The 119,759-nt window shown below is 44.3% G+C and overlaps 5 protein-coding genes across 11 annotated transcripts in view; 2 read left to right on the forward strand and 3 right to left on the reverse strand.

The window, feature by feature from the left end:
• LOC118793224 (major histocompatibility complex class I-related gene protein-like) overlaps positions 1-4,322 on the reverse strand; it is an 8,727-nt gene extending 4,405 nt beyond the window's left edge. Inside the window, exons 1-3 of the mRNA XM_036551292.1 lie at positions 4,207-4,322; positions 155-415; positions 1-9 (exon numbers count right to left, since the gene is read on the reverse strand). The exon at positions 1-9 is cut by the window's left edge and continues 240 nt beyond it. Of these exons, the coding sequence (XP_036407185.1) occupies positions 1-9; positions 155-415; positions 4,207-4,270 (334 nt within the window). The 5' untranslated portion in view covers positions 4,271-4,322. The remainder of the gene's footprint in view (positions 10-154; positions 416-4,206) is intronic.
• An 11,736-nt stretch (positions 4,323-16,058) lies between these two features.
• On the reverse strand, positions 16,059-57,259 carry LOC118793723 (diacylglycerol kinase theta). Its single transcript, XM_036551978.1, has 23 exons — positions 56,678-57,259; positions 46,504-46,583; positions 35,499-35,598; positions 33,824-33,909; positions 33,092-33,217; positions 32,488-32,641; positions 32,000-32,074; positions 31,645-31,745; positions 31,000-31,226; positions 27,511-27,601; positions 27,020-27,074; positions 26,734-26,795; positions 25,764-25,914; positions 25,612-25,650; positions 24,632-24,747; positions 23,834-23,985; positions 22,773-22,921; positions 20,630-20,808; positions 19,306-19,406; positions 18,020-18,166; positions 17,659-17,770; positions 17,263-17,415; positions 16,059-16,787 (listed from the first exon to the last, which is right to left on the reverse strand). The coding sequence occupies exons 1-23, from the start codon at positions 56,898-56,900 to the stop codon at positions 16,686-16,688; spliced, it is 2,781 nt and encodes a 926-aa protein (XP_036407871.1). The 5' UTR covers positions 56,901-57,259; the 3' UTR covers positions 16,059-16,685.
• A 5,692-nt stretch (positions 57,260-62,951) lies between these two features.
• On the reverse strand, positions 62,952-71,690 carry LOC118793004 (DDB1- and CUL4-associated factor 10-like). The gene is made up of 6 exons (XM_036550926.1): positions 70,895-71,690; positions 69,869-69,982; positions 68,307-68,504; positions 67,378-67,658; positions 66,167-66,312; positions 62,952-65,404 (listed from the first exon to the last, which is right to left on the reverse strand). Exons 1-6 carry the CDS (start codon positions 71,377-71,379, stop codon positions 65,021-65,023), a joined length of 1,608 nt encoding a protein of 535 aa, XP_036406819.1. The 5' UTR covers positions 71,380-71,690; the 3' UTR covers positions 62,952-65,020.
• A 1,188-nt stretch (positions 71,691-72,878) lies between these two features.
• Positions 72,879-90,117, forward strand: gsr (glutathione reductase). Of its 3 annotated transcripts, XM_036550927.1 has the most exons (14): positions 72,879-73,085; positions 73,660-73,825; positions 79,343-79,369; positions 79,809-79,897; positions 80,675-80,744; positions 80,983-81,130; positions 81,518-81,572; positions 82,909-83,008; positions 83,543-83,629; positions 85,529-85,696; positions 86,559-86,670; positions 87,656-87,787; positions 88,922-89,055; positions 89,786-90,117. In XM_036550927.1, exons 1-14 carry the CDS (start codon positions 72,985-72,987, stop codon positions 89,933-89,935), a joined length of 1,539 nt encoding a protein of 512 aa, XP_036406820.1. In that variant the 5' UTR covers positions 72,879-72,984; the 3' UTR covers positions 89,936-90,117. The 3 variants fall into 3 exon arrangements, with proteins under 3 accessions (XP_036406820.1, XP_036406821.1, XP_036406822.1); XM_036550928.1 differs by lacking the exons at positions 72,879-73,085; positions 73,660-73,825 and adding an exon at positions 76,556-77,068; XM_036550929.1 differs by lacking the exons at positions 72,879-73,085; positions 73,660-73,825 and adding an exon at positions 77,013-77,060.
• A 1,084-nt stretch (positions 90,118-91,201) lies between these two features.
• On the forward strand, positions 91,202-105,106 carry LOC118792945 (NACHT, LRR and PYD domains-containing protein 12-like). Of its 5 annotated transcripts, XM_036550823.1 has the most exons (14): positions 91,202-91,836; positions 91,934-92,001; positions 92,242-92,374; positions 92,507-92,617; positions 92,939-93,049; positions 95,298-95,343; positions 96,905-97,145; positions 98,613-100,401; positions 101,642-101,815; positions 101,889-102,062; positions 102,264-102,437; positions 103,009-103,182; positions 103,657-103,703; positions 103,910-105,106. In XM_036550823.1, the coding sequence occupies exons 3-14, from the start codon at positions 92,271-92,273 to the stop codon at positions 104,431-104,433; spliced, it is 3,669 nt and encodes a 1,222-aa protein (XP_036406716.1). In that variant the 5' UTR covers positions 91,202-91,836; positions 91,934-92,001; positions 92,242-92,270; the 3' UTR covers positions 104,434-105,106. The 5 variants fall into 5 exon arrangements, with proteins under 5 accessions (XP_036406716.1, XP_036406714.1, XP_036406715.1 ...); XM_036550821.1 differs by lacking the exons at positions 103,657-103,703; positions 103,910-105,106 and having other exon boundaries at positions 91,202-91,473; positions 103,009-103,186; XM_036550822.1 differs by lacking the exons at positions 92,507-92,617; positions 103,657-103,703; positions 103,910-105,106 and having other exon boundaries at positions 103,009-103,186.
• Positions 105,107-119,759: the final 14,653 nt, after the last annotated feature.

The raw sequence follows: 119,759 nt of genomic DNA on the forward strand, positions 1-119,759 counted from the left end.
TGTGCATACCTGAAGAGAGAAAACATTGACATTGTTGTCAAATATTTTCAACAAAGCACCAATGCACTTTGCCTTTTTTCTTAAGCTTAACTGTCTTGATGATAAAACATGTTTGCAAAGTAAATTTGACACACTGAGTGTTTCTTGCACTCACCTCCTGTCTGTTTAAATTTCTTCATTGCCGCGGTGATATTGCCTTTGATACCCTCCTGTTCTCTGTTGCAATGAGATGTGGCTCTTTCAAAGTAGTGTGGGTCCACTGCCTTAAATGCCCACGCCTTTCTGGGAATAATTCTGCGGATGTTGCTGTCATAGTAAGAGAAAGGCTGCCCATCCAACATCCCCACACTTATAAAGTCAGGGACATCTGGAATACCCCAGGATGTAGTGCAGACGTACCTCAGGGAATTGATTGCTGCAACACAAACAAAAGATGCGATGGGTTCATTGACTATATTGCAAGAAAGTGCTGTATTTGACAAACATAATTAACCTATCAGACCACTGTTGACATCAGTGCTCTGAGACAATTTAACAAAGCAGAATGTGTGTGCTGTAATTACAATGGTGATGGACAGACAAGGCAAATACAGTGCTACACTAACTTATATTTTCAAGCTAATTATATCTTTTTACCCAAGTGTGTTGTTTTTTAGTAATTGATTTACATATGTGAATAGCGGGCGGCAGTGTAGCATAGTCGTTAAGGAGCAGGACTCGTAACTGAAAGGTTGCAGGTTTGATCCCCGCTGTGACACTGCTGCTGTACCCTTGGGCAAGGTTGGGCCTTTATAAATGGAAAAGTCAGTGTCAGATTTATTAATTACATACCTTTTAAGTACAAAGTCACTTTTTTTATTGTCAGATATCCATACCAAACCATGTGAGAGAGCTCTTTTTGAGAATGCACTTCCATGTTTTGGTATACTTGTTAATTAACCTTGTGAAAGCTTTCATTATATTATCACAGGAGGAGTTCAAGTAATTTATTTCTGTCGTTGTATCCCAGTTGACCTACTCTAATTCCGTTTCAAATTCTCTTATTTTGCCTTTTGTAATTCCCGATTTCATTGATTTCAGACCATTCTTTATGTGATGAACTAATCATTTTCTGGTCAGTTTTCTGGCAATTAATATCATACCATGATCAGAAGGTCCTTTAATTAAGATATATATTTTGGTAATTCTATCTGTTCTCTTACTGAATATAAGGTCTACCAGCAAATTGCTCTTCATGGTTATCCTTGTGGGCCCATTTATCATTTGTTGGGATAGGAATTTTGACATGATTCCTATCAAACTTAAAAAAATAACCATCATTAAAAGTTATCACAGAGCATCTGTGAAGCCTCTGATTATGAATTGTGAGCATATTACAGATTCTCTGAGAGGCGTCACTTTGCTGTGAAACTGTGGCTCCTATGAAAACGTACCTTTAAAGGTTACCTGTCCTCCTGACAGCACTAAACCACAAGTATTTTGGACATCCAGACCAAATCAAGTATGACTTAGGCATGGAACCATACAAACAGTAACAAACGCAGAGCTTACTCAAAGTAAAACAAAAAGTAATTTATGACAATGGTGTCTGTATCAGGAAACCCAGTCTTAACTTTAATGATGGGTGCTGTAAGCTGGCCAAAGGACAGTGATCACAATATGGCGTCACCAGATATGAGGCAGGACAATATTCAAAACAATGCTGCACTCTAAGAAAAACACCCTTGATCTCTACATGTAGATACATGACTGTTTTTAGCGTTGGGCACACCTGTAGATTTATTTTAGATAAGAAAAGGAACCAGTGACGCTGTTTTCTAAAATGTTCTCACGGTTTTAACATCAGACAGCAAAATATTCAGAAGCTAAGCTGTATTCTGTGTGTTCATCACAGATCCTCATATACCATTTCTCATGCTGCTTTTAATTCTAGTGTATAATTCTACAGACTACAGTAAGCAACATAGTTCCATAAGATGCATACAGTCTAACAAAATACAATAATGAGAACAGCCAATCACTCAGCCAATCTTAGCTTGTCATTTACCCATAATGTAACGTGAAATGCCGGCTCAAGTTTGGTCTCATGCAAGAATAGCTCATAACTGATTAACTGAGTAAACAGTGCAGGGAACACAGAGGTCCTTGAGATTAACAAGAAGTTCCTAAAATATGCAGCAACGAGGGCCCCAGAGCAAAGCAGATGTAAAAGTTTCACACATCCTACATAATGAGTCAGTTATACACTCCATATGGGGTGCAGGTGACCCCCGAGAAAATGTCCAAAACAGATAAATGATAATGAGTCCATAGTGAGCACATGTATTTCTGGAAGAATGTGAACTTGGACCATGATGGGACATGAAATGATCTATTTACAATAACTATTATAACAATGATCATTGTCTATTTTTTTTAATCCATGGGGCTATATGTAATACATCCTCATGGCAACCAAACACAACCAAACATCTGCACCCCAGCTCTTGTTCCATGAATTCCCTGTCCCAAGCTACGTGGATTACCTTCCTGTTAGGGGAGGGAGGAGGGCTCTTTTTAAGCACTCTTGATCTCATTAATGACCTTTTGTTCAAGTTAGTTCAAGTTGTTGATAGCTGTTGTTTTGGTTTTCTAACCTCTCTACAAAAATCATGTTGTATAAAGTATATGAGTATATTTCAATTCAAGAAAAAACTAACAACAACAAGAAAACAAAATACAGTAACACAGGATAGGTGTACAAACAGACATGAATTTCAGGTAAATATTTGAAAACAGATTGAACAACAATTTATCCTTCCTCCTGACTTCCTCCAGAAAATAAACCGCTATGTCTCTGTATAGCCTATATTTGTTTCAACATATTCAGTGTTATAGGCTAAATAACCGTACTTACTACTTATGACAGACAGGCAGAAAACAAACTGCTGTCTTTCGAAGTTTCACTATTTTCCAATGTTGTTAGCAAAATTACTGTAAGCATACTGTGTATATTGGGTTAATTTATATGTGAATGTGTCACTGTGCATTGCTTTTAATACATTGTTAGAAAAATGACAATGGACAACACCCGACATTCAGTTCACTTTTGAATACATTAGACGCGTAAAGACAACCTAGTCCAAAATAAGATCTGCTTAATTGCAGTAGCTTAACACACATCAACACCGACTATAAGAAAAGGAGGAAATAACTACAAGATGACTTATTATCAGCACTTATAGTCAGTATCATAAAAATCCAGGCAGAATAGAGATAAGCTGCATTTCAGAAATGAAATAAACTTGAGTCCTGTTCGTCATATGCAGTGGTGGATTCACGAGATGAAGCAGAAGCATGTAAAACAGCCCGCCCCTCCCTCCAGTTCTGTGCAATGTACAGCATTACCATCAAGGTTATAATTTTGAGCCAAAAAAAAAAAAAACACAAAACAGCTAAGCATAAACTGAGACATCTCTAACTAATACGCCTTTAACTATTGGCATCAAATACATCCTTTAATATGCCTTTACCTGTTGGCATCAAATACATCTTTTGCCCAGCCAGCGTCAGGACAATACACCAATATGGATCAACTGTATTTTGTTTTTAACTGTATATTATTATTATTATGTTCTCAAACTTGACATAATTCTCCCAAGATATTTTGGTCTGACAAGTGGCAGGAAGCCTGTTTCACACAAGGAGGTTTCATTACAAAGAACGTCAGAAGCATTAGAAAACAACAAATTAAGGAATAAAGCTAAACGTTTTAAGTGAGCCAGAGATGCTGGTCATGTATAACTGACCCTGATCCCTTGAATGATTTGAATGCTTAATGCGGTTGTTGTGCCCATTTGAACTTTGTGACCTCTGTTTTCTTCTGTCTGTGTGTGCACCCTGCCTTCACACTAGAACTTACTGGACCTCCTCAGACTTGAAATAGTGATGACAGCTTAATGCTATCTCATCCAGACTAGTCATGTTGGTTTATTACAATATGCTCATAAAAGACCCATGTCATTTTTAAAGACTAAGGCTAAAAGATTCATTAGGGCACATTACCCTCATGTTAAATGGTGTTATTCTGTGTATACCCACATTTTAAAACATCAAATGATTTCCTATGATACTGCATTACTTGGCTGCTTTTAGGATTTTTTTATGCTGTTGTTTTCTCTCCGTCAAAGCCCTCGAATAGTTTACATAATTTCAATAAAAACTCACCAGCAGATGTGAGACAGAAGTGGTACAGGCTCAGCAGAACAATCACCCGTTCCATTTTGACCATTGAAGTATTTTGTTCTGGAATTAAAACATCAGTCCCTACATGTAGTTCTCACTCTTCCTTGACAGTCAAATGGAGAAGTTAACACCAAGAGTATGTTTTTGAGGCATTGCAATAATATGATTGGCTGGGGATAGATGCTACTCTTAGCAGCATCATAAGAATCCAGGCAGAATAGAGCGACACAAGTTGTACCTTTAAAGTGAAAGTAACAACCAAACACCTGTTGCCAATTCTCTCCATGTACTGGATTACCAGTGACATCCTTAATAGTTATTTCTTTTTCATAAAATAATTAAACCTTAAGCAAACATCCCCAGTTTATTTGCCGTTACCTGTCATCATCATATCCTTTGTACATCCAGGACAAGACACCAACATGGGTATATAATTATTATTGTTATTATTAAAGTTTTACACACATATATATGCTGCTGGAGTGAAGTGTAAACATGCATACACAGACAATGGCAAAGTGACACTGACAGTTGCAGATAAATGCAGTGTTTGTGCTTCTGACAACATTATGAGATTTCAGAGTGGTCCAATCACAATATATGATCTGTAGATGTGTCATGGCAGGGTTACAAAAGTGCATGCATGTTGGCCTGTATCCCTAGTGCTGGTGTTTATTAGGAGATTGATGCATGGGGTACTCTATACTTTCATATCACAACTTTTTTTACACTGTGTATTTCATAAATATAGTTAGTAGATAAGAATTTCCATCCAATCCATGAAGGCGCATGTGATGTGGCTGCAATGGTAATTTAATTTGGTTTGAAGTCCAATGAAGAGATTGCATCTGGCCATGGGCTAAGGTTATTGACCCCATGTGGACATCATAAACAGGGAAAAGAAAGGGGAAGATGGGGAAGCTGACACAGAAAGGAAGTGGAGATGATACATTCTAGCCCACCAATTATTGCAAGTATATTTTGGATGCATGCAAGAATTGTGCATTTTTGGCTGCTTGGGGCACAGGAAAAAGCCTGAAATCATTCTGTTGCCGACAGTTAGTGGCTGCTGGTTTGGGTTTTCAAAATAAAAGACCATATAGCTCAAGTTCAAGAGACCTATGTGCCACACAAATCTTCCCCCTATGGAAAAGGAAATGCATAGTCACTCAGTGAATCCCAATGAACCCCTCATCAGCTCATCACAAACTCCCACACCTGCAGGGGATGCAGTGCATCCCCTTTTGGCGAAGATTACACACAATAGTATACTACAAGCTTAGCATTAAATGACACAGCAAAGGCTCACACAAGAGGCTGCTTCTCTTAATCTTAATTAACCTTAAGGGACTGTCGCTTCAATTGTTTTTTTGTTTTTTTTTGCTGGAAATCCTGTACATGTTCAGAGACCAGGGGGCATAGTTTTTACAGGCTTCTGCAATAAGTTCTCATGGATTCGGGTATGTAGCACTGTCTGAACAGGGGAAATATTACTTGACACAACTTGTCTGCCCAGATTTTTCCAGACCATGGATGTTGACTACAGCTCTCTCCCTGGCCAGTCATGAAAGGCACTGTGTCAGAAACTGGCTGGAGTTCACTTCACCGTGTCATTATCAAAGGAAAGGAGAAAAGACCATGTAAGGCACTTGTAGGGTTTTAAATGAAAATCAAAACACAGTTGAATGGTCTAAATGGAATGGAAGATTGTTCTGCTGATCCTTTCACATTGGTTCCACGTTTGCTGAAGAGTGTTACTTGAAATTAAGTAAACTCTGAAGGCTTCAGAGAGAAAAGACTATCATTATTTTTGCTGGGTTGAAGCATTCAGATGGCGTTGAGATGTAAATTGTACACATTTTATATCACAATAGCCACATTACTAGCAGTTTTAGTCTACAGCATTTAGCTTGTATCACTGAAAATTATGAAACTACTAAAAGCTATGCTGGAACACAGCCAGGTATTGCCTCAGGAGGAAGGATAAATCGTCATTCAATGTGCATTCAAACTAAAGTCTAAACTCCTGTAACCTGAAATTCCTGTCTGTGTGTATGTCTATACTGTGGTGCAGCATTTTGTTGATTTTTGTTGATAAATGTTGAATTAGTGACATCATCATGTCAGTTTTTCTCAACCATGTGACCTGCAGGAATTTAAACCTGTATTTCAATCATTATCCTCCAGGTGTCACTGTAGGCACTTAATTACCAGTAGTGTTTAAACAATCGGAATAATACCCTAAATAATTGGGCTAATTGTGACTCTATAAAAAAGTACGAACATGAAAAATGGGGGAAAAATCATATCTTCGAGCAAAAAAGACCAACAGTATTCACTGTCATTCATGATTTGACAGTGCTCGTAAGTGCAGATATTCCCAATGCAGGCTCGGCAGCAGGAGAAAATACAGAGGGGTGCAATTGCAATCCACGAGGGGTGGGCACAAAAATTCATAAATACTATGTAGGCGTGCACCTCAGTGCACCCCAAGGAGACAACTTGGGGTGCACTGAGGTCCATCTGGGGGTGCAATGCACCCCTAAGCACCCTCATAGCGCCAGGCCTATCCCCATGGTTTTCTTTCACTGACATTTATCCCTCACAGAATTTACAGAATTTAGTAAACTCTGACAGGAAAATTTTAATCTCATTTGTCATTTGACAGACAAAAACATCTAAGCATGTGATTTATTGAAAAGACTATCTGCAGTGCACCCCTTAAAAGGTTTCATACTGGCCCTCTATTCAAATTCAGTCTTTTGTTTATTATGTCACGGAAACCACAGCAACACAAACGATGTAAATTCATAGAGCTGCCAAATTAGTGTTTCTTTTGATATCCTGTTAATATACAAGTACTGGTGTCCAAAATTAATTTTGTAAGTAAAAGAACTAAAACAAATGAATAGTTTTGAATTTATTCAATGAATGAATGTTACAGCCATGTAGACTAACGGAAGTAACCATTCATGTCAGAGCATGTCTTTTTAAATAAATTTAACAGAATTGTCAAGGGTTTGTAAAATATACCTGTATCATGTTGTCTTTCTGGTGAGACTTTAGTTAATACTTATGAACCATGAATGGCTGTAATGACAAAATTCTTCAGTCCTGTCTTATCATAGTAGGTGAAACTTTATCCTACCACAAACCTTGACTGTTCATGAAAAAGTGGAGAATCTGAAATTGTGAGCAAGCATGTAAAAAATGGCAGGACAATTCCATCAGTCAGTCAGCTGTGAATTGTCTTCTGCAGACATCCTGCAACTTATATGACAACAAATAAGAAACCTGATGGTATACCTGGAAGAATCAACAGACAGGAAGAACCATTATGTTTTACATTGTTGTATTTTTTCTGCAAGGAAAACACATCGCTCATAATCTGAAAGTCAGCCTTAATGATGTACATACTTTGCTGCTGTCAGTTACTCCTCAGCTGCAGATGGGGTCAAGAAATACCTGAAGTTATTGAAATTGGTTTTAATCATGTGACTGCGACTGTGTCCAGCAATGTCACCTATATGTCAAAGGTATATTATGACATTCTCTAAGGCTGTCCCCAACATGCTTCTGTGCAATATTTCATACATACTCACACTGTCTGTTTTTCTAAGTAGTCAGACTGAATTCAACACATGACAGTTTCAGATCTAAACACCACTGTCATTCCTGCTTAAGTAGTGGTGATTAATTAATCAGTTTTGATGGCTGAGTGCAATTGGATAACGGTTAAACAGTTGGCATGAAAAAGCACTGCATCAGCCTCTTGGTGTCTGGGGGCTGAAGTGCAGTCAAGAAAACAGGTTGAGAAAATCAGGGGCTCTAACTATGGCCATTGCAGAACCAGGAACCACAGTGTTGGTTGTAAATTTACATATTGTGGTGGTATGATCATTATAGAAGAGTGAGAGAAATGTCACTGCTTCCTCCAGTTCAGCCCAGGTGTAGGAGGTTGTAGACCTGTGGCAGGGCCCCCCCCCCCCACTCATAGACTGAAGTCCATCGCTTCTGGATTGTACCCACTCCTGCTGGTTTCAGGATCTCTGCTCTCAGCCTGTTGTAGTTCTCAGCAGCCCCGCAGGCAGAGATCATTATTACCAGACCATGGTCTACATGTTTGTCAATGTTGTAGTTTCATATTATTTTTTACAGCTTGAAGAGTAGGCACTAGGTGGCGGTAAGGCTCATAAGCACCTGATGTTTTTTTGTATAACGGAATTTGCTGAAGAAGAGTTGTAGAAGGCGCCAGCGTAGCATGGCTAAGTGTTGACATTGTAATGCCCACCAACCCATAGTGTGGCAGATGTGATATCTGCCATGTCAATAGGTCACTAGCAATAGCTTCACTGAACATCCAAAGGATCCGCCCCTTCCTTGCTGTGTATCCTGTACAGCTCCTAGTTCAGGCCCAGGTTCTCTCACTCCTGGACTGTTGTAATTCTCTACTTGCTTGTCTTCATGCCTGTGCCTTCAAACTCCTGCAGCTGATCCAGAATGCTGCTGCATGAATTGTCTACAACCTCCCTAAAAGTCACACCCCTCCTCACTTCACTTCAGTGGCTTCCTGTGATCATTCGCATCAAGTTCAAAACAATGGTGCTTGGCATCCAGGACAGTAAATGGGGCAGGCCCCTCATACCACCAGTCAGTCTTCAGACTGTATGTACTGGCCAGATCATTCCATTCTGCAACCTTGGGGCAACTGACTGTCCCATCCCAATGGGGTCGCTTCTCTCAGACACGACCCCTATCTAAGCAGGTCCCTCAGTGATGGAATGAACTTCCCATAGGAGTCAGGACAGCAGAATCACTGGTCATATTCCAACATAGCCTGAAGACCCACCTTTTCAGACTGCATCTCTTTCCACCTCGATCCCCAACCCCTAACACCTGATTGTATTACTTGCCAGGTATTTATTTGTAGTATTGTGATGCCTTATTGTTATTATGATCTAGAGACTGTCTGACATACGGCAGTGTATGCACTTGACTTCCCTTGGTTTCTAGGCTGTCTAGTTTCAGGTTAGCACAGGGTAACTTGTGGTAGTGCTTGCATGGTGTTGTGCTCACGCTACAGGAGTCCAGGAGTGTTATTAGCCTGGTCTGACTCTGCTGCACATTTAACTTGGATGGATACACTTCTGTGGTGCTGTAAGTTGCTCTGGATAAAAGTGTCTGCTCAATTAATGTAATGTAGCAGTATGTCCCACAATCTGGCAGGTCAGTATCTTCTTTGCAGTCCAGCTATATGGATACTATTCTCAAACTGCCTAACTTCACTGACAGAATCCATAGTAAATCTAGTAATTTCACTCAGAAAACATTGCCAAAATGGGGTATGTTGGGATATGGGTTATTTCCCACTGTTAACCTCTATTTGCTATAAATTCAAGAATGTACTGAAAAGCAAGTCTATTTTTTTCTCATTCAGGAACAGATATCCCTCCAAAGCCTATTTTCACTACTGATGTTCCTGAGCTAGTGAGAGGTCACATATGTGATACAGCTACCTTCTTAAAGATGTTTTAACTACAGGGTTTTCTGTATGTTCTGTATTTTTTATTTTGAAATAAAATGAACTCTCTCTTGTTGATTAAAGCCCTCAATCTGTGCATTATTTATATTAAGGATCTTGTGTTTCATGCCATTCTTTAAAATTGGACTTGTAACCAGAATGTTGTATATTTAATTCTCAGATGGTGACTTTCTGTTTATATATCCATATTACAGTTTTTTACAATCACTAACATCCTTTTGTGTCACATTGTAGTCACATTTTCAAAACTCTAAACACAATTAGCACAACATCTGTCTGTTGTGGACCATACCATTAACACAATTCATGTTGTTTTCACAGAATATGCTGTCAATTAACACGTTTCTAAAATGCTTAAATTTTCTTTACATACAAGCTTACCTAATACCAAAATTATGGATCTTTCTTGTCTTGTTTACAAATGCTTGCACACAGCATGCCAGAAATGAAAACCTAATGTTCAAAACCTTAAATATAGTATAAAGCCTCTACATCTGCAACAACAGCAGCTCAATAGCTATATTGAAACAGCTGATAAGCATTTTTGAATGAACAGATCATTGAAACATTGAGAAATACCTCGTTTAAGTTGTGTAAAATAGACCAACCACAGCTGATTCCAATCTCAATTGGAGACATAGCCAGGTGCTGAAGTTCTTTCAATTACATGGACATATACAGTAAAAAGGGGACTTTTTGTATCGATTTTGTTCAATGTGGATACAGAACAACACAGAGGAGCAGAGAGAGAAAAAATAATGTCTGGACAAGGGAGAGGAATAGTTGGATGAAGGAGAGAAAAAGGACCAGGGAGAGAAGTAGCTGGACCAGGGAGAGGAGTAGCCGGACCAGGGAGAGGCGTAGCTGGACCAGGACAAGGGAGAAGGAGAGGTAGGGGGAGAGGAGTAAGAATGTGTGCATCACATGACCAAATGTCCCTCCTGGATGCAATGGATGCTGACTGCAGAGACATCTCACCTGAAGACTGCCAGGGGTGGATAAGGCAGGCCAAGCGTTTCTATCCAAGGTGCACAGCGAGAGACGACATAAGATGTGATGTGGACGAGAACATGCGGCCAAATGCTGAAGATCATATAGATTAGAACAGGACTGTGTATTTTTGTGTTTTTTCCCTTCTGTGCCTTTTTACTGCATTTGTGTATTTTATTTTTACACATTTGGAACCAAAGGCCATGTATGTTGGATTTTTTGTTGATCACTGGCAGCAATTTCATGTTGCTAATAAAGCTTTTACTGTAGCAATACTGTCACTTACTATTTTTTTCTACTGTACATTCTATAAAGTAAAGATGACTCATTCACTTTTAGATAGTATGTTGCCAAAAATGCACATATTCCACACTCAACCAAAAAATGTAGTGATTTACAGTAAAAGGAAACTCAATTATAAAAAACAATGGATATTGGTATTGTCTATTGTATGCAGGTAGAACTGAAACATGAAAAGTAATGCAGTTTTTATAATGCCATCAACTGTTAGTATTTTGAAAGTCATTGTACTATGATTGACTATATGTTCCTCTTGGATAAAAAAAATGTGCTAGTGTTTTTAAAGAATGATTTGATATTGAGTCAGGTTTGCCGTGTTTTGATAGAGTTAGTGTATGTACAGAAAGTTTTTTTTGCATTTTGAAATGTAGAGTTGGCATTTAATGAACAAAATGTGGTTTTGAGCAGAAAATTAACTATTTGGCTAATTGTGTAATGTAGGTGTGTTGCTGTGTTAAGAGTTTAGAAAAAGTGTCTTAAGTATAGGTAAACGCTTGTTAGCAATTGTAAAAAACTAACATTTCAAGGACAGTGAGATATGACCATTCCATGACTTTCCAGAATTAAAAGATTTTCAATGATTTTCAAAAACATAGCAACAATATAATATTCAGAGGAAAATTTGAGTAAGCCATGCTATTTTATCAAGCATGGGCCAAACAGTAGACAGAAAACTCCAGCAGGATTTAAGCAGTTATGATGACACTAAACAGGAGCATTATGAATGTGTGTTATGAATAAACATGACCAAAGGAGATGTACATAGCAACATAAAACTAGCTGCCTCCAATTCTTCATGTCAGAAATGTCATTTTTTAAATATATTTTAAGAATTCAGTCTCACGTCTGAGTGGAAAACATTACTTCATATGTCAGAGATAACTTTACATACAGCACATTGTTATAAATTTAGGTTCTGGATCAGTTCAAACTTTCCTGACATAATTGCTGGTGTTTGGATTAGGGTTGGGTATGCTGTTCCTGGAACAGCCATTGTGGCAGAAATCAGCTGGACCAATACAAATACACAGTTAGACCATGGTCCAGTAGCTACATATTTTATGTGTATCTGGCAAACCACCTTCTGTTGGCAAGAACTTATAACTCTTAGACAGACATAAACATAACAATAAAACAAGAGACAACACCATACTAAAAGGTCCCACATATATTTCATTTTGTTGTTGGACACATAAGTTTTGTTATATCTAATTTATATATCTCTGTATATAGTTATACATATTTTAACATTCATGTTACACAAAATTTACACTTAAACGTATTTGTAAAACATTACAGTCAGTGCAATTATCTTTACATTTTCAAATTAAAAACAACTCTCCAAAAATATACATATTTGTTAAAACATTGAACTCTGGTGACTTGTCCGTTAACACACTAGCCATAAAATGGAGAATACTGCCCGTCACAGACACTTTTTTTCTTTTTTAAACGGAACCAACAGTTAAGTCAATGGGAGGCACATTAGCTCACATTAGTCAAGACACCTCGAACCTCGATGAAGATATTCACTGCACCAGCGGAACGAATAGGACACGCGTTATACTGCAAGTACAGGTAAAATACCACTACATCATAGAAGCACTTTAAGAGGCACTACGTGGAATTTCAAGCCCACGGACGTCACAAAACAGCATTTGCCTGAAGGCTCGTCTACGTGCGGCTGGCGTGGTGGACAGAAAGCTGCGTGCAACAGGTATTGGCGGCATTAAACACAGAGCGGTGCCTACCCGCTGTCCTCTCTAACTACCTTACCCGAGTCTGCGTCCATATGGGGCACGTAAAGTGGGAAATGAAGGCTGAAATGGGTGCACACACAACGTTCTGACAACGTTGCCACCCGTGTTGAAACAACGATAAAACGTTGGGGCTCGCTGGATTCAGGGAATGGGAAGAAAATGCAACTGCACTCATCTGGGTTGTTAACATTCTACATGTGGAGGGTGACTACTTTTTTTTTTTTTTTTTTTAAGTCTGCTGTATGTACACAGCGAATCAAAATAACACTCCTGCATTTTTGGAACTATTCCCATTTTTTTTGTTTTTTAAGGCCTTGCTTGGCACGACTGAAGAATTTTGAGGGAAAAGGTCCTACTGGTGTAATTTTCCACCACCTGGTAAAGGGTTTCTCCCCGGCACAAGACAGAATGGTGAGGATTCAGTCTGGCTATGCCAGGATGCACAGGTGCCGTTCGATTTAGATGAGGGTTTGCTTCTCTGCTTGCTCTCTGCTACAGACAACCCCCATGCCACTGAGATCAGTACTTTGGCCCTTCCCCCAGAGTCTCTCTCTTTTTCAAAGCGCTATTTTGACATGACAATCTCAGTGTAGCCCTAGAGAGTAAGCAAATGACAGTAATCTCTGGGGATGGATGGCATGTGGAGGTAGGTTGGGGGGTTGGGAGTTAAATACATTCAGAAGGCATCCTTTGTTCTCACAACTCCTCTGCCTTGTTGTACTAATACCATCACATTGTGTCAACATTACAATGTTGGGAGAATGCTGTTTGAGCTGGGGAAAGCAGCTTCTGCCACTTAGCACTGTAAAACTGGGCCAACCATATACATCAAAGACAGAGTACTTAAAACACATGGAATATTCTACCGTGCTTTGTGCTAACCACTCCAAGACTTGACATCTCACTAAATCTAACGCACTCACTGCATATAACCCTCACTAAGTTTGACTCACATCTTCTCTGGGTTAACACTGTGCCTACAGCTCATGCATTATCCACAGCACGACAGCGAATCAAATCTGAAATCAAGTCATTGAGCCCGCCCATGCCTGTGTAAAGATCACATGGTCATTACCAGCCAATCACAGAGCCAACAGTACACAGAGGTAAACAGGAGGAACGACACACAAGTCAGTCTCTGCATGTCTGAATGGAACACATTTTATATTCTTATTATATTCTTATCATCTTGAGTATATGGGCTTAATTTAACTGAGTGCCAGCTCAAAGTTTTATTACCATTTTCTTGATTGAATGACTTTCCTCTTAAAATAAAAATATCATACTAACAAGAACAGAATGTATTAGAAAGATTTCCACAGAAGTGTTCTTGGTTTATTATACTATTATTATAATGCCTTGAGAGCACTATACTGAGTCAATTTGACTAACTGACTGATTTTATAAACAGGAAAATGAGAACATTGTTTATTCGCCCCCCCCCCCCCCCCACCCACACCCCCACAGGACATAGTACATATTGTCTGTATGTTTGCCAGCTTGACTGAAGAATTGAGAAACTGAGAATTCTGCAATTGAATCGAATGACTTGCATGTGGTCCGTCATTTACAAGACACACGATTCACAACACACACAGCACTTGTGCACTGGCACCAGGTAACAAAACAAGTTAGGTATCACAAAGCAGATAAGACACAGAAGCCCTACGACACTCTCTCTGGCTACTTCAATGCAAGAAGACTGTTCCAAAAAGAAAAAAACAAACAAAAAAAAAAAAAAAGATTGCATTGGAACAATTTAAATTCTTGAAGCTGAATCGAAAGCCTGATTACTGAGCAAACACGGCGCAATCCCATGATTGTGATAGTATTGGCTGTTGAGCAGTAAGGAACATGAGTTAAGAATACTGGTTCAGATATTTTGTGTGAAAGCAGCGCAAAAAGGAGTGTTATTTCAGCATCACCTTTGTCCCGGAACAAGGCCAACAGTGCCCCAACTTTGGACCCTTCAGTGGAGCGAGGTGAGGGTCACCATCAGTCAGAGGCACCGAGACACTGCTTCTCGATTCATGATCCAAAGGGGCCATTTTCAAATATTCAAATACTGTAGCTTCTCAGGGAAAAGTTTATATTTTCATTTGGCATCAAAAGGGCCCAGAAAGACCCCTTTTTGAAATACATAAATATATTCAAGTGTGTGTTTTTCCTTCAAAGGGCCAAGGGGTTCAGCAGGCCACGTTTGGCCCTCTGTGATCGTTTGAACACCCCTGCTCTATAGCGAGTTGAAGGTTATGACGACAGCAGTTGCACCAGGCAGTACGAACGGCGTGAAATGTCCAAGAATGCCACATCTGTGTGTCTATAGATCCGGGTCACAGGACTCTGCTCAAAAAGCCACTCAAGTAAGGTTCACAAGAGACCCACGATCTATATAAAAGACACTTGGCAGAAATAAGGAGTCAGGTGATGGCAGAAAGCTGATGGATATCAACACAAACACACAGCTGTCACAGTAAACAGTGCCACGGATCTGCTGAGTTCTGATTTCAGAGCAACGTCCTTGGAAAATAAGTGATGTCTGAGGGTCCGAGAGATATTGCCAAGCTGTTAATCCAGCATACACCACATGTCCTTGATGGGTCGTGGATGCGCGTGCTGCTGCTTTGCCGAAAAAAAAAAGGCGCTACATCGGAGAGTCGGGTATGAGGTATCATTTGTGCCGAGAGGTGCCGTTCTCGTGTGCGTGACTTGGGGACATTGCGAAAACAAGGGCCGCATTTTGTGGGACATCTCCAAACACTACTTCTCTTTGCTCTGGCTGTCACTTCCATTGCCACTACCCAAATAGCACGGGTGATTTCAAATGGTTCCACAGCAGTGGTTTGACGGGAGATTACCAAAGAGGAGACACTAGAATCATAATCTGTCAAGGTGATTTTTTTTAAAGGAAACTAGAGTTTGGCCACAATTTATGTGACAAGCCTGTTTATATGAAAAAATTTTGGTCAAACATGAATAAATAGGAATGACATTAAAAACTGCGAACAGGAAAAATTTGCAAGAAGGAACTAGTGAACGTTTTAAATCATCATTAATTCAATTATTTAATTAAATATAAGCATATGAGAGACATTTCTGTGCCAACGAGATGACTTCAAACCATTTTTTAAATTATGAAATACTTGCCACTTTTGATCTGTTTAACAATATTTCAATTTATTTCATATTCATTTAGTAAAAAAAAAAAATTAAATATTTCTTAAGTTCAAGCAGCCCGTGAAATAGACAGACCTATTTTTTGTGCACTTCTTACAAGAGCAACTTCAATACACACTGGTAAAAAAAAAACAAGAATTATTTTCTCCCGTGGAGCTATGTCTTCATCCACTGACATTGTGAGAATGCTCACATATCCTTCCTGTTTCTGAAGCAAGGAGGAGTCTGAGCACTTATCAATAATACCTAAACGATAACAATCAAAGCAAAGAGAAGTGGTTCCACCTCCAGCCAGCATGTGTAAGATTGCTCATTTGTTCTCATATTTGTGAACACACCTGTTGTAAAAATGAAGCCTAAACCGCAATGCGACGGCAAATGGAAGTTCAAGTATGTGAGAAAGCTAAACAAAACACACACGTGTTCAGGATCCTACCTCTTACCTACAGACTTCAACTGGGCCAAGGCCTAGCAGGAACAGGCCGTCCCATACAGGAACACATAGAATATCAGGGGGATTAACTCCCCTTCAGTGTGTCTGCTACTACAGGAACACTCAGTATTAACAGTGATGGTCGTCTGAAGAGCGGGCCTTCTCGTGGTAGCCCTCCATCTCGTCTCTTCTGCCCATGAGGGTGAGTTTTGGGTCTCCCGGTAATGAGAGCGGGGGGTAATGGGGTAGGCTAGGGAGGTCATTGTCCCCCGTTGCTAGGCACCGGAGTCTCTGTCCTCGTCTCCTTTAAGCTCCCCGACTGCTTCTTCTGCTTGCTCTTTGACTTCCTCAGCATGCGCACCTGGCCAACGAGAGTTCAACCACACCGAACTTTATTAACAGCTTCCATTAAAAAGCAAATCCTGGAGAGTCTAATTACAAAGCCTTCAGAAGTGAACGCACAGACGAACACTGATCTAGTGACACTAATTTGCATGCATTTTTCACTTTAGAGCCCCCTCTGCTGCACTGGTTTCCAAGGTTCAGATTCACACATGGGGAGGGTATGGAAAAGAGGGGATAAATGAGCAGGAATCTGTGAATTTGTTAAGACTTGGGGCCATGTTCCCACAGGGATGTCTCTGCCGTGTGATGATGGAAGCGCAGATTCCTGTGGGTCTGATCCATTCACAGGTCTTGTGACCATTGTAATTAGAAGTGTATGCTGAGAGCTCTGGCAGTCTGAGCCAGGCCCCCCCCCCGACTCCTGGCATTTTCTGACCTTTGACACTACCCCCGTGTGTCTGCCCTTTACCCTGTCCCCCTGTGTGCCTGACCTTTGGCCCGGCTGCAGAGATGATGATCTGCCCAGGGGCCTGGATCCAGGGCTCCCCGTCCACCTGCACTGGGATGGGCTTCATCACCGTGATACGGATGTAGTTCCCCTGGGCGATACGGATCCCAGAGCGCAATCCACTCTGCACCTGGCCCTGAGAGAGAAAAAGGCGCACACAGAGGCACACACACACACACACACACACACACACATATATGCAGGCATGCGCACACAAAAAGGAAACAGCCCATGAGGAGCAAACCAAGTCTTTCTTTCACAGCGTATTGAAGCAGAAAAAGCATTCCATATTTCAACCACTGGGGGGCGGCAATGTTACACAAAACAGCAAGGAAGAATGTTCTGATGTGGAGGAGGGAGAAGGTGGTCCTGTACTCACCATGTGCACCACGCCAGTCACCCCCACCACCTCCAACATGCCGTCATCAATACGGGGCTTCCCGAAGCGCGAGTCACTGTCCGACCCCCACAAGTCAGCCCCAGAACCCCAGCTGGAGGAAAGAACCAAATAATGTAACACCGCCGTCAGTTCAACCACAACACACGCAAACATGCAGGAGCCACCTCTGTGCATGAGCTAGTGTGTGTGTGTGTGTGTGTGTGTGTGTGTGTGTGTGTGTGTGTGTGTGTGTGTGTGTGTGTGTGTGTAGGTCTGTAGGCATGTGTGCGCACGTGCGTATGCATGTGTGTCTGTCCACAGATAATACTGTAGTAATATGAAGGTGTGGGCGTGTGCTAACCTGGGGATGTTGAGGAAGATGAGTCCCTCGATGTTGGGCAGCTCCACTTCCTGCTTGTCCACCTGCAGCTTCAGGTCTTTGTGCAGGTTGCGGGTGTGGCTCAGCTTCTGCAGGCCTACCTTCACGTACACGCCCTTGTTGTGAAACCTGTGGGGGAACCATTACGCTGTAACACCACAGCAGAGGCAACACACCTGTGGGGGGGGGACCCATTTCACTGTAACGCCACATCAAAAGCAACACACCTGCATGGGGAGCCATGACATTGTAACATCATATGAAAAGCAACATACCTGTAGGGACCCCTTTAACTGCAACACAACACTGAGGGCTACGCATGACCATTCTTCCCTATTACACTTCCATTTTAATTACCACTCTTACTAAGCATTCTTGCCACTTTCACTCTTTAAAATTACACTGTGCACTCGAATATGCCATGAGTGACGAGTGTGCACTTACAATTCCCTCCAAACACATTCACATCCTGGATAAACTGAGCAAAAGATGATTTAACCGCAGATGTGCTCATGTGATACCCGATTCCCTCAAGAAGCTTACGCTTTGGTTGAAACGCAAACATGATCGTGATTCGAAGCTCACATCAGGGAGTATGAGGAAACATCAAACAAACGCTCCGCGCCGGCCTTTACAATCTACAGGCCTGTCTGAGGCAGAAGGCGGCAAGCGAGAAGCTGGGGGCCTTCGTCACTCCCTCACAAGAAGTGCCTGAACTTATGAACAAAGGAACTCTCACAGTGAGTGAAAACAGGACGTCTATGATACTAATGTTGGGGGTATAAATAAACATGATCACTTCCATATAAAAAAATCAATTATTGGTATAACAGTAAAGTTCTGGTACCATTAAAATGTTACATGCCGTTTTTCTTTTTATTCCTCAGAATGTATATATTTTGCATTTGCTAGTTCTGTTAAATCATTGGTTATAAGTATGAAAACATTTGGAAGCCTCTGTATGTGGACACATCCTCTGGACTGTAACCACTGCCTTCCTATAGGAGCGTGAGAGACACTGGCTCCATTATCAATCCTAACACCTTGTTGCCAGTATCTCTATACATCTACCACAGGAGGGCTCTGGTGCAGGACGTGGTCTGTGCACAGAAGAGGAAGTTCCATCACTCAGAATGGGCCCACCCACAGTGTAATCAGTCCCGTCTTGCAAATGTGCTCCTTCCCCATCAGGAAAAGCATTGCGGTTTTGTTATAGAATCTGCGGCCCCTGATCGGCCCTCGTCCCCGGCGCCGCCCTGTTGCGGTACCTGCTGTTGAATTTGCCGGGCTCCTCCTCGCGGGCGTGGTGGAAGTCCAGGCTGAGCTCGGCGTCGATCCCCAGGCCACAGTAGTTGCTCATCTGCACGATCTGCGGGGTGGAGGAGAGGGATGATGCACTGAGAACACGGGCACACTCACGGGCACGCTCACGGGCACGCTCACAGGCACGCTCACAGGCACGCTCACAGGCACGCTCACAGGCACGCTCACGGGCACGCTCACGGGCACGCTCACGGGCACGCTCACGGGCACGCTCACAACACTTTCATCAGTCCACTTCTGAGACAGAGAGCAAACCACTCCGGGAAACCCAAAAGCAATAACCACTCCCAACCTGTCTGTGTACCCAGCAAAGCCTCTCCAATGGTGGGTGACCAATGCAGTAACCACTCAAACTCCAGAGCCTTTACATTCCTATGTATGCATAGTGCATAGGAGGCAAGCAACCCTCTGTCCTCCTGTTGGATGGCTGAAGCTGCATGGGGCTCGGCTTAGTTAATACTTTGATGGGGAGATCAACTTGGAAAGCCAGCTTCTTGCTAGAAGTGGAGCTAGCAGGACAGCATGCGGCAGACCTCCCTCTGGACCACGCAGAAAAGCAAAGCCCCAGTGCAGTAATGGGGACACTTTGCTTCTGATGCTACCGTCCCTGTGATGAGACGTGAAACCTAGGTCTTGTCTGGCTGTGGTCAGTCCCTCCCCTCTCAAGCTAAATAATATGTGGTGAGTAGTCTGGTGCAGTAAGCCCTGCTGTGCAGTACCCAGGCGAAATGATGTAATAAAGGCACCAATAAGGGATCCACCAAAGCAGGGGCAGGCTCTAGAATATCCCTGCTGTCCTTTTTCTCATCACACCTTTTAAATTAGCATCAGCAACTGCCAAACTCACCATACAAGTACTGACAAAAGTACCACTAGCTTAATTATCCTACTCATGCTAAATGACTAGGTCAGGGGTGTCCAAACCTCTCCTGGAGGGCCACTTGTCCTGCATGTTTTAGATCTCTCCCTGCTCCAACACAGCTGATTCAAATGATCAGTTTGTTATTCAGCAGCTTCAGGAGTTCGAAACGAATTGATCATTTGAATCAGCTCTGTTGGAGCAGGGAGACATCTAAAACATGCAGGACAAGTGGCCCTCCAGGAGAGGTTTGGACACCCCTGGACTAGGTGCATTGTAGCTAGACTGAGTGAGGCCCAACTCCGAAACCCTTCAACACAAAGGTCCCCAGTCAGGCACATTGACCTTATCAACGTTTCGGCCAAACGAGCTGCCAGTCGCCAGGGGTAACCGCCATTGCCGGGGGTTACCTTGGGAGGCTCCAGGATGCCGTTCTCCTTGCCGTCCTCCAGAACCTCCTGGGCGTCCAGCAGGATGGTCCAGCGGTCCATCAGCACCTCCTCTGCCTCATCCACCGACAGCAGGATGTTATAGGGGTCCTCCCCGCTGTACCCCGCCCCCCAGCGCAGCACCCTCGCCAGGTCGTTACCTATGGAAGGGGCGGTGGGGTCTAATCGTTACGGGGAAACGGTTTGATGTATTTTTTGGTATGTTATTTCTCTCTTGCACACCAGATCACTAGTTATCAGCACTTTTTTTCCTTAATCATCCAGCTATATTCTGGTACTTTTGTGTGTGTGTGTGTGTGTGTGTGTGTGTGTGTGTGTGTGTGTGTGTGTGTGTGTACGCGCACGCAAGAACATGATTCTGCTCTCAATTATTTCCTTTTCTGGCCAGTATCTGAGTTGTTCCTGGAAATGTTCATAATATTTTGGGACTCCTTTAGGACAGAGATTAATTCATATCATTCTTTGTTTTGGGAACACTACACAGTTCAATGTGCTGTTGGTGTTTTTTGTTGGGGAAACTGTTGCTCATTCAATTTGAATGGATACGCTTATGTTCTACTGTGCTGGAAGTTGCTCTGGATAAAAGCATCTGCTAAACGAATGTAATATAATGTAATGTAATGGAATGGAGTGGAATGGAAACTATTGTATGACTGTTAGGATGGATAGAATGTGTCCATCTCCAATAAGATGTCCTACTGAAAGATTTCCAGCACTTATTTCTAAGTGTAGTGAACTTAGAAATGTGCCAAAAAGGGGATAACCAGCAAGGAATAATACTGTATTCTGAAATAGTCAGAAACCACATTTAAATTAGCAGCCATGCAGGCATTTTTGAAGCAGGTTCATTTCACAACACTCACTCCTACAAAGGGTATGTATTTTAGTGCAAGTTGCACAATGTTGTTTCCTTTGTCACGTACCCATTGTAATAGCCGTCGTACTTCAAAAGGGATCCATTTTAGGAGGACGCTGGGGACACATCATAACCCATCGTTTTGTTAAATCCTTTTAAGAGCACTGAGTTTTACCCCTCGGGGTCTTGCTCCTCCTGGAGACCGAGTTATTAATGTGGTTGGGTTCCGGGAACACTAAGGGTTTAGGGGTGACTGGGATCATGAAGAATAAATAACAGTTTTTGGTGTGCGTCTGTACGCTTTGCTGCAAATCCCCCCCATTACTGAAAACATCACTCAAGATCCTCCCTTACTGACTTGAGAGGTGTGCAAGATGGCACAGTTTTGAAAAGATATGGACAAATTTCTAATCCACTCGTTAGCTTTTCCTGCTAGTTTGTACCTTGCCTGGCCAACCATTGAAATTTGGTCATGCAGCGCTTCTAACATTGTTAACTCCATATGGTTTTTCACTTGTACTCTACCTCACCTGTAAGTCGCTTTGGATAAAAGCGTCTGCCAAATGAATAAATGTAAATGTAAATTTAATCTTCGAAGTACATGACTTCATGGTGTCTTCCATTTGAATGAGAGAGAATGGGCCCATGGGCCATCATTTCCAGTTTAGACAGACTGACTGTGAAATTATCTGATTTGTGGATATTGTAGATATAATAGTACCTCATTTGCATCGCCTGCATGTAAGCTGATTATGAGGTCTCTTTGCTCCTAATTTGATCCTTACAATAGATCTGCAATGGCAGATAGCAAGTAGCAGGTGAATATTGCTAGCAGAGGGCTATGAGAGAGCAGCCTTGCCTGGTGCCTCAAAGTGCGAATGGTTTGACATTACAACATTTGTTATTAGAGATGCTGTTAGAGATGTGTGCTGTGTTACATTACATTATATGGTCATTTAGCAGATGCTCTTATCTAGAGCCACTTGCACACGTTTCAATTTTATGTTATCCATTTATACAGCTGGATATTTACTGAGCTGATATGAGCCCTGCTCCTTACTACTATACTACACTGCTGCCCCCCCATGTTGGTGGTGATCTTTAGTGCACAAGTTTGACTATTGGAGGAGGGCAATAAAATATGGATGCCTACAGGCCAATGTTTTGGGTGCCCTCTGATCTTGCAGTTCAATCATTCTGACCGTAATTCCTGACCAACCGCCACGGCGTTAAGGTGGTCACTCTCACCTGTTCCCAGGGGGATGATGCCGATGGCTGGCTCGGGACAGGCCAGCTTGTGTCGCACCTCCTCCAGCACCCCGAGCACCCATCCCACTGTCCCGTCACCTCCACACACCAGGATCCGGAAGTGGGGCACCTCCCGGAATGTGTGCAATCTGGAGAAAAGGAGAGAGAGGGGGAGGGAGAGGTATGACCGTACTGTAATACGCACTGTGCATTTCTGTATCAGTACTACTATGTTTGTTTAAATAAAATGACTCATTTAATTATCTATTTCAAGCTGGTATTGAATATCAGCTGGTATCTTAATCTCACATGTATTTTTCTTGTAATTGCTTTTTTTCTTGCAGATTGCTTTGGCAATCTGATTGTGTTGAACTGAACTGAATTGAGAGGGAGAGAAAGGAGGAGTGAGAAGAAGAAAGAGGAAAGGAGACAGTGAGGGAGAAGGGCAGGGATATTAGGGGAGACGGAGCAAGGGAGTGAGGGAGAGAGAGGGAGTGGGTTGTACAAGAGAAAGGGTAGAAGAGCAAGAGACAAACATACACAGAAAGTAACCGATAGAAAAAAGGAAGTGAAAGAGGAAAACGTAAAGTTGATAAGATAAGAGAGGAAGGGCAGAGTGAGGGAGCGAGACAGGAAGAGTCACAGTGAAACACAGGGACAGATGGCAGGAGAATCAATCATTATCCCTCACAACTCCCTTAACACAGCCACGCACCGCTGTAATTCTCAAGCTCCACAAACTCATTCAGGACATTTCACACAGCCAAGACGAAACAGCCTTCTTCACACAGAGAACACCACGCGGCACAAGCTACACAGCTGTTAAAGTCTGTCCTCATATCTGACAACTCTCATATTTGTCAATTGAGATTTTCAACTTCAGAAGTACGACCTTCATACACCAACATCCACCAACAAAGCTAACGCTTGTACTTGTCTGTGCAAAGAACTGAAAAGAGGCAACTCCACGGGACGTTGCTTCGATCTGAGCGCTTGAAAACTGACAGCAGAGGCTCAGAGGCTACTGAAACGTATTGAAGTTGTCAGTTTGTGGCGCTCACCCTGGTAGAGGCCCGCCGCTGGTTAGCTCAAACACCTGATGCGGGTTCAGAAGCTTCCGGAAGCTGGAGAGGATCTCGCGCCCTTTTAGGCCCCCGCTCTTGGGGTTGACGAATACCAGGAGGGGACAGCAGCCCCGTGGCAGCTTCCTGTGCTGGGGGGAACAGGAAGTGGTGACAGCAACAGCATTATTGTCAGTGCAGTGCATAAGTGGCATAACTCAACCTGATCTACTAAACTCTTCCTAACTCACAGGCATTTTAAAACTGACACTGCTCCTATTTAACATAAACAGTTTAGAGCTAGTGATTACAACAAATGGGTTTAAACCACACATTTTCACAAATTTTAACTATACTAAGCAACCACTATTACAGTGAGTGACTTTCAACATTTAACAATACACTACACAAAAATATACATAAATATCATTATATTATTTATTTCCAAGTACTAGCTGAAGACACCCCAAGTGTAACTTTGGGTGTATAGCAACCTGATTTTGAGAACCAATAGGCTCTTGTATCCTTCTCAATAAATCCAGCTGTATGACATCACCTTACCACTTTATTTTGCCACGGCACTACTTCAGATCCCCCAGCAGAGTGCGTTGTAGAGCTTTAAAAGGCCCTGACAGCTCACACCATCAATCTCTGTGAGGTTCCATCTCCTGACACCTCAGCAGTCTTTGTGATAAATGGCATTCAGCTATTCGTGCCGAAGCTCCTCTGTATCACATATTGGTAATTGATATAACTAATGATTATGCAGAATAGGGGGACTGGTGGATCTGTCTTTACCATGATCTCAGGGATCACCAGTGAATAGAGCGGCTTCCCACTGACAGCCGTGTCTTTGGCCAGCATGTAGATCCGCTCCGCCTCCGAGAAGCAGGAGATCTCCAGCACCACCGCACCTGTAGCACAGGGAATACATGTAAGTAAGAGACCTGGGCTCCACACCCGATAGTTACGGGCTCAAATCCCCCAACAGCATGCTAAACATAACCCCTTACGAACCAAGAACTCCACTAAAGCAATCCAGAAAACACACAGTAAACTTCAGGTCACTCAGGACAAGGGTATCCATCACACACATGAACAGCCTAACCCAACCTGCTACAGTGAGGGCAAACATCTCCAAAGTCACTCTCCAGACCCAACATTTTTGCTCTTAACGTTGTTACAAAGCTAGAGTGACGTTGCAGGAGCATTACGCGCGGGCACCAGGCCAGAGCGGGAGTGTATTATTGACTGTTGGCTGTGGGTGCTGTGGGCTCTGTGCCCTCCTGCCCTACAGTGTGGTATTGTGTCTGTAACAAGGGGCCCTTTGCAGGGATTCTGGGCTCTCCACGGCCTCACAGCTCTGTCTGACGGAGCGACGGGGGACCAGAACACACACACACACACACACACACACACACACACACACCGAGACCAACAGCCTGAAGGCCTGCATCAGTCCACATGCAGATACAGAAAGTCATCATGATGATGATAATATCCATGACAAATCTATAGATGTACCAGCACTTTGGAAGCTGCTCTGGATAGGAGCATATGCTAATTGACTAAATGCAAATGTAAATCTAACTGGGGAACATGTTCTGGGAGTTCAGGTGAAGCGGTGTTCCGGTCAAGGGAGATGATTAAATCCTAAGAGCTGTGACCTTGAGGATGTGCGTGTCAATCATACAGCTGTTACTCTGATGGGGACGATGGGGGGGGTTGCAGGGGCTGTGTCGGTTATTTTTGTGCGTTCCCATGGCGACTCCACCCACCTTGTCCGGCGTAAACGTGAGTGACGGTGACCAGGTGACCTGAGTTGAGAGAGCAGACGTGACCGATTAAACCTGGGGGAGAGGGCGAATCGGGCTAGACATGAGTCTGTCTGCACGCGTCTGCGCATGTATGCGCAGCTGTGTGGACTCACCCTTGGTGGCCAGGTGCTCCTGCAGCAGGTCTGTGTATTCCTCCTTGCTCAGCTGCGCAGGCAGCCCCCCCACCAGCAGGGTCACCCGCACCACGCTGTTCCTGCGCTCCGTCATGTACAGGCGCGTCTGGTTCATCTGCCTCAGAGACGTCTGCGCAGCACACGCGCACACAGGCACAGAGGAATGCATGCATGCATGCGCACACACACAGACACACACACACAGACACACACACACACACACACACACCCCCACCCACAAACATTAACACACACACACACACACACACACACACACACACACACACACACACACACACACACACCCCCACCCACAAACATTAACACACACACACACCCACAGGCACCCACAGACAGACACCACATGTGTAAGCGCATACACACAGGCACAGAGACGCACACGCACAGGAATGCATGCACACACACACACACACACACACACACACACACACACACACACACACACACACAGACACACACACACAGACACACCCACAAACATTCACACACACACACACACACACACACACACACACACACACACACACACAGGCACCCAGACAGACACCACATGTGTAAGCGCATACACACAGGCACAGAGACACACACGCACAGGAATGTGTGCGCATGCATGCATGTACACGTGCATGAGCACACAGACAAACACGTACATTCACACACACACGCATGCGCACACCAATACATGCACGCATAGAGAGACACACACCCAAACACACGTGTTGACATTTGAGCGGCACACACACACATACACACACACACACACACACACACACACACACACACACACACACACACACACACACACACACACACACACACACACACACACACACACACACACACAGAGGGAGACAGTGAGATACAGATCAAGAACATGAGGCTGCACAGTAACTGACCGTCGCCTCGCATAGGAGCTGCTTCCTCATACCTTCCTGATCTCCTGCAGCTTGTCCAGCATGATTTCCTGGCCCGACAGCACCTGGCGCTGAACTGCATGAGGACAGAGAGCAAAAACAGCCTGCTCAGCAGGACGGCAGCCAGCGCACCTCATCAGAAGCAGCGACGCCCCATCCCCCCCCACCCGTCCGGGAGCCACCGTTCCCGCACCCAGAGCGTGACTCAGCCACCTCGCTGCTACTTTAAGCGAGCGAAAACAAAGCGTTGCTTCAGTGCAGAGGAATGCTCCTCTCAGGACGAGAAAGGCCGGGTCTTACCTTGTTTACTGCCCATGAACACCTCCACCAGGCTGTACCCAGAGGGGCTTTCACCCTGGTGAGACACACACACACACACACACACACACACACACAAACACAAACATGAGAGGCACTGAGCTTACACCCATCTAACGCTGACCTCCTGCCACCAAAAGTGACACTGTGCAAAGCTTGTCTGATCTTGGTTACGGTGTCCATAACAATAGCCACGAGTACTGCATCTGGAATATACCCTGGTAGACCTGATCAAGACTTACGTACGGACAATTTCCATTTAGATGATGCAGCCAAACGCAAAATAAAAAGAGTCATTTGATCCTGGGCTTTTCTGCTGGTGCAGTATGCTTTGGGACCGCAGTCCAGTAGGGACTGGTCCTGGATTTAAATCATGAACACACTGAAAACCGGGAGGGGAAGCTAAACAGACTCGATCTGAGGCACTCGGCGTAATCAGGTTTTCAGTGCCAGGCCGTGGTGCTCTCGGGTACCTGCTTGCCCAGCTGTGTCAGGACCTCCTGGACGACGGAGTCCACCGTGCTGCCCTTGGAGACGGAGATGGAGATGTAGGCCACGCCCAGCCTGCCAACACACGTACGGGGGGGGGGGGGTTGGGTGGAGACAGATAGACACCACCAGATTAGCCTTGGCCAACAGGCTGATAAACTGATAAGTGGACAAAGAGGGAGATGAAGAGAGCGATATGCAAAGATATTTATCTGCAATGACTCAACACAACTTACATTAAAGAAGACCTACATACGCACATAAAAATAAGACAAACTGGCACTTCCAATTGAGACAATTTAACCCTTTGCAGTGCAGAAACAGTGAAAGACGTGGAGACATCATGTCTCTAATGGGAGAGTTCTGGTTCCTGTGCAAAAAGCTCTGGTAATGGATGCTCTCTGTGAACTGTTTTACCGTGAACGGGAAAGCCTGGATTGGAACAGCATCTTTTTCCGGAATACAAGGCTGTCGTTGCAATTCTAGAGCTAAAATTCATAGCTAATCAAAATGCCACAAATAAAAGCTGAGAATGTGTATTTTCGGCAGCTGCATGCCATGTTCCTTCCAGAGACAACTGTAACCTTGATGGGGATGTGCATCTTAATACATTGTCTCTAATGTCATTTCATGAGTGTCTAACATCTTTGTGTCATACAGCATCTTCAGCAATGGTCTTCCTGCTGCCTGCTTCATTAGGCTCAACAATACTGGAACTGTTGAAACCCACGTTTGACATCTTGTCAATGTAAATGTAGTATTTCTGACTGTACTCTCCTCCTGGGACCTTCTTAATATCCAGATTTTCACAACTCTTTCTCCCATCCAGATCCTCTTCCTGCCATTCACCCCAAATTGCTGTTACTGTGTAGTGAGATTTCTAAAGTAACACTGAGGTTTCCTTCGGTCTGTACTCCATCAATCAGTCCTGATCGAGCCGTTAAGTGGAAGCCGATATGGATCACCAGCCGTGTCCTCAGCGAGAGTAATGAGTTGCTGCAGGTTTGGTTGCTCTAGCAGAAATATAGTGGGTGCCCCTTTGAATTATTCGTGCATATTAGCATTCATCCTATCCATTTATGAGGTTGTTGAAATGAGAACCAGCATACCAACGCTACGCTGACCTGGGCAAGTCTGTTCGCCTTCGTTCAGACCCCTCTGTCGCAAGGAGCAGAATGTGATGCTGAAAGTGGCGTTCGCTGTAATGGGCAGTGCTGTATAACAGAGGCGAAGTCTGTACTTTTTATTCCAGAGCCCTCAGCTCCCCACAGATAAAAGCCTGCGGCTAAACGACATTAAGGTAACGTCAATAAAGCGCGGCAGGAAATGCGATTTGGACTGCCTGGCACCGGCGGAGGTGGGATAATCCAATAGCAGGGCTTCCACGCACAAATCTGATCTCATTTTTCCACCGGTTTTTCCAGGAAACCGTTAAACTTCCAAGGACCACTTTCCCCCTGTGGCGGCCACAAATGCCGAACAAGGACGCCGCGGCGTTAAAATAACACAGACTCTCTGCCACTCCGTTTCAAAACATAAGCACGGGCGGCCAACAGGGTGACACACGGGGGATGTGCAAGTTTACACTCATAAAAAAACTCCTTACACAACCTAAGCCAATGCGGCCAGGCAATAAACACTACGGATGTGCCCTTTCTGAGTCTGTCGAGGACGAGCCTGAAGTCTAAACACCCCCGGCCTGAAAAATAAAAACATTAATAACCGCTTTTGATCCTGTTCCCTTTGCAAAATGGGGAGAAAGTTCCAGAATTCAAAGTATTTGACGCAAACCGGTGAGTATACATTCCAGAGGTGGACCGAGCTCTGGACCCGCCGAGCTGGCTATGTGGGAGGCCTGAATATCAGTGCAGTATCAACAGGGTACGCCACCCAAAGAGCAGAGGATTTGGAGGGAGTGTGACCTTGATCTTTTTCGCTTCCAAGATTATGTACATGTTGCTAATGCACTGCCTGTTCGTACTAGACGCTCATTTTGCCCTGAAAGCATACGGCTTGTACTGGCAACAGCTGCAAAAGAAGATGCAGTCTTTGTAGAAGGCAAATTAGTTATTGAAATTTAAAAGAAACCATTTCAGGGGGGGTTGGTATAAGGTACAACACATTTGGTTACTTTTCCATTCACACCTACAAGGCCATTTTTACTGAATATCAAATCATTTTAAGCAATTTCTTCACCAAATTAATGGCAATTTAGTAATGCATCATTATTTTTAGCTTGATCTGATATTGATAAGGCCTTGCAATAACGCTCCTGTGGGATCCAAGGATGTTATTGAGAGATATGATTGGTCAAAATTAAATGGAATGGACAGGACCAATCGCATTGCAGCCAACTGCGCGGTTCTTTCGTAACAGGAAACATTCAGCAACTGTTTTTTTTTTTTTTTCAAGGATTTTCCAGGATTTTCAAGGCCCATGGGAACGCTGATTAAACACAACCGGCAGCACGTTTCCCGCCCTGCAAACCCCACCACTTTGACGTGCTGCCCTGGCCATTGCCTTGGCAACGGCACCCAGGGTGAAACCGTGGCCGGCGTGTCCGCACAGCGTGTGTTTACCTCTCCATAGAGACAAAGCTCACAACACCAATCACGGCGTCAATCAAGGCAGGCGTGTGTTTGAGGGTCGTGTACACAATCACGGCCGCTGAGTGGCTCCAGCAGTAAACGGCCTTGTCGCAAACCAAAACAGAAGACGTCGTTGCCCCATGCACCTTTCCCAGCTGGCCCGGGCTTTTAACTGCACATAAATAACACCACTAATTTGCTCAGTACATGCCTTTATACAAGGTGACTCGCATACTATATTGTATTTCATGGTACCTCTCTATAAAGCTAGAAATGTGCTGAAAAAATACAGGTCAAGTACCTTGCTTCATGGAGCAGTGGTGTCTGCTTACAAGCCCTTAACTACACTGCACTTCAAACACCCTGCTGTTTTCATATATATTCAGTTTATCTTATTCTCTTATGTTAGTCTGATGGGAACGTGCAAAGATCTTTCAGAGAAGCAGAAATTCTCACAGGAGAAGTGTATCCTTCACAGATTAACTATGACTCTTCCATGGGGAAAAGAAAAAAAAAAAGAAAAAAGATTGATGCTCCATGCTACACGTGTCGTTTATCATTATATGCGGATGACTGGAGCACAAAATTAATCTTAAGTTCAAAGCCCAGGTATCTGAAAACTGCAGCAAAGGGAAAGGGTTGTTAGGGCCAACCCTGAATCAAGGTCTCGAGTGCAATTTATTTTCAGAGAACGAACTTCGCTGGCCTTTTCAAATCAGGTCAAAAAGGCTTTCTTTTCAAGGCCTCAGTTTATGGGGGTGCATCTGTACCATAAATACGTAGAGGTTAAGGAAAGGTTGGGTCATTCTATTAAAAGTGAAGGACGGGGGGGAAGACACGGTGCTTGCTTACTCAGCAACAGCCCACCCCCGATGGAGTACTCACTTGAGCCAGCCCGGGTAGATCTTGAGCACCTCAGAGTCCCTGGGCTTGGCTCTCAGGATCCAGGCCTCAGGAATGCTCTCCCTGAACACGGACTTGTTGTCGGGCTTGTTGTCAGGGGCACCGTTGCGGTTGATGATGTCATCGCTGAGCAGGGCCTGCTGGCCGTATACCTGCAGCTCATAGTCCTGAGGCTCGTCTGGGATGTAGAAAGCCCTCAGAGCAGCTTCCTGTACATATATATACACACACACACACACACACACACACACAATATGACAAGTTAACACAGAACACACATATACACACACATGCAATATGAGAGGTTAATACAGACAAATACAGGCAAAAACACTTCATATACATATGCACACAAAATAAGCTGCATTCAGATTCACATAGTCACCATCACATGTATGCACAGACACAACATACATGTATACAATGTCAGATTAACAGACACAAACACAGTTACAGACACACAGCTGCTCTCATACACACACACCAGAAAGGAAACATTACACTCCCAGCAACCTGCTCCACTCATATCAGCAGCCACCCCAACAGACTCAATGGTCCAAATTCTTAGAGAAATCAGCGTTACTCAGCGCCTCTGTGTTTCTTTCTTGGAAGAGGGAGGAGTCTCACCACTACTTCTTCGTTCTTGGTGATTCGGGGGATGGAGACCAGGCGGAACTGGTTGCGCTTGACCGCGTCATCCCCGTCGAACACCTTGAGGGTCTGTTTCCCTGGGGATGGTAGAGTAGAAATTAAAAACACAAGACAAAGCTGCAGGTTTGGCCCCATTGCCGGCGGTGACAATCTCCAGCTAACACTGAGGCCGTACACTGTTGCATTTATGTCCTCACTCACAGAGAAGCTACAGCAGTATCTGCATCATTATGGGTCTGATTTCAACAGCTGCGGAAGAAGTGTCCGGCCTTTGTAAATGGGAGTGCTCTTGTTAAAAGATGGCGACAGTGACTGCTCTCAACGTCCCTACCTGAGTCTGGCGATGACGAGGACTGGTTCTCCTTCGTAGTCGCCGGACTCGGGGTGTCGACATCGTCGGAGTTATCTGGACGGGGGGGAACGAGGCAGGCGTTGAGCGGTGAAGTCATTTCGGACCAACAGAAATCAAATCGAGTGAGGTCATGGCACTTTCCATCTGTGAAGGAGCTGAGCGTGTGTGCGTAAGTAAGCGGACACTGCACTGCCTGCTGCCATCTGGGATGAATAAAACGTGACTAAATATTACTTCCCCCGATGTGCGCTTCTCCAAAAGCACACGAGGAATGTGGGGTAAAGTGAGGTAAAGTAGTGACGGCTCCTGCCTCGAAACCTCTCTCAGAGTCGATGCATAGCCTGGGTTTAAACACCTCGTCTGCGGTTAATACTCCAAGAGCAAAGAGCTGAGGGGGTGGGGCCGGGACGAGGGGGCGGAGACTACGGCAGGGGGAGGGGTTAGGGGGCAGGGCTCGTCAGGATTACCCAGCTCGCTCTGGGAGCTCTCGGAGATGCGGAAGCAGTGCAGTTTGCTGAAGTTGCGGGAGCAGAGCCGGACACAGCTCGGGGGCAGGATCGTGTTCCGCAGGCGTCCCAGGCTGCATTCCGGGGTCACGATCACGTAGCAGGAGGCGTGCGCCTGCAGACACACACAGCACATGGGGATGAGAGCCTGGAGTAAGGACAGGGAGTAAGACCGGGCGGCCTTCAGGGGGAAAGCAGTGTTTGGTGCACAGAGGCCCCTCGTTTACTCTGACCTCCTCTTTGGGTGGGCACCTGGGGGTACAGTTCAGGGGAACTGCTGATAGGCTGAAGAATGGAAGATTACTAAAGCACTGTAACGTCCTTTATAACCAATTCTGCAGGAACCCTACCTAAAGAGAAAACAAGTCATGGAAGACAAAAAAACTTTTGTAACTTTTTCTAAATTTTGTAATCCCAGTTGGGGCTTTAACAGAACCTATTTCTGATCTGTCTACAACAAACGAGTGAGCTTAAATTCTGTCAGAGGTGACAGCCAGGACACAAGAGCTCAAAGACCAACCTCCCCTGCCCCCCTCGCTCCCAGAAGAGCCCCCTGGGTTCTTACCGTGATGCCGCACCACTCGCACCTCATGCCTGAGAGGACCTCGGACGAGCCGCAGGTGCGCCGGCACACCTCACAGCGCGCCCCCGACGACATGTTCCCCTCCCGCCAGTGGTGGTGGTACGTGTCCTGAGAGGGGGGAGAGAGAGAATTCCGGATGTCCTTGATCATGCTCATTATTAATATACAGTATTATTTCTTTTGGCAAACTCTCTCACCCAAAGTTACTTACAATTCTGCTGTGGCAGAATGCATTAAAAGCACATCACAGGAGCAATGAAATGACAAGAATTTAGGCACAGAACAGCTAAACAAAGCAGTGTTTGAGCACACAGCTGACGTTAGCAGTGCTAACGTTAGCGTACTAGATTTAGTACAGGCAGTGCTTCTGCGGCACATTCAGAGCCACAGGTAGGTAAGAGTACACCTCTGATGGTCACTTGTCAGTACAGTGTAATAGCAGGATAAGCATACTACAAACAAAAATGAAATGGGCTGAATTCTATGGATTTTTGTCTCCTGGCAACAGCGGAGAGTAGAACTAGACATTATTGCTGGTGAGTGGGGTTATCAGATCACCACAGCAGAGCTGGTGACCCCACGGATGAACCAACAGACAGTCAGCGGCAATTTGGTTTGATCCGGCGCTTTGCAACAGAACGTGAAAGGGGGCAGGCGTAACCCGGGGAGGGGGTCCCATCAAGGGTTGAAGGGGTGAACCAGCCGCACACTCACGTAGTCCTGGTTACCGTCCTGGTGACAGAGCCTGCAGTCGCTGCAGCTGAAGGGGGCGCAGTCGGCATGGACGTGCAGCTCACACACTGAAACGCAAACACCGCGTCACACCAACGCCACATCAACGTTACATGACCCGTCTGCTCAACCCACACCTGCACGCAGATAGCAAGCGGTTAGTACATATTGACCAATCATGATAGCCAGTTTAAAAAGACACCCAGCCAGGTTATATAAGAAAACACAATCCATGTCTGTGGTTAGTTATAATAGGCATTTATATCATGCTGCAAGGGCCACTGAAATGGTGCTTGCTAGGAGTGTCCAACTAGGCACTTTATATGGGTTTTAGTTCCCCCACAGAATCACCCTGGATGCCCTGTATTCTTGCTTTCTGTTTGAAATGCTGAAGGACCCAACACTCCGATTACTAAAACATGGCACTGCCAACTGCACTGTTAAACTATATTTAACTCCCTATAAATGCACAGCATACTCTGTCAGCAGCATACTCTGTAAAGGTAAAATATGCAGCATGCCCCATTTTAACTACACTGGCTTCGTGTACATCTGTTATGCTCACACCCTGGTTTAGTGTAAAACATGACACGAGCCCCAAGCATTTGCACCTTATAGCAGTCAACCGTTTTGAAAATCTTTCAAAACAAAGCCTCAGCTTTGTGACAAGCAGCGGGCGTCACAACTGGGCTTTGATCCCATATCCCTCTGGTCACCACTGGATACTCTGGAGAGGAAGGAGCAGTGTATTACAGGTCTGAGGGGAGATTAGGCTCGAGGATCTGTAGTTTTTATTCAGACTCAAACTTAATATGGGTAACTGGAACCCAGAAACATAGACAACCATTGGTAATGGACTTGGCTGGTTGCCCATGGGCTGATGTCTCCGAAAACCAAAGTGAAAGAAACCCAGAAAAACCACCACTAAATGGATCCCCAAAACCAGAGCCAGAATGATCTCAGGCAACCTAGCAACAAATGGATGCCGAAAGCCATTCCCCAATCCCCAGTGATGTTGCAGCTTCTTGAAGGCATATATTTCTGTGTTCTCATGGTCCTCAGCAATCCTTGCTAATAATTCCACAGGTGAAGAATGCAGAAAGCAGAGGTAGCTTTCTCTCTGCATATCTGTAATGTAATGTAATATAATCTGAATCCCCGCGTCTGACACCGGTTGCTACACGTAAACTAACAGCAGCAGTGATTTAGTGCTTTGAAACCGTCAGCCCCCGGTCCCGCATTCCGCACTCCTGCCGTTTTGCTACGCTGCTCCTGGATCCCATCTCCTGAAATGGCCATCATCTGTTGCCACGGCAACCACATCCTCTCCGCCAAAGAGGCTGCCTCAGATGAGCGAGTGATGTCAGAAGGCGGCGGGGGTGGGTGGTTGGTTTGGCGGGGAGGACCGCTCGGAATCCTCGCCGCAGTCTGTGAGGTAGAGGTGGGAGGAGTCGTCCGGGAGCAGTGATGCGTGCAAGGGGCGGGGCTTGAAACGCGGAGATCCCTAGGTGCTCCGCTATACCCCGAAGGTTAAAACATGATCTCCGTCTCCACGCTGGAGGCATCGCCCCCCCCCCCCCCCCCCCACCACCACCCTCCATCTCCACCCTGCAGACAGTAACCCTCCGCCTCCACCCTGCAGGCCCCAGGACCTCACCTTCACATCGCAGGGCGTGGCTGCCCTCCAGGTGCTTGCGGCACACGCAGCAGAACCTCTTCTTGTGTCCGGCCGGGCCGAAGCAGTGGGCCACCGGGACCTGAGGCGGGGAGAGGGGGCACAGAACCATCAGAACTGGAACTAAAACAGTTCATTCCATTAATGTGACTCTCCTTGCAGGAAACAGCAGGACACGTGTGGAGGTCGGCTTCCTGTGGCGTCTCCCCACACGCGCGCGCGTGCACTGTGAGTGTGACAGCGCTCCGGCTCTGTCCCGGGCACCGGGAGCCTGCCAGGATGTGAAGGACGGCCCAGGCCAGCGCGCTGCGGCGGAGGGCAACTCATGCGCCGCAGAGAGGGCAGAGAGGGCGGGGGGGGGGGGGGGATTCCCTGAGCTTCAGGCTGCTTGGGAGAGTGTCGGCCTATGTCTGCCAGCCTCGCTACCCAGGGGGACAGGGGACTTTGTGCCAACACACACAATCACATGCGCACGCGCGCACACACACTCACACACACACACGCACACACACACACACAGCACTCTCACACACACACACAGCACTCACATCCATCACAGCGCTCCCTCACATGCTGCAAACAAACTGAGGGAAATTTCTGAATAAAAATTTTAAACAATGAAACAAAACAGAGAACAGCACAGCCCCTCATAGGTACAACACGCTTAAGCTGGGTCGGTGTCGCCCATGCCAAATTTGGGCGAGCAGCAGCATCTGACTTCCCCCTTCACATGAGCTGGTGAGAGGAGGCTCAGAAATGCACCCTCCAGACCTCTTGTTCTTGGCTACGGAGGGATCTGGGAAGGAGGGAAGGAGACAGGGAGCAGCGGCAGCGGCTTGGCAGAGGAGGGAGAGTGGAAGTGGGAAGAGGCTGCTGGGATTAGCGGACAGTGACATTCAGGAGAACCAGAGAACTGTCCCCCACAGACACCCCCCCCCCCCCCCCCCCCCCAAGAGCCTGACAGCCAGGCCCTCTGACTTAACACTGCTGGAACGTGGGGCAATTACACGAAACCCTGCAAGTCTAGGGGGGCAATTAAACCGAACGCCGCTGAAGCCTGGGGGCATTTACCCTTGGTACAGGATTCAATTCTGCTATTGCGCTACACTGCTCTGTGTCCACCTTCAGAGATGAAAATACCACCAACATTAAACCTTTGGTGCGCACGTGTGTATCTATGTGTGTGTCTGTGCGTGCAGTATGTGAGAGGCAAGTGAGTGTGTGTGTGTGTGTGTGTGTGTGTGTGTGTGTGTGTGTGTGTGTGTGTGTGTGTGTGTGTGTGTGTGTGTGTGTGTGTGAGGGTAAGAAGGGTCTTGTGCATGGCTCCTGGGACAGGGGTCACATTCCCGTGCTGAGGAAAGAGGATTAAACCTGATCTTTCCTAAAGGGGTCAGCTTAGCTGCTGCTGTAGGTGAATGAGGTTGCGGGCTCCTCTCCGCTCTGCCCCCTGGCCCCCGCCCCTCCCAAACACGCTCCGGTGGAAAAACGCCCCGACGTTCTGCCACCCAGAGCTGCACCGTGCCCCAGTACGGTTCAACCCCACGTCATGATGCGGTCCACTGAAGCACTTCTTAGAAATCCGCAACAAAATGGGAACGTTAGCCAGTCTGAATACTTACTAAGCCCTTGGCCCAGTCCACTGCAAGCATACAGCACTGCGATGACTACAGTCCACATGCCAATCATCTTTCTGCGACACCGATACACGAGAAGGTATTTCTAGGAGAAACCACAACACGGCTTACTTGTTTGCCAAGCGCAAACCTAGAGCAAACTGAACAAATACATGTTCCAAGCACTGAGCAACAATTATAGATGCTTGTTCCCTTGGATTGAAAAATCAGTTAAATACCAGGGCCTTTCCACTAAGACTGGTCTGGGTTTCAAACAAGCATGTGTAAATGTATTAGTATGCAACAGCATCTGAAAATTCTGTCAAAATTCACCCAGCTAAAAGTTAAAAGTATTTGGCTGGGCATAAACTAAGATATTGCTGCCTCATGAACATTAATATGGCAAATGGAAAATGAAATTAAAACAGCTCTGTTTTTCCTGTAATGAATCTTGCTGCAATGAAAAGAAACCATTCTGGTTTGCATCTGTAGTTATTGCTAATGTCTAATGTGGACATATCTGACCAAAAGTATGCTACTCACATCAAAGTATAAGAACTACTGTAAAAGGAAAATCCTTCCAGAACAATAGTTGGTATGAACATTATGGCATGTGGACCACTTTTTTTGTTTTATTCTAAACCATACAGTCATTATTACATTATGAGCTTGTCTATTTTTAGCCTGGATTGCTGCCCCTGTTTCTGAAAACAGATGATGCTTTCTCTGAATTTGTTTAAATTCAGTTTTTCTGCACAGCACTTCTGAAAGTAGGTTAAAGCAAACCTTATGTCTCCATGTCCCGCAAACGGATGATGCAAACCCCCCCCCCTCCGCCCCCCCCCCAACAGACAACAATACCCTTCCTCCCAAAATATCTGTTCCTGCTCTGGGGTCTGGATTTGGCATTTCCGAGTGCTGGCCGAGGTTCCTGTGTCCGAGAAGACTGAATAAGTGGAAGCCGAGGCGAGAGATCAGTGGCTTCCTTCCTTACAGGGACGTGGGATGGGGGGGAGGCAGACACCCCTCCACCTGAGGTAAGGGCGAGCCTGTGCTTAAAATACCCCCCCACCTCCTGCTATTGAGTCCTGGCCTTCATCTGGAACGAGGCGGGAAGCAGTGTGATCCATTCTAAGGAAGCTGCCCCCCCGAATGCGTTGGACCAGACAAGCAGACACGTATCAGCATTACGAGGGCCCTTAATGTGCTTAATGCGTGTCTGCTATGCCAAACCAAACACCTTTCCCTGCTTTTATTTTTCCAGATCCTGATTCAGATTCATCTCAGTTAGTGGTGGACTGTAAAGGCAGCATGTTGGTTCCATGTGCTGTCGGAAACCTGCCTGCACTGTCTTTGGACCACAGCGCGCTCGGTTGAGCACACACCCAGGGTGAGGTCTCAGACATGAACAATCACACATATCAAGCTATTTGTTTTTATCACGAGGTTTTTTCACTATCCCAAATATCTCCATAATTTCCGTTCAAAGTATTATCATTCAATGTCTGATTCACAATGACATGTCGACCCAGCCTTGCTGAAATGCACTGTATTTCTTGAACGCCATTCGAAGATTTAGTAGCGTTTTGTTAATCAAGTCCCGAGCTATTAAAAATCTCTAACCACGTACATCTTTGTATAAGAAATAAATAAATAAAAGATTATGAGTACTAAGAACATGATGTAGCTAAGCTTGGATTTTGCTGCCAGGAGTGAGCTATGGCAAGATTTAAGCTCCAAAGGGTTTACTTGCTTGTGGCTTGTGCACATGGCGCAAACCATGGACATGTGGCCTCACTGCCGCTCACAGCGCCCCTCCACTGGAACAATCTGCATAAAGCCTTATCCATAAAGCTGTGGCCCTTCCTTACAGCATGCATGGCTGTTGTATGAGAGCATCTCTCTCAGTTGAATAAAGCGCAGCTGTGCCTACGGTGCACCTCCTCCTCCATTCTGCGGCTCCATGGGGACTCTGGCGTCGGATCGCTCCCTCCATCTATGCCTCCTGCCTGTTAATTAACCCTGCCCTGGAGGCGGCACAAGCCGCACTTCGTAGCCGCGGAGCCGGTTTTTTATCCATGCCAGGACTCCCACCGCGGCCCGGCGAACCGGGACATGGCCGCGGTGGGAGTCCTGGCATGGATAAAAAAGCCCCTCGGAACTGTTTCAGCTTCTTTGGGGAGAGGGGCTGCCATTCTCTGCTGGGAGTGGCGGCGAAAGACTCGGCTGAGGGAGACCAGGTGGCTTCTTTCTGTCTCCGCCGCGGACGCAGGCGGGGCCGGGGCGGAAGCGATGAGGGGGCCGATAAAAGCGAGCGCTAGGCGTGGTGACCGGAGACCCGTTGCGAAACGGCGGCCAGCGGAGGAAAAGGGAGGGCGGGGGAGGTGATTCACCTGCGTGATAGCAGGAGCAGGCGGCGTTCGCACTGCCGAGTCACGTCCTGCCGCTGGGGCGTGTCCCGGCTCGCCAGCCCCTCTGCCCCCTCTCTGACTGCTCAGCACGCGTTCTAGAACGCTCCCGACAGTGATGTCACAATGGGGGGACGTCACGCTCAGCGTTTACTCCTCGGCCCTGAAACGTTCGCTCAAGGGAGGGCGGGGTTTAAAACAGACCCAGAGGCTGACGCAAGCTCCCAGCCAAATCCCCTCTGCTCACACGGAGCATATTAACTGACCTGCACGTGTTAACACAGTTAATGTGCTGCTTTGAAAAAAATCACCCTAACTTCTAGAATATTCTATGTCTCTTCATTATATAATATGGCAATCAATCCTAAATTAGATGAATGTGTATTTCTAAAGGTTGAAAGTCAAACATGTTGATGCCACACAAAGTTGACAGTACAGACAGCAGAAGAGGAACCTGTCTGACTAGCACTTTAATTAGAGGGGCCCCCCATGGGTTACAGTTGACTGTTGCCCACACGGTTGTCACATAACCAAGCTTCACCAACGACAGCTAAAATCCCGCATCTATGCTGGGAGTCCAGTAACACGCAGTGCGAGTTCTGGAACCGCACTACCTTCTGCGGCACTGGCGTGTGCGTTAATGACAGAGCGGCAGGGGACCCCAGAGAGCTGTCCCGAGCCAAAGCGAGGGGAGTGCATTGAGTTTATGTAGTGCCGCCTAACAAGCGCCCATCGATTTAGATTAACGACTTGTTAATTGTTCACAGCAGCTCAATTGGCGAGACTTCAGCGCCTTTCCTCAACACACGCTTTTGCTGGAGCCATGATGGAGGCTGACATTTGGTGGCCGTGACACAGATGTGGCTTTTAAGGTGCGCTTTTCAAGGAGATTCCAAAATACAGGTTGGTGTGAGGCAGGGGATTCTGGGTAATCTGAAACTGACCTACAACGGGATGCTTCTCCACACCTCGTTTCTCCCATCCCGAGCTATCCAAACAGTGAGCACGCGCCGTCAAAACCATTGCCATTGTCATTGTCAAAGCACAGGGACAAGCACCAAGACATTCCCAAGTGAGACCAGAGACTGGGTTGTCTGCAGTATGCGGACCAGGCTGAGGTCCCGGCCAAATAGGGAGTTACCTCGATCATGGCTCTGCGAGTTGGGTCACTCGCCGCCTTGCCAACTGCACTACAGAGCAGCAGGGTGGGAGGATCCACGGCGTTGTTTCCACCAGACCCCCACTAGGGGGCGGTGGGTGAACCCGAGGGAAGCAGAGCCTCCGAGAAGGCTTTCCCCTCAGCCTCGGCCTTTTCTGTCAGCGTTCCTCCTCCTCCTCCTCCTCCTCCTCCTCACTCCGCTCCGCTCCCTTCCGGTGTGCGGCGAGGACAGAACCGAACCGATCCGAACGTTTGGCAGAACACCGAGTTTCGGTGCACCATGTCCCTCACCGCCAAGCAGAATCCTCGCTTCCTTTTTCGGATCAACAGGACCACCCGTGGCGGGGAACATCTCTCACCTGCCAGTTACTTACACGCCGTAAACCCCAGTGACAGCTCGAGCCGGCAGTAAACTAGCAATAAATAAAGAAAATAACTACTAGGTCCTGGGGGCCGCTGAGCATACTGTACTGTACTTGTCAAGGGGAGACAGATGAGAACTCCCTGTGACGAACGCCCGGCATCTTCCAGGAACGAGCCGCCGTGTAATAATGAGTGAACCTCCTAGACAGCTGAAGCAAAACAGAGGCCTGACAGCAGCAGAGGCCAAAGCCACACTATTCCCAGGCAGGCTTGGGGGGGGCTACCGGGGCCGCTCGTTCCACGCAAGGGGCCGTAGCGAAAGGACGCGACAGACATCGGGAGGGAACAGAACGTGCTGGCCAGTGGAGAAGCGGGGCGAAGGTGAGAGTTCAGTCACAGGGGATGGGTGTCCTCGCGTATCTGATCGCAGAGAATGCAGCTTCGCTCCAGGTGGACGTGCTGGCCTGATACGGTGCGGTCAGGTTTAAAAGCTGTGAACCGGTAATAAAAAAAAAGGAGCCCTTCTTATTGCAATCAGACTGAAGGCTATGGACTCACTGAACCCTAATGACCTCCTGAACATCTGAAATTTCATGGTGTACGGGCAAATCGTAAGCACCCGTTTGAGTTCATAGACATAATGAGAAGATCGTTGGCGCAAATGCACAAAAAAGTGCTGTGGTATATAATATAACATCTGACTAGTTGTGAAAATAACCCATGTAAGGTTTTTTTTTTTTTAAAACAGAGGCTTACAGTTCTAGTTTCCATGGCAGCCATATCTCTGGGAGACGACCCCTTCTTCCTCTCGCTCTGCATAGGGCGTGACCTTGAGCGGCAGCCCCAGCCTCCCCTCCCCCTCACCACGCCACTGCTTCCTGTTAAGAGAGGGGACACTTCCTGTCCAGCTCCTGCTCCCCCCAGCAGACCTTCCCACGGCGGGCTGGAAGCATCCTACAGGAAAAGACCCTATTTCCTGCCTCTCTCTCCTCCTCTACCCCCCTTGACTCTTGCCTTCTCACCTCTCTCTCTTTTCCTCCCCCTTTCCTTCCCCCTCTTTGCCTCTGCGTTTTCTCCCCCTCCCCCTCACCCCCTTCTCATTCTCTCGTGGTCCTCAAAATTAACTGGCCTCTCTGAAATGGCAACTAAGGTTGTCTTGAGAGAAAAAAACCCCAGGGAAAACCATTTAGTTACACATATGAAGTGCTTATACATCTGCCTTGTAAGGGGTGTTGCTTTCTGCATCCACCAGCACATTTTCTCCAGGGTTCCATATTAAATCCTTACTGGCTTAGAGTGATGGCTGAGTCTCCACTACCTTGAGGCCAGAGGGATCTCGCTGGGGGCACTGCTTTGACCCCCCCAGTGCCATCACCACGCTCTCCTGACTTACACCGGCTGCAAACATCAGAAACCTTTTAGACAGGGGCAGAGCGTAGCGCTGTCAGAGGTCACCTCGACCAGGAAAAAGGAAAGACATGCTGCAGCAAAGATCCGCTCCTTTTTCTACTGTACCTCGAGCAATGCTACTGTAGGACCAAGAGAGGTCCACACATGCTGGTGGGGAAGAAGCTTACTCAAAGGTTAATGGCAGGGAGTTTCTGCGAATGACTCAGTCACTCGTACAAGGTAAACAAACCGAGCAGTTTTTTTTTTATAAATATGGCTTATATTTAGAAAGGGCAGCCAGCAGGAATTTGCAGGAATTCACGTTTCGCAACTTCTCGCCCACGTCTGTCTCTGTCTGGACCATGGTCTGCCTGGTCCGCACTCTTAGCTGTTACGTCACAGCAAGCAGTCGTGAGGTCCGTCCCTCACTGTCCTCCTGAGGTAAGGTGGAAGGGGCTGCATTTTTTATCAGATTTCACACACGTCTGTCACGTGTCCCACTATTTCCTCCACAGGTCTTTTGCTGTGTCGTTACTGCAGTACCACCAGTGGTACAGGCCCATTACACTGGACTTGGGTCCTCATCTGTTGCCCCCTCCACCCCCTCAGAAAAAGAGCAGTGGGCTGGTCCTCATGTCCAATGGTCCATCCCTGGCTATGACATCACAGAAGACCCTCAGTTGCTGGGAGACCTTCCCCACTTATGACATCACAGCAGACCGTCAGTCCCTGGGAGACTTGCCCCGATTGAGACATCACAGCAGACCCTTGGTCCCTGGGAGACCCTTGCACAAAGCATTGTGTGGCTGAGGACGAAGGGGGGGTGGGGGGTGGGGGTGGCGGTATTCGCTTGGCCTTAAGAAAGCACCCACTAACTCTCCACTCTCAGACAGCTGCTGTGAGGATGCCCGTGGCGAGAAAGACAGAGCACTGTAAACCGGCGGCCCTCAGCTGACATCTTTATTGGGTGTTACTGTAATCATGTGCCCCGCCGGCTTCCTCTCGTTTACCTCAGGCCTGACAGCAGATGCCACTCGTAAGCCCCAGGTGCTCATGGGAAATTTGCACTAGCAGCTTTGGGTCTGGAGCTCATGGAGCAGAGAAACTTGTTTACAGGGCAAGGCAGTGCATCAAGCTCTCATTGTTCCAAATACTTTTACAAATTCACCAAGCTATGTTCTGTGTATAAAATGTAACCTAGGGAAGGGGCTTGGTTAGGCATACAAAGTACTTACAACTCAGTCTTCTAAGGGCCATGTACTTGCTGCAGTCTCATTACGTCTAAATGCACACACTCCCTGGGGTCCACTTGAAAAAGTTATTCACTTTTTCCAGAGAACTACAGAATGATTTCAAAAGCTCCAATAAAGCACCGCCATTACGCGGAATGAGATACACTTGTTAAATGCTAATCCTGAGGTAAACCGCTATTAAATTTTTGTTGTGCAACGCCCCAGGTGCCCTTTAAACACACACGAGTGCGTTTTTCCGTGTTACTCAGAGGGAAAATATCTCCAGGCTGTGCCGTCACTCCTACCACCGCCTGGCACTCTCAGCAGCCTGCGAACGGTCCGCTCTGCCGGGGCAGACCACGGAGATTCATTACCGAGCAGATTGCATGGCCTTTATGGTTTTGACATAAATAAATAAGTAAATAGTGGATATACTTTTTACGGCCTACATTTCTGTTGTTCTCGTGCAACGGCCCTCATTACAGTGCCGGGTGATCTAGTGCAGGGCAGCAGCGGTGGAAGACGAATGAAAGGACCTGCAGGCAGGGGCACGGCTGGCTGTTTAACTCACACAAAGGCTGTTTCAGTGCGCGCAAACAGCCAGGCATTCCGTGCCAAATTAGCCACATCGCTGAGCAGCAAGCGCTCAGACCAGGGACCGGCAGAGTCGCGATGCTCTGCGGGTTGCTCGTCACCTTAGCGGTCAGTCGATTTTTTTTTTGTCCCCAAAGAAAAAAGGAAGAAAAAAAATTCCTCAGGCAGAGAAGCATTCATCATACAGTAAAAAATAATATACAGCCCATTATAAAATGCAGTGTCCACATTCATCCTAGGAAGTGGAAACTCATCTGGTGTACCTACAATGCAACAGTCCATCCACAACTACAGACTGCAGTTTGTCATTTCCAAGCATCTGTCATTACAGCTATGGCTTCCTTGTCCCGTATTAACTGCAAAAAGTTAAAGTCAAAGTTTTGTCTCTAAATGAGTTTAGCCTATTTCTTTATGCCTATGTCTCTCTTTCCATCAACTTCAATTATAAATATATCTAATAAGAAGTGACAGTGAATGATTGCTTTCCACTTTAGTTCATACCTGCAACATTATTATAGTTAAAAGCTGCTCTTTTAAAACATCACAGCTCAATACACTGTTTCCTACTGACGTTTGTAAAGACTTTGCATTTGCGTTGTCACGGGCCCACGAAAGTGCCAGCATTAGCATGCGTGAACGTTTTCCTGCTGATATCACACTGCTATACAGATATGCACCATGCTCTTTGTGCTATATAAATTTGCATTTGTTCAGGCAAACATACTGGCTGCTTTCTTTATCCTGTTCAGTGTTAAATTCCAGGAATTCTAAGCTTGCGGTGGATGGACTTTACGCAGTCCTGTGTATTTGTTTCTGTGTGCCTCTCTACAATTGAACAGAGACTGGAGAAAAATAAGCCTAGAGCCAAATCTGATCATGATCTTGTATTGGTAAAAATCGTTTAACCCGCTCAAAACACAGACAAATAAACATATGTAAACACAAACCTAAATATGCAAATCCATGTGTTCTAGACACCTCAGCCCTTATTTTTTAGTGGATGGCTTGATTCGGTTCTTCACTCTATAGTAAAGAGTCTCCAGCTTAAACCTCTGCCGACCGCCAACACCTCTTAAATTCCGCCCTTCATGTCAATATTGACGGTATACTGAGTCGCACCCAGCGTCCCTATCTGGGGACAGCTGTGGTTCGGAGGGCCGTGATCACATAATCAAATTGCTTTTCATGGGAGCAAGCAGTAAGAGGAGCATCGAAGGTCAGCTCAGCATTGTGTAAAGTGGTGGGGGGGGGGGGGGGGGGGCATGCCAGACCTCATGAACAAGACACACACACAGGTACACGCACGCGTGCACGCACACACATGCAACTCACACAACCTTCCAGCACACAGTAGCACGACCAACTCCAGCTAGTTGTAATACTGAGAGGAGGACGACAGTGGGACTCAAGCAGTGCTTCTTCATGTGGCCGACGGGTGCAGACTGGCTGTGTCGTTCTTCCATTTGAGCGCTGGTTACCCTACGGTTCCGGCAGCAGCTGGAGTGGATTTTGTTCTGGCACTGTGTTCTTACGCTTAGCTTTCTGGCTGGGCAGGGGCTGGCTGATGGGGGGGGGGGGGGGGGGGTTTCTGCGACCCTTCTTATAGCTGGCCAATTCACCCGTCCTATAAGGGTTTGGGGGTCTGGCTTCGCCCTCCTTAGAAGAGAAGGGCCAGGTTTCAAGGGGCAGGCTGTCTGAAAGCAGCAAAACTGTGGATGCAGCAGTCGGACCGTCGGGGTTTGGCCGAACTTTTACACCTATGGCAGGCAGAAAATCAAGGCTCTGCGGCAGTCGTTTGCGGAATGATGTGCAAACCTAACATAGGTGAACTTCAGTGGGTTTTCTACCAGTGGACAATGCAGACTTGTTTTTGAACAGGTGTTCCTAGTACCCCAGGACATTCACAGCGCTTTCTGGCTCCGGCTCTCTCTCTCCACTGTGCTCTGAATGCCTTGTCTGCACTCCACTACCTCATCTTGAGACTAACGGCAGGAGATTAAAGGCAGCAGTTAAGAATCTACCAAGAGGCTACGTTAAGGACTAAAAGCGGTCACAAGCTGTTACGCCTAGCAATGCAAACGTCACAGAGACACCGTGAGAACATTACTCGGGCGGCTGGGCCCAGGAGGCCTCCGGCGTCTGGTCACGGTCACAGCGGGAGCCGTCAATCAGTAAACCGTCAGTCTGTCAATCGCTGAGCGTCGGTGTCGTGGCAGCGGAGCGACTCACCCGCACCAGCGTCGGCGCCATGCAGGAGCACACGGTCTTGACGTGCTTCAGACACTTCTCATGGGACATGAAGTTACACACTGTAGAGGGGGAGACAGACAAAAGACACTGCAGTTACTGCAAACTTTACAGTATGTGCACGTGTACAGTGCACTCATGTACTGTACATACGGGCTGGTGCCACACGGAGGAGGTAAATGAGCGAGGGAAGGGAGATGGAGTAACAAGAGGGGGAGGGGGGCATGGAGAAACGGGGGATGGGAGAGGAAGATGGAGTAACGGGGGGGTTGGGTGGAGTAAATGAAGGAGGGGAGAGAGGGATGAAGGAAGAGGGCAATGAAGTCAACTGAAGGGGTGTGGTCCGCAGGAAGTGAACTCTGGAAGGAGGTAAACATCTGACATTTTGCGAAATTTCCTCCATCGTCGTCAGATATCAGCTGACACAGCAGCTAGAAAAGATTTGTCTATATCCTACTACACGCTAGATAGGAGCCACATCCGCTTGCATGGCCTGCCATATCAAAAATAAGATAAAAACAGTTCCACTGGCACTCGGTGACAAACAGCGCCCTGTAGCTACATCACCAGCCTAACTCACACCGACACAGCTGTGCAAAGAGACAGACTGGCATTACATAACATGACGCATTTAAACAGCATTATCCTCAGTCAAGAGAATGGCTTAACCTGATGCCTGCAGGGTAAAGTTCAACGGAATGGTCCTGAGATGACTGACGGCAACCCAAAGGTATTGACCCAGGTCGTCTAATCCACAGGTTCATTGAGCTGAGAAGAGTACGGCGGCTCTGCTCTTTTCAATTTACAGCCGCGTCTCTCACTCCTCCTACTTGCACTACTCAATGCATTTTTGTACAGAGAAAATACGACAATATGCTATTCAGAGATATTCCCCAAAACCCTTTAAATGGACCTATGGTCAGACACCTTTTAGTAAGCAATCCTCTTTAAAAAGTCACATTTGCTCTGTGAGAAGATAAAACCAAGGAAAAGTGTCTGGTTGGACGTACAAATCATTTTGTATCAGCCTCATAAGGCATGTCCAACCGAACACTCTCCCTGAGGTTCCTGCTCAAAAGCTTGCTGACTTTTTCACAGAATGGAAATCCCAAGCTGAACTACTGATGGGTTTTCCAGAGTGCTGCCTCCAACTATGCTCATCTCGCAGGCGCCTCGGTGCGTACAGCGAGCCTCCCTTGGTTCTCGCCTTTCAGGTAGGCGCTCAATGCTCAGCACACTCCGCTCTCACACCGGGCAAGAGTAAACTGCCTGTCACTGTGCTAAAACACGACAAGAAACTCAGCAATTCAACAACAACAGCGCAACGGCTTAACCTTCCTAAAATATCCTCACACATTTCTACGTTGGGCAGCACATTTTACCAAAAACTAACAAGTTATAGTATCGTTTTTAGTGTTTTTTGTTTTGTTTTTATTTGCCCTCATTCCTCCCCCCCCCCCCCCACCCTTTCTGGACTGGCTAACCATACTTGCATTACATCTTCACGACACCCCCTATAACCATGCGGGAGCGCTGAGGCGAGTTAGCCGCCCACAATCCAGTGCAAACCAGCCACAGTGCAGCTCCAATTTTGATATATTGCTTGAACCCCAAGAGTTATAGCTTTCTAAGATACTGTATTAAGGCAGCATTGCTCTCTTGTGCAGGAGTGGCGTTTCTTTACACCAGCCGAAACCCCAGGCCAGTTCGAATGTTTTGCCCATTCAGTTTGGCCTGGTTTAGTGCGTTCACACCAGTGAGGGAAGTTTTACGTTTTGACCTCTCACCAGCAGCATGAATTATGCTTTTTTGCGCCTATTTACGCCAATGAGATCAGTGGAGCGTCTTTTGTCAAACTGCAGGAACAGGCGAGTGGTTTCATCTCGTCAGCAGTGGCAGGAAGTGGTATCTCTGGCCCCCGCTGCTGATGGCAGAGTGTCGTGGGCCGCGGAGAGAATCTTTCCATCAGCATCGCGCCTCCGCACCCCTACAAAACCGCAGGCGCGAGGGGGTCTGAGGGCTCTCAGCGCAGCACCTTTCCCCTCCCCAACCTCTTGAGCAGCTTCTGACGCAAACGGCAGGTGAGCATTCCCGGGGTGTGAAACGCACGGAGGTCTGTACGACCAGCGTCACCGCGGTTTCCTGGCCAGTAGACATGTACCGACGTACGAGTTCAGCAGTTCTGCTATCACCACTGTTCTTCACACCACACACAGTTTTGTTTTTCCACTTTTCAGAATCAATTATTTGAAAGCGATGGCCCTTTCGGTCTTCCCCTCTAAGGTAGCCGACTCGTGGTCAGCCACATTGGTTATTTTGAAATTTTCAGCATTTGAAAAGTGTGCAGTTCCATTTTCCCGTTTCTTCGCAAATTATTTGAATAGCTGAAATGGTCACCGCAGCCTTATTTGCTCGTTTCAGAAGTTTAAAAGCCTCCCAGGGCGTTTGAGAGAAAATGCAGCTCCGAGTGTTTGGATGCGCTCCGAGCGCTCGCAAACAGGCCCTGTGAGGACCCCTGACTGTGTACTCGGTGCGCCTTTCCAGTAAGGATCCGCTTCCAAGCGCTAACGTTTTTCAGGATTCCAACGAGGCGTTCAAGCTAAACAGTAACGGAAAGGTCAAGTGAGGCTAGTCCGTCTGAGGACAGCCCGAGGTGGCCCTTAAAGTCCGCAATGAAGCGAGCTTTCCATCACGGACCTCCACTAGGCAAACCGGCTGAGGGCGGGCACTCATCCCAAATGCCAGCATCACGTAGACAGTCAGTGGCATACTAATGCACCAGCAGTCAATATTGGCCTTATGTGACAGGGGGCATAATCATTTCCCTACCGAGGATAATCATGTTAATTAATGGTGTTCTTAAATCAGCTGGTTTAGATTTGCTTGGACAAAAAGTTAGGCGTGTTACACAGAAATTTTGTCAACATCCTAGCAAAAGCCCAGTAATGTGTGTAACCATGCATGAGTCTGTTTGTAGATGTTTGAAAGGCTCTCAGCTGCTCTCTGTTGCTCTCTCTCTCCCTCTCTTTCTCCCTCTAGCTCTGGCATCCAATCCCCTCCTTCCAGTGGACTTGCTGTTGCCATGCCGACCAGAGGAGTCAATCACGACTTTGCTGCAGCGGATTACACAACGGCGGCTCTCCCTCACTCTGCCCGGTAACACCAGAGTCGTCACTCACATGCCCGACGTGGCGGCTGCGCGCTCCGCGAACACTCGGGCATCCAGTGCCATGCGCTCCGAGAACGCTCGGCGCTCTGGACAACGTTCACGTCCTCACTCCCAACTCACATCCTGACACACGCTCACTCACTCACTGATACTCCAGATTGTCGCACACCCACACATTCACACGCACACACGAATACCACACATTCTCACAAACACCCACGCGCTTACATTCACTGACTCATCAACGCCACGTAATTTTATACAATAACATTCACTCACTCATTAAAACTCTGTATTGTCACATGCTCACATTCATTCAATCACTAATGCTCCATATTCTAACAAACTGACATTCATTCACTACTACTGTACATTCCTATATGCACACATACACTCATTCATCAATTTTCCAGATTCTCGCATGCCTACATTTACTCATTCACAGTAAGGATCCATATTCATATACCCCTACATTCACTCACACCCAAGGTCCTCACAAACTTCAACACCCATACATTTACTCTTCCTTCTACTAGATGGTTTGCTTCTACTTTTTAGGAAATGGTGGGCTCACATTAGATTCACATTATAGATCGACATTAATATGAAATTATTTCCCACACAAGTTCTCTCTCTCCCAATGCTATTACACCTGGATGCATCTGACACCACTTGTATAACAGTTTTAGCTGCACTGTTCCCATCTTTCTTAACTCCAGTTCTGCAGGTTCTGAGGAACTGGAGAAATACTAACGAGTTCCTGTAAAGACTGAAATATCATGGTGGTCACCAGTAACAGACCACATCAATGTGGCCTAGATAAGGCCGAAGGACAATTAGAGCACTGCACCACGCTAAACATAGCCTGCCGGAGGTCGTGGTTTTATGCTACATATGCAACACCACAAAAAGCAGCATGTTTTGAGAACTTTGGTCATGTACCCCGTTTCCTGATTGGATGTCATCTGCAGGGTCCTCTTGACCTATTGTTGCGGTCAGGCAACAAGAACACAGTTGGTTCACATGTACCATTTGCAAACCTGCCTTTTGGGAAAGTGACTATTCTGAATCTTGATGACTCCATTGGGTAAAGGAGGCAGAGGAAAATGGGTTTAATGCAAACCCACTGATCTACACATTGTCAGAGGTCTATCAATGGCCACCTATGATGACTCCACCATCATTCAGAAGTGGTAGTCACGTGGGGGACTCTTGGAGCCCTCAACCTCCATGATGGGGTACATGGTGACCCCCTGCCTTGCCAGAACAGAAATCAACAGCCACTGTAATCACAGCCCTGCTGCCATCTGAGGCCCGTAGAACTGCTTTCTACCCTCAGAGAGGATTTAACCATAAAGAGCTTTAACCATCATTATAGAGACAGAGGAGTCTTTCCACACCTTCAGAAAATCATAGAGGTAACAACATAACACTGCAGTAGGGTTCTGTGTGATGCACTCATGTGACATCAACAGTACAATAATCAAGAGTAGTAAACAGCCCCCCATGGAAGGGGAACTGAAATCATAACCTAGCACTTCTTTACATGATAGAGGTTTCGATACCAATGACCCTAGGATTGGAATGAGTCAGTGATCAGCCCCTGATGCTTGAACGGGACATCCTATGACCACGAGCTCATCCTCACCGACGGCTCATCAGAATGTCAGCTGTGACAGAAAGGTTATGGGTGAACGCCACAGCCCAGCCGCCAAATCCAAATCAGATCCCGTCCGCATTGCCTGGGGGCGGGGGGGGTAGGCAACACTCGCCTGGGCGTCTCTGAGGAGCTCCCTGTCTGCCCGGGCCTGGCGGGCGCCATGCCAGTCACATCAGTGCTCAGTTAAGGAGATTCCTTTTAATGAGGCAATTAAACAGGAGACAGCAGAGCACAAGATCGATCGGCAGCCATCTTTGCCTTTTGTATCCTGGAAGGGGCCTTTGAGTCTCTCCCTCTGAGAGGCTCAGAGCTGCCGGCAGTAGTGCTGGGAGATTCTTCAAAGCACGTCAGCGTGTGAATCAATGAATCCATGTCCCCCCCCAACCCCACACCCCCTCCACCCCCAAGTGCTCTGAGAAACAGGACAGAAAGTCTAGTTCTTATCTCTTGACAGCTGTCTGTCTATTTAGGTCTGCTTTGAAAGACCACAGAGCTAGACCAACCGACACTAAGATAGAAGTCACACCACACAGACACACACATACACAGTCACACCACAGATGCGCACACAATTATTCTACTGACATACATGCACACACTCATGCTACATAAGCAGAGACACATATTCCACACAATCACACCAACACACGCTACACATTCTGGCTGTTCTTAGACATTGGTTAGCCAAAATTACACACACAAAGTTATGCCAAATAAAGAAACACATTCATGCTTTCGGTTTCTCCATCCTGCACTCACTTATACACAAACAGTAAAACTAGAAACTCCACAGTCAGCCACACATCTGTACGATCTCTGCCTCTCAAACACACACACACACACACATTTCCACTCTCCCTCTTACAGTCACATTAAACAGACAGAACACATAGAGCATCACACATTTTGCACATCCACAAATGCATGCAGGCACGCGCATGCGAATCTTTCCCTGATTTGAAAATGCACCTAGGATTCTTATCAAAACCATTCATTCTTGCCCCCACTAGTTTTTTGGTTCACGGCTGATATTGTGAGTCATTTCACATAACGTGCTGGTTCTAGGTCAATCACTGTGCATTCACAGTGACTGTGAGATGACTGAGAAAAACTGAAATTCTCTTTGCTATTCTGAATATTAGAGAAGGAAACGGGAGCTGCCATACTAATCAAAGCCACATTCCACATAATGGCCAAAATATGGAAATATGAAAGCACCATCAAACACGATCACGCATTCTGCCAGTTTCCTTTGGAAAAGTCATTCTGAGGGACGTGGGGACAGGGGTCAGAACTGCTAACACCAAACTAACTGTACATTAAAATTCTCTGTTTCAGTTTTTCTCAATCCTGCTCCTGGAGGCCCACTGTCCTGCACGTTTTCCATCTCTCCCTGCTCTACCTACCTGACTGAACTCATCAGTGGCACTGATTAGTTGAGCACACCTGATTTAATCAAGCGCATGTTAATCACACCAATCAGGTGTGTTTGGAACAAGGATAGATAGAGGATATACAGGACAATGGGCCTCCAGGAGTAGGATTGAGAAAAACTGCTCTATTTAATTAAATATTTCTGATTAGATACCTCCTACTCAAATGAAGTCATCACTCCTTCCTTGAGTGGGAATATGCTCCTGTGGCCTGAATAGGACGGCCTGGATCTTGCTTTAAACTGTCGGCATCTGCATGAGTGCACATGCAGATGTCCCTTAATTGAAAGCATATTCAGCCATATTTTCGTATTTTAAATGCTGATTCAACAGCTGACCCGTTACCTTCTCTGTCCAACACGCTTGTCAGCACAGTACGAAACAAAATTGACTGTCAGGGTGATAGGTTTTCATTTTTTTTAATTAATCGCTTTTAAACAGGGATTCTGCAAAAAAACACTCTGATGTGCTATCTTGGTCCTCACAGCAAGGTCCACTGCTTGCACAGGCTAAAGCACTGCATTATGGGTACATACCCCTATCTCCTTTGCTGTCAGAAGGACAGAAATGTAGACAGATCTGGGACTATGCTGGTGATTCATCATGTTGCATTAGAGCTTCCTTATGTCACTCCACTGCATCCCTTGGAAAGACACCCATGTGCCAGTGTGACAGGGACACTGGGACAACTCTCTTCGAGGCCTGGTAACCCCCTGTCTCTCAATTCTGCTCCATAAGTAAGAAATAAGTGCGAGAAAAGCCCTCATCAGCCACCAGGTCTTTCAGTCAAAGAGGAATTTACACTATTCTTAGCTCTGTGTGCAAGCTTATCTTTAGCAAAGGGCTGATTGTCAATATATGCAAATTACACAAGGCATACCATGAAATTATTTCCCTAGCTAAATGTTTAAGAATTACAAATCAACAAGCTGCTGTCTTATCTCTCAGTTAACATGAAGCTAACCTAAGCTCTCTTTATTTACTGTCCCACTATCTCACATTGCTCTGTTGCCTGCTTGTGGACACCGGTTTTATGGATATGGATATGGATACCTGTCAGCTGGGAACGAAGTCCTCCTAAGGCAAGGGTGCCAAACAATGGAATTAATACTGTCCAATATGACGCTGCTTCTCGTGCATAAGCTAATGCGTTGCTGAAACTGAACAGTAACAATGTGGAAATGGTCTAGTCAATGCCAGTGATCTGATTACCCATATTTTTTCACTGCAGGTCACAGATCTTGTCATAGTAGTTAAGAGACATTTTCCAAATCAATGTTGCAGTTTGTCAGCCAGGAAGCAATTTGAAAAGGGCAGTCTAATCCATCAGTGGGGCTTGACCACACACCTGGCCCTCCCAAGGGTACCAGTCACCTGGCAACCCTCCTGTGTGATGCACCTCACCCTGATCACTCTCCACCGTGCCACACATGAACAGATGGGAGCAAGGCATGATGGGGTCTTTCAGAGCTGCAAAGGCTGAACCATCCAACAAGCCACCGGGAGCTCTCGCTGTCTGTGCAGCTATGTTTTCTGAACAACAGGGACTTGGTCAGATTGGTGGGGGGCACCAACTGTCAATCATTGCACTTGCTCAAGCTGCACTCGCAAGTAACATGTGAGGCAAAATCAAAAGAGAATCATTTATAACACAAACAACTGGGATACCCTATGACCTATGACACATGGCACCATCATACTACACCAGCAGCCCCTTGAATATGTGGGTATATTTACCAAGATGTACTTGTGCTGCAGCAACTCAAGCCCCTACAACTGTTGTCAATGCATAAGGGTTAATCGTTTCAGTTCTAAATGCAGTGATGTTTCCTACCACAGCCATTAAAGCCAAACCCAAACAAACCACTTCTTTATTCATTGAGACTGCATACTGTTTTGATTATCATTGTTATTATTGGCATTTAGCAGATGCTCTTATCCAGAGCAAGTTACGTCAGGTTTCGTTACAGGTTTTTTTTTTTTTTTTTTTTTAACAATGTTATCCATTTATACAGCTGGATATTGACTGAGGCAAGTGTGGGTTAAGTACCTTGCCCAAGGGTACAGCAGCAGTGCCCCTGTGGGGAACTGAACCGGCTACCTTTCGGTTACGAGTCCTGCTGCATAACCTCTGTGCAACTCTGGAAGCGTGGAAGCGGGACTCAGTGGCATTAATACAAGATATCCTTGTATGCCAGACCTTCATCACCAGCTGTGTTAACGGCATTTAAGTTCAGTTTCTAAATTGCAGCATTGTATTGTCCGTTTTGTCTGCATTATATCCGTTTTATTGCTGAATATGTTCACCTGCCTTCACCTGCCAATTGGAAATCTTGCAGCTTTCCTGAGGTGTTGGTTCTGTTGTTAGTTACACCCTTGAGCTGGTTGAATTTACGCTGTGGGATGTGTTTTAGTAGCTTGACCAAAAGAGGAGAGGACTGTACTGAACCACTCTGATCACAAGACAAAAAAAATGTGACCCATATCTTATAACACATCCCTGTTCAAGTTGTGTTATAATGAACATGCTATCTATTTAAAACAGGCCTGTTCCACCCCAGAAGGGATGAAATCCATGAGGTTTTCCAGGTCCTTTAAAATCACTGATATTAAGAAATGAGGAGCGAGACTTAAGTGGTTCAATTAAGTCAATCATTTTCTGAACCGGGTCCTTAACTGCCCGCCAGTGACGAAACCTGTAGCACCGGGTTTAAAAACTGAAAACTACGGGTCTCGTTCAGTATCATAAAACTTTGGGAAAAGAACCGCATTTTACAAGCTACCCAAACCGTGGACGTTCATTCACGTGACCCGACCCCTTGATTAACCCTGACAGCGTCTCTTGGCTGGCTAAAAAACCCACAGACCATCCCTGCCACCATGTGACCTGCTCGTCAACCCCAGCCAGTATGTTTCGCTGTAAGGGCGAAGCCAGTATGATTCTGAACGCCAAGCAACAGCAGCTTTGAAGCAAGCTTTAACCTTAGCATCCGACCATCGCCGAGAACGACACAGGTATGAGACATTGACCAGGAGCAAAGTTAGGCCTACGTTATAAAGTGGAGATATGCATGGTGACGTGGGAAAGGCCGGAATTCAACAAGGTTATGATCTCAGGTGGAGTCATCTGGAAATCCTCACATGAAAATCAAACGTTGTGTAAATGAGGCCATACCCGTACCAAGGTCAAGCCCGGGCGCCCAGCTGACCGGGCATGACAACATTCCCCTCATTAACTGAGCACAACACAGAGCAGCATACACAGTACCGCCTGCTAAGAACTGTGAGAAACTTGCTAATCTCAAGGACCACAAGAGAAGACAATCAGCTTGTCCAGTGACAGAGGCAAAACTTGCGTTAACTGCTTAAGTGTTACGGTGTTTCAACAGAGCATCAGTAGCCAGTTGTTTTTTTAGAGCCCATGAAGACCGATCAATCAAGTTCCATGTGTGCCGTACGTGCAATAACAGCCGTCTGATGTGACCACTTTAATAAAAGACAATGCAAACCATTTTGTAATCAACACCTGAATGTGTTTACTTCCTTAAAATGGCAAACTTGAAACAAATAAACTACAGAAATATTTCGACAGCTACATCCAGAGGCAGCTATCTTGTTCACAGAAAAAACTGACGACGTACACGGAGCTCCAACACTTTTCATTTAAGATAAGAAACGAATAAATTTTACAAAAAAAAAAAAAAAAACAGGTCAGATCGGGTGTCCCCTATTTGTTCCAGGTTCTGGTTGAGCAAATTAAACCGTCTTCATTTCACTTTCAGCCTCAAAAACAAAACCGTGCAAGAGAAGCCTAACCGCTGGCTAACATACTATGGAGTAATAATCAATAATTAAAAACATAGCAATCATCAACACAATCGCACGATTCCTTACCTTCACAAAGGAAGCCGACAAGTCCCCATATGAAATCGCTACAGTGATGGCAGAACGTCGGCTTGGTTAGAGTTACTTTCCTGAAGCCGTGTCCCGGAGCCCCGACCTGGTACTTGGTTCGAGAACCCGGGGACTGCTGTGCCTTCTTCCGCCCAGAAAGAGGGCTCTCGCCCGGACTGTCTGCGCCGGAGTTCCCATGTTTAATTCGACTACTATCTGCCATGCCACGACGATTATGCCTTCCAAAGCCGGTTTACTTTGATGTGTTAAAACCCGAAAAGCCAAGGTTATCTGGTGTTTTTGTAGCTGATCTCACAAACGGTTCTGTGCTTTGCTAACCTTTTCCGCCCGAGTCATCGTGACTTTACTGAGAATGTGAAACGCTACAGCGTGTTGTATCGTGAGCGTCAGCCTTGCTAACTGGCCAGAGATTAAACAGGGGTTCGTTCCTTAAACACTGACCTCTGTTTCTGGCTAGCTTGCTAGCACTGTGGTATTAAAAAACACGATTTTGATTTAGATTGTATGCGCACATACTCGTAATTTATAATACATATTTAGAAATGAGTTATTTTAGATCGAATTGATTGAATGGCAACGACTTCCTTGTGTGCGACGGCGAGATTTGGCTAGATACATTGTAAAACACTGCTTGATACCTATAACTACCTAACAAGTAGTTCAGCTAAACTTGTTTGTGAACATATGGCATGAGGTAAACTCTCTCTGTTCTGCATTTATTTCCTAATACGTGTTTTTTAAATGACACAAAATCAAACCCAATTTGTAGGATATATCCAGAAAGCAAGATGAACATATTCCATGTTCATGACTGCTTGTTGAGTTCATAAAATATTGTATTTAAGTATTTAACTTGTTGCCAGCTTTTGTAAAGGAAATAATTATTCCGAATGGTTTGATATTTTCCCCAAGACTGGGGGAATATTTCTAGCTTGCTGGCTAGTTGTCTGGCTTGGCTAGGTAGAACAGACTGGCCCGACATGCACGAACGACAACCTAGCCAATTCAGAACGGCGATCAAATGTATTCGATCACATTAGTTAGAAAAATGGATAGCAAGGTAACTAGCTCTAACAAGGAGGGGGAATCTAGACATTTATCCCTACGAAGAAAGGCGCGATTCGACGCGATTGTCTTCTGCCAAGTTTCATTTTCTTTGCGGCAGATTGGAGTTGTAAAGAACAAACACACAACTTCCGCCTCCAGTATTTTTCGACTGCTTTCCTCGTCCTCCCAGTTGCAGTCGCCGTGTAATCCCCGCCGCGACTTCGATGTGCGCTAACGAGCTAGCATCTCGCTACATTCCCTGCACGTCTGTGCAGATTGTTTTTTGACTGCGAATTCGCGTTTGACGCCGTTACCTGCCTGTCTGTCGTTGGTTCTGCTCTGCCCCCCTCCCTCCCCGGACCTGCGTAAGAAGAGCAGATGCAGGGATTCCAGTGCAAAAGCACACCCCACAATTTGGTATTCAAAGAGCGTTCGAACACCCACTGGTTCCCGCAACCTAGTGAATGGGATTTAAAAAGACAGCGCCACTTAGCTGGTTTTCTCTCCCCGTGAAGCCTTGCGGGGATTTGTTATGCAAAGTAATGAGGAGAACGTCCCTAATCAAACCTCAGGTGAAAGTGACACGGGAAAGTGGGAGATAGTATTCTACACACGACGCTGCGTTGGAAAAGCCTAACTCATACAGAAATCAATTATGGTCCTCTTTTTTCGGTTGGCGTTACTTTGCTGTGGACCCGCGATTAAAGACTTTCTAGGTCTGTGACAGTTGGAGCCAATGGTACCAATGTGTACCAAGGAGGTTTATAAAACAAACGAAACCTCATGCGTTATTTTTGAATGTCAACGTAATGTAGCTACTAATCAATGGGTAAGGAAAGTAACAGCGAGAGCTTCCGATACATAAAAACTGTTCTTAATCTAGTTCGGTTTCTGCTTGCAGAAAAGAGGAATTGTCTCATTAACCCCCACCGCAACGTTACCAATTATAGTAACCTACGTGTTTTCTCTTTCTACATAACCTCAGGTGAAAACTAATGTTGTTGTGTGTCTTGCTTCAGTTACTTTCCAGACTGAACAAGTTCTCACCTTTAACAAACAACGATTCCTAAAAAAATATTTTTAACTCATAAGGTAATTTTAGCTCAAAACAGGAACATCTCCTAAATGCATTATGTGAAAGGAATATGTCTCGGTTAAGGGAGTCTAAATATAGCACAATGTCTCTAACCTCTGCAACTTGGGATGGCGGGTCATTAGAGTTGTCATTATTGTCAATGAGACAATGATTGCTAGCTCTGTTAAAGAGTGAGCTCTCCTTACTCAAATCGTTCCTGCACCATTGCAAGATAGACACTTCTGATAACTGCGACTTTTTTCAATGTTAGTTTATTATAAATGTCTCATTCAGAAACTTTGTGTGGAATGTGTATAGCTGTCCCTTGAACTGAAACAGAAGGCTGTGGGTTTGATGGCCAAAAGTGTCAAGGAACAGAAACCATGTTTTCTGCTTGCACTTCCACAAGACGTGTGAACGAGTCAGTTTGTGAGTGAAATCACCTGTAGATCCCATGGATAAAGCAATTCAGACGACCAGAGCTGTGCCTGCAATGATCAAAGCTAACACATGAAATCACATTTGCTTAGCAGACGTTCCTATCCGGCGCAATGTTCACAGTTTCTTTTTTACATTATCCATTCATGTATAGATGGACATCTGAGGCAATTCCGCCTAAGTACCTTGCCCAAGGATACAACAGCCGAGCCCACAAGGAAATCAAATCATTTTGTACTACCACCATGCCAGTGTGCTGCATGCACGTAACATTTAGGCTAGATAAAATGAAATAAAACATATCACACTTTTACCTTTAAATTCTTGCAAAGGAGTCACGCTTCAGGGCAAGATTCGAACCTCAAGGCCTATCAGTTTGTCTAAAAAGCAAGAAAGTCACCTGAAAACTGTTGATGACTCAACACTGACTCGAGTCACTGACTGGATCCAACAACTCTGCTGTTCAGCACTGCAGGACTGGGCAGGCCAACCAGCCTTTCGCCAGGATGTTTTGGGTGCCTGTGTTTTTTTTTTAATAAATACCATACCATACATAGATCAATACAAATAGTCTCACTGTGTTTCTTGAAGTTTGCATGACTGAACATTAAAACCAGAGGATTAGAGATTTGTGGGACTACGGTTTGCTGCAGTCCTCCTTTTGTCTTTGCTGCATATGCACTTATTGTGTTGCACATCATCTAAATAATAGATGAGGTATGATGGGCGTCTATTGAGCGAATGCGTTCATCATCCAGACGCCCCCTAGTGGCTATCTCCATCGGAGCACTACTACGTGACATGACAACTGACTTTTTCAGCGTGGAATCTTCAAGTGCTTCAAAACACCAACTGGTCAACAAAGTGTTCTGGTGTCATGAGACTTTCTGACCATTAACAAACACAAGACTCTTTTGAAGCACTAAAACATATGTCAACAATAATTAAATTAAACTATTTGTATTTTTAGCTTTATTTCAGCAAAACTTTGTTTTACATTTGTATTATTAAAAACTGAGAGGAGAACCACCTATCAAGCCGATCAAGAAATGAACAGAAACAGGCAGACTTCCGCACCATAAAAATGTGTCATTATCTGCTAGCATTTATATATTATTTGCTTCAGTCATGAGCCCATATTTAGAAGCATTTTAATCACGAGGCAAGAAAAAACATTCAAAAATCTTTAAATAGATTGAAATCATTTGAAACATAACTTCATGGAAGAGCAACTATGTAATATTAAATACATGTTATGTACAATATTAAATATAGATTATATTTCATCATGCCAGAGCAGACAAAGCAAAAGATAATATCGATATATTCAAAGTGGGAGATAGTTATATGTTTGGAGGCTAAAAAGACCTTTCAAAGAAAGGAGTAGCAGTCTCTCAGCATAAGGGAAAGTCATGCTTCTTGAAGATTTTGTACAGCATCAGTCTGACAACATGTAGATTACAAGGTGTAGATATTTGAAAATAGTGCACCCAAAACCAACCTTTAATAAACGCAACTGTCCCTCATCTAACTGCAAATTCAGAATGAAGTAAAACACTGGGATTCTTGTTCGAATTAAAACTCAACTTTGAACTCTGTCAGCTCTGAGCCCGTATTATAGGTGATCACCTCCCAAGACAGAACACATATTGTGGTTTGACTACGCATCAAGGCCAGAGATTATTCCCCAGGGTATTTCAGTTGAAATAATTCCAAATGTAAAGGTGCCATTTTTTTTTTTTTTTTCGTTTTTAATAAATTATCTTAAAACAGTCAAATTTAGGTTTGGACAACCGTCCTTTTGGCAATGGTGCAAAATGCTTTTGAAAGAGAAACATCTGCAAACATATAATCAAAAACAAGTCACTGCTGCTAAGAAACTGTATCCCTTTATCCTTCACATGTTCCTCAAGGTTGCTGGGAAAAAGCCCCCTGTCATCCTTCCCACCTCCCTCACATTAAGGGTGCTTTCACGGCCAGTGTCTGATTTCTGAAAGGCTGGTAAAGTGGGCTGATTGAATTTGTCGGTATTGATCTCTAGTGTAACGAGACAGACAGTGCTTCTTGTCTGCCCACGCCAGCTTCCAGTCTCGCTTTCATAAATTATTGAGCAAGAAAGCTCACTGGATCTTGACACCGGATTGCAATGCATTTAAATCAAAAAAGCTCTTATTAAAAAAAAAAAATAATAACTGATGTGGGCACCTTTCCACAAATGAACAAAATTTAAGGTGTGAGATTTTTTTTTTCCAGATATCGGTTTCTCCACCAGCGACAACCAATTGAGAAGTGCAATTTTCATTGCACTGATTGTAGGGTGATTGACTTTATCTGGTGTGACCTAACAAAACCCAAGGGAAAAAAGTAAGCCAATGGGAGGCTTCGCTCAGGTGGGCCGATAACAGGTCAGAGGCGAACCTTCACAAACCAGTCAGCCACAGGGTAAAAACAAAATGCTCCGCTGTAAACATCAACGGTCGATAAAAACGTCTGAAGAAAGAGTGCCAAAGCTTCTTCTCTGTAGAAATGACCAACACAGAAAATGTGGTGAACTTCAAGGCCTTCTACATGGTAGACCAAGCACGTTCCCTGGTTTAATCTGTCAATACTCATTAATCTGTTCCAGGGAACTTTAAAGAGAATACATTCCAGCTGAAACATGTAAATGCATAACTTAATTAAATGAAATGTACATCCTTTTAGAGTAGGGTGAAAAATAGCTGTTTTACACAGAAACACCCCCTGTAAACTGTAAACCATATGAAACAGGCAGGGAAGGAACTTTAGATGACAACCAAAGGGCTAAATAAAGATCAACACAGCAACAGCAGGTTTGTCCTCAGCATATGTGACTAAATGTTGGCTCTCTCACCGATGCAGCATGGCTAATATTCAGAATCCCAGGGATCAGAGAATTGCAGGTGGTAAAGGGTAAAGACATGTTAATCACTGCATTTTGGAGTGCTTAAATAGCCAAAGTTAGCTTCCTTAGGTCCTGATTGAAATCCTTGTGAAACAGTGCTTGACCCCTATGTGGTACAATATTTGTAAGCAGACACAAGTCTTCCTTTTCCCCTGTTGGCTTCCCTTGCTCACTGCCTTTAACTTTATAGGTACCTGACTATGTGTATAAGTCCTGACAGGACACTGCATAAGCACAGTCCCTAGGTGTGGGGGCGGCGGTTAAAAGCAGACTCACTTTAGCGTTCTAAACACAGGAAGGCAGAGGGGAACAACTACTGTGCACACACTCACGATCAAACGGTGCATAAATCTGCAAAAGGCAAAGCTCCGACTGGCTCGACCGCTCCACCCAAAGCTCAGTCCACAGGCCGACTGGCTGCATCATCTGCACCTGCACCCACGCCCTCATAATTTTATTGTTGATTATATGAAAGAGCAACTTTTCTGTAAAATTCTGTATCCCATTTTGCTCCTACCCTTTGATGTGCAGGCCACTAGTAGTGATCACAACCTCTCTCCAGGCGCTTATGAAATGCCTCATTGCACCAATTAGCTTCCACATTTGCGCATTCTTCCATATTGAACAGCATATAGAGCATGTAAAATAATTAGAAATGATTAAATGTCCGAAATGAGAGACAATAGCTCATAGTGTACTGAAAAATATATAAAAAAAAAAAAACAACACATTGTTCATTGGCTACCTCAGCTTTGATGGATCAGCACTTTTTTGCCCTCTTGTGGTAAAACCAAGGTACTGCCATTACCTCAGGCGAGATGCTAACAGGTGAGTGTGAATGAGTAAGTGAGAGACATTGTTTCTTGGGCTGCTTATTGCAACCATAAAACAGTGTGCTGCATAAGCTCAGTTCTCTTCTGAAAAAAAAATGATGAACAGACATTGACAACAGAACTGAATTTTATACTTACAGCGTGGGGTGATTTCAGATGTGTGAACAATGGTGGTAAGTGCTGGTGGCCCCCTAAAAAGTAACAACCTGACTTCTCACTCCCTTAATGTACTGTACAGATGGCAGACACCACTTATTCTGTATTCAAAGCCAGGTGATAATTCTGATTCAGTGGTGCTCATTTGAACAAAACCATAGAAGAACCATAGAAAAGAAAACAACTTTTTAGAAGTTTAAGGACAGGGGAAAACAGTGCTGAACTGGGGGCTCATTTCTCTTACCAATGCAGACAAGAAGAAATGAGGCAAAATACCTGCAACCCAAGCAATGTACTGAACTGCAGTGTTGTTAAAACCGCAATATGAGAACTAAAATCTATCAAAAACATTTACACCGTAGCTACAGGGTTTGGATTATTAACTTTTTAAAACATGTGACAGGTATACGTGAATAAAAAGCAAAAGAATATAAAACAGTGGAAAGAGACGACAACCTATTTAACTGGCAGCAGGTCAAGTGGAAAGAATTCTCCACCAATTAACGGCGATGAAGAAGCACCAATGGGAATCTGTAAGAGGCAGCAAGGTGTAGGGTAGCCAGTGCCTTTGAGAGATGTTAGTAAACACCATTGGAGTTCTGATCCGGGATCCTGACCGGGCCCATGCCGGACAAGAGGGGGCGCACAGCCTCCCCCTGGGCTGAGGAAGGAGAAGGACCTGCAAGGATGACAGTCCCTAGAGTCCACTTCCTGTTTCCTGCTTCCTGTAGTTGTGGAAAAAGACACCAATCCCTGCATATGTGTGGAGATCAGTGGCGTTCAGGCAGAACCCAGGCAGGGCCGTAAAGTTCTGCCCACTCCTCTTCTGTGGGGTGTTGTGGCCAGTGCCAGGTTTACAGAGCAAACCTCTTATTCTTGTTGACGTTCTTCTTCCAGCCAGTCTGCCTCTGTCTTCAGTACACTTTCCTGTGTGACAGTTCTGTTTCCCAAAGTACCAAAAATATTCAAAACAAAGATAATGGCAAAATGTTTAAAACAGAAGAATCTGCACTACATACAACAGCAACAACAGATAATAAACATGGGCTGTTAACAATGCCCAAGATTGAATAAAGTATAGGCACCTGAACCACTCTTTCTCCCAACGGCATCCCTAAGCCAATCTGAAGTCCTTAGGACAGGATGAGGTTTTATCTACATTTGAGCATTTTTCATTCTGACTTGCAAACTGAGTTAAAAAGGTGTGCTGGGTTGATATGGCAATAGCTCCTGCTGGCACATTAGCTGAATGACATCTTCCAATGATTTCCACAAGCATAAGTCCTCTCCATGTATAGCTGCCGAAAGAAAGCAAGACTGCACCCCAACACAATTAGGCTGGACGACTTCTACCCCCTGCCCCTACATCTCAGCTTCCGGGAGACGCTGGGACGAGGCCTCTGAAGGTGTCCACCTGGCTTGCATCACTGCAGACACTACAGCATCCAAAACAGAGGGAAAAAACCACAGTTTTCCGACTCTCAACGTACCACCGACTCCTTCAGGACTGGGGAGGGAGGGAGGGAGAGATTGCGCAATAAGGAGTCACTGGCTGGAGCAGCCCCCCACTCTTAGCTTGGTCCACCTGGTTGGGGGTTTCATTACGATACATTAATTTGCTAAGCAGGCACCCTTGCCTAGAGCGACTAGTGTAGCTTACATCCAGCTGGATCATTACTGCAGCAGTTCAGGTTAAGTGCCTCGCCCAAGGGTACAACGGCAGTGTCACCACCTGGGAATCCTGGAACTGCTGACGCCTGGGCCACAAGCTCCGCCCCTTCCTACCGCGGTACGTCACTGCCCTGCCCGTTGGTCGCCACGCACGGGAGGTGGGGGAGGGAGACGGGGCTCTAGAACTTGGGCTGGTAGAGGGAGACGCGTCCGCTGAGGCAGCCAGAGGCCAGCTGGCAGTGCGTGGGGGAGAACTTGGTGGTGAGCACCACGTCGCTGTGGGAGTAGATGGAGCGCACCTCGCGCAGTGCAGCGGGCGGCCCGTCGGCTGGAGGCCAGTCGGTCAGCTCGCCGCAGCGCCCGTCGAAGGCCAGCAGCCGCACGCCGTAGCCGTAGGGCGAGCAGATGAGGCGCCCGTCGGGGCTGAAGCACAGCTCCTTGATGTAGCCCCGCCCGACGTTTGCCTCCTCTATGTAGTGCGTGAGCCGGAGGGAGCGGCGCGGGGAGGCGGTGGCCGCCCGCGGCGGCGGGGCACCCTCCTGGAACTCGTACACGCAAGTCCACTGCAAAGGGGAAAGGAGGGGGGGGGTTCAGACAGTGAGTCATGTGATGAGCTGGGTGGAATTCATTTGGGCAGCAAAATGGACCCTTCAATGACACACATGTACTACGCACACACAGGCACACACACTAACTCCTCCTTGGTAAATGAGTACCCTCTATCACTGGGCAGGGTTAGCCAGTGGAGCTTCTTTAATTGGCGTTCTTTTTCAAATAGTTTCATAACCCCCCCCCCCCCCCAAAAAAAAAAAATGAATTATTTGGAGCTCCAGCATACTAAGCTCCAGTTAAGATAACTGCAGATACTTTTACAGAGAATAGCTGCTGGTAAAGTTTAAGTTCCCCTGTAGCAGTTTCCTAACTAAATGGCAACCAGCAAACTTAAGCAGTTCTGAATTTTACTGTGACAGCAAGAGAGAGAGTAAAAAGAAAGGGAACCAGTCAGTGAGAGAGAGGCTACGTGAAAGAACGCCAGACAGAGGAAAAGTGAGAGCGCAAAAGTGACAAATTAAGCAAGATAGAGAGAAAGACAGCAAGTGTGTGAGACACCACAAGACAGATAGAGCCAGAGAGGACAAAAGTGTGTGTGTGTGTGTGTGTGTGTGTGTGTGTGTGTGTGTGTGTGTGAGTGAGTGAGTGAGTGAGTGAGTGAGTGAGAGAGAGAGAGAGAGAGAGAGAAAGTGAGGGCAAAACAGAGTGAGGCAGGAAGAAGTAGAGACAGTGAGCGGGTCTGAGAGGGAGACTGGGGTGGGCGCGGTGCCCACCTCCTGGTCGTCAGCATTGCTGGAGCAGCGGAGCAGGGTGGCCCAGCCTTTGGGGTGAAGCTGCAGGGAGGTGATGCAGTTCCCCCGGTCTCGCTCCCCGGGGATCTCTGGGGTCAGCACCTCCAGGCTGTTCCTTGGAGGGGCGCCTGGAGGAGGGAATGTTTCAAAAAAAAAAACAACACACCACTCAACACTCACCATCCACCATCCTTGAGCACTAAACAGCATTCCACATATGTGAATCAAGGATAAAAGAATAAACCTCTTATAATAACCAATGCCTATATGACAAAAACCCACATGTTTAAGCTTTGCTTATAAACATCAGACTGCGCTGGGCAAAAAAAACAATGAATCTCATGAGGAAGGTGCACAATCATTTACTTTGACCAGGGGTGACCCGTTCATGTCTCTCTGCCTGCAGTATTAGCTTCAGATGTTTCGTTTCATTTGCTACTTGGACAGAAGTTGCCTCACCTGACATTTCAGGAATAAATAAGCCACTAACTGACAGTGACTCTAAAACCAGGATCACACCTAAAGGCCTGGAATGGACAACCCCCCCCCCACTCTTAACACTAATCAGGGGTGCATACAACACTGTACCTTTTCAGGAGCTTACATATACCAGGGCCAGGTTAGAGTTATCTCTAATAGAGATACACTCAGCTCACAGTTCAGTTTGAAACATGATTCCTGAAGTATAAAATGTACAAAAACAATGTTTTGGATCTTGTTCAACTTGTAAACAATATGAGGTGTTTTGAGTTAAAATGATAGAATCTATTACACAAATTTCTAAATTAAATGACAAAACTCAGCTTTCCAGTGCAAGCCATACAGTATGGTTAAACAAGATCGTTTAGAACCAATCTGCTTGTTCATCGTGCCCTCTGCTGTTCACACAATGCATTAAAACCGAAAAGTGCATTTTAGATTCGCTCTGTAGAAATAAGAATCATAATCAGAAAAAACCAGTTGAAGCTGATATCACAACTATTTTTCAGCTCCATGGTGTGTATTGGTATGTTTTTTATGGCATTTTATGATATTTCATAACACTCCGAGTGTATGTCTCTAATCGGGACCAAAGGGTTGAGAAACAGAGCCGGCCCAACGGCCAGCCCAAATCTCTCGCCCAAGGTAACCCCCCCCCCCCCCCCCCCCTCCAGCTTAGCCCCGCCTCTCTGGCCAGGAGGCCCCAGCCTCACCTTCTCTGAGCGAGGACTGGGGCCGGCTCTTGCCGGGGTCGCCGCCATGGCGGGGGGCGCCCACCGTCCTGGAGCCGTCGGCGGCGAGGGTGGTCCGGCGGGCCCGCAGGGTGCGGTAGCTGCCGACCTCCAGCGACTGGGTGAGGTCCAGGTCGTGCAGGATGAGTAGGTAGCCCGATGAGGTGGAGATGAGCATCTTGGAGCAGTCGGGCGTCAGGCGCATCCTCATCAGGTAGCGCGTGTGGAAGAACTTCTTATGTGGGCAGCCCTCCTCTGTGAACCTAGGGGGTGGAGGGAGGGGGGGGGGGGGCGCACCACAGGGTGAGCCGGATTGACAGCAAGATTCTGGGTGACTGGATGATAGTGTGATTAAGAGAGCTGAGCTTGGGACCTGATGGTTGCAGATTCAATAGCTCCTGTTGTGCCCCTCAGTATAGAACTTCACTTGAACTGAGTTATTTTAGACATATGGATGTTTGCTAAGCAAATAATAATTCAATAACTTTATTCATCAGTCAATGGCATGCAGGTCAAAGTGGAGTTCCCATGGAGTGATATGAAATAACGTACCACAAATTAAAAAGAATGTCAAAATTGCCAGATTGCTGCTAGATGGATAAGTATAGAAAACTATGTTAAGTCATGACACACCCAAACTACAGTGCCTGAGAGCAGCTGTCATGAACACAAACACCTACAAGCAACGCCTTGGGAGAACTACAGATAGGAACTACAGGTAGGGCCAAAATAGGGCAATGGAGTAGCATATGCATGAGCATCCATCCAAATGCCCACTCCAAGGGAAAGGAGACACAGCTGTACTAATTGCCATTGCATTTAATGGCATGTTTACAACCTATGGAAAGCCATAGGAAACCACAGCGTGAACGTTCTTCCACGAACAACAACGCAGCCCCAGCCCCGTTCACCTGTTGGTATCCCAGGTGATGACGTTGCCGTCGAAGCCGGAGGTGACGAGGAGGCGGGTGTTGGTGTCGTACTCGATGTTCTTCACCCAGCTGGCGTGCCCATGCAGGGAGCACACCTTGGAGCTCAGGTTCCGCAGGTCCCACAATGCAATGGTGGTGTCATCCGAGCAGGTGGCGAACAGGCGGTTGTCCAGAAACCTTGAAGGCAAGGCGCGGAAACGCGTTCGATACACACACACAGTCTGGGAATATGCAGCAAAGGGACACCCTAAAGAAGGGTTTCCCAACAACAGGCCTGAGGTTCACCTTCTACACCGTTTTTCCTTCCAGTCAAGTTCTTCAGTGAGGTTTAACTGAGCTGTTAATTGTTGGAAGTGTGTCTGTGCTCACAGATATACAAACACAGACATCTATTCAATTCAATTCTTTGCCCTATAAGCAAATTGATTAATATTCAACTTAAATTAAGATCCTTGAATAAATAATTGGGTAATTAAGCTTAGCTGAAGGCTGCTTTGACTTTAAGAGGAAAAAAAATGTGTTTAAGCAAAAGGTTGCAAAGAGGCTTAAAGTTTTCATAGCACAAACACACCTCTGAATAACATTTTTTTCAGAGAGAACATGCTGATGATTAACTGTCAAGAGAGGGCAAATCTAGATCAGTATTCAGCGAAAGGCCCACTCAAGCCTAATTAACCAGGTCATCTGGAACAGAAATCAGCATACACAGTGGGTCTCCAGGACCAGGATTAGGAAATGCCTCACAGAACTAGTTCTCAGACCTTTTTGGGCTATTTGGAGAGAAAGCATTGATGGTGCATGCAACAGAATAGAACTAGCTAACTAACTAACATTTTAGAGTTGCACTTTCCCTCATCCTTAGATACAAATAAGCAATTACACCAACTCTAATATCTAATATATCTAATTATTAATGCTTCTTCTGTATGTATGCACATCCTCCACAGAACATGTGGTGAGAGCCTACAGAGCACCAGTGGACCACAGACCACAGTCTCACGACCTCTGACTGACTGCCTTTTAAATTAAGCCACACGTAACAGCGTAATCCTTCGCTGTTAAATTACACACCGTCACCACTGCGGCTAGAGACGTACCTGCCTACCAACGAGGGGTGACACTGAATATTCCACTATTAGTAATCTATCACAAGCTTGTTAATTTTAAAAATGAAGCGCAATACAGTGCATCATCGTTCTTTATCAAGATTCTATTCTTCTCGTCAACTTGCATGTTTCAGATAGCAGCAGTGTGGCGTCTTGGTACGGAGTAGGGATTTCTACCCAAGGACAGTACTGCTGTTGTAACCTCAGGCAAGGCACTTAACAGGAATTGCTTCAGCCATTACCCAGATGTGTAAATGTATAATATGAAAGCCATGAAATTCTCTCTAGATGAGGGCGTCTGTCTAGCAAATAAAGAACGTGGTAATAATATTCATCGAAGACGGCTTGAGTGATCTCAGTGCCTTTTGCGCCAAAAGCACAAAAAACGAGGTCGGCGGCAGAGTGAGTCTGTTGGGAGGGTAGGTGGGAGCACACCTGATGTTGTTGACGCAGTCTTCATGGGCCTCCACCAGTGTTCGGATGTGCCGGGACGAGATGGGGTCGAAGAGGAGCACCTCCGTCTGTTCGCACGCTACCGTCAGCACAGACCTGGTGAGGGAACCAGGAGGGTGAGTACGGCCGCCGCCGTGCCCTTGGGCCTCGGCAAAACGTAACTTGTAAATGGTCTTACTGTAAGTTTGATGAGGGAACACCTCCATAGCCCTCAGTGAGACATCCCAGGTAGTAAGCCACTTCATACGTACTTGCCAAGTGCATAGCAAGCACACACCGGAAATACGGAAATTTAGATCGGTTGAGCTGTCATGTTTGCTAGATTTGTGCTTATTTGTCCAATTAAAACATGGCCTTCTGTTGAGGCCGCAAATAAAGTTGGCGTCTTGCTAACCTTTGTGGAGAGAGAAACGTGAAAAACGTTCCAGTGCCGTTAGAAAATTTCTGGTTTAACTCGGTTATTTAGAAGGACAACTTGTGTTGTTGTCTAAAAACACAAGTATTTTGAGCTTGAAATCGTAATTTGAAATCTGTATCTTTTGCGGTTCAAAATTTTAGGATTTGGCCTGCCATAAACAGTCAAATGTTTGTTTTTAACAGGTGCACTTTATATTTTCGGTGGTACAGTCAACCTATCACATCCCCAAGTTTTACTAGGGCACAGAACAAAGCAAATTTACACCACGACTGAGGGAAATGTGGATTGTTGAATTGCTCACCAAGAAGATAGACCAGCTGTCACTGTCTACTCACTGGTGGTCAGTAGCTAGACAGCTACTACTCTTAGAAAGTGAAACTCTGCTATAAAGTGATCTGCTAGTCTACCATTTAAAGAGGGGCTTCTGCATGTTTGCTGTTAGTAATATATGAAAGCTGTAGTAACGTTCGCTAACAGTATACGATTTTAAAGTGGATTCAAATGGAACAAAGCAAAACACATGAAGCGATGCTGCATCGGGTCTGGCTGTTAACAAGCTAGCGAGCTAGCTGGCCAGCCATATGCCTTACCCATCAGGTGAGTACTCCAAATTGAACACCGCACCGTGCGTTTTGGTGCTCAAATTCACAGAGTCCGCGGGGTTCATTGAGCGGTACATGCTCGTCATTGTCCTGAAGTTATCACGGGCGGGATCAACAAAACTACCCCTCCCCAGCGTCCTTTGTCGCAGCCACCAAAACAACCCTTTCACCAAACCTCCTGTACTGTGCCCCGCCGCGCTCATGCACTGAGACTGAAAGCCACCCTCCGCTGTGCCCGGCTTCGCACTACCCCAACTCCCGGCAGATCCGCGACTGTGCTGCAGCGGTGGCGACCGCTCCCGACCTATCTCCTCTTCTTCATCACCTCCTCCATCGTCCGGATCTTCCTCTTCCGAAGTTCTGCTGCTGGGCCTGTCCGAAGGAGAGTCATTGTCGGCTTCTTCGCCGTCGCTTTGGCGATCCGAGCTAATCGTGGGGGTATCGGTTGCGTGCGGCTCTGGCGATGGATCCATTTGCTCGCCTCACGGGACAGAGGAAGTGCGGGGGTTCGTGACTTCTCTGCCCCCTTCCACCCTTTAAACCTTGGCTTGGTTTAACCTACCTAAAAACACTTAAACAATGTGCTGGCTTTCATAATGGAACCCCGAGACCGCCTCGCCCTAACCAAACAACTAGTTGCCGCTCTGTTGTACTGCGAACAGCTGTGTAAGGAGAGCCACAAACAGGATAATTCTACTTCCTGTTGGCAAGACTGGGTGCTGCGTATTTCAAAATAAAAGACATGTCTATCGATGGATCTGCCTATCCATAGAAACTGCATTTAGTTGAAATATAGTTACAAAGTTTTATCTTATCACATTAATAATTTCACCTATGAAATTAAGATATTGTGAAACGGTTGATGTTGTATGTGGAAGAAGCAGACACTTAGGCAATAAATAGAGGTACTTGAATGTAATGAATGCAATGTAGTTATTTTCCAATTTTCCAATACCCCTCAATATACTCTATGATCTACAGTAGAGCAATCCACATCATTTAATAGCACAAAACAAATATTATTGTTGTCAGGGGGTATTCCTCAGGCTAATTATCAACCTATACACGATCAAGTGAATGTCCCCTATGCTTTCACATAAACAGAGGATAAGCATGAATGAAATTGACCTTTAATTTGCCAAAACACAATCATCGTGTCAATGATAATTGCTTTATCCATCAGTTTCAAAGCGACTTTCCACATACTGTCCAGTGGCGTCCATAGCATAGGTTTTACTCCCTTCACAATGCTACAGATTCAAATCACAATTTCACTTCTGTCACCAGACACCAGTGTTTGTGTGGGGAGCAAAGCAGACATTTTGTGTGATCTGGAGTTTTTCCTCTTCTTTGTAAATAAAAGCATTGCTGTAACATAGATTACCCTTCAGGAAGAAAGGATCACACAGAAATTGTATCCAGGGATGGAAGGGGTCTAGCCCATGAAGGGAACAAAGACCATAGTAATATTCTAACCCCTTCAAGAACACTGAAACCAATCAATGTTTATGCTAAACAATTGGCTGTGCTTAAGGGCATGGTTTTTTGGCAAGTGTGAAAACTTTCTAGTGTTTTTATGAAGCCAAGGACTTCTCTGGTGAGAGGAGCTCAACCTTGGAAAAACTTTCACTCAGCTACAGATAACCTGGGAGTGATTCAGAGCAATCCAACAGATGCACATGTTGCTGAATACAGTCATACCATAATCGGAGTATTTAATCAACCACCCTTTCCTTTTATGCTACAGTATTCTCAAATTCTCTATTAAAGGGATTCGCTGATAAATGGGAATTCTGGAATATGTAGGCCTACGTCGTACACAGGTCCTTTTAAGAAATAGGCCTACTTTTACTTTCCAAGTTTCTGCAGGAATCTTACCTAATGACCTATTTCCGCTTCCTTTTCCGAATGTAACTGTCAAAATAGTCTCGACTAACAACACGAACAAAATTAACATTGTTCTACTGTTTAACGTAGACGAGGAAAGCAAAGGCGCCACGGCTGTGCCTTGCTAAAAAAAGTTGTACGAATGTTTTAGCAACAAAAAAGTTAGAGCTCTAAAGTCGTAAAGATAAGACATGATTGCTGTCAGGTTATGCACAAAGGCGCCTCCCCGTTTTCAGTTTTCCGAACAGCATGCGAGGAACATTATAGCCATGATGAAGGCAACAGTAGTTCGGTAAGCTTATAAATTAACTGTAGATCTGACGAATTTTGAGACGTTTAGGCTACGTAAACAACGACGCATGGGTTTACAGCATGTCAAAAGGCAATGCGAATTGTGACATAGCCGGCTAGCTTGCATAAACACTGTTAAAATCAATATGAAAATAAATAGCCCTGTTCCATCCACGTAACACGCACGAAAACCTTGCAAGTATAAAAACAACTAATCGGCACAACCTATGCCAGAGATGCTCCACGTAATTTCAAATTGAAATTCCAACACATTTTATATGATCACCCCGCTAATTTGATCTAATGGTGCAGTCACCCAAAGCTGTCTGTTCATTAACGTATTTCTCCATGACTATTGTTCTAACGGACACCGGGCTTTACAGTCCATTGTTTTGATCCACAATGACGAAGCATTGGCTTTCACATATTATATGAACGTCCCTCCCATTTTTATTGAAAATAGCTAGCTACGTACAGCGACGTGGGCGCTTCCAGGTCATGGCAAAGATAATACCGTTTACTCTTGCACGAACGACACTTTATACATTCCAAAGATCTTTTCCTTTTGCTTGCAGACAGAGGGCCACAATCCTTCGCAGGATGATGGCATCAGACTCTGTGACCCGATTTGATTTTCTAGTGATTGGCGGTGGATCTGGTGGATTAGCCGGTGCGAGGAGAGTGGCTGAACTCGGAGCCAGGGCTGCAGTGATCGAGAGACACAAACTTGGAGGTACCTGCGTGAGTAAACTCTTATCATGGTTATATAGCCAATGAAAGCGGACTCCCCGATGCTCTACTGCAGTTATTTTTTGTGCAGTCGCTTCACTTCCCCTTTAACGGTTACATGTGGTAGTTGTTAACTGCAAAGCGCCTTTTACTTTCGTGCACAATGTTGTGGTTTAAAGTTGAAAATATGTGGCCATCGAGCGCCTAAGCAGTTTTTTCGATTATATATGTGAAAAAAAAACAATTTTAAAGTGTTTTCAGGTGTAATGACAGCAACTTGTCCTGTGTGCTGCATAACATTTGTAAATATATCCGTTTTCATCTTTTCTAACAAGGATGTTAACATGGGAAAAGTGTCTGAGGTCCGCATATGTAGACTATAACCAAAGGGGCGTCAAAATATCAATTGGAACTCTTGACCAAAATGCAAGTAAGTATTGGGACAGTCTTACTCAATGACCAAGATACGGGTTTCCCGAGTCACTGTGCAAAGATGTTATTAGACTAATCTGGCTGTCTATGGAGGAAAACGCCAGACACTGAGGAAATACGGTTCCTTAGCGCGTTTCCCCCGGCTGTCCGATTCCTCTCCTAGAATCAGTGTGCTGAGATTTGTGTTGACTGTTTGTCTGCAACCTCTTGTGACCGCTAAGTGGGGTCAAAATAGGCCACATAACATAAACAAATACAAAATAAATTTTGTTACCTTGTTGGAAAGCGCTTTGAGCACAATTTGAAAAGCCCAAGTACAGTTCAGACCTATAATATAACCTTGCATGTTTGAAACATTTCCGTCACCCTTGCAAAGCAGCATTAATGATTAGTTTACTATCAATAATCAAGCGTTTATCAAGCAGAACAGTTATGACAGTTTATTTTTGCAGGATTTGTTATGTTAGTAGGTAGTGTTACAGATGCACCAAAAGGGGATACTGTTTATTTGTTCGTTTTTACGAGACGTTGTTATATATATATATATTTTCCAAATGATAACTTTCGGCATCGCTGAAGACGTGTTAGGATTTTCAGAAAAAAATATTTAATTAGGTATAGGCTATAGATCTTGCAAACATCAAAGAAGAAAAGTAACTTTGAGACAATCCCCTAATTATCCTCGAGACTTCCAGGGTCATAACAATGCGTTATGCCTCAGTGATTTTACCCGAGTAGTGAGAACCTTGAGTTGGCTTTAAGTGCTCGCTGTTCTTGATCACGCGGCTTCACCTCCGTATACGCCTACCTCGGCTGAACCGTTACTTTTTTCATCAGTTTTAGTTTTTTTCAACTTTTCAAAGCATTTAGACGCCACCCATAAAGCCTACTTTACAACATTTTGCTTGCTATATTTTGCCACTAAAAAGGGGGGTTGTGGCACGGACCTGATGAAATGGATTTTTGTGTTTAGCAGCCCATTTCTCAATTTCTTTTCCTGTTTAAGGTTTTCACCATAATGAGTTTGGTTCGGCCTACCCTAGGAAACATGAACATAATTCAGCTGTACAGGAGTTAAAAAAAAAAAAAAGAAAGAAAGAAAAGAATATACCCGTATGTTACAATACAAAATAGGAAATATTTGTATTTCAAAATGTAGGCCTATGTTAGACATGTTTTTGCTGCTTTTATATTTTGTGTTTATAAATTTTTCAGTACCTGCTAAAGTGGAATGAAGTGGGCTAATATGCAATATGAGAACATGAGAATGCGTAAGGATGAAAACAGGTCATTTAGACCATCTTGGTTCATCATTTGGCTGTTACCTGGGCCGAAGTGTGATATTTGAGATGTGTGAACATGTAGCCTATTCTGTTCCATTTGCCTTGTCTTTCCTGTTTTAATGTTAGGTAGAGGTGAATCTTAAACTGTTGACTCCCAAAGACACCGCTTGTGAGACTTGACATGTTTGCCTCATGTTTACTGCGTTTATATTAAGTAACGCTTGTATAGAAAACCGCTATATCGCGCATGTCACTCATTTTGGCAGTGACAGTAATGGTGACAAGCAAACTTTTCTTAATGTCTTGAATTATGAAAGTATTTAATTATTGCCAATAGCTATGTAGTTAGCTAATCATTAAATATTCTATTCGAGTGTTTGAGACTTGCGTAATTTTATTATTTTGTAAAAAACAAAAGTCAAAACGTTCACATAAATGTTCATTCCTTTCGCAGAAGAACGTTGACTTTAACATGTTTCCATAGCATTGCGACATAAAGTGGGAGGGATTCTGAGAAGTGTTGCCCGATGACGTGTTTCAGCTTCCTCTTCCCAAGGCGCCTGTCATGGGTTTAATCTGACCACATGCAGACAAATGGTCTACTGTAGACAAGAGTCAGAGACAAACAAACAGTTCTGTTGTTGCTGGAAAAGTCTACATGAATGATCTAAAAACAGAAAGAAGCTCAGTGTACAGCTGTTGGAGTTTTAATGATCATGTAGAATTTATGTAACTTTCACATCTCTGTTTAAACTTTTTGCCAGAAACACATTGATACCTATAGCTACATCGTCGGTTACAGGTAGTGATAAGCGACCGTTATCGGTTTTTGGAAATGTTAAACGGGGGAAATGCGTGCTTTTTAAATGGAAAAGCATCGTAAAATCTCTTTCTAGCTACACAAACGAATGTAGTTCCCATCAATTTAAAAATATAACCTAATAGAACATAACCCATTCTTTATGCACATTGCTAGGTAACATAGGAACTTTCAGCGGTGTTGTGAAAAACAGCTGTTCCACACAAAACTTTGAATTGATGTTGTTGTTAAGACGATATCTCCGTTTTATTTCAGAATCGATTAGTCAGGCCAGCTGTCATTCAGTTCGATGTAATGCTCCCGAGGTCCCCCAAAATAATGTGTATATACATTACCAGAACTATTGTTAAAACGGTCACCCCGGGTTTACAGTCCATTGTTGCAATTCACAATGACTAAGCACTGGCTTTCACATATCATATGAATGTCCCTCCCATTTTTTAAACAGCTAACCGGGTTCGCCGGTGTGCGCGCTTCCAGGTCATGGCAAGAATAATACGGTTTGCTTTTACTCAGGCGACGCTTTGTACATTCCAGCGCTCGCTGTCACCCCCCAGCAAAGTTCTCATCCTCTGTAGGACGATGGCATCAGACTCTGTGACCCGGTTCGATTTTTTGGTAGTTGGCGGTGGATCAGGTGGATTAGCCGGTGCGCGGAGAGCGGCCGAACTAGGAGCCTCGGCTGCCGTGATCGAAAATCACAAACTCGGAGGTACCTGCGTGAGTAAAACGCTTTTCTGGTTGTATTGTGACTGCAGCGCGTACGCGGAAGTTATCCGGCGAAAAACTTCACCATGATTAGACTACAGATGTGCCTGTTTTACCCCAACGGTCAACAGTGTCGCTGGTGCGTTGCGATACCTCCAGATGTCCATTTTTTATGATAGATGTTTGCGTACCTTATTGTTTTAAGGGATAAAAAGGAACATGTATCAAGCACCTAAGGTGTTTGTTGTAAAAATGCCCGACGCTGTGTTGGGTTGCAAGGCTTGAAGCTTGATGCTGCTTGTTCACAGTATCTACGCATATACATAGCAGTTTCAACGGTTTCATACTACCTTTCAACGGAGAGGACACTCGGGGAAGGTGTAATCTCTAACATAGTACGAGAGATTCTTTAGTAATTATGAATGACGAAAGCTTGTTTTTTTTCCGAATTTAGACACATAATTAGAGTTTGTGCACTCTCCTAAAATAATCTGTAAGAGAGGAAATGAGAAAGAAGGAAGCGAACTTTAGTTTCCTCTCGTTTGTTTCTCTACATGCCGTTTTTTTCTTTCTGTCTTATTTACCTTCTTGTCCTTGCATTAAACACCTGAGGAATATTGGGATAAGGTGCTAAGGTCGTTCAGACTACTCGCCATATTACCCGTGGTTTTTGTTTTGTTTGTTTTTTGCATTGTTACCGATTTAAGTAATGATTATTTTTTATATTCTTAAAAGACACCCATTTCTCATCATTCAAGATTCAGTAGTCCATGGCAGGAAAGATCTAATAGTCAAACTTTACACTCCAAAACAGGAACTCAGCATCATTCTGTGTAAATAAAATACTGGCTGCAATGAGATATGCATTCACTCACATTCAGGTTTGAGTCTCAGGTGGGGCACAGCTGCTGTGTCCTCTAGCAGTCCTCTAATTGAATCAGCTTGTGAATTACATTCAGTATGTAGTATGACCATTCATGACTGTAAATGTTAGGGCAAACTATGTGTGCCTAATCAGTATCTTTTGCTCTCTGGAGCCTGATTCACCATATAGGGAAAGGAAACAAAGTCTTCAAATTGTTAAAAAATCAGACTACACCCACACACAAATTCTCACCACCACAGAAGTCTTCAGAAGCGTCTTGAGATGTTGTCCTGGTGTTGGTGTTGTTTGTATCATTTCACAGTTCGAGGATGGAAAACAGATTTGAAAGTATACAGACATCATGAAGGGTAAAATAATGAAAAAATAATTCTTTGTCAAATTCCCTTTAAGAGGGCGGGGCTGGCCATCTAATCTGAGGAAAATTGCCTGGGCCTTTTTATAAACATTCATCTCACTCCCAACACTACAGAGCACTGATGCGAGATCAGTGTGGCTAAAAGGAATAGAGGATAAGGGAGTGGTTTGGAATGCAAACCCGTCACCTCTTTACCTGATTTTGTTGGCTGTTGGTCAGTGGCAGTTTGGCTTGTGTAAACAGTAATGAATGAACCAACCCCTTTATCAGTGATCAGGGAATGAATATGTGGAGTGAATAAGTTGTGCTCGGTTCATACAGTCACAGTCCCTGCTCGCTTTATTCGGGTTTCTGTAATGCAATATTGAAGTGTACTTTATAACGCAGTATCTGTATTTAGATACTGCGTTATAAAGTTGCAGATTTGGCAAGGTTCACACTCAGATGTTATCTGCTAAGCACATATGAGCTGCAGACAGGCTATGTATTGTTCAAAAACACTTGTAGACAGCCAGGTGAATCATCCCAGAGTTTCAGCAAGGTTTTCAGTTCAGAGGAACTGTCTCAGAAATTTAGGAGACACCTTGCTTCAATTATAAGCTGATATGCAAACAAAAGTATTTTTTTTCAGTTCCAAGCTGTCCAACTAAAATGTTTGTCTTTACAGTGTATTCTCTGTCTTGTTGGATGGCATTACATTTACATTAATGAACAAGCTCAGGCACAGTCATGTATGTCTGACTATTATGCAGCAAAAGGTCAACTAATAAAACATACTCATTTTTTTTAATAACATGAATTGTGTGTTAGTAGGTCTACTACCATTTTAAGAAAGGATTTACAAAAATCCTTCTTAGTTTCAGTCACTGGTATCATTCTGTTTTTAATTTTTTGGGCAATATGATGCAGCTGCAGTTCAATATCAAATTCCCCTCGTAGCTGCTTACAAGTCTCTTGGTTCTCTTAACACACACACATATATAGAGAGTAGTCTGGAGTAATCTCAATAAGGCACTAATGATATCTTCTCCTTCTTTTCTCGTAGGTCAATGTTGGCTGTGTTCCTAAAAAGGTTTGGCTTCTCTGATCATTGCTCTACAAACAGATGACATTGAATATCCTATGTGATCTATTCACTTCACCCCCCTGCCTTAGAGGGCATCCAGTTCTCTCAGAAAGCATCTGTATTCATAGTACAATTGCCATTTAACATGTATAATCAAATTCTTTTGAATTATTTGTGGAGGAAGTGGACAAGTTTTCCAGACTCAGCCCAGGGGAAAAAGCTTGGTTTCATATTCCTGACACACCTGTATGCCGTCTATGTGTTTAGCCTTTATGAGGCACACACACAGACTTCGTCCAACCAAGCCCTCTCCCTGAATTTTTTCCTCTGGTAGCAGAATTGTTGGCGTCATTTAACAAACTGTGCATTTGCGGAGACAGGCCCACAGAACAGGCATGAGCGCAGGTGGAAGACAGGAATGCTAACCGGTTCGCTTGTGTGTCAGGTCATGTGGAACACCGCTGTCCACGCCGAGTACCTGCACGACCAGGCTGACTACGGTTTCCAGGGCGGGAGTGCACAGTTCAGATGGCAGTAAGTAATCCCTGCATCCCTGTGGGCCGAACACGCAGGTAGCTTTACAGAGCCATGACTAAGCATATTGCCGAAGGGTTAGTCTGGCCAACGCATTTGAAACGCTCTATAAACAGTGACTTGTGACTTGTTTGCACTGGATAAGCAGTTAACATGCACGGGGCAGGCTGGATCATGTCTGACTTTTAATGGACGTCTTCATAGGCTGTATGTGGTTATTCCATCACGAAGGAATCCTATCTTGCACATTTTGATGGTAGACAGTGAACAGCACACAGTGAGATATTGTTTCACCTTGGCCATGTACTCTAATTTATTGTAATACTACAGTACGAAAACTGCTGGCTCTCTGCTAGACTTGCTAGATGGGCAACACCCTCAAAAAAACCTTTACAAGTGAAACAGAAAAGATAACAGTGTGCAAGGGGAGCAAACACTAGTTGATTAATCTGAGGCTGGTATGTGAGGAGACGAGATTGCTGAAAGGTGAAATTATGGAGGCAGTATGGGGGTTATGGAACTGGGTATGGAGCCAGAGGGTTGTAGGGCACAAAGCCTAAGTGAGCCTTGCAGTTTCCTCCCCTGGGCAGTGGACTTAAGATGGATCACTACAGTAAATATCCAGCTGAATATATGGAGGGAAAAAAGGGTGAGCTTTGTAATTCACCTTGGCAAAGCGCATTTTCAAACGGATTGAATAACAAAATAATACATTTGTGGGTTGGTAGTTTAATGGCAACTGTCCTTTGTTTATTTTTTCACTGCTTATGATTGCAGATATATTAAGAATAAAAGGGATGCATACATCAGCCGCTTGAATGAGATTTACCAGAATAATCTCGATAAGGTAAGTCCCTTGTTATTTTAACATCATTGAAGTGATATGCCATCTAATTATTTGAGTTTATGAGTTTTGAGTTCAGGAATTTTATATATGTACACAGACTCCTGTAGCCCCTGTCTGTGCACATTTTATACATATTTCATCCTTGTGAGTGCAGCATAAGATCAAATATTGTAACTGTAATAGCTGGTACTGTGTGCTAATCTGAAAAGTCCTCTGGTCAATCCCTGGTCTCCAACAGGCGAAGATTAAGACGATTCACGGCCAAGCGGTCTTCACAGAGGACCCCGAACCCACCGTGGAGGTGAATGGCAAGAAGTACACGGCGCCACACATCCTCATCGCCACCGGGGGGCGCCCCTCTGTGCTCAGCGATAAAGACGTGCCGGGTGAGTGTTTGCATTGCGTACATGATGTCAGTCAACATGATACACTTTGTAGTGGATCGTGCCATTAATATTTACATTTGCAACTACCTGAAATTCGAAAACAGTTTAAATCGGAGTGGCAGATCAAACATGGTCCCCAAAGTGTGTCAATGGACACATCAGTCACTCATGCACACCCGCCAAGTACAAGAACGTCATGATTTTCATAATTTTTTTCAGGGCAGATTTTGTATGCAGTTCATGCAACCAAACATTTTCCCAGGGTTGTATTGTGTCATGGTACAAAGCAAGGTGTTGGGTCATTAACAGTGACCAGCTGATGGTGCTACCTGTTGTCATAGGTAATGAGTGATCCACACTCAGATCCTGTTTTTGATCTAATTGCAGGAGCAAGCCTTGGCATCACCAGTGATGGGTTTTTTGAACTTGAATCCCTGCCAAAGTAAGCTGACGCTGGGACAGTGGCCTCTGTCACCCCTTGGTTTGTGTGTGGAGGTTGATGTGTGTATGGCTGGGCCTCTGCTGGCTGTGAGCTAGTCCTCCCGGGATGCATTGCACTGGTCGAGCAAGGCATCATGGGGGGTACTTTCTCAATCCTAATCAGTACTCATTGCTTATTCAACGTGAGGAATCGCTGCTGCGGGAACAGAAGGGTATGAGGGAGTGCATTGGGAGGTAGATCGGGACTTTCTGTATCCCAGATTTGGTTAGACACCTAATAGCCCACTTTCCACTGTTGGAACTGGAATCAAGTTGAACCATAAATATGGCATGGTGCCCCTTCCATTGCGTTTCCTTTCACAGGGCCAGCCCAGCCTAGTAGCCAATCAGGGAAGATGTAGAGAACCTAAAGCAAACAGGAAGGTAATAAATGCATGCTTTAAGGTTGCTAACGGCATGAAGTATACAGTGCATAGTACTGTCCTGAGCCAGCTAAATTGTGCACTCACAATTTATTGGCAATGACAAATTGATTTCTCCTGATTGGCTAAGTTGGCAAGGCCCTTCACTTCCCCCAAAGGCCTTGTTCAAAACAGGGCATGTCATCTTTTGACAGTGACCCAGAGCTCTCAGCAGTGCAAGAAATTGGCCTTGTTCTGCTGTGGATAGGTGTTGGGTTGTCGCAGTGAGACAAGCCATACAATTGGTAGACAACCGGTGATTCCAAAAAAGAGTTGCATAAAGGGGAAGATAGCATTTCAAAAATCCATTCCCCTGAACGTTTGCTATGATTATTGCTGGCAGACTAATCCAGGGCAACATAGACATTTCGCAATATATGTGTTATGGGTATTTTTTCAAGTAATTCAGATTAAGTACCTGTTCCAAGAGTGTAACAGCGGTGCCCCAGGGAGGAATCAGATTGGCATGATTTGGCTTAAATTACCCCACACTGCCCCCCACTGCCATGGTTCTGCCTAACAGGAAATCACAATGGAACATTGGAAAAGCACCTGGAAGCAGAACCCCAGCAGTGGGGGTGGGGGGGGGGGAAGGTCATCGAGTGTCACCTGTGAGAGGAGTACCACCTATGTCCCCCTGTACTTGGTCCCCTCTTTGCTCACAATTAAACAGAGTCCCTGCCATGTGTAAGAAATGGCTAGATACAAAGAGCAGAAATAGAACAGAAGCACATGACCACATAAGAAAGAGTTATTAGTCTCCATTAGGGTTATAATAACTTGTACTGTACTAACTGTGACGTAACTATGAGGGCAGTGTTGAAGAGACTTGAGTGATTTGAGGGGATTCATGGCCCCCCTCCACCCCACCCCCAGGCGCAGTGTCATCGTGGGGGCGGGGTATATTGCCGTGGAGATGGCCGGCATTCTGTCCGCACTCGGATCGACAACCTCCATCATAATGCGACAGAGCATGGTAAGGTATCATTATTGTTATTGCAGTTGTCATTATTTTGGGACAGTAACACAACAGGAATATTTCTCTAAATGTCAGATAGGCTGAAGGGAAGACTGTGTGAATTCACTCTACAGGAGACTGTGATCACAGACATCATGACTGGAATAGGAAAAAGACAGAAAAACAGGAGGGAAACAATGCTATTGAGACCCACAAGACCGATAAATCAAAGTAACACCAGAGGAGGATTTTCTGTGGGTTCTGTGGCCAGTCAGAAGAATAAAGGTGAAATTAAGGGGAAAATGTGTCAGAAGTTATATGTGTCACATAGGCCCTCAAGGTGATAAGCTTCCATATATCTGCTTGTTATTCATCTAGTTTTAGGAGGTTGAGTTTGTGCAAGAAATAATTTATATTCAGCAGAGATTACAGGGGCATTCCAAAAGTGGTTTTGGTGATACTAGTCATTTAGGTTGTATCGACTGATAACTCCGTTACTGCTAACATACTGCTCCGGTTATGTCTAATTACCTTTCTAATAACATTTTCTAGGTGTTGAGGAACTTTGACTCCTTGATAAGTTCCAACTGCACTAAAGAATTACAAGACGCCGGCATAGAGTTATGGAAGAACACGCAGGTAACAGCATTCATCCTCCAGTCTGAGCTGAAATTGCTGCGATGCCTCTGACAACTTTGTGAGATGGCTATGGCAGCTGTGCAGTTTCTGTGGCCTCTGAGGCTGAGTTCCAGATGGAGAGGATGCATCCATCTGAGAAAGAATATTAGGCATCTGCCATTTTAATTGAAAGGCAGCATGGAATGGGCGTTCATTCAAAGCAAATTTCACAGGATACGACCTCACAAAATAGGCAGGCAGGACGTTCATCGTTCTTCTTCTTCTGGGAATATAATGAGGAGTGAAATCAAATTCACTTATGTGAGAGGCTTAATGTATCAATGTGGGTAATTTGCCCAATTGTTGTTTACAGTGTTGACAGATATTTTTATGTGTTATGCTGATTTATGATAAATTATGCATTTTGAGCAAAATTAAAGTTATTGCTAGATGGCTTGCTTGCTTAATGATTATCTAGTTAAATAAACATAGCTTAGCTAGCAAGCTAGCTAGTTGACATTTAACCGCCAATACTCTAGCCAGCCAGCTAGATTTTTGTTTTAAGTTTGCCATTGTCTGTTCTGCACTAAGGGGCGTATTCTCCCATGCGCGTAACTCAAAAAAAGCGTGCAGCTATGTACTTTTCAGCCTACATGCATTCTCCCCTTGACTTAAGTCTACGATTTGCGCGCCATGAAGGCAGTTATGCACTTCGGGCGGAGCAACCCCAAAATCTGGGCCTTTCTTATGTAAACACCATTTACACGTATTCTGCCCTTGACTTACGCGTTTTTCAGCTACGCGCTTCTGAGGGCTGTAGGAAGTCAAGTGCCACTACATGGCGAAACACCATATTGCCTTTTAGGTCGGCGGTAGGCCTACTTTTAACATTATTATACATGTACAAATAAATTTCAAACTATACAATATTTGTATGTCATTATTTTTAAACTATTCACCTGTGCAGACTCCTGGACGAACAGCTTTCCACAGTAATCACCCGCATTCCCTACCGGTCCTCATCCAAATCACTAGTGCTCTGTCTGTTCTTGCTTCTGGGCCATTTCAGGGTGGCTGAATTTTTAATAATAGGCTACTCAGCATGAGTTCAAGCGTGGATGTTGGAACATGCATTTTGTTGCACCTTTTCCTCAATTTGTTTTTATTAATGAATCTCCACACGTTAAACATGTCTTAATACAAAGGCCCAGCACATGTGTCGTTTGGTATATTTATTTTTGGTTTTATGTCGTACATAGAAACGAATGCTTTCCTTTGAGGCGGTTCATGATATAGCTCTCCCTTTGCATTTATTTTCAAAATCAGAGTCTGGTTTATGGTTTGGATTTCAGTGACATTCACATGGTAAATGCGTAAATCCATGTTCCACGTTTTCCCGGCAGCCAAAATAAACGAGGTTGTGACTCAGTCTTCTTCTATTTTAAATAAATCACGGCTCTTTCATGAGCCCGCCTTCATTCTGAAGTTAAACGCTGTGGGCGTGATTGGAGTGCATATGGGAGAATACACGTAAATTAAATGCATGTAACTACAGGCGCGCAAAAAAGGACTTACATGCGAATGGGAGAATACAGCCCTAAATGATCATGTACCTGCAGTGATTGATAATGCTAACATAACCTGTATATGTGGCTTCCAAATTAGCTTGTTTTTAAGACAGTTGTCTAATAGAGTCCTGCTTAGGAAGGATGTTGGGGTCAGGACACAGCCCATAATATCCTTGGCACCATGTCTGTGATGTCACTGTGATCTCTTGAGACATCACTGTGGGCTCTGTGAATTTTCTGACATCTCTGTGATGTCTCTGATTTCTGTGACATCACTGTGGCTACTACCTCTGTTGATGACGTCTCTTGTGGTCTCCACAACATCTCTGTGATGTCTCTGTAACGCCTCCAGGTGAAGTCTGTTCGCAAGACAGAAAAGGGGCTGGAGGTGACACTGGTCAGCAAAGACCCAGAAAATAAGGAGGAGGAGGGGAAGCTAAGCACCATCCAGGAGGTGGACTGCCTACTGTGGGCCATTGGCCGTGAACCCAACACCATTGATCTCAACCTCAAGAACATGGTGAGCAGCACTATAAAGAGATCTAAGCAGCAACTTTTTTTAAAACCCACACTGAAAAAAAGCAGACTCCCTCTCAACTGAGGAGCTCAAACTAGTACACACACAGACTCATGCATGCAGTTGAAGAGCAGTGACATTCCACCATCTCTGCTGTGGGTATTTTGGGGTGAAATAATGTCCCTTAATTATATCTTATTCAATATATAACATGTATTAAGGGGGTTAAAGGTATCCATATTGGTAGAAAAACTGTAACACTGGCAACATACATATGTTGCATAGTTCTCGTGTAAGTTTTCACCCAGTTCAGGTTAATTTGGGACTCTTTATGTCTGCCAGTTTGCATCTATTGAGAAATGAAAATTGAAAAGTGAATACTTTTCTACTTCTGCTCATAAATAGTTTCTTAACTGTGAGTTGCACTATATGCATACAAACTGGTGATCTTACTATCACATGCAAAGAAAGGTCACGGTCATTTCAGCTTATAGAATGTCACTTTTCAAGGAGTGGCTGACACAAAGTAAAGCACATTTGGTATTTACAATGTACAGTGAAAGCGCAGTGACCATAGCAACAGTAACTTACTGTTAGCAGTCAGGGGAGACTACGTTGAAGTCGAACCACATCTTCCCCTGAGTACTTTCCATGTGAACTCAAACACAGATCTGTGTAAGGTACGGCTCTATCTGTTAGAGGACAGTGGTTGGAATCCCATCGCTTTCATGACACTAGTATTTTTAGGCACAAAAGTCTGGAGAAGCACACAATGTAAGAAAAATGATGGCACCAACCACACAAAAATGTACAGAAAGTGACACACAGACAGCTGAATGCTGAATGCTGAATGTGTCCCCTGCAGGGCGTGAAGCAGGATGAGAAGGGCCACATCGTGGTGGATGAGTTCCAAAACACCACCCGCCCGGGCATCTACGCCGTGGGGGACGTATGCGGGAGGGCCCTTCTCACTCCAGGTACGCCTCAGCCAAACTTCCTCTCCTCTTCTGTGGCACCTTCTGTGCTCAACCCACCCCCATTTCCTGTACTTCTCCATCATGTCATCCATGTTTGCCCCACTCACTTCCGGCAATATTGTCAGTGTTTGTCATGTCCACTTCTTGTACTGCTCCATGACATCATCTGTGTTTTCCCCACCCACTTTTCTGCGATGTCAGCTGTGCTTGTCCCTCCTCCGTTTGTATGTGCCTGTGTGTATGTGTGTGTGTGTCTACCTCCTGTAGTGTGCTATTATGCCATTGTCTATAAATGCCCTCCAACTGTAGCTGGCCACAATATTTCATCCCTTTGCTGTTATTTTCTCCTGGCTGTTTTTGTTGTTCCAAATGTATTTATTAATTATTGAAAACCGCATACTGTAACAAATAAATGGACCCATTCAAACAAGTTGTCACATTACTGACAAATGGATGAGTGTTATGACATTATTATCTAACTTAGAGTGCAATTGATGAACAGTTTTCAGTGTGTCTGCATTCACCTGGATTGGAATATGTAGCAGTAAAACTTGTTAAATACTGTATATCCAAGCACTGGCATTGGTAAAGAGGCAGCCTTGTAACGCCGACAAGGCCATGAGCCAGAACAGCACCAAGGCTCTTCTAAACAAGCTGACAGCAGCTTGGGCCACTCTCACAAAAAAGATCAGTGGTTTCTCATATGATTATCATTTAACATGCGTATTTAAGTCGAGCCTGAAGTGAAAGTTACATCATTTAGTAAAATACTTCTTTGAAAAGGAACTTTGGTGTGTCCAGCCATACAGGTTTAATTTTCACACTAAAGCAACCATGCAGCTTTTTAAAGGGGTGTCACTGTACATAAGAGACCCTAATAGCTGTGTTCGATTATGCTGTGTTGTGTGTGTGTGTGTGTGTGTGTGTGTGTGTGTGTGTGTGTGTGTGTGTGTGTGTGTGTGTGTGTGTGTGTGTGAACGGGCAGTTGCCATCGCTGCAGGCAGGAAGCTGGCACACAGGCTGTTCGAGGGCAAAGCCGACTCCAAGGTGGACTACACCAATATCCCTACCGTGGTGTTCAGCCACCCACCCATCGGCACTGTGGGGCTCACAGAAGGTGAGCACTTGGCCTTGTCAAAGACAGCCCCGACCTGGGTCTGCCAGGGGGCGGGGAAAGCAGAGACCCAGGGCTCAGTGCAGAGTGATTCATGATGAGGTTGTGCAAAGGTAATGTGTCTGATGATTGTCCATAGCGCCACTGTATTGTCAGAGGTATAGACACTTTCTTCCCTTTGCAGCTGATAATGGATCAGAGTCAAAATTGAACAGTCACAATTGAATGGTTGGTGTTAGGAATGTAGGACTGTTCTTAGATCTGCTGTCAAGGGCAGAAAGTCATTTCAACTTGCCCATCTGTGTCATAGGCACATCTACATTAAAATGACCCTGGCCAACAGTATGTTGGGAAACCCCAGTATCCTCCGTGGGTAGAAGTCAGGTTGTTCGACTACCATGATAAGCTTGCACAGACTTGAGTTGTCAGAGAGCATTTCATACCAAGCTTTATGTAAGGAGACTGCAGGAGCCCAGCTGACCAGCAGGGGTCATGATAAGCAGTGGAGCGGACCCATTGTCTTCTCCCCTATATTCCTTGGCAGAGTAAAGCCAATTTTTGTCCCGACAGTATGGACTCTCATCATCGTCAAGTGATGACATGGCTGAAATTGATCCTAGGACATAGCGGTGAGCAGGCGCTTGTACCAGTTGAGCCACTTAATAATGGTTAATGTGGAAATGGATGCACAATAAAAAGGCGTGGAATCCACTGCTCTTTGCTTTTTTGGTTTGCGGGTATTTTGATGGATCATCTATCAGTGACATTTTTCACATTTTTTGTCTCGGATCTTAATTCCTGTTACAAGCAGCATGGCCCACCTCATTCCAATCAACATTCTCAGGTGACTCATGTCTAACAGGCCATTGCCATCACGAGCACAGTTCTGTCTGGGCAGCTATATTCACAGGGATCAGTTGTCAGGTTCATCGATATATACGTTAACTGGATAGGCTTACAGCAGGCACAGAGAACGGGATGACAATCCTTGCAGAGGGCGTAAAGATTGGTGAACCTGCGCAGAATCGATTCTTATGAATGTGACTTACACCTTCTGCAGTGATGTTCCCCACCAGCAGGGGGTAGCAACACAAGCTATGACGAGGCTTTGTCTTACCTGAGTGTCATGCATTTCAGAGGAGGCCATCAAGCAGCAAGGGAAGGAGAACGTGAAGACATACACCACCTCCTTCACCCCCATGTACCACGCCATCACCAGCCGGAAGACCCAGTGTGTCATGAAGCTGGTGTGCGTGGGCAAAGAGGAGAAGGTAAGGACTGTTTTGGGACACCAGACTTTTGGAAGATACATGCTTCTCACCCTGGCTTAACCTACCACTAGCACTGTGTCAGAGCCAAGTCTGTAATAGGGTTAGAACTTACCTCAGTAGCCCAGAAGCAGCTGATGTATAAGTACACCTGTCTGCTGTATGGACATTACACACACTCTATCTCTTATAATCCAGAGTGCAATCAGAGATTGACTGGATATCAAGTTGTTTTAACTTTAGTACTACTCTGCTGGGGACTGGACCCACAATTTCTAGCATGGATTATTACTTTCAAAATCATTATTTGAATTATTTTAAAGACTCATTTGACAGAGCGGGAAGAGGGGAACCTTTTTCATTTATTTTTATATGCCGTGACACAAAAGTTCTCTGGCTCCTGACTGGAACGCCTCTATCTGGTTCTGATGCAGTCATAGCAGGAGAACGCACGCTGAGCATAAATGCAGGGTAACAATTTTCATTGAATCCTGTCCTCCCTTCCTCTTCTTCCCTCCCACTCTCCCTTCTTCTTCTCTGTCCCTTTCCTCCCTGTCTCCTGTCCCTGTCTTCCCCCCCTACTTACCCTTGCCCTTCTCTCTCCCCCTCCCGCTCCCCCTCCCTCCTGACGCCCATTCAACCCTTCTCCCCCTTAACCCGACTCTTTTCCTGTCTCTCCCTCCCTCCCCATCTCTCTCTCTCCCTCCCTCTCGCCCCGTCTCTTCCCGTTCAGGTTGTGGGGCTCCACATGCAGGGCCTCGGCTGTGACGAGATGTTGCAGGGCTTCGCTGTGGCCATCAAGATGGGGGCGACCAAGGCCAACTTTGACAACACCATCGCTATTCACCCAACCTCCTCGGAAGAGCTGGTCACCATGCGCTAGACGCCCCTGGCCTTGCCCCCCCTCCCTCCCCCATTCCAGCTGCGGGAGGAAGGGGGGGGCACAAACATGACAGCATATACCCCCCCCATATATATCTCCCAGCAACAGCACTGTCTGAGAAGCCTCACCTGCTCCACACCGCTTATGTAATTCACATTCAATAAACGTGCAGCTTTTCTTAATCCGTGTGCTGCCTCCATTTCTCTCTCTCTCTCTACTCTCCTCTCCCCTCAGGTCCCCCTCCCTTTCCTTTCCTCCAGCACTGTTCTCTCCATATCCTTCTTCCTCCGTGGTTTGTGTCTTTCAGCACCATTCCCTACTGTTCCTCGTTTAGTTCCTTCACTTTGACGAATTAATATGCGGGGGGAAAAACATGGCTTTCTTCATTGTCAGTAACATCTCATTTCTCAGTGGATAGGTGCATGGCAGAACGTGCTGAATATTTATTAAGTGACAGTAGAAAGATTCTTCTCTGCTTCTAGGTTTGCTCTGTCACATAGTTTTAAGCTATATTAATACGACACATACTCTTTCTCTCACATCTGATTGAATATAAGGGTTCTTCCTCAGTAGTAATGTTAAGCGGTGCTTCATTGTGACACCACAATATGCCTTTTGCATGATGTAACTATGGGAATTATGGCTGTAAAGAGACTTAGTACATTTAGTGTTATGTTTTTGACATCAGAGAATGCTAGAGCGCAAATGTTATCTAACAAAACCACATGAAAAGTTACACAAACAAGAACACCACCATCCACACTGGAAGAAGAGTCGGTGTCAACAGAGGGCTGAGACCACAAGTGCTCATTCCTACACATACCCTGAAGTAAAACTTACTCATTTAATGAACGGGATTAGATGCACATAGTTCATTACGTTAATGAGCAATAGCCATACGGGATAGTAATATGACACAGCCTCCCAAGGACAGACTCCCTTGTTTTTTTATACCCGAATCTTCGTACAACGAGAATGAGAACTGACACTGCAGTTTAAGACACTCAATAAACGCACCATTCGTTTAACAAGCGGATGGTAAAAGGGGAAGCCTTTATGAAGTTATTTTGTGTCTTTTTAACACAAGCATAAAAGACCGTTTTGAGAGCAAATTTCTCGCGCTGTCTTTTTGCGTCACAAAAAGTTTTGACTGCGAATCAGTTCTCTTTGGTTGCAAGTCAAAAGGTTTTGCCTGCTTAACTTGTGTGTATGTGCTCGTCATAGAAAAACTCTTGCAGCATACATTTCTGTAACACACAAATGACGTGTTTTGATTAGACAATTAATCGACATCAGAAATGAAGTATAAGATTCAAAGAATCATACATAGAGACACAATAACTAAAAGACAACCAAAAAAAGAAGTTTAAATATGGATCATTCACTTTGTAAAGTAAAAACAAATGCGTCATCCTTAAAAATGAAACTGAAACTTAACGCCATGTTTTACTGTCTTTTTTCTCTAAACGCCATATTCGATTTTACGAATCAGGAGGAAGATTACGGAGAAAGAAGAAAGTGTCGAATTAAATAACGCAGTGAGTACGCAGGGCGATAGGAAGAGGAGCGAATGTGGAAGGGAGCGTGGAGTTCGGAGTGGGGATGCCAGGCTGTAATCTAAACATTTTGAAGTGGACGTTTTGTAAAATGGCGGATTATAACTAAACAGGACTTGGCCCTTAGCACATATTACGAATCCGAGGCCGTCTGAAAATATCTTTCAGTTTAAACCATTTTACTAACTGCAATTCGAAAAAGTTGATCGGCCTTTTATGGTGTGTGTAGCCTACATGTAGCCTATATATTTATGGCTCCTAAAATGCGATACATGCGAACGGACCAGGCACACCCAAAATACTCGGACAATGCCTCTCACACTTTGATGACAGTTGCCGTTCAGAGTAAGTGAATTAAAGTGCGCTTTTAATGACATATATGGCATAATCGTAATGCTTCACAACAGGTCCGGGACTAAAGTGAATAACTGTGCTCCCTTAGGTGTGACATCAGGCTACAGTAGTAGATGAACCAACTGTGAAGTTCACAGAACAACATACAACAGCAAGGTATACTGCTAAAGTCTCAGGCAGCTGCAGTAACTACATTATTCTGCAGTACTTCTGTGTGCAATTTTAAGGACACAATGAGACAAGTCACATTTAAAGAAATATCTGTCGTGTTAGTGTAGCATTTTTTTCCTTGGTGGTGTGTGAGTGTCAGGGTGTGTAGAGTGTATGTTAGATACGCTGATCTGGGTGACTTGACTGTTTTTGATTGGCCTGACTCCTCTGTCTGACCTTTTCCAGACTCGTGACGAAGTGGTGCTGTCTTTAAAATGAGTGTCTCCCGGAAGCGCAAAAGGAGGAACACAGACTCTGAAATGAGTCTCCCTGGGGAGCCTGAGGCTGACGCTGAAACTGACAGCCGTTGTAGCAAGAGGTATTAAAGTGTAGTAAATCAATAAACCAGTGATGCTGTATTTTAGCTGCAGACTCTGTCTCCATGTGCATTAAGTTAGAGCTGCAGTAGGAGGATGAGGTTAACCAGAAACTGTCCATGTTTGCTCCACAGGATCCAACTGCAGAGAAAAGGGTCACCTACACCCAGCTACCTGTCAGTGAAGAGTAACAGATCAATGGATCTTCCTATTAAATTAGGTGGTGAGGTCATAAAAGACCCAAGGTGATTTAACAGTTTTATAGATCTTCTGCTGTCAGTCTTTGGTATTGGTATAGGTTCAAGGTGTCAAGGTGTTTTACGATAGATGTTTGCTGCAGAACTGACTATTACCCATGACCCAGCATTGCTTATGTTAACTCTGGGTTTATGACTTTTCAAAAGACCTAAGAACGTCAAGTAAAAGGACAACAGGCGGCCCTTAACTGAACATCTGAGTTTGCCACTTCCTTATATCAAGAGCAAATCTATTACTCTTCTTTGAATTAGATCTGCAGTCAGAAGACGAGGTTCACTGAAAGCTCTGTCTCCATATTCTCTTCACAGCATCCAGCAGGAGAGAGCAGGGTCACCTACACCCAGCTGTGTGTCAATGAAGAGTGACCGGTCAATGGATATTCCTCTCAAATTAAGAGGAGATGTTACAGATGTTCCCAGGTGATTTAACAGTTTTAGGCACCCTTTACAGGTAGTGGTACCGGTTCAGTGGTTTTGTGTGTAAAGTGCCCACCCTTACATGGGAAGGATGTTAACTTGTTTTTTGGTAGTCTTGCTATATGACTGACATTCTGGTTGGCATCGGCATTTCTGATGCAAGCTGGGTTTATGACTTTGCAATGAACTTAAGAATATCAGACCATGTAAGGACAACTACAGGCCATTCTAGCCCTCTGAACTTGTCACTTGCTTATCTCCCGATTGAATTTATGAATCTGTCCAGTTTGGTCAACAAAGATCCCTGATATTCTGCCTCCACTGCAGATGGTAACGTGTCTGCAGTTGTAACTTTTTATGAAGACTTACTTTGTAGTTACATTACATTACATTCATTTAGCAGATGCTCTTATCCAGAGCAACTTCCAGCACAGTAGAACATAACTAGATCCATTCAAGTTGAAAGAGCAACAGTGTCAGACCAGGCTAACAACACTCCCAGACCAGTGAGTATGAGCATAACACTATTCAGGCCCTCCCACAAGTTATCTTGTACAACCTGACAAGGCAACTGAGGCCAGGTCTACTACCATACTGTATGTAGGACAGCCAGTCACAAACAATGAGGGAAGTGCGATGCGAGGGAAAGCAGATGCGTGCGTTGTGTCTTTGGAAGTAATGATGTTAATTCTGCCTATATAATAACTAAAATCTGACTCCATTTTATGCTAACCTATGTGTTAGTTTCCCAATTCCCGATTCTAATTAGAAGCCCAGGAATTCTCAGTTCGCTTTGACTTGTAGGTGATGAGGCTACATAGTCCATGATGTAGGATACCGTACCAGCACTTCTAAGATAACTCGCTGCCGTTTTATATTCTAAATCATAGAATATATGTTAGGCGGCCCACCTAGGGACTGCAGACTCGTCAGAATAATGCAATACTTAAGACTGACTGAGCGTATCAGTGGGTTTCGAGCGGTAGGCAAGAACTATGGAAAAACCTCAAATCCTGCTACGCACGTCATTAAAAATGGTCAAATGAGAAATCACAAACAGAGGTTAAGGCTAATACTTTCATTAATCAGAATTGTCCCAATCAGTTAGAAACTCCAAATACAGCAAGCAATATGGTATAGTGCAAATGATGATAAATCCACATAGCCTACCTATACGGAGTCACGTGGCTATAAACTTGGTGCACAGGAGTCTGTGCTGACGGTGCTCCCCGAATGCAGAAATCTTTCCCTCTATATACCTGAACATCAAGGAGGTGGCCAGCACGTGAGATGGGGACATTGAAAGGGCCAAAATAGGTTTTGTCCTTATCTGGTGATTGATTAGTGCTGGTGTTTATTCTTGTCCCGTTCTCCGGGGCATGCTCATTGGTGTCCATCCTTTTAGCTTTCTGAGCCAATTTTCAGAACAATGGTTAGGAGACCCACTGCTGTTATAGAGCCATCACCCCTTTGCTACTCACACTATGGATCAAAATGAGACCAAACAAGACATGTATAACTTGAACCGAACAGAATATACAGAAATGGTAGTTTATAGCTGCGGAATGGGATTTCACCACTGGTCAGGAGGAAGGGTCACTGAAGTATTTGGGGTTATCAAGATCCCCCACCCCCTGGTGGCCCACCCTGTCATAGAGTTCCTTGGTGTGGAGGAGTGAGGACATGTTCCTCAGCCAGGTGGCTGTTGTTTATGGCCCAAGTATGTTTACTTGAGCAACAGTCGCTTATTTGGTGTGCCACAGTCCATATGTTGTCAGGTGTTTCCCAACTTGACTATGTTTAGGGAGATTGTAGACAAATCGTGGAGCTTCATTCTGGATTAGTTGTAGGGGTTTGATGGCACAGGCAGGAGTACAAGCAAAGAGGGAGTTGCAGTAGTCCAGGTGTGAGAGGACCAGGGCCTGAACTTGGAGCTACGTAGAGTACATAGTGAGGTAGTGCTGGATCCTTTGGATATTGTACATGTACAAAAGATTGTACATCTGCATGCCTGACTCACTGCTGCACTCTGAGAGGAGTTGGACAGTTGGCTGTTAGCTCTCCAGTTAGTCTGTGATACAGGTTTGGTGGCAGGATGTTGATGTTTCTGGTCCTTTGAACAACCTGTAATTGTGTAAAATACTAACATGTGTTTGAAGTGCATGCAAGGGTAAAAACTAGATGAATTATATAGAAATATTGAATACAAATCTTGAATACACAACTCAAGAAGAGAATTTTCTTTTCACAGGGTCTGTTCTGAGAAGGGAGGACAGGCCATGGAATTTACAACAAAGGTATTTCATCTAGACAATTTATTTATTTAAATCTGTCTGTAATTCTATAATATTTGCGTCTTATGCGCTTCAGTTCTCGGCAACATTTGCTTTGAAATAAAGACTATCCATATATAGCCATGCATGATTTTATTTTAATCTATGAATGTTCCTTCTTTTGGTATGAAAGGTTCTCTCTTGTTTTAAGATGGACAGAAAAAAAACAATAAAACTGTAGAACACAAGGTACCACCTGGATGTTAAAGTGGGGATGAAATGTATGCCATCCACTATGGGAAAATCGCGTGCCTGTACAGGACCTGTGAAGCTCTTTTTGTGGTGCCTTGCAGAAAGGCAATGAAATGACTATAGTCATGCTGAGGTCTGATTATTTTCAGACATTTACCTCTGCACTGTCAGCCCTCTTTTGTCGAAACAATTCAGATACAACTTCATAAGGACTTGCAACAAATGGCAAAACTTTCACTTCATTATCTTGTTATTCTATTTAGGCTTCTCTGTCTTCATTTTCCTGTTGCATTACGTCATCACTAATCCTCCAGTACTCTGAAAAATACTTCTCACAATTAGCCTGTCCTGTCTTTGTAGCTGGAATTTCAGCACATTCAGCCCATAATTTATTGTAACCACTGCAGAGTGGCTACCGCCTTCAGTGCAGATTACTATGGGTAATAATAGGGGTCCAAGTGCCTGTTGATGAGGAGGTTAGAATGTTCTGTCTGAGAATTTTCCTTCAGCAGGTACAACAGGTGTCCATTCCTTCCGCATGCCTTGATTATAAGTGTTTACTGTCGCTGCGTGATGCAGTTGCAGGAGTAACTGTTCAGTCTTCATTGGAAAGACCTTGCAAATTCATTATCATCATTCAGAGTGACTTGTAGCATGTAGACCTTTGCAAAATATTAGAGCTCCGTTAACATTAGACATGCGTGACTACACAGTTATCAGGACTCATATTTCACAATGACAGACCTGTACACTGGTTTCTTCAAAGGCGCCTCCACAATCCATTGGATGTTTACAGGAAATGCGCATAACACTCCTTGCTCACATGTATTTCAGACACGGCTTCCGGTAATGTGTTCCCTTTCAAGCTACTTGCACCACTCCATTTGATCTCTTTGGTCTGATTCTGTGAAGTAAACAGGTTCTCTTTTTGCATTTACTAGTGTGCTTAATTACATTAACTCCCCTAATATTGCAGCTAGTGTATAATTGCATTACCGTGTTCCATTCCAATTAGTTGTGCATCGCTCATTTCATTCTCTGTGTGTTTTTACATCTCTCTGTTTTTGAAGAATTTTAGTGTTTTATATCTCTGTATGTGTAGTTAGTGCAGATCTGAGAAACATGCAGGAGTCCAGTAGGCTGATCACATGTAGGAGAGCAGTGGTGTTGCTGTGTATCAGCTTGCGGTGTCAGAACAGCTCTCGCCTACTTTTAAGACCTGAGAGTGAACCACAGCTCAGCCCCTCATTCTGACCCCCACTGTGTGATAGAGCTGCAGGGAAAGTTCTGAACCTGTTCTGATACAGCACACCTCTTCATGTGTTTATTTCAGTCACTTCGTCGCACACTGAAGAAGTTGGACAAGGATTCGTTGGAACAGTTTAAGAAATGTCTGAGTCAGGATTGCCCAGAGTGCTTAGAGAGCCGGCTGGAGGACCATGAGGTGCTGGATGTTGTTGAGAAGATGCTGGAGAGCTGTGGCACAGAGAGGGGTGTGAAGATCACACTGCACATCCTGAGAAACATGAACCAGAAGGATCTTGCTTACTCACTGGAGAACGACCACCAGAGGAGTAAGTTTTCCTACATTGACTATGATTGTGTTAGAAAGTGGATATTACTTTAGAAAAGTGCGCACACACCTAAATAATTGCTTCTTAAGAGCTTTCATTCTTTCTTTTTACTGAAATGACGTGGTATTAGAGCACTTGTGTTTCTTTTTGACCTCAAGATCTTAAGGAAGTAGGGATGCACCGATTTATCGGCCGTACATTGGTATCAGCCGATACTCGCCTTTTTTGACCGCTATCGGCAAATAAGATGACATTCACCGATGGCAGTGGCCAATGTTTATCTGTTGTGTCGCATCAATTTTGCACTGGCAAAATGTCGTGTTGGTTATTTGCGGTCTGACTCGGACAACAGTAGCATACACAGCTGCAGATTCGGAGAAGATCCAATAGGTGATACTATAATTAACCTTATTCACATGGTGGCCATTTTGCTCTTACGTTACGCTCAGGGTGGGAGCAGGGCATGGGCGTAAATTACGGGGGGGATGGGGGGATTGTAACCCCTCCAATAATCAAAACTGGCCAATACAACCCCCCCCAAATAATCATATTCATGGAAACCTCAGCCCCCCCCCCAATGTTCAATCCAAAGTTACGCCCTTGGAGCAGGGTAACTCTTCAGTTAGCATCTATGGCAGAGTGGACCAAAAGTTTGACGTGTGTCTGTATCTACCTTTTGAAGAAATAAAACAAAAATGGCCAGATGGGTCAGCAAAGATCCCTAAAAGAATTCAAAAGAGATATAGTTGCTGGATTTAAAGTTATATCCATTAATAAATAAATGACTTAGCGCACTTAGCACTAGCTAGTTACCTAACTAACTAACATTAAGTTGCTAGCTAGCTAGCAAATGGTACTTAAGATCAGAAGTCAATACCTTGGCTTGCAGTACAAATGTTAAAATTAACTAGTTGTTCATAAGAGACATGATGAAGCTGTATTAGTTTGATAGCTAGCAAAGTGCATGAAAGCCAAATTAGCTAGCTAGCTACTTGCATATTCAGCTGTAAAGTACAAATACCACCTTACAAAGACAAATCTGTCTCACTAGCTAGCTATAATACAAGCAAAACAATAAACATAACTAGCTAGTTACTATCACATTCCGCTGGCAAATACAAATATCACCTTGCAAACAAACACATTGTAGCTACCTAGCTACAATAAAAACAAAGTAGAATGCTAGATAGCTTGCTAGCTAATTTGGCTTTCACTCACTTTGTTCAGCTGTCATATTACTAAGAGCTAGCTAGCTATGAAACTAATAAAGCCTTATCACCTCTCTTCTGACCAAATACTTAATAACAACAAAAACAAAACAGAAAAAAAAGCATCGGCTATCGGCAAAATTGTAATTTTAAACATCGGTATCGGTATTGGCCAAGAATTTCACAATCGGTGCATCCTTATAAGGAAGTTTATAATCTTATTTACATCACCATTGTATCTTATATATCCTTTCCACAGATGAATCCATAATAAGAGCCCAAAACACGCTGAAAGCTAATCTGAAGAAGAGGTTTGAATGCATATTTGAAGGATTAGCAAAGCAGGGCCATGCAACCCTCCTCAAAGAGATCTACACAGAGCTCTACATCACAGAGGGGGGAAATGGGGAAGTCAATTACGAACATGAAGTGAGACTGATTGAGACAATGTCCAAAAGACATGCCACGCAAGAGACAAAAATCCTCTGCAATGACATTTTTAAACTTTTACCTGGGCAAAGAAAGACGATCAGAGCAGTGCTGACAAAAGGGATCGCTGGCATTGGAAAAACTGTCTCTGTGCAGAAGTTCATTCTCGACTGGGCAGAAGGAACAGCCAATCAAGAAGTTAATTACCTATTTACTCTTCCTTTTCGAGATCTGAATTTGAAAAAGGGGGGGAAATTCAGTCTGATGCAATTACTCCAGCACTGCTCTCCAGACGTGAGAGAGATTGATGTTGAAATTAATGAAGTCAAAGTTGTACTCATCCTTGATGGTCTGGATGAGTGTCGGCTTCATCTTGATTTCCAGAACAATGAGATGTGCTGTGATGTAACACAGTCAACATCAGTAGAGGTGCTCCTGACAAACCTCATCAAGGGGAACCTGCTTCCTTCTGCTCTCCTTTGGATCACCACCCGTCCAGCAACAGCCAGTCAGATCCCTCTTGAGTATATCCACCGGGTGACAGAGGTACGGGGGTTCAAGGACACACAGAAAGAGGAGTACTTCAGGAAGAGAATCACGGATCAGAATCTGGCCAGTAGAATTATCTCACACATAAAGTCTTGCAAGAGTCTGTACATCATGTGTCACATACCAGTCTTCTGTTGGATTGCTTCTACTGTTCTGGAGAGAATGCTGAGTGAATCAGACAGTGGAGAAATCCCCAAAACTCTGACTGAAATGTACACACACTTCCTGCTCATTCAGACTAATGTGAAGAATCAGAAGTATCGTGATACCAATGAGACAAACCCAACGAAGATTCCAGAGTCAGATGCAGAAATGATCTTAAAACTGGGGAAGCTGGCTTTTCAACAGCTGCAAAAGGGCAATCTGATATTCTATGAGGAGGACTTGAGGGATGCTGGCATGGATGTCAGTGAGGCCTCAGTGTACTCTGGGGTGTGCACAGAAATCTTCAAAGAGGATTCGGGGTTGTATCAGGAGAAAGTCTACTGCTTTGTGCATTTGAGCATTCAGGAGTATCTGGCTGCCTTGTTTGTGTTTCATTTACATGTACACTACAGCAGAAATGTTCTAAGACCAGACAAATTACGAGCACAGGGTCACAGACTCCAGCTGCCTGAGTTGCACAGGAGTGCAGTGGATCAAGCCTTACAGAGTAAGAATGGGCACCTGGATCTTTTCCTTCGATTCCTTCTTGGCCTCTCACTGGATTCCAATCAGGCTCTCTTAAGAGGAATACTGACAAAGACAGTCAGCAGCTTACAGAGCATTGAGGAAACAGTAGAGTACATTAAAGAGAAAATCAGAAAAGAATCTTCAGCAGAGAGGACCATCAATCTGTTCCACTGTCTGAATGAACTGCATGACAACTCTCTAGTGGAGGAAATCCAGACTTCCCTGAGATCAGGAACACTTTCTGATAAAAAGCTGGAACCAGACCAATGTTCAGCTCTTGCCTTTCTGTTACTGATGTCAGAGGAGGTTCTGGATGTGTTTGACCTGAAGACATACAAACCATCAGCACCAGCTCATCAAAGACTGGTACCAGTGGTCAAGTCATGCAGGAAGGCCCTGTAAGTAACTTGGTCAATAACTTAAGCTAGTATGGGATTGCGTCGCTTGTGCTTTTTATGATAATACTTTTTAGTTTTTTTGGGATATTGCCACTTTAACATAGAAAATTGTCAAATTAACTAACATGGATAGAAAGTTCAGAATCGGAACGTTCTAACATATGCAGTGACCTTAATAGACTTCCTGCAGCAGCCACAGATAGACTGTTTCTCAAGCAAATCTTGTAACTACTACCTGTTACCATTCAAGGCTTTTTCAAGCACTTAGTTTGTTCTTATACTTTCCTTTCTATTTTTGATTGGATTGATAGAACATTGGCTAAAACTGGCAGATTTGTATTTTAGAGCAGCATGGTGTTCTGACAACTCCGCAAATAGTCAAAAGATCCTCACTGTCTAAGCAGTATTGATTTAAATCTTGTATTACCTATATTATGTAATTATGTATTACAGTAGAATCAGTAATTCATTGTATGCATTAGATGTTGAAATTGGAAGAAAGGAAAGTAGCCCTCATCTCAGTTGTGACTGCATTCCTATATGCATTCCTTGGTTAACAAAGCCTCTGAATACAAAGATTACTCATAAGGAAGGTAACATTTTTATATTAAAAAATTCTATTAGTTAAAAGTGTCCAGATAATTTAACGTCATTTGAACAGTACAAATGTCAAGATGTTTATGTGTTTTTTTTTTTAAACTAGCAAAGCCCATGAGTCTCCCTATGTCATTTCTCAGGAATAACTTAATGTGGTCTTCATCAGCAAAAGGAAATTTGTAAATCAATTTGAAGGTTAAAGAATGGCCTAATTACCCCTATATCTTCAGTCCTGGAATGTGTCCCTGTATATATTATAAAATTTACATTTCTGTTAACAAAATGTCTGATATTGAAGTGAACCTATGCAATGCATCTACTTTTTGGTAACCAAGGTATACCTGTACACCATATCTAAATCAGTTCTGCGGTACATTGGATTGGAACTGGCAAACCTTAAATGTAAAGTGGAGTACTAAATGTAGTAAAGCTGAAATGGTTCATGACCACACCCTAGTACATAGACATTAAGGCAAAATTCAAACACAGCCTTCATTCAGGGCCAAATTAACACCACTGTAGGCCGTGGGGCTACTCTATATTTTATATTTTAGGGCTCCCCTTCCTAACCCCCCCCAAACTAACTCTGAAAGAACAAACTATAGCTTACTATGCTGACAGTAACTTTGACTCATCTCTGCAGACTGGACAATTGTAATCTCACAGAGAAGTCATGTGACATTGTGGCCTCAGCTCTGCAGTCAGTCCCCTCACACCTGATAGAGCTGGACCTCAGCTGCAATAACCTTGGAGATTCAGGAGTGGACACGCTCTGTGCTGGACTGAAGAGTCCAAACTGTAGACTACAAAAGCTGAAGTAAGCACTTCTGTGTACTTGATCATTTTTACTGAATAGTAGATTTTTCCTATAAAAATTGTCCTCTTTGTAGGCTGTCAGGCTGTCGAGTCACAGAGAAAGGCTGTGCTTCTCTGGCTTCAGCTCTGTGTTCAAACCCCTCAAACCTGAGGGAGCTGGATCTTAGCTACAATCACCCAGAGAATGTAGGAGTAGGAGCTCTTGCAGCTGGACTGAAGGACCCCGGCTGTAAATTGGAGACACTGCTGTAAGTACAGAGTGGAGTTTGTGTGTAAGTCTCAGTGACCTCTCCTGCATTCCTTCTTCGTCCACACTAGTCCCCTCCCTCTCTTCTCACACATCAGAAATGACTTAAAGGAGAGACAAATGAGTCACCCTGGTGTAGACTGAGGAATGTCACTATTATTGTATGTATTTATATAATGAGCAGAGATCTTTCTCTCCACAGTTTAAAAGAGTGTCATCTCACAGAGGGCTGCTGTGAAGCTCTGGCCTCAGTACTGCGTATGTCTCTCTCAGAGCTGAGAGATCTGGATCTCAGTGGCAATGATCTAAAAGATTCAGGAGTGAGCTCGCTCTCTGGTGGATTGGGTGACCCAGAATGTAAACTGCAGAGACTTGGGTGAGAAATGCACATCTGTATACATTGTTCAATACACTGAGGAAAATGTGAAATGAAAAAAGGCCCCAAACCTTACTGGAAGGTGCAGTCCACCTCCACCTTGCCTGGGAAGTATTTACTTGTGTGACATTAATATTGTTTTACGGGTTCCTAATGAATGGGGAGATCAAGGGAAGAGTTTAACATTTATGAACGGGAACAGAAGCCAGGAATATGTCTCTGCCAGTGCTTCTGCATTATGGGCCTTATGAGTGTTAGGGATCTGAACAGCGTTTGGAGGGACATTATCTTTGGTCATGGTACTGTGTGGTGTGTAGGGGGCCTGCTCTTTGTCATACTCTTCAAATACTTGAATCTTTCTGCACAGCTGTCTTTTATTGGTGCCCCACGTGTGCACTTTCCAGGTGCATTCATGTTACGTTAAAGAGGAGCATTTATACAGACTTTTTAAGAAAAAGGAACTCTTATGTCATGATTGATATGTGACCTCTAACAGGCTACCATGTTTCTGATCTTTGTGGTTTGTCCAGAGGTGGGATCGTGACGGGCTCTTATGTTCTTCTCACTGTAGTCTGTCAGGATGTCAAGTCACAGAAAGAGGCTGTGCTTCTCTGGCTTCAGCTCTGCGTTCAAACCTCTCCCACCTGAGAGAGCTGGATCTGAGCTACAATCACCCAGGAGAATCAGGAGTGAGAGCGCTCTCTGCAGTGCTGGAGGACCCCACCTGCAAACTGGAGACACTGCAGTAAGTACAGTGAGGAGATGTATGACAGTATGTGGAACTTTGTCATTGTCTTTTTTCCTTTTTTTTGCTCAGGAATTCTGAGGTGAGATGAACTTCAATACGCTCACATTCAGCCAATAGCTGTTTCTCACGCTACAAAGCACACAGAACACATCTGCAGAGTGGTTGCTCATTTTAGGGCAGGCTGTGCTGACATCATCTAAGTAACTTGCAGGCTTCTGATGAATAACAGGGTGCCTGACAGCAGTGAAATAAAGAAGTTCTGGCCTGACCTCCCCAGCCCCATCCCTATAGGCTCCCAGTCAGCAAATGACATGGCAGGGATCGAAACTGGCCCGCAGAAGTCATATTAAATGTAACGCCTTAACCACGGAGCTACTCAGGAGCCTGTAGCTTTCCCCTAGTTTCTGTTCCCACAGTGCACCTCATCCATGCACCACATAGTCACTGTCTGTTATTCTGCTGTTTCTACAGTGTAGACCATGGAGGAGAGAGCAGGATCCGACCGGAACCAAGAAAATGTACGTCTGTCTGCACCGAATAACAGCAGTCGTTGCACAATCTTCACGCAGCATATTTATGCTTCCTCTCTTCTTTTTTCCCCATCACTCCTTTATCTTCCCTAGTTAGTCCCCCCCCCCCTTTCCCATACACACTCACACATATACATAATTACATGAATATTAAACCTAATAATTAACCTCATTCAACTCCCTTCTCTCTGTAGTTGCCTGTCAGCTCACACTGGATCCTCACACAGCAAACAGAAATTTGTTTCTGTCTGAAGGGGGCAGGACGGTGACATGGGGAGAAGAGCAGCCATATCCTGATCATCCGGAGAGATTTGACTACTGTCCCCAAGTGCTGTGCAGAGAGGGTCTTTCTGGGCATGCTTATTGGGAAGCTGAGTGGAGTGGGAAATGGGTTGATATAGGAATGACATATAAAGGAGTCAACAGGAAGGGAAAGGGTGGTAACAGTAAACTGGGGTGGAATAGCAAATCCTGGAGTCTGTATTGTACTGATGGCCATTACACTGTATGTCACAATAAGAAAAAAATATACATACGTGAGCCCCCCTCCCACAGAATAGGAGTGTATCTGGACTGGCCGGTCGGCACTCTGTCCTTCTACAGCGTCTCCTCTGATAAGCTGACCCATCTGCATACGTTCCGCACCAAGTTCACCGAACCCCTCTATCCTGGGTTTGGGTTGTGTGATTCCTCAGTGTCCCTGTGTCAACCGGAGTAACGTCATGTGTCCCCAGGAAAATGCAATGGGACAGTCACCTGAAGTCTGGGGATATTGTATTAAAGCATTCCTGAAGTGACAGTCACTTTGAAATTCTCCAAATGTGTATCTATTCATTCAGCAATCACACTCTGTTTCTCTCTCTCCCTTTCCCTGCTAAATTACAGTTACAGGCAGAACAATAATCATGTATCAAAACAATTTTATTCAGTATACACAGCCATGCAGTCTAAGGGATGTAATTTTTTTCCAGTACATTTGAATAATCACCCTCGATGTAATGCTTATGTTATGACTGATGCAGTTTATTCAGAATTGAAGGACAATGGGGAAAATGATTTGTGGAACGTTGTTTTTTTTATGGATGTTCCATATTAATTTGACAAGCTGTAATGACCTTGTCAAATATTATCTTCAACCATAGTTAAATCACCTTTCTCATATCTGAACATTTCATGAACACTACCATTAATATATTACCCGTATTGGTATCTACTAAATAGTGTCACTTTGTAAAGTAGTCTGTGATCATCCTTACACCCTGATTATAGGCAAGGTGTGTAGTACTTCGCCTTCAGTTTCTTCTCAGAAGCAGAATATAAATAAGCTACCTGATAATGCAACTATATTGTGTTTTAAGTCAATACAATCAATCAGTAAAAGTTCCGTGGGCATTTCAGTTATCTGTCCTGCTGTTATCTTTATCAAATATTAGTGCTTACTACAGTGTAAGATTAACTTAACCCCTACTAGTGATAATCTAACCTGAATGCTAACTCTGAAGCTAAACTTACCAAACTGCCACCCTAATACTTAAACACTAACACAAACCCTACTACTTTAACCCATTGTTAATAAAGTAATGAAACTTTTTTAGCCAAGCCAGAACCAAACGACAATGTGGATTTCATAGATAGCATTTCAATAATACTATTTTACTTTCTTTTTATGTCTTTTCAAAAAATACTATTTTTAATGATGTATTATGCATTTTGCATATGAGTATTAACTGAGGTAGAATTAGAATGTAAACTTTAGTCTTCTTAACTTTAGTCATCTTCTTGGTGTTTTTTTTTTTTTTGTTTTTTTCTTGTTCTGTTGTACCTCCCAAGCCTACAGTACATTTATGGAACTTCTCCCAGTAGTCTCAGCAAGTGCACTGCAGGTTATTATTCAGAGCCATTTTGCAAGTAGGGAAAGAGAAAATGGACTCAAGCAAAAACGCATAAGCATAAACGTATCATTTAATTTTCGCATGCAGTCTTATAGTCTTTAATATTTATTGTGTCTAAAATGATTGTTGCGCAAACAAATACATAATATTATGTAAAATAATGCTGAAGAGCGCTGTCTCATGTTGCCTTTGTATGATATTTAAAGGCAATACTCAGGTATCCAACATTTTTGCATGTATACCAATTGCTTAGCAAACATAGTCACTGGTGTACTGTACTTTGACAGTTCACTTTCTTATTTTCTGTTTAGTTTTGGTACAATAACAGCACGAAACAATCTATATCAGATTAGCTATAGCTATATCAGTGAAACAATGATATGAGCTTTAACAATGCATACATCTTGTGAAAATGGAGGTAACTGATATTCAGCATGAGCATTACATGCTAAGGTGCAAATAGCCAGTGCTTTACCAACCGCTAGTGTAAGCGGTCAGATTCACTAGAACTGTGCCAGAGAACCATACACTATTTTGTGACATCACAACAAAGGTTAATCAGAATCATTTAATTAGAGAACACCATTTATTGGTAGCACTGAGGAAGAACAATCTTTCATCACATGTCAAAGAAAGTTTAACCACTAATGGATTGCATATAAAAATGTTGGGCCTTTAATAGTAAATTACTGCATAAATCTATGTGTTTAAATGTTTAATATTGGAAATATACACACACACGTGTTACGTTTAGCACTCTACTGGTGTATTTGTGTATAAAGTGTATTTGCTAATAAAATTTGTAAATAAACTAATTCTGTACCCTGAGGAGACACAATGCACTCTTCATGGCAAAACTGAAACCACAGCCTGAATGACTGAAAGTCAAATTGTCCCATAAATTGGGAAATTACTGCCATTCTCAAAGCACTTCCATAAGAAAAATTAACCTGTGAGTAGACACAATTGGTGACTAGTGAGAAAACTGAATCTTTGAGACAACTGACAAACTGGTCACTGTTGAGGGCCATAATTTACAGATGCACAACTATGTCTGGCAAACGCTCATTATGACATCACAATGAAGGTGAAAAATACAATGTGACAATGTACAATGAGGCACCATTCATTATTACTGCACATGAAATACTGTTCAGTAAACACTAGCAGTTGCACAATAAAAAGCAGTTTCAGGGAAGGTTGTAGTATTTGAAGTTTTAAATAAATTTCCATATGCATGTATGTAGCAACTAGCTACTTTTGCTTAGTTTACATACTTTATTTGGTCAGATGACAAATGACAAAACAGCCCATGTGACCAGGTCCCCATTGTAACTGATCATCTTCACAAAGCCTTATCGCTCACAAAAGTCGTAGTGCAATCTCGTGTCCTCACATCAAGTCACACTGTCATGGCAACAAAGACCAGTGAAAAAAGTGCAGCTTCAGCCCATTTGTTTATTTTAAGTCACACCAGAATCACTGCAGCAGATCAAGACATATAATCTGCAAAACAGACCCTGGAAGATCACACAAATAATCACCACTAGTGCATTTAGATCAACAGGTATGACCCCCTCAGTTTAGTGTAGTTAGAATGGCCGGTGTTACCCCTGTGGTATAGTTAGGAGGGCAGGTGTTACCCCTGAGCTTAATGCAGCTTGACTGGCAGGCATTGCCTTGCACATTAATCTAGTTAAAATGGCAGGCATTAACAGGTTGGCTCTTCTCAGGAGGATATCTATGGAAGTGTATGGATCCGTTCCAATGGAGGTGGGGGAACCATGACTTTAGGCAGAGGCAAAAATTTCTGGCGGGACCGCACTGGCTTTCTTGGCAGCGCAAAAGCCGCTGGGGGAGGGGGCACCAAGACTTTGGGAACAGGCAAAATTCTCTGGCGCACCGGCTTTCTTGGCAGTGCAAAAGCCGCTGGGGGAGGGGGCACCAAGACTTTGGGAACAGGCAAAAATCTCTGGCGCAGGGGCACCTGCCCTCTGAGCAGGGTGGAACGCTCAGCAGCAGGCCTGTCTGCAACTTGGAGGGAACTCCAGTAGGCAGGTTTGGTCACAGTGTGGTTAGAGCTGCTGTGCAAAGCTAATGATTCTCCAATCTGATAGCTTGTGTGGAGACTCCCATTCTGGATGGAGCCAAATCTGTAGGCTTAGAAGAGAATAAGCCACGTTAGAGAGCTCACAGGACATGGGCTACGACAAACTTCAAACCCCAGCTGTGACCTTGATAGCTTTAGGATTCAGAGATTCAATCAGTTTAAACCATTGCATCCACACATAGGTGCTGACATTGCATGCAAACGTGTTTGAAATTAAGGGGAATATAATTACCTTCTGAAGCAGCAGCACAATTCTCAACCAGCACTGTGCAAAGCAAAGACACCCTGTATCAGAGAGTTTAATTACAATCTGAATACACAATGAGTTTTTTATAAGCTTAAAAAGGGATGTCGATAACATTTTTCCTTTAAGGTCACATACATTATACAACTTCCAGCTGAATGTCAATGCTACTCTGTCAGCACAAGGGGTGCACATCAGGTCAATAGATCATTTATCTGTTTTACTACAGGTGCCGGAACATACAGACAATATTTTCTGTGTGGTGTTATAATAATTATGATGGGTGAAAGTCAGTTTAATTTTTATGTTTATTCTAAATTCCAAGCTTACTGAGATGAAGATTCACATCTGAACTTGCATCATCAGTCTAAGTAGCCTTAATATCAATCATTTCATGCAAAATTAATTTTTAGACTTTCAGTGGAATTTCAGACATTCACCATTTGCTTGCACCCAAATGATTGATGCCTCCTTTCTCAATTTCTCAGGTTCTGCTTCAACTGATGCTTGTTTGTATCATGTGTCAACACGTGTTGGAGTGTTTCCACATCATTTTCCACAATAACCGAGTATGTACATTGAAGTATGTTTGGCTTGAATACAATGACCATAAGCAGTGTAAAAACAGTGTCATGCATGTCTTTAAACAAATACATTATAACAATAAGCTTCAGGGCACTGCTCATTTAGGACAAATGAGAAAGGACTAGAAGTTTGTCATACACCATAACATTGTACAACAAAAACTAACTGTATGATATCAGAGAACCATAATAGCAGAGGGTGATGATCAAACTTACCATACATATGCACCAAGATTTATTGCCATCATTCCATTGCACAACCCACTAAACATTACAACCTGCTCACAAACAGAACACATTAAACACCTGTTTTCTGCTCCAACTCAGATTAGAAGAGGAATTCAGGTGAATCCTTTAACTTCTGCTGCAGGATAATTTGAGACAGCTGGTATCAATTAATCCAAGAAACAGATTAACACTAAACTCAGGTGTAACCATTTAAGCAAAACTCCCTTGTTTAAGATTGCCTGAAAGGTCTTGGTAGAGCTTATCAATTCCAGTCCCAGAGTGTTAGAACTTTGCTGGTTTCTGAGGGGGAGGAACAGGTGTGGAGACTTACATGTACATTTTGACATTAACATATACACACACACACACACACACACGCACGCACGCACGCACAACCATCTCACGGTTTAAAATAATTTGGTTTTATCTGCAATGCTTTCACACCGAAATTGCATTGTGCAATATCAGAACTTTTAGCACTCTTGATTTGACCTAAATTTAACAATATCGTTTCATTGTTTCATTGCAGAACAATTAAAATATGTTAGTACGTTATTCGAGATTGTTTTATTGTTAACATGTCTATCCTAATTTCTGAAAGTTATCACTGCCCACAATACGGATTTTTTGTTGAATTTCGTCTGTTAATGCTGTACAAACACAATGAACGAAGTCAAGGTATTAAATTATGTAAAAAAAAAAAAAAAAAAAAAAAGTGGAGATTAGACAGTGGAGATTATTGCCTTCATAACGGCTTCACACATTTTAGTAGCACCTTTGAGTAGTTTGAACTGCTGGCCAAAATATCGCCGTGATCACGTCATCCGTGATTGCACAGTGGTCATAAATGTATATTGTGCTATTTGCCCATCAGGCCAGTGTGGAAATAGATGTAGCATTAATGGCGCTGTTGTCCCAGGTGACAGTTACTAACATTATTCATCCAAATCATAAATATGGGTGTGTTTTCAAACAGTATAATATAGAATATAATATATAATGTAATATTATATATAATATAATGTATAATTTGTATAAACTCCGCTCAGGGACGGCTCAAAAAAATAAGAAGAAAGTGGGAATATAAGAAACAAATTCAGCCGCCCCGACGCCATTACAAAACAGACCAAGGGTAGAAGATGAAAACGGCAAAACTATGAATAAAATAACGCAGTGAGTACTGAATTAACAGAGAAGTCTATAGGTGGACAGGGATGGGGAGACGGGATTGAGGACGCGAGCGTGTATCATTAAGACAAGGATCTGACGATAACTGACAAGAACACAACTAAGGCCGGCTAAAATTATCACTTTTAATGTTGACACCGCTACCTCACCAAAATACATATGTTGTAAAATAACATGCCCCTCCTCTAAAAAGATAACATGCATGTTTTTTTTTTTTTTTTTTTTTTTTAATCTTGCGGCTATCAGGATCGTTCTTCTTGAACCTCCCCGCAAGTCTAACCCCTATAGATTATACGATTAGGCATTTATTTATTTATACATTTCTTTATTTACGCAGCTGCAGGTATAGTGTAAATTTCAGACCAGACCTTACTGTAGCCTACTGATTAAGGGTGGCGCTATAGTTTTCCGGTGGTTCTTCTCCCTCTGAGAAACAAATCATTTTTGTACAATTTATTTTGCATCCATTGCATTCATTTATGCATTTGATTTCTTAATATATTTCATTTTTAATAATTACTGTTCTTGAAGATTGTAATGGTTCTGTCCATGATTGTATTGCAGTACTTTGGCAGCACGTATTATCTTGCCGTTCCAGTTGCCTGCTGAATTTAAACAGATTGACAGACTGTAATGAACTGTGTGATCTGGGTCAGAAGCCCATCCTGGACTGCAGCAGTGTGAGATGGACCAGACTCCTGGGATGGGGGGTGCTGTCCCTGAAACGAGTGTCTCTCAAAAGCACAAGAAACCACCCACAGACTCTGAAAGGAGTCTCTCTGCAGAGCAAGAGAGTGGTTCTGGAACCTTTGACCCTGCTGGCAAGAGGTATTCAAGCATAACAGATTCAGAAATCAAATATTTAATGTTATTATTTTTTTTTTTAAATCACTGTATCTTACCTGACATTTACACCACTGCTTTGGTCATAGTTTTAACAGTAGTTGTAAGCAATTGGGAAAATATATATATTCATGTTAACAGTGTGGCATTCATTAATGAAGACTGTATTTGTAAGATTCTTAGAGAAAGGTTCTTGAGATATGTGCATTAGTTAGTTGGAGTAGTTTGTTAGTTAAGAGGGATGAAGACATTTACATTTATTCATCTGGCAGATGCTTTTATCCATTGCGTCTTATAAGTGAGGTGAAGCGATACGCTACTGCCTATCAGGTCTCTGGAGTTCCCTGTAAGACTTTTTCTGTTACTGGACTTTGTATTCTAATGAAGGATGCAGTAAGAAGATATGGTTAACAGGAGGTTCTTTTCTCTTCTCTGTGGGTTAGAGCAACAGTAAGAACTTATTGAAATGAACTGACAATGACTTGGTGCGCACTTCTGAAAATAATGGATATCATGAAACAAAGATGAGGCAGTCCATCTGAAATATTAGGTCGTATTTTGACTCCAATCCAGTGTAATTCTGTCAGTGTGTTGGTTTTGGTCATGATGGATACAATCATTTCCAATCATGACTCCATTGCAGCCACCACAAAGGACTCCAGGTCAGAGTATGTAAAAAGGAAGCGAGACTAACAAAAGTTAAACAATGCATACGAATGGGGACACCAAGACGACCTGCAGGTATGGGCAACCCCCACACAGCACACCACACACACACACACACACACCACTCAGACCGCTCATGTCTTCTCCCACACCCACGTGTGCTATTAACCACTCCTGGTGCCCCAACTCTGGCCCTTCCCATGCCCGACCACGCTTTGGGGGGGGGGGGGGGGGGGGAGGTTCTGCTCGGCCGACTCAACAGGGAAGCACTCACACACAGACACGAAACAGGAAATGCAATAACAATGGGATGTAGCTTGGCCCGCACCTCACTACATCCCAAAATAAAAAAAAAAAGCACACACAGAGGCGGAGGGCACACTCTTGCTGTCTGTCAGGCCTTCTAGCAGCTGCCGTCGTCCCCAGTCGTCGCTCCTCCTCGTCAATGCTGCACCATCAGGTCCAGAGCTCCGCGGCACCGTACTGTGGGAAGGGGGACGGCAGCTACTCAGCGTTACCCTGTCCCCTCACTGCTACCAATCACACACACCCACAATGCTCCCTGGGGTGCGGATATTCAATTCAATTCAATTCAATTCATTTTTATTTGTATAGCGCTTTTTACAACACAAGTTGTCACAAAGCAGCTTTACATTGTTCCCAGGCCTGAGACCCCCTGAGAGCAAGCCAACAAGGCAACAGTGGCAAGGAAAAACTCCCTATCAGGAAGAAACCTTGAGCAGAACCGGGCTCATGGGGGGGCCCATCTGCTTCTGGCCGGCACTGGGCAGATAGAGTTAGACACAAAATTATGCAATGTACATTTGTTATTGACAAACAATAGCAGTTAACAGTAGAGTGATTATAAGAATGTCTCCTAGGATGTCCGGGTCTTGGAATGCAGTTGGCTTTGATGGGCAGGGCAGCGAGGTAGCAGGACTGGAAAACGAGATGAGACGCTTGGGCTACAGCTCCAGACAGGAGCCCGGAGCAGGGAATAGGAAGCAAACAGAAAACAGTGGTTAGTGGATGATAAGAATGGCAGGGATGTAGAACAGAGAGGCAGGAGAGGAGGGGCAGAGAAAAAGGTGTGCAACAAGGAAAGACCCCGGCAGGCTAACATTATGGCAGCATAACCTAGGGGACGGGAGGCAAGGGACCGGCATAGTCATGAGGGCGACCCTAAGACAGTCAACACCAGATCACAGCACAGGGTCCATGAAAGCAATGACCACTTAGTCCACCAGAGACTCTATGATCCACGCCAGCACCAGGCCATGTCCCTCAGCTGAAGGATTTACTATATAGATATGTTTTGAGCCTAGACTTAAAGGTGGAGAGAGAGTCTGTTCCCCGAATCTCAGAGGGTAAACTGTTCCACAGGAGAGGGGCTTGATAGGAAAAGGCTCTACCGCCTACAGTAGTTTTGCCCACTCTTGGAATGATGAGAAGCCCGGCATTTTGGGAGCGAAGGGCTCTCTGCGGAAGATATGGATGAAGAAGGTCCTTAAGATAGGGGGGGGGCAAGCCCATTTAAAGCCTTAAATGTGAGTAAGAGTATTTTAAAAATGATCCGGTATTTAATAGGTAGCCAATGGAGAGAGGCCAGAACTGGGGTGATGTGCTCAAAGCGTTTAGTTTTAGTTAAGATTCGAGCAGCTGCATTTTGCACCAGCTGAAGGGGTTTTAATGAGACGTTTGCACATCCTGACAAGAGGGCATTACAGTAGTCTAATCTGGATGTTACAAAGGCATGGATTAGTTTTTCAGCGTCGTTAATTGATACGATTTTCCTGATTTTAGCAATATTTCTCAGATGGAAGAAGGCAGTCCTAGAGGTGTTAGTTATGTGAGTTTCAAAGGAGAGCTCGGGATCAATAACAACACCAAGGTCTTTGATGGCTGCACTCGGGGCAAGGGAGACACCATCAAGGTCCAATGTAAAATGAGTGAGTTTGCTCCTGATTGAATTTTGGCCTATGACCAATATTTCGGTTTTGTCCGGGTTGAGGAGGAGAAAGTTTCGGGCCATCCAATTCTTTACATCTGTTAGGCAGGCCTCCACGTTTGAAATATTCAGAGGGACATCGGGTTTGACTGATATGTATAACTGAGTGTCATCCGCGTAACAGTGGAAATTAATGTCATGTTTACGGATGATATCGCCAAGAGGCAACATGTATAACGAGAAGAGCAGAGGTCCAAGCACAGATCCTTGAGGTATACCATATTTTACTCTGGAACGAGCGGAGGATTCGTTGTTGATGGAGACAAACTGATATCGTTCTGATAGATAAGATCTAAACCAAGATAGGGCATGTCCACTTATGCCAACCAGGTTTTCGAGGCGGTCAAGGAGGATACAATGATCGATGGTATCAAAGGCTGCACTTAGGTCTAGTAGCACAAGAAGAGAGATACAGCCATTGTCACAGGAGAGTAGAAGGTCGTTGAGCACTTTCAGGAGAGCGGTTTCCGTACTGTGGTGAGGTCTAAATCCGGACTGGAAAACTTCCAAAATGTTGTTAGAGTGTAAAAAGGCACAGAGTTGATTTGATACCGCTTTTTCCAGAATTTTGGAGAGGAATGGAAGGTTCGAGATGGGCCTATAGTTTGACAGGTCATTGGGATCAAGATTAGGCTTTTTCAGAATAGGCTTGATAACTGCTACTTTAAAGGGCTGAGGTACGTGTCCAGACATAAGATATTCCTTATGACAATGGGGTGTCCACTCCCTGTCTCACGCCCAGCACTGGAGGGTCCGAGGCCGCGGTCTCTCCGCCTGCCCTCTTCCCCTTCCCAGGCTCTGGTCAGTCTCAGCCTGTGTCGTTCCGTCTCAGGGAACCCCGCCCTGACAAACACCACAAGACAACACAAACCACACAGCAAAGAACGCCAAAAGAAAAAAAGGAAAGGGAAAAAAGAAAATTGATAAACTAACGAAATAAAGTTCCTGGTCCCCAACCTCTGGGAACTCAAAACAAAGCCAAACAAAGAAACTACCAAAAAAAAAAAAAAAAAACAACCTCTTAGTGATTCCCAAAATGGCCAGCTCCACAACAACAAAAAAAAAAAACCGCTAAACCAAAAAAAAAAAACCCAGTCTAAAACTCCCTGTGCGCAGAGCCTTCCTCCCTGGCGTTCTTCACAACTAAGCCTCACAACCCTCCTAAATACCTGCCTGGCACCCTAATCAGGATCAAGAAGCAGCTGTGAGCTCGCACTCCAGCCAAAGCTGCTGCCCAAAAGCCAATTAATCAATTATTCACTTTGCCCTGGAATGCGTGCTCCCAGCGCCTCACCAACCTACCTCCAGGGAATCTAACCTGGCCAATTAACCCTGTCAGAACTCCTGACATTAGCATATTGTGACGTTTCAGTTAGCTCATGAGCAGAGTGCCCATTTTTACACAGACAGGATATTGTCCTCTGACCTGGCATAGTGCTGGGCAAGATTGAAAATGGTGCAGTAAGATGAGGTTCCAGGTGCTCCATATGTTATAGTGTTAGAGGATAGAAAGGCGATGAGGTTAACTAGAATGTCCATTGGATCCTATCCCCTCCCATCTCCGACAGGCTATCTCTCCCACACTCTTGCCTGCACTCATTGACATTATTAACACAACACTCACCACTGGTACCTTCCCCTCCGCATTTAAGCAGGCTAGGGTAACCCCACTACTCAAAAAATCTGCACTTAGCCCCTCCCAAATACAAAAATACAGACCCATCTATCTCCTCCTGTTCCTATCTAAAATCCTTGAATGAACTGTTTTCACCTCTGCTTTTCTCTTCCAGAACAACTTGTTGGACTCCAATCAGTTGGGATTCAAAAACTCTGAAATGGTCCTCCTGTCTGTTGTTGACACCTTGCGGGCGGCGAGAGCTGCCTCCATGTCATCGGCCCTCATCCTACTAGACCTGTCCGTCGCATTTGACACCGTGAACCACCAGATCCTCCTGTCCACCCTCGTTGAACTGGGCATCACCGGCACTGCACTTCGCTGGCTTGAGTCCTACCTCACAGACAGATCATTTCACGTATACTGCAGGGGAGGGGTGGAGGTGGTTAGCCACCTCAGGGATCGGTGCTTGGCCCCCTCCTCTCCTCTTCTCTCTATATACAATTGCTCTGGGTCCAATCATCCAGATGCATGGCTTCTTCTACCACTGCTATGCTGATGACACCCAGCTCTACCTCTCGTTCCAACCTGATGAACTCACTGTCTCAGCGCGGATCTCCGCCTGTCGTTCAGATATCTCAGCCTGGATGAGGGAGCGCCACCTTCAACTCAACATATCCAACACTGAGCTCCTAGTAAGAAACGTTTGAAGACACAGCTCTTCTGCTATTACCTGAGCACCTGAAACACTATCTCCTATTAAATCATAATAATAAATAATGTTTTGGCTGTAATAGTTTAACGTAATGGTTTGGTGTAATGGTTTAGACGTAATGGTTTGGTTGTAATGGCTTAATGCACTCGCTAGCTTTACCTGCTAGTTGGTACCTCGTCTGGCCAACCTTTGGAACTTTGTCATGCAGTACTTCTAATATTGTTGACTCTGTATGGTTTTTCGCTTGTGTTGTATTGTACCTCACTTGTAAGTCGCTTTGGATAAAAGCATCTGCCAAATGAATAAATGTAACCACTAAACCAAAAGTCATGTCAACACTTCACAGTTTGAAACATTCCAATGCATTAGGCTTCAGCCAGATCTGGAAAAAAGGAATCAAAGTATAAATTAAAAGCACTTTTTTGCATGTTTAACATGTTTGCATGTATACAGATGTATGTTTACCAAAGCAGGTCACTGACCTGTGCAGGTTCCATACTTAGTCCACAGAATTTATTTGAACTCTTTCATTATTCATGACTGAAGAAAGTTCTATATAGCTGTGGTAGTGTCATCACTGTTTTACAATTCTCTCTGTCAATTGCACTAATTCATCAAAACAACTCATGTAATTATCTAGCACAGCATTTCTCAAACCTCTCCTGGAGTACCACTTGTCCTGCATGTTTTAGATCTCTCCCTGCTCCAACACAGCTGATTCAAATGATCAGTTTGTTACAAGGCAGCTTCAGGAGTTCATAACGAGTTGATCATTTGTATCAGCTGTGTTGGAGCAGGGAGAAATCTAAAACATGCAAGTGGTACTCCAGGAGAGGTTTGAGAAATGCTGATCTAGCATTTAAACCTTTGGTTTGCGAGTAAATGAGTTCTGTGATGACCTCTAGTGTTTAAAATCTGGCATGACAGGTAAATACCTCAAACTTAAACCTGCCTCTCATTGAAATAAGATTTCCACACAAACATTGTGAATTTAATAGTAAATGAAACATGGCTTCATAAAATAATAGTAATCAACAAATTCATATCATGATTACACCTCAAGTGACCAAGTAAAAGTTGCTCATAATGAAATACTGGAGCTTTGCATGGAAAAAAACACATAACTTTCCTCACTGAGAGCATAGAACCTTGAAGGCTGAAGTATACTTTTTTGTGGAATTGGATCAACCTTAAGGAAATAACACATATGACAACAACTGAAAATTGTAGACAACATCTTTATTCCATTAAGCATTTCAACTCTTGCAAAAAAGTGGTATATTTGTGAAAGCATGGGATACACACAGTAAAATATTGTGAGCAAATATAGCAATGTATCTGTTGCTTTGTCCTGTCCACAGAAGAATTTTCAGAAAAATACTACAGATAGAACAAACTAATGTATTAATCAGTATCAAAGTGTTAAAAACACCTCCTGAACCATAAAAATCACATTTATATCATATTTTAAGTATTAACCTGTAAATAACAAAATAACCATTTCTATTCTTGTCCTATATTGGTTTTAATAATTAAATTTTAAGTCATTAAATTTGTGCCATTTTTCTTTTACTAGGCCCAATTCAACATATTTTTTGTGTTGTACGCCAAAACTATTTAAGTTAAGTTGTCTCCATACTTTAGCGGGACTTTTTCCATTCCTTGTTTTTATTCTGTTTGGTTTTGAATTTTTATTCTTCATTTATTTGGTTGTGTTTTTATATTTAATGTTTTCTTCTCTGCAGCTTGTATTCTACATGGACATCACCTTTTGCAGAACTACCTGAATTGATCAGTGATTATGCAACATTTAACTTCCCAATTTGCATCCTCTATTTTGTTTATAGTCAGTTTTGCTGTTGAAATATCTATTTTGCTGTGCTTCGACAGTTCACAGGTCTTATATTGTGTCGACTTTTGCTAAATACGCCTAAAAAAGAAAATCTCCCCAAATGCACAGCGCTGTTAAGCTCCTCTTTTGGAGATGGTGCTCATGGATGTGGGAAATGTTTGTTCAGTTTCTGTAACCTGAATTAAACCCTGATCAGAAGTCTTGTGGTATCCTCAGAGCACTTCCTTGTGAAATACTCAGAGGCTTTAAGCAAAGGCAAAGAAGCTAGTCAGCGGAAGGAAGAATGATGTTACAATATCTATGCCAAGGAAGCCATGTCAAAACTGAGATGTGCTTAAGCAATGCAGAAATGTTGTGACATTCTGCACGAACATTATCTGTACATTATCTGCTAGAGTGTAAAAGTTGGGTGGCGATGAACCAAATAGCTCCCCTGTCTTTTGCCAGCTACTTCAGTAGCTCATCACTGTGATTCAAAAAAGTTAACCATTTTGTGACCTTACAATAAAGGTTAATAAGAATCACTTAACAGAAGACACCATTTATTACTAGTACTAGAGAGGAACAAGCTTTCATCGAATATCAAAGAAATAGTTAACACTAATGGATCACGCATAAAAAATACATTGGGGTTGTAATATGTTCCCTTCCGAAAGCTATGCTCTGCTACTGAATGGCTTCTGGTGATCACGGGGTAAAATCACTATCCAGGACTTTCTCCACCATTCTCCCCTGGTGATGGAATGAACTTCCACACGTCATCCGTTCTGCCAAGTCCCTCTCTGTCTTCAAGAAACATATGAAGACACAGCTCTTCCACTCTCACCTAAGAACCTGAAACACCTAAAGGAATTTCTCATGTCTCAAAACTGTTTCCCGAATAAAAAAAAGAAATCTAATGGTTTAATGCACTCATTACCTTTACCAGCTAGCTTGTACCTTGCCTGGCCAACCATTGACACCTTGCCATGCAGCACTTCTAGTATTGTTGACTCCTTATGGTTTTTTGCTTGTGTTGTACTCTGCCTCAATTGTAAGTGACTTTGGACATGGCCCCTAAGGTTAGCATAGTTAGAATGGCAAGTATTACCTCTCTAGCATAATTACAATAGCAGGCATTACCCCCCAGGTTAGTGTAATTACAATGGCAGGCATTACCTTTCACATTAATGTATGACAATATGCAGAGCAGACAGATACTTGTCCCCTGCTCCCACAGAGTAGGAATGTATCTGGTCTATCTGGATGGAATTCTGTCCTTCTACAGTGTCTCTTCTGGCATACTAATTACTGCACACATTCCACACCACGTTCACTGAGGACCTCTGTCCTGGGTTTGCAGTTAGCTGCTGTGAGTCCTCAGTGTTCCTGTACCAGCGGGAATACTCACACACGTAGTCTGAGGCAAAAAGGCACTCCTGTAAAACTCTTTGAACTGCAGATGAAATCCCTCTTTTCTGATAGACCGCTTCAGACTTCATATTGAGTTTCAGACACTAGATCTACAATAAGCCTATCATCTCCTCACTTGAGTAGATGCATCTACTCACTTGATATTTCAATGAATTCAATTTCAATGAATGATATTTGAATGATACAGTGCAGTGGATTCCACCCCTCCACAGCACACATATAGGATTTGAACACATGATCTGAGAACATCTTTTGTGTCAAAGTGTTTAGTAATAGAAACATTGTAACTGAAATTTCAAATGACAAATTTTGAGGTTGCTATCATTCATGAACACTACTGTGCAACATCTTAGCATAGTCGCTGTAAGTTCATTGGATACGTTTAGCCTCAGTGACAGTAAGCTAGACCAGCGGTAGCGCCGTCAGACAGGGTTATTGGATGCACAGAGAAGAGAATGGTATATACCCTCTTATCAGACTCTGGGGTTGAAGGCAAATAAGTGAATTCCAAAAATGTTGGAGTATCCCTTTAAGTCTTGGAATGATGTATTATGCTTTTTATCTGAACATAAATATTACTGTCAGGGCACAGGTTCGGACTCAGGCGCAGACCAGGCGGGTACAGGTTCCAAGGGGGTTTATTGGAATCGAAGGACAGGTTCGTAGTGGCAGTACAGGCAGGGTCA

The sequence above is a fragment of the Megalops cyprinoides genome, chromosome 18 (genome assembly GCF_013368585.1).
Source record: "Megalops cyprinoides isolate fMegCyp1 chromosome 18, fMegCyp1.pri, whole genome shotgun sequence".
In the NCBI taxonomy this organism is placed as follows: domain Eukaryota; kingdom Metazoa; phylum Chordata; class Actinopteri; order Elopiformes; family Megalopidae; genus Megalops; species Megalops cyprinoides.

Bases quoted from the DNA above. Each gene is read 5' to 3' on its own strand.
- LOC118793723 (XM_036551978.1), bottom strand. From the start codon at position 56,900: ATGGCAGATAGTAGTCGAATTAAACATGGGAACTCCGGCGCAGACAGT. The intron at 46,584-56,677 runs GTAAGGAATCGT...CCCCCTCTACAG, and splicing joins TGTCGGCTTCCTTTGTGAAG to TGTGTAACTTCATGTCCCAT. The intron at 32,642-33,091 runs GTAAGAACCCAG...GTGTGTCTGCAG, and splicing joins GCGAGTGGTGCGGCATCACG to GCGCACGCCTCCTGCTACGT.
- LOC118792945 (XM_036550823.1), top strand. From the start codon at position 92,271: ATGAGTGTCTCCCGGAAGCGCAAAAGGAGGAACACAGACTCTGAAATG. The intron at 97,146-98,612 runs GTAAGTTTTCCT...TCCTTTCCACAG, and splicing joins GGAGAACGACCACCAGAGGA to ATGAATCCATAATAAGAGCC. The intron at 101,816-101,888 runs GTAAGCACTTCT...TCCTCTTTGTAG, and splicing joins TGTAGACTACAAAAGCTGAA to GCTGTCAGGCTGTCGAGTCA.
- LOC118793004 (XM_036550926.1), bottom strand. From the start codon at position 71,379: ATGGATCCATCGCCAGAGCCGCACGCAACCGATACCCCCACGATTAGC. The intron at 67,659-68,306 runs GTGAACGGGGCT...TCCACCCCCTAG, and splicing joins ATCACCTGGGATACCAACAG to GTTCACAGAGGAGGGCTGCC. The intron at 66,313-67,377 runs GTGAGGCTGGGG...TCCCTCCTCCAG, and splicing joins CCAGTCCTCGCTCAGAGAAG to GCGCCCCTCCAAGGAACAGC.
- gsr (XM_036550927.1), top strand. From the start codon at position 72,985: ATGATTGCTGTCAGGTTATGCACAAAGGCGCCTCCCCGTTTTCAGTTT. The intron at 79,370-79,808 runs GTTTGGCTTCTC...CTTGTGTGTCAG, and splicing joins TTGGCTGTGTTCCTAAAAAG to GTCATGTGGAACACCGCTGT. The intron at 85,697-86,558 runs GTGAGCAGCACT...TGTCCCCTGCAG, and splicing joins ATCTCAACCTCAAGAACATG to GGCGTGAAGCAGGATGAGAA.